At 40.3% G+C, this 144,179-nt stretch overlaps 2 protein-coding genes and 1 pseudogene across 12 annotated transcripts; 1 reads left to right on the top strand and 2 right to left on the bottom strand.

Moving 5' to 3' along the window:
- Positions 1-14,561: 14,561 nt before the first annotated feature.
- LOC140758585 (protein RICE SALT SENSITIVE 3) lies at positions 14,562-17,327 on the top strand. 4 transcript variants are annotated; one of them, XM_073094791.1, is made up of 7 exons: positions 14,566-15,052; positions 15,134-15,184; positions 15,303-15,431; positions 15,794-15,899; positions 16,179-16,220; positions 16,329-16,385; positions 16,464-17,327. In XM_073094791.1, exons 1-7 carry the CDS (start codon positions 14,919-14,921, stop codon positions 17,214-17,216), a joined length of 1,272 nt encoding a protein of 423 aa, XP_072950892.1. In that variant the 5' UTR covers positions 14,566-14,918; the 3' UTR covers positions 17,217-17,327. The 4 variants fall into 4 exon arrangements, with proteins under 4 accessions (XP_072950891.1, XP_072950892.1, XP_072950893.1 ...); XM_073094790.1 differs by having other exon boundaries at positions 14,562-15,052; positions 16,179-16,385; XM_073094792.1 differs by lacking the exon at positions 14,566-15,052 and having other exon boundaries at positions 15,165-15,184; positions 15,303-15,442; positions 16,179-16,385.
- A 14,968-nt stretch (positions 17,328-32,295) lies between these two features.
- On the bottom strand, positions 32,296-35,517 carry LOC140759162 (uncharacterized; annotated as a pseudogene).
- A 52,471-nt stretch (positions 35,518-87,988) lies between these two features.
- Positions 87,989-124,606, bottom strand: LOC140759011 (mitochondrial arginine transporter BAC1). 8 transcript variants are annotated; one of them, XM_073095454.1, is made up of 13 exons: positions 124,490-124,606; positions 124,092-124,357; positions 123,921-124,015; positions 123,801-123,842; positions 120,632-120,788; positions 114,231-114,320; positions 89,726-89,827; positions 89,491-89,598; positions 89,308-89,400; positions 89,025-89,225; positions 88,850-88,948; positions 88,647-88,784; positions 87,989-88,550 (listed from the first exon to the last, which is right to left on the bottom strand). In XM_073095454.1, the coding sequence occupies exons 5-12, from the start codon at positions 120,725-120,727 to the stop codon at positions 88,650-88,652; spliced, it is 924 nt and encodes a 307-aa protein (XP_072951555.1). In that variant the 5' UTR covers positions 120,728-120,788; positions 123,801-123,842; positions 123,921-124,015; positions 124,092-124,357; positions 124,490-124,606; the 3' UTR covers positions 87,989-88,550; positions 88,647-88,649. The 8 variants fall into 8 exon arrangements, with proteins under 8 accessions (XP_072951555.1, XP_072951556.1, XP_072951560.1 ...); XM_073095455.1 differs by lacking the exon at positions 124,490-124,606 and adding an exon at positions 123,541-123,634 and having other exon boundaries at positions 124,092-124,482; XM_073095459.1 differs by lacking the exons at positions 120,632-120,788; positions 124,490-124,606 and adding an exon at positions 108,934-109,037 and having other exon boundaries at positions 124,092-124,483.
- Between the last annotated feature and the right edge of the window lie 19,573 nt (positions 124,607-144,179).

The following is a 144,179-nucleotide window of genomic DNA, read 5'->3' as shown; positions in this document are numbered from 1 at the left end:
TTTGTTTAGCTTATTGGGTTATTGTGGAAGGCAACCTTATTGTGGCAATCAATGAATGAATAAACTTGTCTTCTTTCTCCCTCTTTCGACCTAGCTCCTCTCTCCTTTTCCCTCAACCTAGGTGAGGTTAACCATTGCTGGTTACCTATGTAATAACCCAAGGTTAAAAAAAAAATTATAAAAAACAAAATTCCTGCACTGCATGGCACGACAGCTCGTGTCATGCAGTGGCAGCGGAGATGGGCGCCACGCGCCCCAAGCGCTGGCTCGGTGGGCCCCCGTCAACGCAGCCTCCCTCCCCACCGCCTCTCCCCCTTTTCTTCCTCTCTCTCTCTCTCTTTTTCTTTCTTTCGGGCTCTTTCTCACCTCTCTCTTTCTCTCTCTCAAACACTCTCTCTTCCCTACCCACTGCCGCCGCCACCTCCACTAGCGCCGGTGAGCTTCCCTCCTTCTCCTCTTCTCTCTCTCTCTCTCTCTCTCTCTCTCTCTCTCTCTCTCTTTCTCTCTTTGTCGGCTTCTCTCGAGACCGCCGGAGGATTGAGCCGTCGGTGAGAGGCCGGCCGCTGAGTGGCCACCAGCGGCCGCACCCCTCCCCCATGGCCCAACCCTCTTCTTCTTTCTTCTTTCTTCTTTCTTCTTTCTTCTTTCTTCTTTCTTCTTCTTCTTCTTCTTCTTCTTCTTCTTCTTCTTCTTCTTCTTCTTCTCTTTCTTCTCCCTCTCCTCCTCCTCCTTCTTCCCATCTCTCTGCACCCTGTAAGGGGTGTTGGGCTCGGCCCAGCACCCTTGCAGCGCCTTGCTGTGCATGGTGCTGGGCTGAGCCCAGCACTATATATAATTATATATATATATATATGCACAATTAGTTTAGCTTAGTTAATTTAATGTATTTAGGTTATACGAATTAAATATAATCATAGTTAGTATATAGTTCTAATTATATCATGTTTAGCAAAATACCTGCAATTTAAAGTACTATTTTAATCCTAAGTAGGTAATAGTAATTATTAGGGTTATGTACGTATATTCTTACGTAATTAATAGACAGATAAAATATATTTTAAATACACTATTAAATAATATAATTATGATTAATAAATAACAAAAACAAATATAGAAATGAAGAGTACATAATTACAACAAGAAACTATCATTTTGTGGGGTTAATTTTAATTAATAGAAAGACTGACATATTTGTTATAAATAATTTCAGATCCCGACCCCCCTGTTCAAGATCCCGTGGACTTAGCTATCGAGGCGTGATCGTTATCGTAGCAACGTGAACGAGTGGTGGTTTGGTATTTGCAGTGGAGTGAGTAGTCTTATCCCCTAGACGCCTTTCTCAAATTAGGATATATTATATATTATATACATGCATGTTTTGGCCTCCAGCATGATTATATAACTTTATCTAGAGATGATTTCAGTCAAGCATATTTTATCGTGCATTTGATTAGGCTGATCTGGGATATGAGTATATTGGTGATATATAGAGATGATTGGAGATGATGATACTGTTATGGTTTTATGTCGGGATGATCTCTATCATGAGTTTGTATGTGATAAACTAGCAGGATTATGCATGTGTTAGATACATGGTTGGAGTCGGCATTGCATCATTTTTCTCTTGGCTTCTTTACCACTTAAATTCCTAAGTTGCATGATTTGTTACAGTACTGGATATATGCATATGATTTATCATGTATAGAAATCATAAAAATACATGTATACGTGATGTGATTTGATGTGATGTGATGGCTGGAACGGTATCTGGTCCGGACTGGTACTAAGCATACTCTTAGCGTGGCAGAGTATGGTGATGGCTGGTAGTTTTACTCTTATTGTATGATAGGGTACAGCTATCATTGATATACCCTTAGCGTATGGTAGGGTATGATTACTTTCTTCTTAGATACCCTTAGCGTATGGCAGGGTATGATTTATCTACAGAGATCTCTTAGCGTATGACATGGTATGCTATGAGCTTTTGACATGATGTGTATTGAGTTTGAGGCTGGGTATCGTAGTCCAGCATGGTGGATGATATTCAGAGTTGAGATGGATGATTGTGATAGTGAGAGATATGTGGATTATATCTGCTTCTGACATATACGATTATTTAGTGATTGGCATGCATCATGCATCATCATTGATTTAACTAGTATTATTGGATCATAATTGTTATACATGATATGATGTTATATTCGATGATGTTATATGGTAATTTCATCATGTTATATAGTTTCGGTTGGAAATATAATATGGTCATTCATGAGAATTGATTTCATTCATATATAACTCATATATATATATGCTCATACATGGCATCATGCTGCTTTCTTATTCATATTATCCAGTAAATGATTTACTCTCTGTTTGGCATCACTGATTCGGGGTAATTCACTGAGCCTTTTGCTCATGATTCTCTTGTTTTCTCCTTTCCAAAAATCCAGGTAAACGAGAGGAGCAAGATACTCCCTTAGAGGTCTGGCCGGTGAGTGAGGAGTAGAGTGTGGTTAGTGTTATATGCCAGACGAGTTATCTTATTTGATGTACTAGTGGACATTCTCCAAAGTGTATATGTATCCTTGTCTTATATTTTAGCAGGTGACATTGTACTTGTATAATTATGTATATACTACTGTTATGTATATGTAGTTGTGAAAAGCTCTTGATGATGATGTTGTGGCCTGTGTAGGGCCCATGTAGGGTTATTTGTATGCTGTTGACAGTTAGACTTGAGTTATTCTTAGTTTAGATATTGTGGATAAAATTATGATGTTGCTACAGGTTTATTTGATTGTCAGTATATAACCAAATGGTCGGGTGCTACGCACGTGCCGTGTGGGCTCATGCCATGCACGTGTTTAGAGTTTGGGTGTTACAACCGAGCTACCTACGCCTTCATCTGGTAGCCCCTCTCGTCCTTAAGAAACGATCCACTTCCTCCTCTTCTCTGCCTTGCGCACCAGTATCTTCATCACACCATCATTACTCCATCTCCACCTTCATCACTTCCATCTGTCATCAACACCTCCACCATAACTTTGCCCATTTTTTCCCTAGCTACAATCCTAATCTGCGAAGGGCGTAATTATCAAAAATGTAGATCAGGAAGATATAAAAAACAAACTCATATGGTGTTGTAACTTTCTAGCTACGAGAGAATATCTGACGAATATTTACCCCTGACTACACGAATGGATTTCCTACACTACACCCGAGCTTGATCAGGTAGCTGAGATCAAATGTTATTAGGATGGTTGGGGTGGGCTAAGCCCTGCCTTGGTGATCTGCGAAACAGCTCGAGGCTGCTTGTGTGGGCTGCAGCCTAGCCCAAGTGGGGTTTGTTTTAGGTTGGGCTGCTGTCAGTCGAGCCCATGACGAATTTGGGCTGGGTATGGCTAGCCTATGTTGTTGTGGGTTGGGCTGCGACCTAGTCCATATTGTTGTGAGTTAGGCTGCGGCCCAATCTGAGTTGGTGGTGTGTTGGGTTGAGCTACTGTTAGCCCAGCCCATGTAATATTTGAGGCAGGTGCAGCCTAGCCTATGTGGTTGTGAGCTGGACTGCAATCCAATCCATGTTGTTGGCTTGGGCTACAGCCCAAACCAAGTTGGTGGTTTGTTGGGCTAGGCTACAATCAGCCTAGCCCATGTCGGGTTTGGGCTAGGTGCACCTAGCCCATGTGGTTGTGGTTGGGCTATGACCCAACCCAAGTAGCTTTCTTTTTTATTTGGGACCGGGTGTTTCTAATTTTTTTTTAGATTATAGTAATCTATTTTTATCCTTTTTAATTAATGGTTATTATCAACTCGACCATTAATCATTTTTTGAGGATAACTTGCTAATTATAATAATTATTGTTAATTAATCTTAATGTATTAGACTATGGCCTTGCCAATTGCTCCTAAATAGGAATTAGCTATAAGTAGAGTTTAGCATTGTTGATTATGATTTTGGTTAAATTAATTGTAACAAAGAGCTGGTAATCGAGGTGTATCAGTATTAATTACTCATAACAGAGTATTAATACAGAACAATGTAAAGTTAGGTTATTAAGCAAATTGCACTATTTAACAAAGCTAATTAATTAAATGTTGACTACGTGAATTACTGTAAATTGATAATAATGACATGAATGACAATTTGTAGTACATTATGTCAATTACGTTTAATAATACATCACGCCTTGGTATAGCTGTGCCAGTTCTTCCTGACTAATAAATATGATAATTCTTAAATGGACATGCCTAGGTCTCTAGTGGATGTTAATAGGGTTATTTAATTAATCAGTAGGAGGTATTTGTGCTTATGCTTTTTATAACTTTCTTTATGATGTGGACTCCATACCTTGTGAAGATGGACCCATAGCGCAGTTATAATTCGTATCAAGAAAGCAATGTCAGACAAGTGAAACTTATATAATCAAATAATAGTGTAAAGAATGCAATGCCTTACCTTATGATATCACATTCATATCATGCATATAAATACGCTTCCTTGTTGTTATAATCCATGTCATGCATATGAATTTTATTTGATGTTTAGTAAAATTACGCATATTATAATTTCTATGCATATCTGTTAGGCATGATCATGTGTGATAGCTAATAATGTAGGATAATAATATGTTTTTTATTATGCTTGTTGTAGTATATAATACTATACAACTTAGAAACATGCACGACCATAAATGGGGTGACTTCTACATTTCGACAGTGCCCCACACCTCCCTAACTAGGGTTAGGGGGTGGGGGATATTATCATACTTATATACTACGGCCCACGCTTGAGGATTTGATGCAATGTTGATATGGCCTATGGGTGGAGCTTGGTGTGAGCTTGAGTTTAAAGATTTGATAGTCTTAATTGATAATGCATGTACACATTAGATGAACATGATGAGTATGTGATACTAATGCATTGACTTAATCATGATATGGATATTCATATTTACTTATTATTGTATCATTTGTTGCACTACTTTAAAACTATAATATTGGATACTTACTAGTCTTTATGCTAACCACCTTCTGGTAAAATATTTTTAGATCAATAGATGGCCCCAAGCCCATGGAAGATCCGGCAAAAACTAGTTTTAACCCTTTTTATTTATTTTATTCTTGTAAATTAAGCTAGATAGCTTGTAGCACTTGCGTGAGCATTAGGAACTATCTTTGGTTATGTATCTTGGGACTTATTGTGTAACAACCTATTTTAATATATATATATATATATATATATCTTTGGTTATGTACCATGGCCGGCCTCGTGCCATGCAATGGCAGGAGGGGAGGGCGCCACACCCCCCAGCCGCCGGCCCGGCCAACCTGGCCGGGCCAGCTGCGCGGTGGGCCCCGCTGCCACTACTGCGGCCTCCCTCCCACTACCTCTCTCTCTCTCTCTCTTTTGGTCTCTCTCTCACTCTCCTCTCTCTCTAACACTCTTTCACTCTCTCCCTCTACTACCGCCGCTACCCAGCTAACTTGCCGCTGCCCCCACTAATGCCGATGAGCCTCTTTCCTCCTCCTCCTCTCTCTCTCTCTCTCTCTCTCTCTCTCTCTCTCTCTCTCTCTCTCTCTCTCTCTCTCTCTCTCTCTCTCTCTCTCTCTCCTCCCTCTCTCTTTCTCACTCGGGTTCATCGGAACCGAGCCACCTGTGAGAGGCCGGCCGGCTAGCTAGCCAGCAATGACCAAGCCCCTCCCCGCTGGCCCAGCTCCTCCTCCCCTTCCTTCCTTTCTTCTTCTCTTCTTCTTCTTCTTCTTCTTCCTCCTCCTTTCTTCTTTTTCCTGTCTCCTTTTTCTTCCTTCTTCTCCTCCCACCTCGATCGCTGTCTCCTAACTACAACAATGCTAGGCTCTAGGCTTGGCCTAGCACTTTCTAGTTTTATTTTAGCTTCATTTCTTTTCCTTTTTAACTAAGTATTTTATGTAGTTAATGCAATTAGTTTAAATAGAAAATTATATATATATATATATATATATATATATATATATTCAGTAATATAATTATTAGCTAATATAATTAGTAGAATTAATAGTTTATTATATTATAGACACCTAATTGTATTATTTACATATAATATTACTTGCTTTTGTATAAAAATAAAATATCAAACTTTGATAATAATATATTTTACCTATATTTAGCGATTATTAAAGTAAAGAGTAAGAATTGCAAAGATTAATTATAATTAGGTTTTATCTATACTTATATTTTTATAATTATATATATAAGCCTCTTATTATTATTTTATAATTATATACTTAGACAACTTTTATATAAAAAGAACAAACCTTTTATTCTTATTCCATTAATAGAATTTTATAATAATAGCATATTTATATTACCAGAGTTATATCTATAATTAAATCTAGATATTTGAAAAAATACAAAAATAGAAATTCTAAACCTAATAGATCATCATATTTTATATAAATTAATTCTAATTGGATAAACGGCTAACATCATACTACTTAAATATTTTTAAATCACGAACCCCTTATGTGAGACCCCGTGGACCCTGTCGATGAGTTAACGTTTGATTAACAGATGTGAGGGATACGTGGTTCGGATCTTCTAATCAGAAGTGAGTAGTAGTCTTATCCCTTAGATGCCTTTCTTAGATTATGTTATATTATATATTCTGTACATGCATGTTTTGGCCTCTAGCATAATTGTATGATTTTATCTAGAGATGATTACAATCAAGCATATTTTATCATGGATGTAATTAGGCTGATCTTGGATATGAGTATGATGATGATATATAGAGATGGTTAGAGAGGATTATACTGTTATAATTTTATGTTCAGTCGATCTGTAACATGAGTATGCTTGTGATAGATTAGCATGGGTATACATGTGTTGACTGCATTATTGGAGACTAGTCGCAATCTTATTGGCGCAATGGTTAGGGCATGCCTAGAGATGATTGATCGCTCGACATAGTCGCAATCTTATTGACCTTACATCCGAGGTCGTTAGTCTGTGTGTGCAGCAGATATTTGGACGCATGCTGTTTGCCAAGACATATGTGGCAAGTTATCCTCACAAACTTTCTATCAGCTAGGAGAGTACCTAGTCTGGATGGATGTTGATATCCTAGCGAGTGCGAAGTATGGTTATATTTGAGATACTCTTTGTGGGTGGCGGAGTATGGTTTGAGCCTTCGGACATGATGTTGAGACCGGGTACCGAGTATTGACTGTGCATAGTGGTCTATTATGATGATGATTTTTTAGAGATGATATTGATGATTGAGATTTTGAGAAATGCATATGATTTCATTATCGTCTGATATACCTAATTATCGAGTGGTTATTATGCATCATATGTGGTTACTTTTAATATCATAACATGGTCATGGTTGACATACATCATATGTGTCATATAGAGAGACTTATGATGATGGTATGATATAAAAAATTTTTTATACATTGTTAAGAATTATATACTTTGATCAACTATGATATGATATCTACTATATATTTATATATTATTGAGGATACATTCATATACTCATTCATGACATGATGCTCTTTCTAATTTATATTATCCAGTACATGATTTACTCTCTATTTGACATCACTGATTCGGGGTAAGATTTATTCACTAAGCCTTTTGCTCATGACTATCTTTTCTAACCCTCTTAGATATGTGGTACGTGATAGCGACTTAAGATATCCCGAAAATATATTTTAGATTGATGAGGTGAGCTATAGGTGCGGGACGGTATAGATGATAGTTTGTATAGAAATTGAGTTATACCGTTGTTTGTTATATTTGTACTTTATTGTATCAGACGATGATTTGTATAGTGCATGTCAGATTATAATGTACTCGTGTTTTAGTTGTTTAATTGTATCTTGATGGTTTATCGTGGCTTGTGTGGGTCCTGCCAGATTATGTAGTAGTCTAGTGCATATTATTGTGGACTTAGATATTCATATGTAATAGGTTTATTTGGCTGATAATATGATTTCTAGACTATAGGGATTTCTAGAAGCATAAGTTGTGGATGCAGTTAGAATGTGAAGACAAAGCTAGTCTGTGAATTAGTTCATAAGGACCACCATTGTATAACCACTCGTCAAGCTTCCCATATTGGGTAAAAATGCAACCCAATAGCTGCAGAAGTTGGAATATTGGGTAAAGAACCAAAAACAGGTCCACAAATACCATCAATATCTACTGGAGGAGCAGTAATGGAGGCGATAATAAATACAGAAGTTGCGGTCAATAAGGTAGCTAAATTGCGACATTGACTAGGCTCATGGATAGAAATGGGGGTTCTAGCTGAGCTTGGCAAGCCACCAAATAAAGCCACATTAGAGCTCAAGACAGGTGTGATAGACTATTCCTCACTTTACACCTAGAGGACAAGGTGAGGAAAGCGTGGTTGATTGTTATGCAACAACTCGGATCAATCGAGCAACTTTATTGGAATTCGGCGCATGAGTCAAGTTAGGCGCATTTATGTCTTCTTTTCGGGCTAGTCATCGATTTATATTTATTCTTGCATTTGCTTTTTGGTTTCTTTTGTTTATGTGTCTTTAGTATTGCTTATGTGGATTAGTTGGATTGTTACGAACCAAATTTGAATCGATCCGGATGTAAAAAAATTATAAAATTTAGGTGATGGTATTTTCATGAGATAGGATTCTAATGGTTCTAGGTTTACGTCAATCAGATATTTGGATGAAAAGATATAATTAAAATAGTGTAACAATGTCAGAATGGGGCAAAACGTTAAATATTCAACATTGCAGCGATCACTGGAGGGTAGTAGATGCCCAAGGGTGGTGGATGGTCTTGTAAGGTAAGATGGCTTGTGGAGGTAGAATTAGGGTTTCTAATTTAGATATACTCCTAGGAAAATAAACAACTATGATTAACTTACTTCTACTCCTAGATTATCTTATTCTTACTTCTAAAATAAACTCAAAACTTAAAATAATTTTTCAATACTTGTATTGGATGAATAAACAAAGAAGCCTAGCCCCTCTATAGATAGACGTCGGGTATGATGAGTAATACTCGGACTTAGCCCTAAAAGCTTATACGGCTCGAACTAGGACTTGCTTTACAGGCTTACATAACTTAATTGGTCTTGCCTTTGAGACTTATATGACTTAATTAGACTTGCCTTAGAGACTTACATGATTTAATTGGACTTGTCTTTTAAGGCTTATGATTTAATTGGACTTGCCTTTCGAAGCTTACATGACTTAGCTTGACTTGCCTTAGAGCTTATATCAGATATAAGCATAAATTAATAAAAAAATAAATAGACTCGACTAACTTGATGCACGTGGTTGGGTCATAAAACAGACTTGAGCCTTTTCAATCTAGCTAATCAAGTCAGGTTCAGGTTTAATAGGTTATTAGAGTTGTAATCGATAGGCCTAGAGCCTAATCTTGATTTATATTAGGGTTGGTTTGAATCGGTGGGGCCTAACCCAAAGTGGCTAGGTAGACCAAGTCAAGTCAAGTTGGGTAGCCACCTAACTGATACGATTCGAACTTCATCGATGTCGTCTTAAGCATGGATACACCTTACAGGTGTCTTTTCTTATTGTGTTAGTGTTTTATATAGAGAAAATTAAGATTTATGTAGGTTGCGTTCTAACGCGCTTGGGAACGCTTGTAGAGATTACAAATACAGAGAACGGGAATTGTGCACTTGAACGCGCTCAACCCTGTTCAAACGCCCGCGTGCGAACGCCTACATACATTCGCATCGATAGAAAACACAATTTGTGCATTCGAACACGTTCGACCTCGTTCGAATGCAATTGGCGAAAATCCACTATTTCTAGAGTAAATAATTATCATTTTTGACATGTTTGGTTAGCCTCTTAAGGTGTGGATGGCAACCAAAAAGGGGATATTGAATGAATTGAGTTTTTGCCCTAATCTTCTTCCTCTACTTCTCACTTGTTCCCTCATCCCACGGCTCCGCCGCCTCTAGCCTCCCTCCACCGGCCACTCACCCTAATCCCTTAAAGGTGGCCCTCTACTCTCCCTTATTCAAATCTCTCTACCTCGCCCTAACCCTTTCCACCATCTATAATCCTTCCCTATCACCTTCCTTGCCGGTGCCACCCATTACTTCTAGCCTACCACCTCTATAATCCACCAAGGATCCTGTGCCCCCATCCACAGATCCAAAGAACGGACTCCCTAATATTCGCCCACTTATCCGAAGATATCTCTGAATCCCATCGTCCGATTCATCTGAAATTAGATTCGTTGGAAAGTTCTTTTCCAAGGCTACGACCTATCAAAATTTCACATTAATCCGACGCTATATCTTTAGGAATCCTCTTCTAAATTTCCGTGCAAGATTCTGCCCAAACTAGATAACGAGATAGATCAAACCTAATCTAGGGGAAATCATATCAAAGTGGTATTAGAGTCATTGTTTCTTAGACACACGCTTTCTATGATGATAACCAGAGCCTTGGCCACATGGCAAAATGAGGAGGATGAGATTTCCTCAATGGAGAACGGGGAAACGGCTGTGGGACTTCCACCCACGAAACAGCTTATCAAATTTGAATATGGACAAGCCTAGCATTCAAGCCATGATTTGTTCACTTTCTGAATAGATAGCTATCAATAATCAAATGATGATGGAGATGATGTAGGAAATACGGGCGACAAGAGAAGCCATGGCGATCGAAAATGCACCGACGACGCCCCGACGTGAGTGTACCACCATGAACCCACCACCACTGGTTCAAAACCTTCACCGGCAATAACCCCTACTACGACAACCCTTGGGGCAGAGATTAGCAAGGATGGTTTCGCCAGGCTAATGTGCGGGTGAGCCCATCCATTCGGCAAACATAAACAGAGATCATCTTGGAGGTCTAGACCCTTGGGTGAAGTAAGACAATCTGGAACCACATCGAGTTAACATAAATCGAAGGAGGATCATCAACCATTCATGATGCATCCTCCTTAGGTTAGACAAGGGCTTAGAAATGATCCAGACCAAGACAATGGTATCCGTGGGCGAACCATGTATCTCAAACTTTATGAAGTTCAAAGGTGGTGACCTAGTCGATTTGTTGTATAGGGCGGAACAATTTTTGCATACCAAGGTACAACGGAAGAGTATAAGGTTTATTTCAGGAAAAAAAACTGTATGTCGTATTCGAATGCGGGTGGGGTACGTTTGAACGCGTTTGTAAACGCCTGCATTATGTCTGCAAATACAGAGAACGCAAAATATGCATTCGAACGCAATCAAGCGCGTTTAAATGCGATTGACGAAAATTCACTATTTTTAAGGTTAATAATTGTTATTTTTGATTTGTTTGGTTAGCTTCTAAAGGTGTGGATGGCAACCAAGGAGTCATTATTGAATGAATTGAGTTTTGCCCTAGTCTTCTTCATCTTCTTCTCTCTCGTTCTCTCGTTCCCCAGCGTCACCACTTCTAACCTCCCTCGACCGACCACTCACCCTAGTCCCTTAGGGCGGCCCACTTCTCCCCCTTCTTTCAATCTCTCTATTACCTTGCCCTAACCTCTTCCATCATCCATAATCCTTCCACCACCACTCACTCACTGGTACCACCCCATTACCGCTGGTTTACCACCAACCATCATCACCTAGGATCTCGTGCCTCCATCCACGGATCTATAAACGGACTCCCTGATGTTTGTCTACTTTTCGGACGATATCTCGAGATCCCATCGTTCGATTTCCCTAAAATTAGATTTGTTGGAAATCTCTCTTCCAAGGCTATAACATATTAAATTTTCACTTCCATCCGACGGCTACATCTTTCGGGATCCTTTTCTAAAGTTTCGTGCCAGATCTTTTCTAACCTTAGCCCAAGGGGAGATCGTATCACAAGGGTTGATAGGAGTTTCCTTCACACTTTCTTCTTGGTTCATGGTGATTTGATGGTCATCCATATTCACTATTTCTTCAATAGTCCTTCGAGACCTTGTGTTCACCACTAGTGGAGCTTCAAGGTGGTCCAAGGTCCAACCAGCTCTAATACATGTGATATGCGCATCTTTCTAACCATAGAGGAAACTAGATTGCGAGGCATGAGCTAGAAGTTAGTGTTACCACGGATCAATAAGGTTAATATGCAACTTGAGATCTAACAATTAGATGGACGTATGGTTCTGGGGTTGTGATAGACTTAGGATGACGAACAAATCTATCAAAGTGGATAGTGGAAAAGGTGGCCGAAGTGGGCATGGCAGTGATATACCAAGAGTGGCAGTAAGATGGTGGTGATGGTAATGGTGGATATCACAATGTAGTTGATAAGGAAGGGAATATAGAAATAGACTCGTTCTTTAAGGCCAAGGGGGTGTGATCAAACGAGGAGGTAGGGAGTGATGGTTGGCCTAGGTGGTGCTAGGGGGATCACGACTTTGCGCTAGTCGAACGATCTTGTGAAAATTATTCAATAATCTAAAAATACTTTGATTAGGGGCACACCACATAATTTATAGTTGCTTCCTAATTGACTAGATCAACAAAGCCAATCTTAGCTTGGTTCAACCCAACTCAAACCTCATCCTTATGCAATAAATGAAAATGTTAGTTGCACACCATAATGAATTTGGTGGCTACCTAATCCAAATCAGCTAGCCGACTCGAACAGATTTGAGTTTTACACTTACAAATAATCAAATCCTAACTTGACTCGGCCAACCCGACCTTAAGAGCTTGGGTCTGACTTCCTACATAAAGTCCAAAAACTACAACCAATCACAAGAATGTATAATTTAATTAAATAATTGGTTGGGTTGGACATGAAGCTTCTCAGACCCTCGACATTGGAGCTTAGGGTGGTGCGGCTAACCTCCTTGGTTGGTTTGTAACATTATGCCACATTAAGTATAATTATTATTATACACTATATTAATATATAACTAAATCTATAATAACTTATATTTGTGTAGGCTTTCTTATGCTAGTATAAGAAATTAGAATAATTATACTAGTATAGGTCTTTTTATAAATGAACGAGATCTTCGAGGATATGTGCATGTAAACGTTTACCTCAAAGAATTTATGTCCGCCAGATTTCGGCCGGCCTTATCCTGACCGATCCCCATCTTTCCCAGCCACGGGCTTCCCCAGATCCATTAAAACCAAACTTAGTTAAGCAGGCTTCACTCGATATATTAACTCCTATACTGTATGTCTTAATATATGCAATAGCTTAAGATATCACGTTCAAAGATAATGCACCATAGTTTGACACGTAAAAGAGTTGCTCCAACTAATTTGTAACACAAACAGCTGAGTGGTCCCATTTCTCTGAATCCATAAGAGGACAGAACTTCTTGCTGCACCTATTTTCAACGGCCCAGATTGATTCCTACCCTATTCCTTTCCTTTCTCTCTCTTACACGCTTGCGTGTCAGATGAAAAGAATAAAAAAGACCCATTTGGTCTGTGGGGTTTATAATCATATAGATTCCATCTCCAGTGAGACAGGTGGGAGGGCAAATGATATAGAATTCAGAGAATTTTTCATTTAGCACCATGTATAACGTGTTTATTGTAGTTTACAGCTTGCTTTTTATTCTTTCTATATGGACCCCTGAATTCTTTTTTATTAAATTACACAAAAGGTACTCTAAGTAATCCCTGCAAATTTTATTTGATTAACAAATTTTGTGATTGAACGACAAAAAAGGTGAAAACAGGGGACGAAAACCACAATAGACATTATACGATTTTCTTTTTTAACAGTCTATACCCTACCTTTTAATTGTTCATACTTCAAGCCCTATATTTGGACTTTATTATTAGAGAACACTCAAAATTAATTATGGCTAATGAAAAAGAATCAACAGAAGAATATTCTCTTTATAAAGATCTCCTTTTAAAGATACTGGAATAACGTTTCGAGGATGTGTTTTGAGAATAAATTAAAAGTGCAACCCACAGAGCTCAAAATAGAATTTCTAAATAACAGGATGTGAATCATAAATTAGTCAAAATATATGGCACGAATTTTCCTTAAAAACGTATAAACTAAGGTGCGAAATGAAAAAGCTCCAAGGATTTGGCGTGTAGAGGCATGGAGAGATTAGATTGGAGGATTTGGATGGGGACCCCACGCTGGTGGGTTTTGGGGTGGGGGTGGGGCGGGTCAGAAGAGAGAGTTGAGCGGTCAATGCGGAGGGCGAGAAGATTTGTTTAGGTGGAGGATGTCGCGGGAGAAGGGCGCAGCCACCCCGCAATTCGTGCGCTAACTCTCTTCTCTCACATTGTTTGCAATTTTCTATTTAGATCCCTTTTCTTTCTTTATGCCAAACGAGGCACCGCCCCACTGTCACGGCACGTGCTCACGTGACTTACCCCCTCTCACCTTCACCCATATTCTTCTTCACCCCTCTAGTCCACAGTTACAATCCTACCCTCTCCCTTTTGCGCTACCTTGTACCCTCGTTTGCATGGGGTGGTAACTTCGTAATTATTCTAAAGAACACAGCAGTAGGACCACTTGCCCACATAGAAAAGAGACTAGCTACATGAGAGGCATCCAAGCTTTGTTGAATTTTATACTAATATAATTGTCTGGAAGTAATAGCCAGACATCAACAGCTCCAAAATCAACACTAAACTATCACTCCCTCACTCCATTAGTCCTTCTCTTTGGTACCAAACGCTGGTCAGAACTCTGGAGAAAGCTGGAGTTGCCGATGTAACCTATTACTGCAAAGAGAGAGAACAGAGGGGGTAAAAGGAACCTCCAGGCCAAGTTTCTTTTACTTTGTGGTGCTAACTGCCAAGTGCTAAACTTGGGATGTGGTCTTGTTGGCTCGGTTTACTATTCTTGCGAGGATAAAATAGCAGGGCTGGTTACAGAAGTAGACCCAAAGAGAGTGAAGAGATAAAAAGAAATAGAGATAGAGAGAGAAAGAAGAGATGGTGGGCTCTGGAGGAGGGGATGGTAGGAACAAAGAAGCAGTGGGGATGATGGCTCTCCATGAGGCCTTGAGAAATGTCTGCCTCAACTCGGACTGGACTTATTCCGTCTTCTGGACCATTCGCCCCCGCCCGTATGCTTCCTTTTACTATCGCACTATTTTACTAGCTCTCCTAGTTATTAAATTCTATACTTTTCTTAATTAATTCCATAGGAGGTGTAGAGGAGGGAATGGATGCAAGGTCGGCGACGACAATGGTAGCTTGTGAGTATATATCTTGATCTCGATCGTTTGGGATTAGACCAAACTTGGATTTAATTTAAATGGATGAAGTATAGCTAAATTAAAGTACTGGAGTTTGATCTCTTTGAGATAACAATAGGATGCTGATGTGGGAGGACGGATTCTGCCGGACTCGAGTGGCGGAGTGCTTGGAGGACATCGACGGGGAGGATCCGGTCAGGAAGGCATTCAGCAAGATGTCAATTCAGCTGTATAACTATGGAGAAGGGTGGGTACTGGGTAGGTGCTGTTGTTCTTTTTTACCACTGAAAGGGATGTCTCAGTGTTAGTGCTGTAAAGAGCCTCTCTCTTGCCCTACTTCTCACTTTTACTTTTCAAACTCTTTCTTTGTTATTCTTTTCTTTTACTTCTATGATTTCATCTTTAGAAATCAAAAGCCCCTTTTAAGTAATTTGCTTGCCTAGTAATTAGGGTTAGTGTCCATGCTAGCTACTCTGGAATTAGTGGAGGATGAGTAAAAGAGAAAAGAATAATTAGGCAAGGGGGATTAAAGAGGTAGGTTATTTTAGTTTTTGCCTTTCTCTGTTAGTCCTTAGCTCCTAAAGTTTGCTGATTGATTGATTTGAACAGATTGATGGGTAAGGTTGCTTCAGATAAGTGTCACAAATGGGTCTTCAAGGAACCTTCTGAATGCGAACCCAACATTTCCAACTACTGGCAGAGTTCTTTTGATGCTGTATGTAGCCTAACACTGTTTGCTTTGCTTTTTTCTATGTCATGAGAGAGAGAGAGAGAGAGAGAGAGAGAGAGAGAGAGAGAGAGAGAGAGAGAGAGAGGTTGGATGAGGCATTCTGAGCACTCTCAGCAGTCTTTGCATCAGACCTGCTCTGCAAAAGAAGAATTCGATGCTCTCACTCTTCCGCCTTTCTTTCAAGCACTATACAGTACTTAAATGACAATGATCACAGTGAACTTTATTCGTAATATTTCTCTTTTCACTTTTCTGTTATTGCAGCTTCCTCCAGAATGGTCCGATCAATTTGCATCTGGCATTCAGGCAAACTCCATGCTATGCTATTTTCCTCTCCCTCTCCCGTTTATTCTCTTTTTCTTACTTCATTTCTATGTTATTATTTCTTCTAAATTTCTATTTCATGTAAAGCAGACCATAGCAGTGATTCAAGCTGGACATGGGCTTCTACAACTGGGTTCCTGCAAGATTGTGAGTACTAATGATGAACTTTTTTTCCCTCTCTCTAGATCAAAATGAATCAAATCTTAACATTCTTTTATGTCTCAGATACCTGAGGACTTGCACTTTGTGCTTAGAATGAGACACATGTTTGAGTCACTGGGCTACCAATCTGGCTTCTTCCTCTCCCAGTTATTCTCCTCAACCAGAAACAACACCCCTTCACCACCTGCCCCACTGAAACAGACACCAACACGCCCACCACCCCCTCTCTTCAACTGGAACAACCCTCAGCTCCCTTCTTCCTCCCCGGTCCTCCCCAATTCCTTCCACGCTTCGGCTCGGATGCGACTACCCAATAACAAAGATGACCCTCATATCTTCCACCATCTTCCCCACTCCTCTGAAGCCCAAATGGATGAAATGATGCCTGAACATGAACAAGACCTTAAGTGGCCTAATGGTCTATCTTTCTTCACTGCGCTAACCGGAAGGGCAGACGACGCAAAGGTCTTACTCGGCGCTGATGGTTTGGGCAGCATACCACCGTCGCAACAGCATCCGCTGCTGAATCTTTGCGGTAATTCGGAAGAGGCGAAGGCTTCTTCGGAATCTCATGGAAATAGAAGTGAAGCGAATGCTGAGGACTATCTAGGATTAGAGAGCCACTCCAATAAAGTTAGGAAGATGGAGAATAATAAGTTCAAGAGGAGCTTCACACTGCCTGCGAGGATGAGCTCGTCTCCATCGTCTTCTTCTTTGGTGGATCATCATCACCATGCAGCAACTCCTCAAGGAATGGACTATAGAGGCAATGAGTCTGGAATGTATCCGGACTTAATGGAGTCCTTGTTGGAGTAATCTTAGTAGTGTGTACGGAAGAGGAGGATGTAACCTAACGAACTTGTTGCAATGCGAGCTAGCTTTGTTGCCTTCTCTTATAAATTCACCTTTAATGGTTTACCTTCTCCACTTGTTTCTTTGATGTGTCAACTTAATTATTCTCCGCTAGCTGGACGATGATATTGCACTTATTTTACTAACTTCTCAATCGATGCTAGATTGCTAGTCAAACTCTCACCAAGACATTAGGATAATTTGAAGCCCATAAATAATATAAAGAACTAATATAAGGAACTACTTTTTTGTATATACATATCAAGATAAGCATATCATTGATTCAATTGCCAAAGGTGTATTTTTATGACTAAGTATCACGCATTCTCTGTGATCGTATCCCTTCAATATTTGTGGTCTTCTGTTGGTTGGACGTTTCGTGTTATCTATTTTCTATGTTGGGCACTGTAGCTGTCTTACGTAACATCTAGCATCAGTCGTGTCAATGAACTGAAATATAAGACAAGAGTTCTTTATTCTCATTAATGTCACTTCTTACCTTACTGATTAATCCTAGCAAAAACATTTTATCTGATATAATCTAAGTTGCAAATCGACCTTTCCCTTCTTAGTTATATGATATCTGGGGCGCCAAGAAATAAAGATGCACGGGAGCTCGGCTCCATAAAAGTCGGCTTGAGCTCACTCATCTAATAAGCAAGCCGAGGCCGAGCTTCATAGACCTTTTGATAAATGAGCTGAGCTCTATAATATATATATATATATATATGTGTGTGTAGTGTGTGTGAAGCTTAAAATTGTAAGGCAGTTGGTTAGACCCAGCTCGAGTTATTACTTGTAAGTTTTAGTACTTTGATTAAGCTAGTCGTGGTAACTTGCCTATAGACAACTTTGAGACGTTTGAGTCATTTAAATGATAGTAAATAAGATTTACATGATTAGTTTAATAGAGAAATTGGGAAATTTTGGGGAAGAAGACTCCAAACAAGTTTGGATGGAGGCACAGACTTGGGATGGTAGTGGTAGGCTACCGGAGGAGGCAGCTGACTTGGTCAGCCAAGGGTGGTGATCAATGTTGGGGTCGACGATGCAATGTGTAACATACTCGCCCCCCAAAAAAAAGAGGCACCTGAGGGGGACTTGCCCACCCTCACGTCCTCACCCTTGGTAGGTCTTGGCCTGACAAAGGGCTACATTTGTCAGGCCAAGGTAAGGTGAGGGAGGGCAGGCCTAGCCCTCCCCCCTACAAAGGGGGGGCGGGGGGGGGGGGGGGGGCAACCTTCTCTACCCGCCGCTCCCTCCCTCTCTCTCTCTCTCTCTCTCTCTCTCCCCCTATTTATTCCCCCTCTCGAGGAGACCTCGGCGTCACCCCCTTCCCTTCCACCCTTCTCCTCTCCCTTTCGGAATGTCGTCGTGATCGTCATAGTTGTGGTCGAGCACCTGAGGGGCACGTGCCCACCCTCACATCCCCTCCCTTTGTAGGTCTTGGCTTGCCAAAGGGGTGACTTTGTCAGGCCAAGGTGAGGGGAGGAGGAGGGCAGGCCTAGCCCTCTCTGCCCGTCGCTCCCTTCCTCCCCCCCTCCTCCCCCCCTCTCTCTCTCCCTATTTATTCTCCCATCGAGGAGAGCTTGGCGTCACCCCTTTCCCTTCCACCCTTCTCCTTTCCCTTTCCGAACGTCACCATGATCGTCGTAGTCGTGGTCGAACTAGTGTAGTCCTCGTCATCGTTAGTGAGTCTTCTCACTCCTCATCCTTTCTTTTCTCTCTAGTGACAACGTTGTGCTTCGAACTATGCATCGTCACCGTCCCTCCTTCCTTAGCAAGGCGACGGTAGTGGGCTGCCAGCCTTGGTGCTTCTCCCCACTAGGGAGTGGCAACTTGAGGAGGGTAGGGGAGGTGGTACCTCCCTTCTCGGCTTAGGCTAGGAATAACCTAGCCTGAGTGCTGTAGGCACGCCCGAGGTGTGCTTGCCTCGAAGCAGCTCTTGCTAGCCCAAGCGTGCTTAGCTCGAGTTGGGGCAGGTCGAGCTCACGCATGGCAGGCGCACCCCCCGGCTGGCCGTTTGAGCGTGTTGTGCTCACCCGCCTCGGGTTGGGGCTGGCCAGCCTAAGCGCTGGCTGCGAGCTAGGCTTGGCCCAGCCCGATAAGCTCTTTTGAGCCCCTTATTCTTTCTTGGGCTTCGCCTCATGTTTTGGGGCAGGGTAGGGGTTGAATCGGATTTTCTTTCCCCTTTATCTTAATCCATAGTATAATACTACTTGTCATCATTTTTTGTTCCTAGTAAATCTTTTTAAGATTTTGGTGTTGACTTGTCGTAGAGCACCCTGTGACTAGCGCTCAGCCTGGGGCCAGCCTTGATTAGGTGGGTACCGCTCTTCACTAGGGACTTTTTAGCGAATCTAGGCAAGTGGTCTATCCACTCTTGATTTATTATTTAATGTGATAGCATAAGGATACTTGACATACTAATCTTTGCATTCTAGCAAAACCTGTCTACTTAGTACGTTGCTTGACATAATTTATTATTTATTTAATATGATGTGATGCATGCTTAGGTAACCATGTTTACTATTCTATTATATTAAACTTAATTATCTTGTCATGACATTGCACACGTACACAACCCGAAGGGGGATGATTCTACGTCTCGGTAGTACCCGACACCTCTCAAGCTAGGGTTAGGGGTGGGGGATATTTTATAGTATATATAGTAGGGCAGTCAATCAGGTAGCCGTTTTGTCGGGTGATAGGCAATTTACTATCGATTGATGAGAATCTATCTCTTAAGGTGCTTAAATTGGAAAATAAGGGTAGGATGACATAGACATAGCGGTACTCGATGACGCAGGGTAAAGGCATCTGTGAGTGACGGCTCATGAGATTTCCACACTATGGTGCGATTATGTAGAGCTGGGGGCTCGGAGGGGTCCTATCGATGCGTGGTACTGACCTCGATGTGGGTTTACGATTGAGGTCCTTAGTCTGCATGGCAGATAACCCGATCATGCTATTCGTTGGGTTATGGGCAAGCGATTCTACTGCTAGGGTCTACCATCCCTTGAGGGCTTGTGTTAGGAGGCATCTTATGCATAAAGAATGGATAAATTAACCGTAATCCTGTCGAACCATGCTTGCTAGTTATTGATATATATACTCCATGTTATGATGCATATCATTCTATATAATGCACTTTCCTGTATCTTGTTTCGAGTCGGATGTGATAATTATTGTAGATCAATAATTAGGGATAGTGTAACACACAAAAAAAACCCCTGACGCATGCGTCGAGCGTGTGCGTCATAGACCTTGCCATCCCCCCGTCTGGCCCATCCTCTTCTCCTTTTCTTCTTCTTCTTCTTCTTCTTCTTCTTCTTCTTCCCTTGCTGTGCACGCCACTAACGCCCCTCCTCTACTTCTTCCCCAAACCGCAACCATCCCAGCCATTATCTCTCCTCCACCCCGCTACCTCTCTCTTTCCCTCTTCTTTCTCTCAGGTTGCTGACGCCGAAGACGAAGCCCTAGAGCCGACGGCCAACAAAGCCAATCGCGCAACCCCTCGGTAAATCTCCTTTTCTTTTGGTTGTTTCCTTTCTTTCACCGTGCCTTACCCCCCCTCTCGGTAGTGTGGCTGCACCGTCGGTGCCGTTGACCTTGATGGTGGCCGCGTCTCTCTCTCCTTGATTTCCTACTCTCTTTTCCCTCCCCTTCCCTCTGGCGAGCCACCCACCTCGGGTGAGGACTGCGGGCCGCTGACATCAAGGGCGGGCTACCGACAGCATGGGCCACCGACAGCGCCGGGCCCTTCTCTGTACCCCCTTTATCTCCTTCCCTCATAAGAAGATGGGGTGGGTTGCGCTGAACGACAGCCCACTAAGCTCGATAATGATCGAGAAGGTTCTACGTGTCCACGTAGCCTCCTCACGAATTGATGAGGCCCCCTGTCACCTGGAAAGTAGCGGAGGAGGGACATCCTTGAATCGTTTCATGCAGTTGAAACCCCCGGTTTTTAGTGGCACTATGGAGCCATTGGAGGCTAACAGATTGTTAATGGATGTCAAGAAGATCTTGGACACCCTAGAGTGCCCCGATCGGCAGTGTGTCTCCTTCGCTACCTTCCTCCTTTGTGTTGATGCTGGGCGGTGGTGGAAGGCGACAGAGAGGTTGATCTAGTTGACACCAGGGTCGAAGATTATTACTTGGGCCATATTCTCTGATGCATGCAACTAGAAATATTTCCCCATGGCTGTGAGGAACAACTTGTGGAGGGATTTAAACGATTTGATACAAGGAAGCATGTCCGTGGCACTATGAGGTGATCTTCGATAGGGCACATTTGGTTCCTATTGATGGGGTTAGGGTTGAGCGCTTCTACGAGGGCTTGGGTCTTGGCATTAGAGAGTGACTATCTATTTTGGGGCCTCTTTCCTATGCCATGACTATGGAGTGGGCCTTGGTTGCTGAGGCTAAAATTATGGAGCGGAAGGCCTTGAACTAGAACTGGGATCGATCGGGTCGCCGTTAGGGCCGGGGGTGTGACGGTCACCGCCCTAGTTTGAGCTCAGGTTCGGGTGGCTCCTCCTAGTCAAGACCTGCTTACCATCCTTACCAGGTAGGCAACTTTACCTCCGGGTCGGCTCTGCTTAGTGCGAGCTCCCATAGTTTGGTGGGCATCAGCTGGGCCCTCTCCCACGCATCAGTTGGGTATTTGCTATGATAGAGATAGATGCCCTGGCTTCTAATGAGGTCGCTAAAGATACTATGACTTTATTTTCTCGACCTACTAAGGTCTTGTTCGACTCCGGGACCATGCATTCGTTCATTTCTACACTTTTCTGCCTATGCTGACCGTCTTACTGAGTTTCTTGATGAGCCTCTCCTGATATCCACTCCCTTGGGGGACGCATCTAGATTAGCCATGTCCTCCATGCTTGTGTTGTTGGTTTTGGCGAGTGGGACTTATTGGTGGATCTGCTGCCCTTGGAAATGCAAGATTTTGACATTATTCTAGGGATGGATTGGCTAGCACCATACCATGCTAGCATCGACTACTTTTGAATGGAAGTGGTACTTCAATTAAGTGGGGGAGCGGTTTGACGGATTTGCAAGTTGCGTCCGGGCCTTTTGGCCTGCATCTCTTTCGCACTCCACACCCGACCGTCGGTGCCACGCTATTGCTCTGGCCCTTCCTCCTTAGACCTAGCTGCATATGGTGGACCCTTCCCTCTTGTAGGGCTGCCCCCTGATCGCGGAGTTGAGTTCCCCATTACTTTAGTTCCCGGCGCGGGGCCTATGTCTAAGGCGCCCTACTGGATGGCACCTTTGGAGATGGCGGAACTCCGAAGACAGATTGATGATCTCCTTCACAAGGGATTCATTCGCCCTAGTGTATCTCCTAGGGGAGCTCCGATCTTATTTTTTAAGAAAAAGGACAATACCCTATGCTTATGTGTCGACTACCGAGAGTTGAACTGGGTAACTATGAAGAACAAGTATCCTCTCCCCCACATCGAGGACCTTTTGATCAACTCCATGGTGCTCGAGTTTTCTCAAAGATTGACCTACGGACGAGTTATCACCAGCTCATAATTAGGGAGGATGATATTTCGAAGACGGCGTTTCGCTCTCAGCATGGTCACTATGAGTTTCTGGTCATGCCTTTTGGGTTGACCAACGCACCGACCGTCTTCATGGATCTAATGAACCGGGTGTTTCACCTGTTTTTGGATATGTTTGTGGTGGTGTTTATTGATGACATTCTGGTCTATTCTTCCAGTGAGCAAGGAGGATGAGCAGCATCTCTGGTTGGTACTGCAGACCTTGAGGGAGGAATGCCTGCTTGTCAAATTCTATAAATGTGAGTTCTGGTTGGAGGAAGTGGTCTTTCTGAGTCACGTTGTGTAAGGAGATGGCATCTGGGTTGAACAATAGAAGATCTCAACAGTGTTGGAATGGAAGCAACCGACTAGTGTGCCTGAAGTTCGAAGTTTCCTTGGGCATGTCGGCTATTATAGACGCTTTGTGGAGGGATTTTCAAAAATTGCCTCCCCTCTTTCTAGGCTGACCTGTAAGAACCAACCGTTTGTGTGGGACCCAGATTGCGACGAGAGCTTCCTGGAGTTGAAGCATCGATTGACGACAACCCCCGTCCTCACGGTACCTCAGAGTGGGGCCATATTCCAAGTGTAGTGTGACGCATCCATTTGTGGCTTGGGATGCGTGCTGATGCAAGAGGAAAGGGTGGTAGCCTATGCCTCCTATCAACTGAAGGACTACGAGAAGAACTACTACCCCACTCATGACTTGGAGTTAGCCGTTGTAGTTTTTGCTCTTAAAAATCTAGCGACACCACCTTTATAGGGAGAAGTGCGAACTCTTTACTAATCATAAGAGCATGAAGTATTTATTCACTCAAAAAGATTTGAACCTTTGTTAGCGGCGTTGGTTGGAGTTGGTCAATGACTATGATTGCACCATATCAACTATCACCTAGGAAAGGCTACGTGGTCGCAGATGCGTTGAGTAGGAATTCCTCAGGCAATCTCGCCTTTGTGCTTACTGAGCAGCTGGAACTTCTAAGGGACTTGCAGCGTCTGGATACCCCAATACTAGCTCGGAGGGGAGGGAGGAGGCTCCTTGCCCACTTCACTGCCAAACACAATCTTCCGGATAGAGGATTAAGGCAGCCCAAGGGGATGATTCCACCTTTCTCTAGATTATGCAGCGGGTGCTGAGCCCTAGGACGAGCAAATTTAGTTTGGACCTAGTTGGAGTTTTGAGGTTCAGGGAAAGATTATGTGTACCTGAGTCGAGGGGACTGCAGGAGGAAATTTTGGTGGAAGCCCATCGATCCGCTTACGCCTTACATCCAGAGGAAAACAAGAAGTACCACAGCTTGTGATGACAATTTTGGTGGCCTGGTCTAAAGAGTAGTATTGCAGAGTTTGTCGCTCAGTGTCTGACATGTGAGGTGAAGATCGAGCATCAAAGACTCGCTGGTACCCTCCAACTGTTGGCTATTCCAAAATGGAACTGGGAACACATTACTATGGATTTCTGTTACTGGGCTACCAAGGACCAGGAGGAAGAAGGATGCAATCTAGGTTATTCTAGACAAGTTAAAATCGGCACACTTCCTACTGGCCAGCATCTCCGACTCAATAGAACAGTTTGCCATTCAGTTCAGAGACGAGATATTTTGCCGGCATGGGGTTCCTGTCTCTATCACATTTGATCGGGACCCCAAGTTTATGTCTCGGTTTTGGCGCCACCTACATAAGTCCTTTGGGACCAGGTTGCAGTACAGCGGAGCTTATCACGCTCAGACTGATGGGTAGACTGAGCATGTCATTCAGACCTTAGAGGACATGCTTTGGGCCAACGCAGTGGATATTGGACTGGGGTGGGACCGTCATCTATCGTTAATTGAGTTTGCATATAGTAACAGCTATCATTCCAGTATTGGAATGCCTCCTTATGAGGCCCTTTATGGATGCAAATGTCGGACGCCAATCAGTTGGGATGAGGTAGGGGAGAGAAAAGTGGAGAATGCAATACTGGTATAAGCAACTATCGACAAGGTCTGTTTAATCCGGGAGTGCCCGTGCATTGCCTAGAGTTGACAAAAGAGCTATGCAAATCATCGATGTTGTGACCTCGAGTTTCAGGTTGGGGATAAAGTTTTTCTCAAGTGTCACCTTGGAAGGGGGTTTTCTATTTTGGGAGAAAGGGCAAACTAAGCCCTCGCTATGTAAGCCCGTTTGAGATATTGGAGTGCGTTGGGCCGGCGGTTTACCGGGTTGCCCTACCCCCTGATTTGGCCCAGATCCATGACATTTTTCACGTTTTTGTGCTGAGGGGTTACATGCACGACCCTACCCATGTTCTCTAGTATGAGCCTGTCCGCCTCTAGAAGGATTTGAGCTATGAAATCATTCAGTCAAGGACCTTGACACGAGGATGAAAACGCTGAGAACCAAGACCATACCTTTGGTCAAGGTACTTTGGACAAATCATTCAGTCAAGGAGGCCTCGTGGGAGCGTGAGGAAGAGATGAGGGCAACCTATCCTTTCATATTTGGTCGAAATTTTTTGTAAGGGTAGTAGAGATGTAACATACCTGAAAAAAAAGGGGCATGTGCCCACCCTCACATCCTCTTCCTTGGCAGGTCTTGGCCTGACAAAGGGGTGCCTTTATCAGGCCAAGGTGAGGGCAGGAGGGTAGGCCAAGCTCTCCCGCCTACACATGCCACCATCGAGCAGAGGGCCGCCGCTCCCTCCCTCCCCCCTCCTCTCTCTCTCTCTCTCTCTCTCTATTTGTTACCCCTCAAGGAGAGCTCGATGTCATCTCCTTTCCTTCCACCCTTCTCTCCCTTTCTGAACGTCGTCGTGATTGTCGTGGTGGTGGTCAGGTCGACGTAGTCCTCGTCATCGTCGGTGAGTCTTCTCGCTCCTCGTCCTTTTCTCTCCGGTGACGACACAGCGCTTCAGGCTACGCATCGTCACCACCCCTCCCTCGACAAGGCGACGGTAGTGGGCCGCCGGCCTTAGTGCTTCCCCCCACGAGTGTGGGGAGGAGAGGGGGTGGCAACTTGAGGTGGGAGGGGAGGTGGTACTTGCCCTCTCGGTTCAGACTGGGAATAACCTAGCCAAGTGCTGTAGGCAGGCGTGCCTGCCTTGAGCAGCTCCTGCCAACCCGAGCATACCTGGCTCAGGCTGGGGGAGGTCAAGCCTGTGAAAGGCAGGCGTGCTAGAGCACGCCTACTGTGGCTGGCTCGACTAGCCCCGGCAAATCTGCCCTAGCGAACCCACCTCGGGTTGGGCATGTTGTTCCCCACCCCGGTCGGGCTGGGTTAGGCTAGCTCGGGCGCTCCCCCCCTCAAGCTGGCTCAATTAGCCCCGAGCTCGTTGAGCCCGCATTGGGCTGGACTTGGTCAGCCCGGGTGCGCCCTCCTCGCACCAAAGGGGGAATGATTAGACCTTGAAGCGTCCATTGGCCCTCCTCCACCCCCATCTGGTACATGTGAGGTGAAACCGACTATCCCACGTGGCCCATGAGGTCCTCAGGCCACTCCCCAAGCTTGAGTGTTTCTGCTCCATCCGTGTGGCATCCTCGAATGCCTCATGGTCCAAAGTTGTTGGGAGAGGACGTCAATCTTGATCTCCTCGCCTAAGCTAGAGATGAATGTGCTAATTAACAACTGTTATGGACAAAGGGGTCGGCACTGGCTACTCACATACTCAAACTCCTCTTGGTAAGTGGCTATGGAGGTCTGGTGAATCAATTTGGAGAGTGTGGCATGATAGTCCTTGAAGTCGGAGGTGCCAAATCGCCTTGAGAGCCCCTTTATAACTTAGTCCACGTCCCGCATAGTTGGTAGGTGCTCATCGACTGGTACTAATGTAGGCCTACCCCTCCAAGAGAAAGCTCGCCAACAACACCTTGACGTCTTGTGTAGTGCCCTGGTACCCAAAAAACTACTTAGCTCGAGAAATCCAATCCAATTGGTTACTTCGGAATTTTGGAAAATCGAGTCGTGTGGTGCGTCTGCGGATACCATTATCACCGTCGGGGTCATACGTCATCTCCTATCTAATCATAGGGGAATGAAGGATCTGTGGAGGGTCCCTCGGGTTGGGCTAATGAGGTGGAGGGCCCCTTGGCCTTACAGTGGCCGCCGAAGGAATGGTGGTTTGCAATAGGGGCCCGTTGGTAAGTAGCCGCCGATGCTCGAGGACCCGTGGTCAGTACTGCACCTTCTCTAATTGTAGCTAGTGGTCTGAACAATCGTGCGCCCAGAGGCCACGGCAGCAATGGCTCATTGTAGCCGGCAGCAACCCAGGTGAATGTTAGCATAGGCGAGAACCCTTTCGGACTGAACAAGGGGCACGATAGATCTAGTGGTCGACCGGCTCCACTGTTGGACTCACCCTCCTCCAACCTATGACTGCCCAAGTGATGGATTCTCGCTCTTAGTAGCTGTTTAGGTGGTTAGCAATGGTCTTGCCTTCTAGAAGTTTAGATAGCGGTGCCTCTCTCATCAGCGGTGTGCTCGGCGCACTTGAGAAGGCCTCAGCCTCCGTGGTCGTAGCTGCATTGGTAGTATTTGGAAGCTCCCCGTCCGCCTGTGCCTCGACAGCGGCTCTCCTACTCGCTGTCACCTGTGTGGTGGTGGTCATGGCCGAGAAGGGAGTGGCCTCGATACCATTGTTGGGGTTGACAATGGGATGGGATATGGTTGATGATGAGCTGGGTGATCCAGCTGTCCGTTGAGCTCGGATTGGCCATCGGGTTGTAAGGGGGAGGTGATGGAAGGGGCTCGGCTGAGTAAGGTAGGTAGGTGGTTGCTGAGCGTGAGGGAGATGGAGGTGATGGTGATATGAGCTGAGGAAGATGGCAGTGCAGTTACCGAGGCGAGGTGAGCTGAAGTGTTGGGTTAACTTGGGTTGGGGTTGACATGTTCAGCTGGTGGCCTCATTAGGAGTGCTGCCAGTTTGAGAGTGAGAGAGTGAAAGGGAGAGAGAGAGAGAGAGAGAGAGAGAGAGAGAGAGAGAGAGAGAGAGAGAGAGAGAGTGAAAGGAAAGTTAGGGTAATTCTCCTTCCTTCTTAGGGTGCTCACACACCATCTTTATAGTGGCTACCCCTTGCTAGGTTACTTGCTCTCCAAGTAACCCTAGACTCAACTCAACTAGCTAGATTACTCGACTAGACAAACCAGCTCACGGGCTCACAACAGTCAATCAAGGATTTTTATAATCCAAAGCTGCCCACCTTAGGTCCACATTATAACAGTTATACGTGGGCCTCTAACTTGACTTGTTTAGCTGAACCGAGCAGGCTCGACTTCGACTAATCTACCTAAGCAACAACTCATCCACATAAACCATTACTAATATGCATAAGCAAAATACTAGAAAGTAAATACACCAAACATAGTGTCTAAAAGTAAAAGCAAGTAAAAAGCAAATGCAAGAATAAATATAAATATATAACTACCGTGGAGAAAATATGTAAATGCCCCTGACCGTTCCCTAAGCAGCAAACCGAATGTGGTTGGGCTCGCCCTCAAGGCTAAATCATATCAAAATATTGCCCAATTTCGTAATGTGATCAGTTCATAACCCTTTAATTTGGTCTGGACAATGATCTTACCTGGATTGCCTCCACTATGCGTGCTGCATCAAAGAGGTAGTATTACTAGCTTGGCTATGTTTAGAAGATTGTAGCGGCCCAATTTCTAGAAAAGTAGATCTAGATTTCAAGGAGTTGCATATGCTTCGAGGTGTGGTTATTGTCTCATTTCGTGTCAAGAGGGGGTGGCCATGTCTTGGTGGGGAAGTGGTGGAGGGCTGCAATGGAGGTGTAGAAGGAAATTTCGGGGGTGTTGGAGAGGCTATTTTCGATTATGGCTACTCCTAGGGCTAAAGCTAACTGATTCATTTGATAATGAGCAAAAGAGCTGCACACCATAATTTATAGGTGGCTATTTTACCCCCATCTGGACTGACTAATGCTAATAAGCAAACTTAAGACTAACTAGGTCTAATAAGCAAATGCAACAGACTGTAAGGTCTTAATTGAACAACTTAAAGGAAATAAGCAAATTTAAGATGGTTAGTGTGTGGTTGCTTGGGCTTGGGTCATAACACTCTACCACGATTCACCTTGTTCTCAAGGTGAATATTCTGGAAAGCGTTGCATCAGCTTTTACTCTAACTACCATGTTGGTCCTTAACTGGTCCACCAATCCACTCCATTAGGACTTGGGTGTCAAGTCGACCTCCCACCCATGTCCTTCGCTTGGCTAGAGTCCGAAGTGGAACCAGATCATGGTCTTCTATGATAGGCTTAGGAAGTCGATGCAGCAGGACCTTCTCAGCTCCAACTCACACTTGTCGAGCCAACACGTGAAATACAGGATGTATCCTCACATCATTAGGCAAGTCCAATCTATATGCTACCTCACCAATTCGCTGCATGACCTAGTATGGACCAAAGTAATTTGGCGATATGGTTGTAGTTTGACAAAGACCCAATATCCTACAGCAAAAACTCGATCCGTGTATTTGTAGTCATAAACTTGACATATCCGATTCTGAGCTCGCGTTAGATTTAGCTTCAATTTTCTGAGTTGCTCATCCTGCTCCATTAGAGCTTCTTCTACTTCTGTCTTCTCTGAACACCGTCCTGGAAGATAAGCCACAAGAGTGGGTGGTTGTCTTCCGTAAACAGCTTCAAACAGCGTGACACCAATAGCAGAATGGTGGTCAGTGTCACTCCGCCCATGGGAGGAATTCCTGCCATCTTCGTGGTTGCTCGGCAACGTAGCAACGTAGATATTGCTCGAAGCAATGATTAACTCTTTTTTGCCCATCAGTTTGAGGATAGTAGGCGGAGCTTTTCTTCAACTCTGTCCTTTGGAGATGTGCCATTTCAGTCCAGAATTTGCTGGTGAAGATAGGATCTCGGTCAGACACAATAGAGCGTGGAACCCCATGGAGATAAACTACTTCGCATATAAAAAAGCTTCTGCCACTATCTGAGCCATGTAAGGATGAATTAGCACAATGAAATGCACGTACTTGCTGAGGCGATCAACGACAACCATGATCACATATGTTCTCTTAATCGTTGGCAGGCCTTCGATGAAATCAAGTGACCTCCAGCTGGATCTGATCTGGTATGGGCAATGGCTGCAGCAAGCCAGCGGGCTTGGTTGACTCAGTCTTGACCTGTTGGCATGTATCACAAGCCTTGACATAGTTGCATTTAAGATGGAGACCTGTTGGTATGTATCACAAGTCTTGACCCATTGGCACGTATCCTTCTTCATCCCTGTCCATCTACAGTTGCGTTTAAGATGGAGATAGTTCTAATTGTACCTTCATGGCTGACTGCTAGAGAGTCATGGAAGTAGCTGATTAAATCTCTTCTATGTTCAGCATTTGTAGGCACCATAATGCGACCTTGGATCAGAATCAGGCCATCCCTCATGGTGTGGTCTGGTTCAGCCTGATTTTGCTCAATTTGAAGTTTGATCTTCTGAAGCTCTGAGTCATCATTGGTGGCAGTCCTGATTCTGTCCAAGAGAGGAAACATTAGACCAGACAAGGTTACTAGTTCAGCCGGTTCTGGTTCCCTTGATAGAGCATCTGCAGCACCATTTTCGCTGCCATTCTTGTAGTAGACCAAATCGTGTTCATACCCAAGTAAATTGGCTAACCATTTTTTGCTGTGCTGGGGTATGGCTTTGCTGTCCTAGGAGGTATGGTAGTGACCGCTGATCAGTGCGAACAATGAAACAGCGCCCAAGTAGATAAGGTCTCCATTTCTCAATTGCATGAACCACAGATAAACATCTCGCGCTCATACGTGCTGAGATGGCGCGATCTCTCCGATAGAGCCTTGATCATATATGCTATTGCTCTTCCTGCATCAAAACCTCTCCTAGACCCGGGGATGATACTCTAGGGCCTGTTTTGGTTCATATCAGCCTAGCATGCTTCTCTCACCTTGCCCTCATGGTGAAAAGTCAGAAAAAAGGTCCATGATACATCTTGAGCTCCCATGTCACCTCATTCATCTCACTCCACGTATTTGGCTTAGTACAACTATAGCATGCAAGTGTGGGCTCGAGTTGTATTCACGCCCTCGTGCCACACCACTTGTTACGGACCAACTAGAGTCGATCAGCAACAAGGGAGTGTAGGCTTCAATTTAGGTGAATGAGGGTAGATGGAGAGGGTGGAAGGAGAGATGATGGTAGTGGTGACGGTGAGGAAGACGATGGGCAATGGTGGTGATGAAGGGAAATTAATTTATTTCCACTCCTATGTTATCTTACTCTTACTCCTAAGATAACCTCAAAGCTAAAATATTTTCTAACTGCTTGGATTATAGAGGCTGGGTATAATAACTCCCACTAGGACCTGCCGAAAAGATTGACACTACTCAAATTCGGATTTGCCTTCGAGGCTTACAAGACTTAATTGGATTTGTCTTAATAGCTTACATAACTTAAGTATACTTACTTTTAAGAGCTTACATCATGAATTAATTAAAAAGATAATCTAAACTCGACCCATCAAGCCCAATGTCTCCATGATCAGAAATGGATCATATTACTCCACCACGCTTTCGGCCACCATATAATCAAGGTGAGAAGTCTAGGAAGCTGTCTCAACTTGAACTCCTGTATCGAAGCTCCCGTTGGTTTATTGGATCACTCTTCTTGTACTTGTATGATCAATCTTCCGTCTATCTGAATCCTTTTCTTGACAAGAACCCAAAGTGATATGGGCTGTGCGGCCGGATAGGGTATGTTGGGCTGTCTTGTCTGAAACTATGGCACACAAAGTTGGAAGAGCAAGTTGGTAGGCCACCTCACCTACCTATTTAATCACTTGGTATATAGCAAAGTATATATGTGCCTCCTTTTGGTTCACGATGGGTTGAACCGAGGTTTGGCGGTAGGGTTAGAGTTTTATGAAGACCCAATCTCCTACCGTGAATGTTCGATCCTAGTGTCGCCAGTTGTAGATCTGCTTTATCCGGTTTTATGGAGGTGCCAAGTCGGCCTTCAGCCATCACATTTGAGCATCCCTATTCCTAGGGTTTTTCTCGATGTCTGTGCATTTCGTCCATCTGGTAAGTGCATAGGAGGCCAAGGTAGGAGGAGCCCTCCCATAAACTGCTCCAAACGGGGTGGTGCCTATGGCCGCCTATGGTAAGAACTAAAGCCACTTCCTTGGCTACTCTTCGGCATAGCACTCGATGAGCCTTCACAAGCTCCAAAAGGAAGAAATAAAAAGAGAAGAACTAACAGTCTTTGTTTGATAAGTTTGGAATGCCACAAACAAATTCTGTAATTAGCTACACTCAAGAAGGAGAAGAAGGTGAGTGATAAGAATTGATAAATTCGCCACTAAACCAAGGTTTAGTAAGAATTTTGTAACTCTTTAAGCAAGAGAAATTCTGAACTCATTTCATGTCTATTCCACTTCCAAAACAACACTTTTCAAAGCCAAACAGATTACACTTCTGAAAAGATAATAAATGGCTAGTACACTTACTAAGTCAAAGGAACTAAAAAGACACTAAAACATGAAAGAAAAATGGAAACTTAATCCATATTCTTCTGGTCCTAAAATGGGCTGAATCATGCACAAATGTAACCCAAGTAAGTTACTCTCAGAAATGAGCAAAATGGTCCCTTTACGCTTGATCTCCTCTTCATTCTTTACGGAGTCTTCTATACCGCCTATTTTCTCTACAAAGAGTTGCTCAAGAGTAGTTTGCAAACCTTGGATTTAGAACGACTAATTGGCCAAAAACTAGGAACCAACGACCCCGACATGAGGCACATCATCTTTCCCGGGTTGATTTGGATTTGTCCTCAAATCCAAAAAGTCATCATCGTCGAAATATGGAGTTAAATCTCTCATATTGAAATTTGTAAAAAGTCAGCATTCTCATTTACCTATTCTAACACCTAGAAAGGTCCTTCAGCTCGGGGCATGAGTTTAGATTTTCTCTTACTTGTAAATCTTTCTTTCCTCAAGTGTATCCAAACTAAATCTCCTAGATCGTAGCTAACTTGCTGGAAGGACAGTTTGGTGCTCAATTCCTCTAATTGGTGGTAGCCCCTTTGGTAATTCTGCATGAAACATATCATCGAATTGTGCTGGAAGTCCTATTTCTGGTTCTGAAGAATTCAATTCTCTGTACTTCCTGTTGGCTAAGGTGTGCCAAAATTTTCTTCTTACCATTCAAGGAAATGAATAAGTATTTTTGTAGCCATCATGAATTGCCTTTCCATCATATTGCCATGGCCTCCTTCCCAAGAGAAGATGGCTTGCACTGATTGGAACAATATCACAAAAAACCTGATCCTTGTAAAACTTCCCAACTAAAACTTCTTTTGTAACTTTTACCTTGCCACTATCTTTCAACCATTGAAGTTTGTTTGGTTGAGGATGTTAGTTGTAGCTAGACCAAGTTTCTCCACCATTATGCAAGAAGCAACATTTGCACAACTGCCACCATCGATGATAAGTCCACACACCATGTTGCTAATAGTGCAATGAGTGTGAAATATATTCTCCCATTGTTCATCTTCTGCTACAGCTTGTAAATTCAAAGAACGACAAATTACAAATAATTCACCTTCATCGGGATATTCAATGGTGACTTCTTTAGGGTCTTTTTCTTCCATTTTCAAGTCAGCTTTATCCTCACTAACCACTTCGCCTTGAGTTTCCTGAATGATCATGACTCTTTTGTTGGGGCACTCGGATGCGATATCTCCCCGTGACCAAGGCACTTGAAACATTTAACATCACAGCTTCTTTTGGGAGGTCCTGCTTCGGTTAGCTTCCCTTTCTCCCTTGAAGGTTTTACTAAGGGTTTACTTGGAAACCCCTTTTCTGTTTGCTTTGAACCCCAACTATTAGAATTCTATGAAGAAGGTTGTTTACTCCCAGTGGGATGAAATGCAACAGCCCTGATTGTAACCCATTTTCTTTGTTTCTCCACCTTCGCTGCTAGTTGATGACATCTTCAAGAAACACAAAAGCTAAAGTTCAACTGTGTCTGCAATTTCTTTGTTTAATCCTCCCATGATTCTAGCAATTGTTTGCTCATGTGGTTCTTGCACTTCACACCTCATCATCAAAGTTTCAAGCTCTTTTAATATAGTCTTATACACAGATTCCACCTTGTCTAAGACTTTGCAAAGGAATATACAGGTCTTGACGATAATATTCTGGTACAAAATGCCTTTGCATTCCTCTTCATAAGTATCCAACTTCTGACCTCTTCTTCTCCATCTCTTCGCCGTTGCGCCTTTAGACTTTCCCACCACAAATTCGCATAATCAGTGAACTCAAGGGCAGCAAGTTGACATTTTTGAACCTCTGAATTTTCTTGGTATTCAAACACCTTTTCTACCCATTGCACCCACTCCAAATATTGTTCAGGAGAACTAGTGCTTTGAATAGAGGAATCTTCATCTTGATGTTGTTTCCTGGATCCCTCGGCTGGCTTCGTTGTCTTGGTGTTGCACCGTTAGCCTCTCCACCATCTGTGCCTAACGATTCATCTTCTCCACCATCTCATCGTATCCTCAGTGAAGCGCAAAGATTTGAGTTTGCTCCAAACTAGCTCCTCTCAGATTGCTGGATTGATGTTCTCCCTCTATGAGCCACGAATTTTGATAAAGAAAATCTCCAAAACAAACCAACCTAGCTCTGATACCAAAATGATGAGCATTCACAAGCTCCAAAAGGAAGAAATAAAAAGAGGACTAACAGCGTTTGTTTAATATGTTTGGAACGCCACATACAAATTCTACTAGGGTAATTAGCCACACTCAAGAAGAAGGTTAGTGATAAGAATTGATAGATTTGCCACTAAACCAAGGTTTAGACAAGAATTTCGTAACTCTTTAAGCTAGAGAAATTCTGAACTCATTTACGTCCAATCCACTTTCAAAACAAGCCTTTTCAAGGCCAAACAGATTTCACTTTCCAAAAGATAATAAATAGCCACTAAATAGTGAATATGGAATGGAGGATTAGGGATGAATGGTGAATATGGAATGGCTATGGATGGGGTAGATGAAATTTGATGGAAGGGGATATGGAAGATATGGAAGGATAGTTAAGGAAATCTAGGAAAGAATTCGAAATAGATGATGATTGAGATCTGATTTGGATCTAAATACAGTCGTACCTTCCAGGCTTACTACCGATGATCCGACCATTGGATATTTATCAAATTTGGATGAAAGATAGATCTTTGAGTCTGTTTTCCAAAATAGGGTTGTGGGATCTGGAGCAATATGTGGATTTTCAAATATCAAGGTTTTACCAAATACTCCTCTGGATCAGAACAGATCTGGTGGTGGGTATTCTCAGATAAATTCTGATTGATCTAAACATCCAAAAGATATGATATTTTGGCAGGTTGTTCCTCTAGGAGTCATGGACCAAGCGAAATCGATAGTAGGTCAATTGGTTAAGTAGATCAAGAGTTATTATGCAAACCGAAGGTCAGATGGTTGTGAGATAGACGTGAATGTGGAACCTAAGGATCAATGGGATGGTGGTTGTCCGACGGATGGGGAAGACCGTAGGACGAGGAGGAGGTGAGTGAGATGCTGTGGGCTAGATCGGAGTGCTGCGCAAGGCAGAGAAGATGAGGGAGGAGGGAGTCAGCTCTCAGGGTTGAGAGGGAACGACTAGTCGACTATGGGGGAGAGGGACATAACCATGATGAGTCAAATCCTAATCTGATAGAAGGGGTAGAAGTGGGCTCAAGCCAGAAGTTTCATAATAATTTATCTATGACCCTCAAGTAAAGATCAGCCCTTCTATTTATAGGAGAGAGATACAAGTAAACTTAGCCCATTACTCAATGTGGGACTAAACTAAAGCAAATGCAACAAGTAAATAAGGAAATAGAGTGGATAATTGTATTGAGCCCAGCCCAATGCCCTCTGAGTGGACCGATTTCGCCTAAGGCCCGGATCATATCATCTATACTGCCCATTTTCTTTACAAAGAGTTGCTCAAGAATAGTTCGGATAGCCTTGGACTTAGAACGAGTAATTGGCCCGGAACTAGGAGCCAACAACCCAACATGTGGCACATCAGCACTGAAGGTACTGCTCCCAACACTAGTTCAAGACCTCTATCTACTTATCCGTCTGTGGATGGTATGTTACAATCTGGCTTGATCTGATTCGTAATAGTTTTGGATAGATTTTTAGCCACAACAATTTGAAGGTTATTCCAAATGATTTAACTGTTGAATCCTCCTAAATATGAACATGTTGTCGCTCAACAACCGAGTTGTCCAATCGGTCAACATCTTAGGGTTTGGATGGCTAGATCTTGAGATATCGACCAACCAATGGCCCAAGGTCAGGATAAATACTACACTACCCGCGAGTGGGATAGAATATGAGGAAGAGGAAGTTGGCCCTCAAGGACAAGGGTGGTGCGATGGACAAGGGAGATTAGGGGCTAGACATGACCTTGCCTCCACATATTTATATAAGCTAACTCTAGACCGACCTTGATAGGAACTTGACTAGTGCAAGTTGAACTCAGGTTCACAATACATGTCATGACTCGACTAAAACAATTAGTCAAGTGCAACTTTAGATTGGCCAGAACTAGAGCAACTCGCAGTCAGAGATTGGCCCGAGCCACCTGCCGCTAGGGCAAGCAATGGTCTGAACCAATGGGTCATGTAATCAATGCCGCAATGGGGCTCCTTCCATGTGGTAGAAGGGACCCACATGGGGAACGAGTAATATACACTACACTACTACATAATCTAGTAGGACCCACACAGGCAAAGACAAACCATCAAGATACAACTAAAATAACTAATACATGAGTGCACTATAATCTGATATGTATTATACAAATCATTGTCTGATACAATAAAGTACAAATATAACAAACAATGATACAACTCAATTTCTATACAAATCATTATCTGTACTATCTCGCACTTATAGCTCACCTCATCATTCTAAAATATTTTTTTCATAATATCTCAAGATGCTATCATGTACCACATATCTGGGGGGTTAGAAAAGAAATAAAGAGAGTCATGAGCAAAAGGCTCAGTGAACAGACCTTACCCCGAATCAGTGATGTCAGAAAGAACATGTACTGGATAAGATGAATGACATAAAAGCATCATGCCATGAGAATGAGTATACGAATGTATCCTCAATAATATATAAATAAAAGGTAGATAGATATCATGTCATAGCTAATAAAAAATATATAATTTTCGATATATGTATAAACAAATCTCTATGTCATCCCATCATCATGACTCTCTCAAATATGACACATATAATGCATACCAACCATGACCATGACCATGCAACCACATATGATGTATATTGACCATTCGATAATCAGGTAATTAAATGATAATAAAATAATATGCATTTCTCAACGTCTCAGTTTTCAATGTCATCTTTGAATATCATCATCATACTAGACAACTATGCATAGCCAACACCTGGTACCCGGTCTCAACATCATACCCGAAGGCTCAGAGCATAATCTGCATTCGCAAATAATATCTCAATTATAACCATACCCTGCCATCCGCTAAGGGTATCAACATCCATCAAGACCGGGCACCCTTCTAGCTAATAGAAATACGTGAGGATAACTGCCCACATATGCGCTAGCGAACGGTATGTGTCGGAATGCCTGCTGCGCACACAAACTAATGACCTCGGACAAAAGACCACAGGATCGCAACTAGTCGAGTGATCAATCATCCACCAAACGCGTCCTAACCATTGCACCCACACAAGTATCCTCACGCATTCTATCAACTATCCTATCAATCAAATTTCATGCTTTCCTTCTAAATGACAAGTTATATGCATTTTATCTAGTACTATAATAAGTCATGCATATTAGGAATTTAGGTAAATAATGAGTCAAAAGAGATATAATGTGATGCAATCTCGAATCATATATCTATCACATGGATACTCATGCTAAGGATCATCTCAATGTAAAATCATAATAGTAAGACTAGTATCCTATTCTACACACAATAGTATATAATAAATTGTTAAAATTACTTAAAATGTATATATTATGAATATTAATACACAAATATAAGTAATATCTATATCTATGAGTAATAGTTCATAACCTAATTAATTATTAATTATACTAATTATAATTAATAATAATCATATTGAAGAATATATATTGTTATTAAAATAATTAATATTTAAATAATCTATTTGCATTAATTAAGAAAGAAATACGTAAATAAATAACATAAATAAAATAAAACAAAATAAATAAATAAATAACACTACCACTAGTGCTGGGCTCGGCCCATCACTACCTGTTATAGAGTTGGGCCGAGCTCAGCACTACGCAGAAAGAGAAGGAAAAGAAGCTGAGGAAGAAGAAGAAGAAGAAGAAGAAGAAGAAGAAGAAGAAAGGAAGAAGAAAGAAGAAAGAAGAAGAGAAGAGAAGAAGAAAGGAAAGGAAGGGAGGAGGAAGATCGGTGTCGGCGGGGAGGGCACCGGCTACTGGTGGCGAGCCAGCGGCAAGCCTCTCGCCGATGGCTTGGCTCTGGTGACTCGAACCCACATGCAAGAAAGAGAGAGGGCAAGAGAGAGAGAGAGAGGAAGAGAGACGAGAAAGAGAGAGGAAGAGGATAAGTAAGGAGAAGAGCTCACCTTGGTAGCAACAATGACGATGGCGGTGGTAGGCTGGCGTTAGAAAGAAGGAGAGAGAGAGAGGGGAAGAGAGAGAAAGAGAGAAAGATGGTAGGGACGTCAACGCTGTGGTTGTGGCAATGGCGGGCCCATCGTAGCTGGTTGGCCTAAGCCCGTGCCACCCAAGCATGCCACAAGGTTGGCCACATTATGGTCGGGCACGTCGTGAATGCAAATTTTTCTTCATTTTTTATTCCTTTCAAGGGATAGTTATTACAATAGGGGCTCTAGTTCGGACCATAGTGTTATGGACCAGCTAGAAATGATCTGCAACAAGGAAGTGTATGCTTTGATTAGGGTGAATGATGGTAGATGAAGAGGGTGGAAGGAGGGATGATGGTGGTGGTGATGGTGAGGAAGATGATGGGGAACGATGGCGTGAAGGGAAATTAATTTACTTCTACTCCTAGGTTATCTTACTCTTACTCCTAGAATACTTTCTCAATACTTGGATGCTTGACAAGGAGCCCAACCCCTCTATATATAGAGGCTGGTTACAAGAAGTCCTATGAGGACTAGCCCTAAAGGTTGACACAACTCGGATTAGGATTTGCCTTAAAGTCTTATGTGGCTTAATTGGACTTGCCTTTTACTTCACTTAAGTAGATTTGTCTTCAGGGCCGTCATGACTTATTTGGTAGACTTGTCATAATGGCTCACAAGACTAAACTAGACTTGCCTAAAAGGTTACATCATGAAATAATTAAAAGATAAATAGACTCGATCAATCGAGCCCAACGTCCTCACGAATTGATCCAATCAAACCTATATTACATCACATACCAGTCGATTTCCCCAAGTTCGCAGGAGGCAACCAACCAGATTGGCTCTATTGAGCAAATCAGTTTTTCACCTACCAAGGGACCCAGGAACACTAGAAGGTCTTAATAGCCTCGTTCCATTCGGAGGATGTCGCAATCAGAAGGTTCCAAGTGGCACAATGAACTCAACCGTTTTAGTCTTGGAACGAGTAAATGTCCACAATATGTACTCGATTCAGTTCGACTGAATATGAAGGCTTCCAGGCAATCTTCACTAAGATAACTCAAATAGACCATGCTTCCAGCTTATGAAGAAAAGTTTGAGAGAATTTGCAACCGCGTACCGGGTTGGTTAGACTCAACCCCTGTAAATGTATTTCGCCCACTCCTTCGATGGTATGTTTCGGTGTTTTTTAATGACATCCTCGTTTACAATCGATTGAGAGGAGCACCTACACCACCACCTATGGACAATCATGGGGATACTATAGGCTCACGGGCTAAAGGTGAAGAAAAGCAAGTTCCTTTGGGGGCAGCCATCAGATGAGTACCTCAGGCTAGCATGGTGCAATGGCCACAAACGAAGATGCCCAAGGAGCTCCAAGGCATCCTCGACTTCACCGTTTGTAACACAACCCAACCTTAAAAAAAAATTATTGCATGGCACAACGTGGCAGGCCTCTTGCCATGCAGTGGCAGAAGGGGAGGGCGCCACGCACCCCAAGCGCCGGCTGGACGAATCTGGCCGGGCCAGCTAGAGCTGTGGGCCCCGCTGCGGCCTCCCTCCCTAACGCCTCTCTCTTTTATTTCTCACTCTCTCTTTCGGTCTCTCTCTCACTTTCCTCTCTCTCTCTCTCTCTCTCTCTCTCTCTCTCTCTCTCTCTCTCTCTCTCTCTACTACCGTCGCCACTTCGCCAACTTGCCATCGCGGCCGCCACCTCCATTGATGCCAGTGAGCCTCTTTCCTGCTCCTCCTCTCTCTCTCTCTCTCCTTCCCTTTCTCTCTATCTGTCTCTAGTTCGTCGGAATAGATTCGTTGGCGAGAAGCCAGCCACTAGCTGGCCAACAGCGACCGAGCCCCTCCCTGCTAGCCCGATCCCCTCCCTTTCTTCCTCTCCTCTTCTTCTTCTTCCTTCTTTCTTCTTTTTCTTTCTTCCTTCTTCCATTCTTCTTCTCTCTTTAGCTTCTTCTTCTACTTCTGCAATAGTGCTTTTATTATCTACTTTATTTTATTTTTGTTTATTTATTTAATTAGGTATTACTTTCTTAATTAATGAAAATAAATTATTTAGACATTAATTATGTTCATAATAATATATATATTCTTCAACATGATGATTATTAATTATAATTAGTATAATTAACGATTAATTAGGTTATAACTATTATACATAGATATAGGTAATACTTATATTTATTTATTTATATTAGATTTACGTACTAATATTCATAGTATGTGCATTTTAAGTAATTTTAACAATTTATTGAATACTATTGTGTGTAGAATAAGATAATAGTCATGCTAATTAATTAATTAATTTATTATTTTGCGTAATTAAGTAAATACTATATAATTTCTGATTAATCAAAATAGACTAAGAATTACAAATTTATTATAAAATAGATCTTATCTATACTTATATCTTATTTAGAATTATTTAGCTTTTACTTTACAATTATATATGTAGAAAATTATGAATAAAAAGAAACAAACCGTTCTCCTTATGTTATAACTAGAATTTTATGATAATAATATAATTATAGAATTTGAATCGTATCTATAATAAACCTAGTTATGTAATCAAAAATAAAAGAGAAGTGAATCTAAACCTAATAAATAGTTATATTTTACTTGAATTATTTCTAATTAGATAAACAACTAACTTCATGGCACTTAATAATACATTTTCAGATCCTGAGCCCCCTTATGTGAGACTCCGTGGACCTTGTCACTAGGTCACCTTTCCTGAATAGCTGCTCGCAATGCCCTTGGTCATAAATTTACTTCATGCGATTTTGAGCTTCAGCTATGTGTGCCTGTAGCCTCCTCAAGGTTTGGTCTCGATCCATAAGTTCCAAATCAGCCTCTGTCCTCACCAATGACAGCATTGGGTTATAAGTCCTAAAAACCAGCGCCAGCCTCCCATACACTGCCTCAAACGACTTCATGTCTTTGCTACGGTGATGTGCGGTGTTATATGACCACTCTGCCCACGATAGAAAGTCTAACCAGCGCCTTGGTCTCACGTCTACAAAGCATGGGAGGTATTGCTCAATGCCCTGTTGACCACCTTGGTTTTGTCGTCTGTGGATGAAGCTGAATTAAGGTTCAGTCGAGTTCCCTGCAATCTGAAATATTTAATCTAGGATTTACTGAGGAAGATGCGGTCCTGATTGGATATAGTGGATCGAGGCAAGCCATGCAATTTTGCCACATTAAGAACAAACATTCAACTACCGATTTGGCCGGGAGAAGGGTGTGTTAAAGCTGAATAATCCGAACATATTTATTCATCTAGTCCACCACAACAAAAATTACTGAGTATCCAAGTACTAGCAGTAGACCTTTTATGAAATCCATGGATATGTCCTCCTATATGCAGTCTGACACGTGCAAAGGTTGGAGAAGTCGAGCTGACATTAATCTGTCATTCTTTGCCCGTTGACAAGTTCAGATGTACGCTCTCACGTCCCCCTTCAGTGCACCTTTGTGACATAAGCTTGTACGTCCTCAAGATGCCTTCATTGCCCATCTCTAGAGTAGCATTGAAGTGCTCTAGTAATTTGGACTGCAACTCGTCACCCACGGGAACCCCTATGCATCCGGCTCGTTTCTCTAACTCAGTGTGACTCGCTGGATAATTCTCAGTTTCTGGATCTGCAGCACTTGCATTTCTGAGCTCATCAAGGAAGGGAAATGTGGGCACTAATAAAGTCATAAATTCTGCCACGTTGGGTCAGCGGGATAGGCATTTATTTGCCGCTTGGCTTTTTAGTTCCTTTTTGTATTCCATCTGATAGTCATAGCCCAGAAGTTCACTCACCAATCAATGCTGTGCCAGGGTATGTATCCGCTGTTCCATGAAGTATGGAAGACTTCTTTGATCGATTTAAATCACAATCTGGCGCCCGATCAAATACTGTCTCTACCTTGTGACTACATTAAATATAGCAAGCATTTTCCTCTCATAAGTTTGGCATTTGCTGCAAGACCCAAGGCTTTGCTCAAGAATACTATAGCTCTGCCCTCTTGCATTAGTACCGCACCAATGCCCACTCCCAATGCATCGCATTCAACCACAAAGCCTTTAGAAAAGTTTGGCAGGGCCAAAAACGGGTGCTGATGTCATAGCAGATTTCAGATTTTTGAATGCTTGCTTCTTTGGTCCACTCAAATGCATCATTCCTCAATAAGGCAGTAAGTGGAGCAGCAATCTTCCGATACCCAGCGGTGAATCAATGGTAGTAACTAGTTAGCCCAAGAAACGGTAAAGTGCTCATACCATCTTTTTGGTTGCAGCCACTCGAGCATTAATACTATTTGGACTTCACCGATGTCATCTCGAGCATGGATACACTTTATGAGTGTCCTTTCTTATTGTTTTAGTGTTTATTTCAGAGAAAAATAAGTTTTCTGTAGGTTGCGTTCGAACGTGGTTGTGAACACCTGCATCAGGTTCACAAAACTAGAGAACATTAAATGTGCTTTCAAATGCCTGCATCAGGTTTGCATCAACAGAGAACGTTTTTTGTACGTTCGAACGCGATCTGTGAAAATCCACTGTTTCTAGGGTTAATAATTGTTAGTTTTGAATTGTTTGGTTAGCCTTTTACGGTGTGGATGGCAACGAAAGAGGCATTATTGAATGAATTGAGTTCTTGCCCTAGTCTTCTTCTCCTTCTCTCTCGTTCCCTCATTCCACGACTCTACCGCTTCTAGCCTCCCTCGACCAGCCCACTCTTACCCCTTCTTCAAATCTCTCTTGACTTGCCCTAACCCTTTCATCATCCATAATCCCACCATCACCACCTTACTCACCGGTGCCACCCCATTATCGCTAACCTACCACCTACATAATCCACATAGGATCTCGTGCCTCTATCCACGGACTCCCTAATGTTCGTTTACTTATATGACGATATCTCCAGATCCTGCCATTCAATTTTCCTGAATTTAGATTCGTTAGAAAGCTCTTTTCTACGGCTACAACATTTCAATATTTCACATTGATTCGACGGCTATAACTTCCGGAATCCTCTTTCAAATTTCCATGCCAGATTCTGTCCAGATTTGAAAACAGGATATATCAAACCTTAGCTTAAGGGGAGATTGTATCAAGCATGCATGCAATTTGACTTTGGTCAGCCGGCACCCCTTTGGCTGAAATAATTTGGATGTGACAAGAGTCTTGTGGTCTTCCCCATAGGCACTTTGACATCTTCACTTTGAGGTGATTAAATTTTAGCAAATTCAGCACTTCGTGAAGATGATGTGATTTTTCTCGGTCTTGCTATACACCAAAATATCATAAAAAAAAAAATACTAGCACGTACCGACGCGGCAGAGGTCTGAAAATATGATTCATACGACCTTGAGAAGGTGGAGCATTTATAAGGCCGAACAGCATCAGTCGGAACTCATAGTGGTAGTTTGTAGTCAGGAATGGCTTTCTACACATGTCCACCGGGTGAGCTCTGATTTTGTGACAGCCGGCTTTGAGATTGAGTTTGCTGAACATAGTAGCCCCGCATGCATGCCACAACGCACGTTTGAGACACGTGTTCTCCAGTTTTTTTTATAATTTTTCTCAAGGATGTTACAATATCACCAGAAAAAATTAACTCTCCTACAGGCGACTACATACATACACCACATATTAAAATCTCCTCAAAATAGGATCAAACTGCAATTCCACAATTGGTGATTATAATGCACACCCTAGCTTGGGATACTACACCACCAATCCTTAGAATTAACTTTAAATATTAGATCCAACTTGAACTCTGCTAATGAAGCATACCTTATAATTCACTAGGGATAAAATCTAAGGATTTAGACTACCAAACCAACTAGACACCACAAGGAATCGCAGTCACTCTGTATCAACCAAAATTAAAGATCATCAAACTCATTATGACAAGATCAACCATTTCCGTCTTTGGATGATTTGCGTCCACCCTATGTACTTGGTTCGGTCTGACTGAGTATGAAGACTTCCAAGCAATCTTGACTAAGTTAACTCAATGGACCAAAGGCTGAGCTTATCAAGAAGAGTTTGAGAGAATTTGCAATCGTGTACTAGGTTGGTTAGACTCAGCCCTCTGTAGCACCTTCATCAATGGACTGAGGTCTGACATACAAGGGACGGTCAATCACATGAAGCCTAGGACATTATTGGAGGCCTTTTCGACATCGACCATGATAGAAAAGGTCAAGGAGCTACGAAGAAGTTCCAAGGTGCCACGGAGCCCTGCGGACTGGAGAGGATCTTGGATGGCTCCATCGAGCAGTGCTGGATTTGGTCCCCCCAATGGTCGCAAGGGGGGAAGCCACCTAGTGCTCCTCTCACTGACTTCCAAGGGCAATGGAAGAGCTTCTCTCAACGGCTAACCCCCGGTAGAAATTGAGGATAGGAGGGCCATGTGCTTCTACTACAACGAGAAGTTTGCTTCAAGCTACATGTGTGGAAAACAATCTGCGATGATCATGCTCCTCGGACGAGACGAAGAGGGCAAAATGGAACCGTGGGGTGATAAAGATTAGGTAGTGGATATGGAATCCGGGGACTACAAGGAGAGGGTTCAATCAAGAAGCATCGAGTCGAGATACTAATCAATAATTTCATGGATGAGAAGTTGGCGTGACAAATTGGGTTGGGAGTGACTCTAACCATCAGATTTGAGGTAGCAATTAGAGATGGCATAGTCTTGCGGAATGATAGTAAGGTGCGATGGAGTTGAGGTGCAGATCCAAAATGAGATGTTCCGATTGGACCTGCAACTGTTGGCACTTAAGGGGCCCGACTTAGTCCCAGGAGTTCATTGGCTTTCAGGCATAGGCCCAATCTGAGTTGATTTCGGCATGATGCGGATGGACTTCGAGTACAAGGGGAGACCAATTCGACTCGAAGGGTTGCGGCTAAAACCCTAGGGCTAGCCTTCAAGCCCTAACTGGGTTACCATAAGGATAGCTGCCATGGCTTATTCATGCGGTTGGTCTCATTTCTCCAAGGGTTTTATTAGTCTTTGAAGAGCCGCATGGAGTACTGCCCATATGAGACCTTGATCATTGGATCGAGATCACACCAGGAACCAGACCAGCGAACTTGAGGCCTTACAAATATCTACACTCCCTAAAGGATAAGATCACATGGCTGGTACGAGAGATGTTGGACCAAGGCATCATCTGACTAAGCCATAGCGCCTACTCTTTGCCAGTGCCGTTGGTGCAGAAGGACAACTCGTTTATGATTCTACATGGATTACTGTAGCGGCCCAATTTCTAGAAAAGCAGATCTAGATTTGAAGGAGCTGTAGATGCTTCTAGGTGTGGTAGTTCTCTCATTTGGGGTTGAGAGAGAGTGGCCACAACCTAGTGGAGTGGTCAAGGAGGGCTGCAATGGACGTGTAGAGGGAAATTTCAGAGGTGTTGGAGGAGGCTATTAAATTATGGCTACTCCTAGGGCTAAAACTAGCTGATTCATTTCATAATGAGCAAAAGAGTTGTACACCACAATTTATAGGTGGCTAACTCCTAATTAGGTTGTTTAACCCTCATCTGGACTGACACTGATGCTAATAATAAGCAAACTTAGACCAAGTAGGTCTAATAAGCAAATGCAAGAAACCATAAGGTCTTAATTTAACAACTTAAAGAAAATAAGCAAATCTAATATGGATATTGTGTGAGTCCAATAGTAGATGAAGTGATTTTGCTTGGCTAGGCTAGATCAGCTTGGGCTTGGGTCATAACAATTACTGAGCACTAAATGCCATCACCATCAAGGATCGGTATCCGATACTGGTTATCGAGGAATTATTGGATGAGTTTGCCAATGCCACCATCTTCACCAAGCTAGATTTGTGGGCCGGCTATCACGAAATCAGGGTTCACAAGACATCCCTTTCAAACCCATGATTGTTATTGACTTCCTTGTAATGCCCTTTGGCCTGACCAATGCCTCGGCAACTTTCAAGGGCTGATGACCAATGTATTTCACCCACTCCTTCGACGGTATGTTTTGGTGTTTTTTTGATGACATCCTTTTTTACAGCCGATCAAGAAAGGTGCACCTACACTACCTACGGATGGTAATGGAGATATTAAAAGTGTACGGGCTAAAGGTGAAGAAAAGCAAGTGCCTTTGGTGGTAGGCACGAGTTGAGTATTTAGGGCACCTCATCTCTTCTACAGGTGTGGAGGCCGATATCGCGAAGGTGGCTAGCATGGTGCGTCAACCACAATCGAAGATGCCCAAGGAGAAATAGGCATTGAAGAACTCAAGCAAGCCTTGATCGAGGTGCCTGTGTTAGCCCTACCAGATTTTGCTAAGACTTTTGTTGTTGAGTTTGACGCATCTCGGTTCGGGATCGGCACAATTTTGATGCAGGAAGGGAGACCCATAGGCTACATCAGCAAGGCCCTCTCGCAAAAGGCGTGCCAATTGTTGACATACGAGCGAGAGATGTTAGCCATGGTCTACACTGTTATCAAGTGACGCATGCCGATCGGAAGGTGGTTCATAGTGCCTACCGATCAAAGAAGTCTGTCCTACTTATGCGGGCAAAGGATCCACACTCCAACACAACAACGGTGGCTTTCCAAGTTGCTCAGGTATGACTAACTTGGTTTACAGGGTTTGGAGTTTACAGGGTTTGGAGAATGGCGCAGCCGATGCACTCTCACACTAACCTGATGCGGCCGAGGTAGCCACCCTATCGATTCCAACCCTCTGCTTGTTGGATCGGATCAGGGAAGCCACCTTGAAGGACCATGCCGAGTGGAACTTGCAGCTCAAGTGACTCAAAACCCATCAAATCAGATCAGGTATAGCATGAGAGATGGACTCGTGCTCTAAGGGGACTAGATCCTAACCCAAACTAATGCAGACTTGTGAACTGCTTCGATTAGCCACTTCTTCGACTCACCCCTCATAGGCGACCAAGTCATATTTCTGACCCACAAGTGACTAGGCTTCAATTGCTGGTGGACCAGCATTAAGAAAGATGTACGCAGGTGCATTTCCAAATTCGACTTGACTAGCTGCCTTCTCCAACCCCTTCTCGTGCCCCAGCGAATTTGGAAAGATATTTCAATGGACTTCACTGAAGCCTTACCAACCGTCCAAGGGTGATCAATTATAATGGTGGTTGTCAACCGCCTCTCCAAGAATGCACACTTCACAGCGACATAGCTAACCTTAACGTGATACCATGACGTGTTGTGTCTAATTGAGATCCAGTGTTCACTAGTCAGTTCTGCCAAGAATTCTTTTTTCTACAGGGCACAACATTCTGGATGAGCTCGTCATAGCATCCACAGACAAGCACAGTCAACCCTCAGTACTCGGTCTCATAATCCATAGGAGCATCGTGTCATGAATGAGTATATGAATGTATCCTCAATAATATATATAAAAAAATGTAGATATCGTGTCATAACTGATCAAAGTATATAATTCTTGATAATATGTAAATAAATCTCTATGTCATACTATCATTATAATTCTGATGCATGCTGATCATGACTGTGCTATGATATTAAATACAACCACATATAATGTATATTGATCAGTTGATAATAAAGTATATAAGATGATAATGAAATCATACGCATTTTTCAATATCTCAAATCATCAATGTCATCTTTGAATGCCATCATCATATCAGACCACTATGCACAGCAACACTCGGTACCCGGTCTCATAATCCAGCCTGAAGGCTCAGAGCATACCCTGCCAACCATTAAGGGTATCGTCATTGTCATCCAAACCCAGGTACCCAACTAGTTGATAGAAACCACATGAGAATAACTCGCCACATATGCCCCGGCGAACGGTATGTGTCCGAATATCTACTGCACACACAGACTACTGACCTCGAATGTAAGACCACAAGATCGTGCCTACGAGGGTATCTTCATGCTTTCTACCAACTATCCTATCCATGAGAACTCATGCATTTCCTTCTAAATGACAGATCTCTTCTTCCACGGCTAGTGGACCAAGAACAGGTGGCCTTCATTAGGGGCCGGAATATTTTCGACAATATTCTGGCAGCCCAGGAGATCGCACATTCGATGAACAATGACAAGCACCGGCATCCACTAATGATGCTTAAACTAGACATGGAGAAAGCCTACGACAGGGTGAGTTGGAGGGCTGTTCTAGGTGTGTTGGAAGCCATGGGGTTTCCGGCCAAATGGTGTCGATGGATCAGCGCCTGCATCAAGTCACCAAGATTCGCCATCCTTGTGAATGGTTCGCCGACCAAGTGGTTTACGCCCCACCGCGGACTGAGACAGGGAGACCCACTTTCCCCGTATCTGTTCATTCTAGTCTCGCAATTGCTATCGAGCCTGCTCAAAGAGTGTATGGCTCGAGGTTTGCTGCAAGGATATCGAGTGGGGGAGGCTCACCTGTCTCACCTACTTTATGCAGACGACCTGTTGGTCATGGCTGAGGCGTCTGGGAGGAATGTGGAAGCCATCAAGGAATGCCTGGATATCTACTCGGCAGTCACAAACCAAAAGGTGAACCCAGCAAAGTCAGAACTTTTCCTACCTGACTGGATGGAAAAGGGGGCAGTGGACAACATTCGCAACCTTACCGGGATGCCGGGAGCGAGGATGCCGTTCAGATACCTGGGTGTGCCTATATCAGGTAAGCGTGTCACGGTTCGGGAGCACAACTGGTTGGTGGAGAGAGTGACTAAGAAGTTTGCCGGCTGGAAACGCAACAGCCTGTCTTTTGCCGGTAGACTAACCCTTCTTCAATCCACCATGTTGGCAATCCCAATCTATTGGATGAGCTGTTCATGGGTGCCAGAAACGGTGCTGGAGACGATCAATAAAGTGGCGAGAGCCTTTTTATGGGCCAATGGCAGTAACAAAGGAATGCATCTGGTAAGCTGGGGAAAGGTGACACAGCCAAAGAAGGAGGGAGGCCTGGGAGTGCGCAGTTTGCAACTCTCCAGGACCAGTCTGCTCGGCAAGCAGGTGTTCCGTATCCTCAATGGGGAGAATGCGATCTGGATCAGAATCATGAAGGAAAAGTATGGTGGCTTGCACCCTTGGCGACAAGGTAACTGGAGGACGGCATCGGGGGTTTGGAATGCCTTATACAAGATTGCGCGAGACATCAGAATGGGCTGCAGGAAGCTGATTGGCGATGGAAATGATTCGGCTGCTGCGGACGACCCGTGGATGTCAGCGGTGCCATGGAGGTGGCAACCGCGCATCATGCATCAGGACCTACTGCGCACGAATCTTTTAGTGGCGGAGGTGCTTAGGAGCAGAGCGAACAGCGGGCACAATTTCGTGGCTGTGGCTGGGGTGGAGTTGGCGTTTGAGATAGCCAGCACCACCCTGGCTACCGCGGGGGTCAAGGATACGTGGATCTGGTGGCCACACACACTGGGGATCCCGAAGGCTTCATCCATCTATAGATTTCTCAAGCCTACTAAGGGCGAAGTGTGGCCTGGCTGGTGGGAGCTGTGGAAGCTAAAGGTGGCGCCTAGAGTACGAATGTTCTGCTGGAAGCTCCTATGGGGAAGATTACCTACAAAAGAGTTGCTGCATGCTATTCGAGTAGGAGGAGAGGACAGATGTAGTCTATGCGGACTGTTCATTGAGACCATTGATCATTTGTTCTATGGATGCCGATATAGCAAAGAAGTGTGGGCCAAGTTGGGCACGGCAATACCGGAGGCTGCGGAGATGTGTGACTCAGTGAACCCGACTGGATAACTACGACATGGGGGTGGAGAACCGTAGGCGACGACTATGTCAGGTCGCTAATAGCGACCATGTGCTGGGGTATTTGGAAGCAACGAAATCGAGTGGCCTTTGGTGAGAGCTTGGAGGGTGTAGCCGTGGTGGCGAGACGAAGTCTAGTCATGACTAACGAGTATGCGGCGGCCACGACAGCCAATGCAATGGTAGGAAGCAAACACAGGATGAGTGGCGTAGACCACGGGAGGGACGAGTGAAACTGAACACTGATGGGGCCTTCCGGGCTGGGGCTTGCCAAGCAGGAGCGGGGGGCAGTTATCAGAGATGACAGGAGAAGGATTGTAATAGCTAGATGGGAACCAGCGCCGGCAGTGTCGGCTTTGTTTGCAAAAGCCTGGGCTCTCCGAATGGGATTGAGTCTTCTTGGAGCGGAGCAGCCAGTGGAGGTGGAATCAGATTCAGAGGTTTTGGTGAAGATAATGAAGGAGGAGAAGCCCTGTCCTTGGCAGATTAGAAGTATCATTCGCGAATGTAAAACCCAAATGAATGGGTTAGTGGAATTTACTGTTGGTCATGCAGGGAGGAGTTGTAACAAGCTGGCCGACTGGGCCGCGGTGAGAGGATTGGCTTCAACCCGGGCCGACATGATCCGAGCGGGGGAACCAATCCCTCAAGATCTGTATGACTTGGGCGAAGTGGGGTAGAACCCATGTGTGCCAATTATTAATAGCTAACTATAGCTCATTACATCAAAAAAAAATATATTTTATCCAGTATTATATCAAGACATGCATGTCAGGAATTTAGGTAGAAGAGGAGTCAAAAGAAATGTTTGATGCAATGAAATCTTCGATGGTACATGTATCACATGCATACTCATTACATATCATCTCGACATAAAATCATAACGGTATAATCATCTGTAATCATCTTTATATATATTATCAATATACTCATATCCAAGATTAGTCTACTTACATGAATGATAAAATATGCTAGACAAAATTCATCTCTAGATAAGATCATATAATTATGCTGGAGGGCAAAACATGCATTTATATAATTATATAATACATCTAATTAGAAGACACAAACTTCGTATCTCTTCGGCAACCGAGTGATAACTAATCGCTAACAGGGTCCACGGGGTCTCATCATAACTCTATCTCAAATGTGATGCACATGATGCATGCCAACCAAGACCATGACCATGTTATGATATCAAATGCACTCACAAATGATGCATATTGACCACTTGAATGTCATATATATCAAATTATAATGAAATCATATGCATTTCTCAACATCTCAGACATTAATGTCACATCTAAAAATCATCATCATAGTAGACCACTGTGCACAGTCAACACACGATACTCGATATGATCATCCTACCTATAGGCTCAAAGTATATGCTGTCATACGCTAAGGGTATTTCAGTCATAATCATACCCTATCATATGCTAAGGGTAAATCGAAAGCCATCCAGATCAAGTACTCTACCAGTTAATAAAAATCACATGAGGGTAACACACCACACACATTCCCTAGTGAACAGCAAGTGTCCGATTGTCTGTGTATACAAACTCAACTCATCACTCTAGTCACTGTTAACCCCGACGCCTACTCGGGTACCCTTATACTTTCTATCAATTATCTTATCAATCAGATTTCATGCTTTTTTTCTAAATGACAGATCATATGCATTAAATCATGTAACTTAAAAATTTGGGTGGTAAAGAAGGCAAGAGGAAATTGATGCAATGTAGTCTACAACTATATATCTAACACATGCATACTCATGATATAGATCATCTCGAATCATAAACTCATAATAATACATTCATCTCTATATATCACTAATGTACTCATATCCCAAATCAGCCTAATCAAATACATGAAAAAAATATGCTCGACTAAAATCATCTCTAGATAAAGTCATATAATCATACTGGAGGTCAAAACATGCATATACATAATTGTATAACATATCCTAATTTGAGAAAGGCATCTAGGGGGTAAGACTAATCACCATCTGATTAGAAGACCCAATACACGTATCCCTCATGTCCATCGATCAATCATCACACATCACTAGCAAGGTCCATGGGGTCTCAAATAAGGGGATGGGATCTAGGCCGCGGCAGTGGTGGCGGTGGCGACGGCAATGATGACAGCGGCAGGCTGGCGTCGGTAAGAGAGGAGAGAACAAGAGAGCTCAAGAGAGAGGTTATTGAGAGAGAGAGAGAGAGAGAGAGAGAGAGGGAGAGAGAGAGGAGGGTAAAAGAGAGTGAGAGAGAAAGCACGAGAGTCTTAGAGAGAGAGGGAGAGCTATATAGAGAAAGGTGGTGAGGGTGTGCGGCGACGATGGTGGCGACGACAACAGGCCGGTGTTAGTAAGAGGAGAGAGAGAGAGAGAGAGAGAGAGAGGGTAATAGAGAGTACAAGAGTCTTAGAGAGAGAGCTATAGAGAGAGAGGCGGCGAGGGGTTGCGCAGTAGCAACGGCAATGGCAACGGCAGCAGACCGGCGTCGGTAAGAGAAGGATAGAATGAGAGAGCTCGAGGGAGAGTTGATTGCAAGAGAGAGAGTGGAGGGTGACAGAGTGAGGTGATGAGGGGTGCGATGGCAGGGCCCACTACGCCCCCGCTGGCCTGGCACAATTGGCCAGGCCGGCGGTTGGGGGCACGTGGCACCCATAGTGTCAGCCATATTTGCATGGCACGTTCTTGCCATGCAACCAATAAGGCTTTTTTATGTCCTATATTTATTTTTAATGATTATTATTATTAATTAAACTTATTATTATTTTTAATTATTATTACTATTCCTATTATTATTATTATTATTATTATTATTATTATTATTATTATTATTATTATTATTATTATTATTATTATTATTGTATTTATATATTCTTTTCTTTTTGATTTGGGTTATTGCAGGCAGGGAGGGCATTGATTACTAGTGACCTGCCGGTGGCTCGTGTTTGACTAGCCTAAAGCCTAAGTAAGAAAGGGAAAGGGAGAGGGTGAGAGAAAGAAAGAGAGGGAAGAGAGGAGAGAAGAGAGGGAGTTGCAGTGACGGCCACGGCAAGGATGGGGGGCCATAGGCCGGCGTCGACAAGAGTGGGGGGAAAAATAGAGAGAGAGAGAGAGATGCGATGGGGACATTAGAGCTAGATGGCCTGGCCTAGTTTGTCACGCCGACAACTAGGGGTGCGTGGCACCCCTATTTTGTGCCACCCTAACATGGCACGAGGCTGACCGCATGCCACGCAAAATTTTTTGTTTTTGTTTTTTTAGGGATAGGTTGTTACAGCCTTTGTGGCTCAACTGACTATACTAAAAATTGCCTAAAAGGCCTACATCATGAATTAATTAAATGATAAATAGACTCAAATCAATCGAGCTCAATGTTCTCGCGAATCGATCTGATCATATCACTCTACCATGCCTCCGAGCACATCATACTCAAAGTGATAAGTTTGGGAAGTGCTACATTAACCCAAGTCGAATCTCCCATGGTCTATTAGACCACTCCCCTTGTACTTGTGCGATCAATCTTCCATCTACCAGAATCCTTCTCTAGGCTAGAACCCGAAGTAGCAGGGACTCTTGGTCATGTGTGGCTGTACCAGGTATGTAGGTCGCAATAGTTGTCTCGGTTGCAACTCGGGCTCGCAAGACTGAAACATGAAACTCTAGGTGCACTCGCGAGTCATTTGGAAGATCAAGTTGGTGGGCCACCTCGCCTACCCATTCAATCACTTGGTATGGCCACAAGTACCTATATGCTAGCTTTTGGTTCATGTTGGGTCGAACTGAGGTTTGACAATATGCCTGGATTTGATGTAGACCCAGTCTCCTACTACGAACGTCCGATCCTGGTGTCGTCAATTGTAGATCTGCTTCATCCCGTTCTAGTGTAACCGCCAAGTTGGCCCTCATCTGTTGGATCTGAGCATGTCCGTGCGTTCTGTGTGTTCAAAGTAGGGGCGGCCTACCGTAAACTGCCTCAAATGGCGTGGTGTCTATGGCTAAGTGGTGGGTAGTGTTGTATGCCTATTCCACCCATGGTAAGAACTAGAGCCATCGCCTTGGCTGCCCTCTGACGTAGAACCACAGGTATTGCTCCAAACACTAGTTCAAGACCTTTGTCTACCCGTCCGTCTATGTATGGTCTGCCAAACTCATCCAGAATGTCGTGCCCTATAGACAAAAGAATTCTTGCTAGAACTGACTAGTGAACAACGAATCTTGGTCAGACACAATAGATCATGGCATCCTGTGAAGTTTAGCCATATCACGAAAGAAGACCTCCATGACCTTCTGTGCCGTGTAGCAGCGGCCGAGAGCTGAGATGTGTGCATACTTGGAGAGGTGGTCCACCACCACCATGCAACCGATAGCCTTTGGACGGTCGGTAGGCTAGCTAGTCGAGTCTGCTTTGGCTCGTTGGCATACTTCACACTTCACATGTGCGGATGCGCACGCCTTTCTTCTTGCCGGTCCACCAGCAATTGAGGCCTAGTAGCTGGTGGGTCCAAAAGATGCCCTCATGGTCTGCAAGGGGTGAGTCGTGGAAGTGGCTAATTAAGGCAGTCCACAAGTCTCCATTAGTTGGTATTAGGATCCGGTCCCCCTTGAGCACGAGTCCATCTCTCGTGCTGTACTTGATTTTACTTCATATTTAAGTCACCTGATCTGCAAGTTTCACTAGGCTTAGGTCCTTTAAGGTGGCCTCCTTGATCCGGTCCAGCAAGGGGAGGGTTGGAATTGACAGGGTGGCTAGCTCGGTAGCATAACGTTGGCATGAGAATGCATCAACTGTGTTGTTCTCTGAACCCTTTTTGTAAACCAAGTAACAGTCATACTCGAGCAACTTGGAGAGCCTCCTTTCTTGCGCTGGAGTGTTTATCCTTTGCCCGAGTAAGTAGGCAAGACTTCTTTGGTCGGTGCCTACTAGGATTGCCTTCTGGTCAGGTATGGGCGCCACTTGCAAACAGTGTGGTCCGCAGCTAAAATCTCTCTCATATGTCAACAATTGGCATGACCGTTGCGAGAGGGGGTATGGCTAACACGAGCGCCTCAATCATGGCTTGCTTGAATTCTTCAAATGCACATTCCACCTTGTCGCCCTACTCGAACCCACCTTAACAGAATAGGGCGGTCATGCTACAATCTTCCCATAGCCCTTGATGAATTGATGGTAGTAATCAGTGAGGCCGAGGAATCCTCAAAGCTCCTTGGGCATATCTAGTCATGGCTAGCGCACCAAGCTAGCCACCTTTGTTGCACTAGAATGTTGATCCTTTGCCTGAGTAAGTAAGGGCAGACTTCTTTGATCGGTGCACACTATGAACCGCCTTGCAATTAGGTATGGGCGCCACTCGCTAACAGCGTGGACTATCGCTAACATCTCTCGCTCATACGTTGACAATTGGAGTGATCGTTGCGAGAGGGCCATGCTCTTGTTGGCTTTGGGTCGCCCTTCCTGCATTGAAATTGCGGTGACCACGGACCCAGATGCGTCACACTTGTGAACAAAGGTCTTGGTCAAATCTGGTAGAACAACACAGGCACCTTTGTCATGGCTCGCTTGAGTTCTTTAAATGCCCGTTCCGCCTTGTCGTTCCACTCAAACCCTAGTGTAGGGAGGTCAGTGGGGCTACAATCTTCCAATAGCCCTAGATGAATCAACGATAGTTATAAACAACCTATCTTGAAAAAAAAATTTTAATTGGTGTATGGGATGACATGGCCAACCTCGTGCCATGCAGCGACAGGTGGGCTGAGGGTGCCACGCTTTGCAAGCTGCCGGCCCGGCCAACTTGGCCGGGCCATCTAGCGCAGTGGGCCCCGCTGTCGCCAAGCCTTCTCTCCACCACCTCTTTCTCTCTCTCTCTCTCCCTCTAAATCTCTCTCTTCTCTCTCATGGATGTGCCGCTGCCATAACCCTCCATTGCCACCACCACCGAGCACCGGTGAGCTACTCTCCTTCTCTCTCTCTCTCTCTCTCCCTTTCCTTGGGCTCGGGCTCGTCGGAGTCGAGGCCCTAGGGAGAGAGAGAGAGAGAGAGAGAGAAAAGGAGAGGAGCTCACCGGTGCTCAATGGTGATGCACACAATGCTTTCTAACGAGTTCGTCCATCGCCAAAACTTCCCTCGACTAATTCAGGTTAGCACTATAGCAGAGCTCAACTTCCTTTCTTCTTCTCCCTTCTCATTTCCTTTTCCTCTTGCTGCAACAGTGCTAGGTCGAGCCCAACACTGTTAACAGATAGTGCTGGGCTCTGCTACAGTGCTAAGCTATGATAATTATTCTTATATAAATGGATAATAATTATTTTATGTATAACTAGTGACTAATTAGTAAGAGTAGTAATTTCAAAATAATTGAATTATACTAAAGATATATATTATTGCATATCTGATTCTTTTATGCTTGAAGAGATTAATTATTATATGTCTAATATATAATTAGAATAAGGTTAGCATAATTATATATATAATGTAAACCCAGTTATGTAATAAAATCTAATAATTTATTATATTTTACACTAATGTATTCTAAATGAGATAAACGGCTAACATCATATTACTTAAATATTTTTAGATCCTAAAGGAGTACCAAGCAGAATTTAAAAGAGTTAGTAATCGTTGCGAGCCACTTTAGCCCGAACCAACATTGATGAGCATAATCATTTCAGGTCCGTGAGAGGAGATCTAGGCGGATGTTCATGCTCTCTATCCTACACACTTCAGGAGGCCTTTGAGAAAGCCTTGAGGATGAAACAAAAGCACAAGGCTCTCAAGATGGTAGCAAAAGGAAGTTGGGGCAACCGAGATGGGCGATTTGTGCCTAGAACGCCGACTGAAAATTCTATGGGGTCAAAGACAGCGGCTTCTAGTACTTGACTATGACCACCTTTAAGACTCTCTTTCGATGTTAGAGAAGGCACAACACCTCGTTCGAACTCTACACCTGCCCAGGTGGTGGAGCGAAGAGCGAAGGGGGTTTTCCTTCAATGCGATGAATGTTTTACCCTCCGTCATCGGTGCTCCAAACTGATCAGGAGTTTGATGCTCATCGACAGTCTCGAGGAGGACGATGAGATTGCTGGTGATGGAGAGTATTTGGAGGAGGTCCATGAGGATGCCGTGAAAGAGGGTGTGGAGGGAGATATCCAAACTGAAATATCAATACAAGCATATTTGGGTACTTCTTTGCCGACAACATTGCGGCTGGACGAACTCGTTAAAAAGCATTATGTATGCACATCGTTATCTACTCTGAGAGTACATACAACTTTCTAGACGAGAGGTTAGTGAGAAAGTTGAGCTTGGATGCTGAACCGATCACGAGGTTTGACGTTGCTATAGGAGACGGCACGAAGCTTCGGGCAGAGAGTTATGTCGCCAGGTCGGTATACGGATGCATGGCCTCGACATCATTGTGGACTTGTATCTGATGGCGCTTGCGAGGAGCGGACATTGTCCTTGGCGCTCAGTGGTTGCAGAGTTGGGACCCGTCACTTTGATTTCTAGAGCATATGGATGAAATTTAAGCAAGGAAACAAAGATGTGCGGCTTGATGGCATTCAGTCTTCGTCGATTCCGGTGATGCAGTCGATGGTGGGGCTAACTTGTGCGAATGATTTGGCCTATCTTCTTCAGTTAGGACCAGCAGGAGAAAAGCTAGGTACTACAATTAATTTGTCTTGATAGATTGTTTATGTAGCCAAAGGACTAGCCACCAAGGCGAACGGCGGTCCATCGCATAGAGATTGTGCGTAGGGCTGCACTGGTGAACGTGAGACCATATTTGTATCCATATGTCTAAAAGGAAGTTATCTTCAAGATGGTAGCCGAGATATTTGAGCAAGGTCTCATACAATCAAGTCATAGCTCTCTAATTGCTCGTGCTATTGGTGTGGAAGAAGTACGGGACATGGCATTTTTGTATAGACTACCGGGCACTAAACACTATCACTGTGAAAGATCGGTATCCAATTCCGGTCATAGAGGCATTGAATAGTACTTGCGGTGGTTTATTGGAGAGATGCCAAGACGATGGTTGGAGTTCTTACCATGGGCGGGAGTGGTCTTACAATACAGCCCACGACAGCTGCATTGGCATGACTCCATTCGAGGTGTTGTATGGGCGCGTGGCTTCGAAATTACATGCTTATGACTGAGTGGCATTTGCAGATCGGATGGAGGTGGACTTAGCTGATAGATAGAGACGTCGCATTGAGGAGGTTGCGTATTGATCTTAAACTTGCTCAAAACCACATGAAGCAAGTTTATGATCACAGTAATTGGGTCTTCGTGAGGGTGCAACTGTATCGACAGATGACCTTGTCTCCGATGCAAAACCAAAAGTTAGCACATGGGTACTTCAGTCCGTTTTAGGTGTTAGAGCGTATTGGTCCGGTTGCAAGATTGCATCTTGTCTTCCATTTTTCATTACTGAGTTGGAGATCATTTGGTCGTTGGATTAGTTCTACCGGAGCCATTGGAGGAGACAGAGATCGTATAGTCAATTCGTGTACTTGCTAGGCGCCAATGACATCATGGTACTAGATTAGAGATAGAGGTTCTAGTTGAGTGGCTTGACAAGCCATTCGATAAGGCGAAATGGGAGTTGGAGACGGACATCTTGGAGTGTTTCCTCGACTTTACACCTTGAGGACATGGTGGGGGAAGTGTGGTGGGCTTGGCTGATACACCTTGTAAGAGTCTTTTTTTTATTGTTCTAATTATTTGTTTTATTAAAATAAATTTTCTGTAGGTTGCGTTCAAACGCGGAAGGGGGGACGCGCGCATTCAAACACCTTTGCGAATGCCTGCATCAAGTTCGCAAAAATAGAGAACGTGCCATATGCGTTCGAACGCTATCGGGTGCGTTCGAACATGATCGGCAGGGCTCCAGTAGAATTAGGGTTAATAATTGTTATTTTGGCTTTTGGGTTAGCCTATAAAGGTGTGGATGACAGACAAAATCATAATGCTTATTGAATATTGGTTTATTGCCTCCTGTATCCTCTCTCTACCCCTCATCATTAACTAGCCACCTCTATCATTAACAAGGTCTCTCCTAACTTCTAATCTCATTCATCTGTCGAGTTCTCCCTCTTTCTAGGGATCTCGACCACTTCTTCCCCTTCGTCCTTATCCCTTAAACAACATCATCCATCCACCCTCATCTCCATTATTATCCATAACCTTAACATCTACTCCACCCGTCACCACCACCATCATTTGCCATATATCATGATTTCGTCTCATATGCGGTTCGAATATGTGAAGGGCATAAATATAAAAAACGTAGATCAGGGAGTAGGGAGTTACGGATCGATCTCGCTTAGTTTTGTAATTTTCTAACTATGGGAGAATATTTGGTAAATATTTTCCCTCAAATACGAGGACTGCTTCCTGTAATAAATCTAGATCTTGAAGTAATCGTTCCATAGACCCTATTAGCCAGTCGCGTTAGCTGGCCTTAGCTAGTTGGCAGCGACAACGGCGGCATGGCATCCTCCACACAGCTGCATGGGCATGGGCCGGCCATAGTGTGGTTGGCCATGACATGCCCATGAAATTTTTAATTTATTTTTTAAGTTGTTTTGTTATAGATCTATAGTGAGTAGTCTTATCCCTAGACACTTTTCTCAAATTAGGATATATTATATAATTATATATATGCATGTTTTGGCTGGTGATTTAAAGAGATGATTAGAGATGATTATACTGTTATGACGTTATGTCGAGATAATTTTTAGCGTGAGTATGCATGTGATAGATGTATGATTCGAGATTGCATCGTATTATATCTCTTTTGACTTATCTTCCACCTAAATTTCTGATATGCATGACTTGTTATAATACTAGATAAAATGCATATGATCTGTCATTTAAAAATAAAGCACGAAATTTGATTGATAGGATAGTTGGTAGAAAGCATGAAGATACCCGATTGGGCACAAGGGCTGGGGTGTGCTTGGAGATGATTGATCGCTCAACAAAGTCGCAATCTTGTGGCCTTACATCCGAGGTCAGTAGTCTGTGTGCGTAGCAAACATTTGGACACATGCCGTTGGCCAAGACATATATGGCGAGCTATTCTCACGTGGTTTCTATCAACTAGTTGGGGCCCTTGCCTTAGTGCAGACGGTTCATGCTAGGCTCTACCCTGCTTTGTTTCGGGCCAAACCCTAGCTGTGTGTGGCTCTGTCCAAGCTCTAGGCATGTGTGGTTTGGGCCAAGCTCTAGATGCTGTTGGGTCAAACGAAACCCTAGCCGTTGGATGTGGTGGAGTTTCAGTGCGCTGAACTCTATCTTGTGCATCTAATCTTGGTTGGTTTGGCCATTGGTGTGCACGCCCAAGGGATGGGTCCACCCCAAACCCTATGACATCCTCCTCTTCAACCGGTCCGGTTCAGTGCTCATTAGTTTGGGAGCCACAATGTTCCTCTCTATTTGTGCTCATGGAGGCCATGAATTCGCGAATTCGTGAATAGCGTACACCATCTTAGCCATGAATGCTTGTATTGATTGCAAGGATTAAAGCACCTCCGGCCGAGCTATCCAGGGTGGTGGGATCGGCGACTCAGGCGGTGGACCTGTGTTCTTGCGTAGCCAGGTAGTCATTGCCGACGGTGGATCCGTGACTGTAGAAGTCTCCCCGGTTACTGTTGCTGCCATCCCTCGTGTGATTGACATCTAGTTTGAAGATAACGACGGTTTTGATACCAAATTGTTATGGACCGACTAGAGAAGATTTGCATCAAGGGAGTGTTGGCTTCAATTTGGGTGAATGATGATAGATGGAGAGGGTGGAAGGATACGATGGCAGTGGTGATGGTGAGGAAGATTAATTTACCTCTACTCCAAAGTTATCTTAATATTAGTCTTAAGATAAACTCATGGTTAAAATAATATTTCAATGCTTGGATGCTTAATAAAGGAGCCCAACTCCTCTATATATAGAGGTCGGGTACAATAGATCCCACTAGGATTAGCCCTAGAGGGTGACACGACTCAAATTAGGATTTGCCTTTAACTTATTTAGACTTACTTTAATGGCTCACATGATTAAACTAGACTTCCCTAAAAGGCTTACATCAATCGAGCCCACTGTCCCTGTGAATCGATCCGACCAAAATCGAATGACATTATTTAGAGAGAGAGACGGAAAGGCGATGGGGAGGGATGGCAGAGAGTGTGGTGATGGTGAGACCCATCATAGATAGCTGGCCTGACGTGGTTGACCGGGTTGGCGGGATAGGACGCGTGGCACGCCCAAAGCCTACCATAGCATGTGAGAAATTCCTCACCTGCAGGCCTTGGCTTAGGTACAAGGTCATGCACAACGTGGCTGGCTGTGCCATGCTAAAATATTTCCTTTATGGTTTTTTGCTTTTTTAATGTTAGGTTGTTACAATTTTCAGGATCAGCAAGTGTCTGATTTCCATACTCGGCAGTAAATATGCCTGCTCGAAACCGACGAAAAATTTATTTAATTGTCCTCGTAGGACTAACGATCTCAGGCACACACACACACACTATATATATATATTAACCTTGGCTGAGTACAAGGGTGATGCTGAGATGCGATCTAACTACTTGGTGATACATGTCCGTGGTGCAATGTCTAATACACAAGATGATCATCAGAGCTAACGCACGTACAATATGCAAAATATGTTTAAGTCCTCATGAAATAAGAATACATTAATGCTAATAAATAATACATGAACATAGATGTCATAATATTACTAGTATCATAATATCATGTTTATACTTGATGTGATCCGGGTCTGATCGGATCAATTCATAAAGACATTGGGCTCGATTGATCGAGTTTATTTATCTTTTAGTTATTTTATGATGTAAGCTTTTTAGGCAATTTTAGCTTAGTCATGTGAGCTATTAAGGCAAATCGAAATAAGTCATGATAGCCCTTAAGGCAAGTCTAGTTAAGTTATATAAGCCTTTAAGACAAGTACAATTAAGTCATGTAAGCTTTTTAAGGCAAATCTTAATTCAAGTTGTGTCAGCCTCTAGGGCTAGTCCTAGTAGGACTCGTTGTAACCGAGCTCTATATATAGAGGAGTTAAGCTCGGTTACAACGAAAGTATCCAAGCATTAAGACTTTCAAGCCATGAGTTTATCTTATAGTAAGAGTAAGATAACCAAGTAAAATTAAATTAATCTCCTTTCATCATTACCATCACTACCATCACTGCCCATCATCTCCTTTACCATCACCACTGCCATCATCCCTCCTTCCACCCTCTATCTTCCATCATTCACCCTAATCGAAGCCAACACTCCCTTGTTGTGCATCATCTTTAGTCGGTCCGTAATAATTTGGTATCATAGCCGTCTTTATCCTCAAACCAGATGATAATCACACGAGGGATGGCAGCAAGAATAACCAGGGAGACTTCTACGGTTGGGGATCCACTACCGGCGATGACTACCTGATAACACAAGTCCATCGTCAGAACACCCGACCCCATCACCCTCGACATCTCAGCCAAAGATGCTTCAATCCTTACAATCAATTCAAGCATTCATTGCTGAGATGGTGTTCGCTATTTGCAAACTCTGTGATTAACGGACTCCATGAGCACAAATAGAGAATAGTGTTGCGGCTTTCGAACCTATGAGCGCTGAACTGGTTGAGGAGGAGCATGTTGTAGGGTTTGGGTCGGACCCACCCCTTGGGCATGCAAACCAATGGACAAACCCACCAGAGTTAGGTGCACAAGATGGAGTTCGACACACTGGAACTCCACCTAACAACGCCTAAGGTGTGGCTTGTACCACCTGCCCTAGGGCTTGATCCGAGCCACTTGCAGCTAAACATTGGCCCGAGCCACCTACAGCTAGGGTAGGCAATGGTCCAAACCAATGGGTCATGGAGCTGATGGCAGAAGGGACCCGTGTGGGGGAATGAGGACATGCCATCCATGAATATGGGCCATTTGTAGATGCTAAAGTTCAGACCATACGACTCAATTTCCCCAAGTTTGTTGGGGATATTCCACTAGATTGGCTATTCGAGCGGATCAGTTCTTCACCTACAACGAGACCCCAGACCAGCAGAAAGTCCTAATAGCCTCATTCCACTTGGAGGACATCACGATCAGATGGTTCCAAGTGGCACAACGAACTCAACCATTCCAGTTTTGAGATGAATTTGCGTCTGCCCTATGTACTCGGTTTGGTTCGACTTAGTATGAAAACTTCAAAGCTATCTTGACAATGCTAACTCAATTGACCATGGTTCGAGCATATCAAGAAGAGTTTTATGAATTTGCAACCGTGTAACGGGTTGGTTAGACTCAGCCCTCCATAGCACTTTCATTGGGGGACTCAGGTTCGACATACAAGCGGAGGTCAAGACCATGAGGTATAGGGCATTGTTGGAGGCATTTTCTACAATGGCCATGATGGAGGAGAAGGTCAAAGTGCCATGGAGCCCTACGAACTAGAGAGGATCCTAGCCGACTCTATCGAACAATGCTGGATTTGGTCCTCCAACTCGACTGCAAGGGGGAAGTCCCTACCACCTAGTGCTCCTCTCACCGACTTGGAAGGGCAACAGAAGAGCCAAGGGTTTGTACTTCTATTGTGACGTGAAGTTTTCTTTAAAACACAAGTGTGGAAAGCAACCTGCAACGATCATATTCCTCGGAGGAGACGACGAGGACAAAATGGAGCCGTGGGGCGATGAAGAGGAGTTAGCGAACATAAAGGCCGTGGACCACGAGGATGCGGTGCATGCCGAGTTGAGCTTACATGCCTATTCTGCCTTTTGAGCACCACGAACCCTATGGGTAGAAGGTTTGATCAAGAAGAACCAAGTCAAGATATTAATTGACTCGGCCAGGACACATAATTTCGTGGAATTATGCATGGATTACCAAGCACTAAATGCCTATTCTCATCCATGAAATTATGTGTCCTGGCCGAGTCGGGGCAATTCTAGTGCCGGAGTAAGCTTACTACAGGCATGTAAGCTTACTACATGGATTATAATTGCTTACATGGATGACTCGGCCAGGACACATAATTGCCCCGAGTTGGAATTATGCATGGATTTCATGAATCGATCTCCCGTCTTACCCAAAGTCCAACCGCATCATGCCAAAATGAACTCGGATTGGGCCTAAGCCCTAGCACCATTTAACTCCTAGGATCAAGTCGACCCCCTTGAGTGCCAAAGGGTGCAGCTCCAAACAGAACATTGCACCTTGGATTTTCACCTCAACTCCATCACATCTTCTATCGGTCCACAAGATTGTGCCATGTCTGATGGCTACATCGAATTGATGGTTGGAGTCACCCTTTACACAATCTGTTGCACCAACTCGGGGCAATTCTGCAAGGATTACCAAGCACTAAATGCCATCACCATTAAGGACCGGTATCTAATACCAATTATCGAGGAATTCACGATGACATTGGGCTCAATTGATTGAGTCTATTTATCTTTTAATTATTTCATGATGTATGCCTTTTAGGCAAGTTTAGTTTAGTCATATGAGCCAATATGGCAAGTTCAAATAAGTCATGACAATCCTTAAGGCAAGTCTAGTTAAGTCAAGTAAGCTTTTAAGGCAAATCCTAATTCGAGTTGTGTCAACCTTTAGGGCCAATCCAAGTGGGACTTGTTGTAACTGACCTCTATATATAGGAGGGTTGGGCTCCTTGTTAAGCATCCAAGCATTGAAAAAGTATTCTATAGTCTTGAGTTATCTTAGAAGTAGGAGTAATATAACTAGCAGTAGAAGTAAATTAATATCACTTTGTCACTATCAAGGACCGATATCCGATACCGATTATGAGGAATTATTGGACGAGTTAGCTAGTGCCACCATCTTCACCAAGCTAGATTTGTTAGCTGGCCATCACCATTATCATGGTCCGGGCAATCAACATTCACAAGACTGCCTTTTGAACCATGACGGGCATTACGAGTTCAAGGGCTGATGAAAGAAGTATTTCGCCTACTGCTTTGATGGTATGTTTTGGTTTGTTTTTTATGACATCCTTGTTTACAGTCAATCGAGAGAGGAGCACCTACACCACCTACAAACAGTCATGGAGATATTACATGCGCAGGGGCTGAAAGTGAAAGAAAGTAAGGCCCTCTCACAACGGTCATTCCAATTGTCAATGTATGAGCAAGAGATATTAGCCATGGTCCACGCTATTAGCAAGTGGCAAAATACTTGATCAGAACGCAGTTCATAGTGCGCACCGATCAAAGAAGCCCGCCCTACTTACTCGGGCAGGGAATACACACTCCAGCACAACAAAGGTGGCTCTCTAAGTTGCTCAGGTATGACTATGACTTGGTTTACAAAAAGGATTCAGATAATGGCGTAGCTGATGCACTCTCTTGCCAACCCAATACTGCCGAGCCAGCCACTCTGTCGATTCCAAGATCAGGTATGCCACCCTGATGAACACAAGCCGAGTGGATCATCGGTAGTCAGATCGAGTACGGTTCAAGAGATGGACTGGTCCTCATGGGGGATTGGATTCTAATCCCAACTAATGCAGACTTGCAGACCCCCTTGATTAGCCACTTACACAACTCACCCCTCGCAGGCAATAAGGCATCTTTCGGACCCTCAAGCAACTATGACTTAATTGCTGGTGGACTGGCATGAAGAAAGACGTGTGCAACTACATCCACACATGTGAAGTCTGCCTACTAGCCAAACTAGATTCGACTCGACAAGCCAGCCTTCTCCAACCCCCTTCCCGTGCCCGAGCAAATTTGGGAAGATATTTCAATGAACTTCACTGAAGGGCTACCGACCGTCCAAGGGCGATCGATTATCATGGTGGTGGTTGACCGTCTATCTAGGTATGCACACTTCGAGGTGCCTGTGTTACCCATACATCGCATGGAAGGTCACGGAGGTCTTCGTTCGCAACGTGGCTAAACTTCACAGGATACCATGATCTATTGTTTCTGACCGAGATCCGGTGTTAACTAGTAAGTTCTGGCAAGAATTCTTTCGTCTATTTGGCATGACACTTCGGATGAGCTTAGCATACTATCCACAGATGGACGGGCAGACAGAGGTCTTGAACTAGTGTTTTGAGCAGTACCTACGGTGCTATGCCGGGGAGCAGCAAAGGCGGTGGTTCCACTTCTTACCATGGGTGGAGTGGGCCGACAACACTGCCCAGCACTCAGCTACAGACATCATACCGTTTGAGGCAGTTTTTGGTAGGCCGCCTCCTACCTTGGTCTTCTACGCACCAACTCGACGAACGGAACACACAAACATTGTGGAAACCCTTGTGGATAGAGATGCTCAGATTCGGCAGCTGAAGGCCAACTTGGCGGTTGCATAGAATCGGATGAAGTAGATCTATAATTGGCAACACCAGGATCGGACGTTTGCAGTAGGATATTGGGTCTACATCAAACTCCAGCCCTATTGCCGGACTTTGGTTTGACCCAGCATGAACCAAAATCTGGCTCGTAGGTACTTTGGGCCGTACCAAGTGATTCAATGGGTAGGCTAGGTGCCTATCGACTTGATCTTCCAAATGACTCGCGGGTGCACCTAGTGTTCAATGTTTCAGCTTTGCGAACCCGATTTGCAACCGAGACAGCTGTTGCAGCCAACATACCCAATCCAACCACACATGACCAAGAGCCCATGCCACCTCAGGTGCTAGCCAAAAGAAGGATTCAGGTAGATGGAAGATTGATGATACAAGTACAAGTGGAGTGGTCCAACGGTGAAACAGACCAAAGGGAGATCCGATTTAGGAGTCTAAGTTTGAGTTGATGCAGTGCTTCCCAGACTTCTCACCTTGAGGACAAGATGGTCGGAAGCATGGTGGACTGATGTGATCTGAGTCTGATCGGACCAATTCACAGGACATTGTGCTCGATTGGTCAAATCTATTCATCTTTTAATTATTTCATGATATAAGCCTTTTAGGTAAGTGTAGTTTAGTCATATGAGCCATTAAGGCAGGTCAAAATATGTAATAACAGCCCTTAAGGTAAGTCAAGATAAGTCAATTAAGCCTTTAAGCCAAGTCCAATTATGTCTTGTAAGCTTTTAAGGCAAATTCTAATTCGAATCGTGTTAGCCTTTAGGGCTAGTCCTAATGGGATTCATTGTAACCGACCTCTATATATAGAGGGGTTGGGGTCCTTGTTAAGCATCCAAGCATTGAGAAAGTATTCTAGCCTTGAGTTTATCTTAGGAGTAAGAGTAAGATAGCCTACGAGTAGAATTAAATTAATCTCCCTTCATCACCACCATTGCTGTCCATCTTCTTTCTCACCATACCACCGCCATCATCCCTTCTTCCACCCTCTCCATCTACCATTATTCACCCAAATAAAAGCTTACATTCCCTTGTTACAGATCATCTCTAGTTGGTCCATAATAATTTGGTATTAGAGCTGTTGTTATCCTCGGACCAAATGACTATCACACTAGGGATGGCAGCAAGAGTAACCGTAGAGACTTCTTTGGTCAAAGATTCACCACCTGCGATGACTACCTGAATACCCAAGAACCCAAGTCCACTACCGGAATTCCCGACCCCGCCATCCTTGACAACTCAGCCGGAGGTGCTTCAGTCCTTGCAATCAATACAAGCATTCATGGCTGAGATAGTGTCCTCTATTCGCAAACTCCGTGATGAACGGACTCGATGAGCACAACTAGAGAGGAGTGTTGCGGCTCCAAAACCTATGAGCGCTGAACCAGTTAAAGAGGAGGATGTCGTAGGGTTTGGGGTGAACCCATCCCTTGGGCGTGCACAACCAATGGACGAACCCACCAGGGCTATTCGCACGAGATGGGGTTTGACACACGGAAACACCACCCCATCCAATGGCTAGGGCCTGGTCTGATCCGATGGCGCCTTTGGCTTGGTCCAAACCACTTGCACCTAGGGCTTGGACCAAGACACCCGCAGCTACGGTTTGGCCTGAAACAGAGCAAGATAGACACTGGCATGAAACCGCCTTGACCAACACCAGGGCTTTAGCGACCAGTGGCTAGAGATTGGCTCGAGCCAACTATGGCTAGGGCTGGCAATGGTTCGAATGAATGGGTTATAGAGCTGATGCCACAGTGGGACCCTCTTCCATGAGGCAGGAGGGAACCCATGCAGGGAACGAGGACATGCCATCATGTTAAGACCCAAGCTCAAGCTGATCTAGCCTAGCCAAGCAAACTAACTTTATCTACTATTGGACTCACACACTATCTATCTTAGATTTGCTTATTTCCTTTAAGGTGTTCCATTAAGACCTTGTGGTCTGTTGCATTTGCTTATTAAGCCTAGTTAGTCTAAGTTTGCTTATTAGCATAGTCGGTCCAAATGATACGCGAGCCTATGTCAAGGCTTGTGATATATGCCAATGGGTCAAGACTGAGTCAACCAAGTCCGCTGGTTTACTGCAGCCCCTGCCCATACTAGATCAGATCTGGGACGACCTCTAACTTGATTTTATCGGAGGCCTACCAACGGTTCAGAGAAAATCTGTGATCATGGTTGTGGTTGGTCGCCTGCCTCAGCAGGTATCCACATTTCATCGCGCTAAGTCATCCTTACACAGCTCGGACAGTGGCAGAAGCTTTTATACGCGAAGTGGTTCGTCTCCATGGGGTTCCACGCTCTATTGTGTCCTACCGAACTCCTATCTTCACTAGCAAGTTCTGGATTTAAATGGCGCATCTCCAAAGGACCAAGTTGAAGATGAGCTCCCCCTACCATCCTCAAACTGATGGGCAAACTGAAAGAGTTAATCATTGCTTGGAGCAATATCTGCATTGCTACGCTGGAGAGCAACCACAAAGATGGCTGGAATTACTCCCATGGGCAGAGTGGGCATACAACACTGGCCACTGTTTTGGTACTGGTGTCACACCCTTTGAAGCTGTCTACGAAAGACAACCACCCACTCTTGTGGCATATCTTCCAGAACGGCTTTCAGAGAGGATAGAAGTAGAAGAAGCTCTAATGGAGCTGAATGAGTAACTCAAAATTGAATGCGTCAAATTTATCATCGCAAACACACGGATCGAGTTTTTGCTGTAGGAGATTGGGTCTTTGTCAAACTATAACCATATCGCCGAATCTCAGTTCGGCCGGTGTCCAACCAGAAATTAGCTCACCGTTAGTACTTTGGTCCATACTAGGTCATGGAGCGAATTGGTGAGGTAGCATACATATTAGACTTGCCCAATGATGTGAGGATACATCTTGTATTGCACGTGTCCACTCTACAAGCGCAAGTTGGTGCTGAGAATGTCGTGTTGGATCGACTTCCTGAGCCTATCATAGAAGACCATGATCCAGTTCCACTTCAGACTGTAGACAAGCAAAGGACACAGGTGGGGGATTGACTTGAGACCCAAGTCCTAGTGCAGTGGATCGGTGGACCAGCTGAGGACCCGACATGGGAGTTGGAGTCAGAGCTAATGCAATGCTTTCCAAAATATTCACCTTAAGGACAAGGTGAATGGAAGCGTGGTGGAATGTTATGACCCAAGCTCAAGTTGATTTAGCCTAGCCAAACCAAATCACTTGACCTATTATTAAACTCACACACTATCTATCTTAGATTTGCTTATTTCCTTTAAGTTCAATTAAGACCTTTTGGTCTGTTGCATTCACTTAATAGATCTAGTTGGTCCAAGTTTGCTTATTAGCATAGTCGGGACAGATGAGGGTTAAAACGCCTAATTCGAGAGATAGCCACCTATAAATTGTGGTGTGCAGCTCTTTTGCTCATTATAAAAGGAAACAGCTAGTTTTAGCTCTAGGAGTAGCCATAATCTAAATAGCCTCCAACACCTCCGAAATTCCCTCTACACCCCATTTTAGCCATCCTCCACCACTTCTCCACCAGGTCATGGCTACCCTCTCTTGACCCCAAACGAGAGAATTACCACACCTAGAAACATCTGCAACTTCAAATCCAGATCTGCTTTTCAAGAATTGGTATCAGAGCCCAGCCCTTCCTTGGAATGTCTCCATGGCGCAAACCAGATCTAGAGTAGCAAGAGCAGCAGCAGGTGAAGTTCCCCACACCTCTGACCATGGTGGCCCCGCCTCAGGTCGCACCACCAGCACCAGCACCACCTTAGTGGTTGGCCTTCCTTTTGCAAGTTAGGATGTGAGAGAGAAGGAAAGAGATGCACGATCAGAAAGAAAATTCGAAATGATGTTTTCCCTTATTTCTGACAGTCAAGGATCTCCTTGCACATTTGCACCAGCAGTAGTGACGGCTGCAACAAAAACTTAGGAGCCCCTAGGATGTGCAGACCAAGGCCTAGGGTGCGCTCCCCAAGGCCCAACCCAAGACGCACCATTGAGCTACAAGTTGCATGGTTCAACATTGAACCAGAAGAAGCAGATCTGTGGGCTAGAGGGCGAAGACAGCAAACAGGCAAATGGAACCTGCACCAGAAAGTTCCACCAGTTCAAGGGTACAAATGGGTCGAGATGAAAACCGGATCCCTAGAGTTCAAGTTCGCACTTTGCAACTTGAATTTAATACTTTTTCAAGTGGAGATCCACTGAACTAGTTGCATCAAATCAAGCAACTATTTGACTACCAAGGGACCCCAAAGCACAAACAAGTCAGACTCGCGTTGTTCCACATCCATGATGACGGGCCATTTGTAGGCACTTAAGTTCAGACAATATGACTCGATTTCCCCAAGTTTGCGGGAGGTGATCCACTATCGAGCGGATCAGTTCTGCACCAACCAAGAGACCCCAGACCACTTGGAAGATGTCACAGTCAGATGGTTCCAAGTGGCACAACGAACTCAACCGTTTGCGTCCGCCCTATATATTCAGTTCGGTCTGACTGAGTATGAAGACTTCCAAGCAACCTAACTAAAGCTAACTCAACGAACCACAATCCTAGCTTATCAAGAACACTTTGAAAGAATTTGCAACCGCATACCGGGTTGGTCAGAGTCAGCCTTCCATAGTACCTTCATCAGTGGACCAGGTCCGACATACAAGCGGAGTTCAAGGCCATGACGCCTAGGACATTGTTAGAGGCCTTTTCTACTGTGGCCATGATGGAGGAGAAGATCAAGGAGCTACGAAGAAGCTCCAAGATGCCATGGAGCCCTACATACTCGAGAGGATCCTGGTCGGCTCCATCGAGCAATGCTGGTTTTGGTCCTGCCACTCGACCTCATGGGGGAAAGTCCCTACGCACCGACCTGAGGTACCACAGACATCATGCCGTTTGAGGCAGTTTATGATAGGCCACCTACCTTGGTCTCCTATGCACCAACTCAATGGATGGAATGCACGGACATCAAGGAAACCCTTGTGGAAAGGGATGCTCTAATTCGATGCCTGAAGGCCAACTTGGCGGTTGCACAGAACCAGATGAAGCAGATCAACAATAAGCAACACCAGGATTGGACGTTCGCAGTAGGACATTGGGTCTACATCAAACTCTAGCCCTATTGCCAGACCTCGGTTCGACTCATCATGAACCAAAAGCTGGCACATAGGGCTAGGACTAGCCCTATATAAGCCTTTAACGCAAATCCAAATTCGAATTGTGCCAGCCTTTAGGGCTAGTTCTAGTGGGACTCGTTGTAACCAACCTCCATATATAGAGGGGGTAGGGCTCCTTATTAAGCATCCAAGCATTGAGAAAGTATTCTAGCCTTGAGGTTATCTTAATAGCAAGAATAAGATAACCTAGGAGTAGAAGTAAATTAATCTCCCTTCATCAACACCATCGCTGCCCATCATCTTCTTCATGATCACCACCACCATCATCCCTCCTTCAACCCTCTCCATCTACTATCATTCAACCTAACCAAAGCCTACACTCCCTTGTTGCAGATCTTCTCTAGTCAATCCATAATAATCTGCTATCAGAGTCGTTATCCTCGGACCAGATGACTATCACACAAGGGATGGCAGCAAAACTAACCGGGGAGACTTCTACGGTCAAGGAAGACTACTACCTGACTACTTGAGAACACAAGTCCACCATTGGAACTACCAACCTCGCCACCCTCGATAGCTCAGCCGGAGGTGCTTCAATCCTTCCAATCAATACAAGCATTCATGGCTCAGATGGTGTCCGTTATTTGCAAACTCCGTGATGAACGGAGTCAACGAGCAGAATAGAGAGGAGTGTTGCGTGTTGCGGCTCCTATGAGTGCTGAACCGGTTGAAGAGGAGGATGTCGTAGGGTTTCGGGTGGACCCAACCCTCCAGTGTACACGCCAATGGATGAATCCACCAAAGCTAGGCACAGAAGATGCAGCTCAACACACTGAATTCCACCCCATCCAACGACTAGGGCTTGGTCTGATCTAATGGCGCCTAGGGCTTGGATCGAGTCACTCACAGCTAGGGTTTGGCCCAAAACAGAGCGGGGTAGACCTTGGCATGAAACGCTTGCACCAAGGCTAGGCTTGCGTGACCCGTGACTAGAGATTGGCCCGACCCACCTACGGCTAGGGCAGGCAATGGTCCAAACCAGTGGGTCATGGAGCTGATGCCACAATCTCCACGTGGCAGGAGGGACCGACACAGGGAATGAGGACATGCCATCCAATAAGATGGGCCATTATTAGGGGCTCAAAGTTTGGACCATATGACTCAATTTCCCTAGGTTTGCGAGAGGCGATCCACTAGACTGCTTCTATCGAGCTGATCAGTTCACCTAATAACCTCATTCCACTTAGAAGATATCACTTGTGATGGTTCCAAGCGGCACAATGAACAAACCATTTTCATCCTGGGATGAGTTTTTGTCTGCCCTATGTACTCGGTTCGGTCCGACTAAGTATGAAGAGTTCCAAGCAATCTTGACTGAGCTAACTCAATAGACCACAGTCCGAGCTTATCAAGAAGAGTTTGAAAAGAATTTGCAACCGCATATAGGGTTGGTCAAACTCAGCCCTCCGAGCACCATCATCAGTGGACTCAGGTCCAACATACAAGCGGAGGTCAAGGCCATGAGGGCTAGGACATTGTTAAAGGCCTTTTCTACAGCGGCCATGAGGAAAACGTTAAGGAACTATGAAGAAGCTCCTAGGTGCCATGGAGCCCTACGAACTGAAGAGGATCTTAGCCGGCTCCATCGAGCAATGCTGGATTTGGTCCTCCCACTCAAACACGAGGGGAGAAGTCCCTGCCACCTAGTGCTCCTCTGACCCCGACAACTTTTGAAGGGCTAATGAACGATGTAGTTCGCCCACTCCTTTGACGGTATGTTTTGGTGTTTTTTGATGACATCTTCGTTTGTAGTCAATCGAGAGAGGAGATCCTACACCACCTACGGACAGTCATGGAGATATTACAGGCTCATGGGCTGAAGGTGAAGAAAAGCATGTGCCTTTGGGGGCAGCCAAGAGTTGAGTACCTAGGGCACTTCATCTCTTTCACAGGTGTAGAGTCTAATCCCATGCGCTGGCCACAACCTAAGAAGCCCAAGGAGTTCCGAGGCTTCCTCGGCCTCACCGGCTACTACCATCAATTCATCTAAGGCTACGGGAAGATTGCAGCCCCACTGACCGCCCTACTCCGCAAAGGAGGGTTAAAGTGGGACAGCAAAGCGGAACACTTATTAGAAGAACTCAAGCAAGCCATGACCGAGGTGCTCGTGTTAGCCCTACCAGATTTCACTAAGAATTTTGTTGTCAAGTGTGATGCATCTGGGTCAGGGATTGGTGTAATTTTTGATGTAAGAAGGGCGACCCGTAGCCTACATGAGCAAGGCCCTATCGCAACGGTCGTGCCAATTGTCAACATATGAGCGAGAGATGTTAGGCGTAGTCCACGCTGTTAGCAAGTGGCGCTCATACCTGATTGGAAGGCGATTCATAGTGCACACCTATCAAAGAAGTCTGCCCTACTTATTCGGGCAAAGGATCCACACCCCCATGCAACAAAGGTGGCTCTCCAGGTTTAGTGCTTTAAACAATATGAGGTGGAAGACAGGAGCTTCCAGTATGGCTGGTCGCTGGAGGGAGGAGGGAGAAGTGACAGAGGATTAACCTGGGCCATAGACGAGAGCTCAGGTTGGACTCCTAAGGGAGAAAAGAGGAGGGAGATGTTGGCTCAAGTTTAGATGGAAGAAAAAAAAACAAGTTCCAATAACCAATAATCCAAGGCTGCTTTTCCATATATTTGGAGGCTAGCCAATCATCCAAAAGCCCGAAACAAATCCTATTGCGACTCAACTTACTTGTCGCATGTTCCAACGCACCCCGATCACGTTTGAATGGCCAAAACTTGTTCTCTGTATATGCAAACGAGAAAATAGGCATTCCAATGGCCAAAATCGTTCTCTGTATGTACGAACGCAAATCAAGCGTTTGAACGCATCCATTTGCATTTGAACACACATGCCAGAAACTATCTTATTTTCCTAAAACATAAACTAAAATTGATACAAATTGAAGCAGTATAATTGTAACATCTAGAGAAAAAACCATAAAAATAGAGCACAAGCTCGGCACATGCCCCGAGCCATCTTCTTCTCGCCGCATCGAGCGCCACCAGAACCGCTGACCCCCTAGATCAAAGCGCCGGAGCACCCTCACCCTCTAGATAAGTGTGATTAGCAATTCATTGGTTAATTAGGATTTTTCTCCTCCTTTCAATCTCGCTGTGATCCGGTTACCCGGCAGTCTAGTGCACTGCCGCGTCAACCCAATGAGCTTCCCTTTTTCGCAAGGATGCCCTTGGTGGCTTCCTTCGACGCCTTCATGGCCAGAGCTGTCGGGCGGCCCCTCACCTTGGCCAGTAGCCAAGGCAAGGTGGGTTCTCACCGCGCCTCTGGTAGTTCAACTTCCCCTCGGCTGGCTTTTGCTTGCCGAGGAGAGAGTGTAGGTGGTGGTCGGGTAGTCGGCAGCCCTCCTCCCCCCATCAATTAGGTTCTTGCCTTCATTGGGTGTAGCCAGCCTGAGCACCTGGTCAAGCTGTGCAGCCTAGCCCGAGCGCTGGATCAACCTATGCGTAATTCGAGCGCCGGCACTCAGGCTAGCACCCAGCCTAGGGCTCGCGTTCCGGGCTACGCTGGGTGCAGCCTAGAATAGGGGGCATTCTAGGCTGGGGTGGGTTCACCCCAATCTGTGGGCCAAACTGGGCTAGATGCAATCCAAACCCGAGTTGGGATGTGATTGGGTTGGGGTGTGCCATCGATCAAATGGAGGAGTATCATGTCCGTGGGGACTGGTCTATCCTCTGGTTGGTCCAAACCAACCATGAATGATTCTGTTTGGCTTGGGCCGATCAGAACATCTTCCATTCTTCCTCCGTTTTGAGCTTGGTTTGCGGCGATCGTAGCATCTTCCACGTGTGCTTGATCATCCATAGTCCGTTGAGACCTTGTGTTCACCATTAATGAAGCTTTAAGGTGATCTGAGGTTCGATTGACTCTAATACCAAATTGTTATGATCTCCCCTCGAAAAGTTTGATCGTCTCGCAACTGGTTCTGGACAAAATTTTCATTGAACTTTCAAAAAATATTCTGGAGGATCTAGTAGTTAGATCAATGTGAAATTTTGATACGAGGTAGCCCTGGGAGAGAACTTTCCAAGGAATCTAGTTTCATGTAAATTGGATGTGTAGATTGGAAGTTATCTTTGAAAAGGTAGACAAAAGGTCGGAGGGTCAGACCTACGAGATTTAGGTTTGCACAGGATTTGGGATTCGTGGGTGGAGGCACAGATTCCAAGGTGAGGTATGGTGGTGGTAGGCCGGTAGTGTTGGGGTGGCACCAATAGGGATGATGGTGATGGAATGTTAGGGAAGGTGTGAAGTTTAGGGCAATGGTAGAGAGTTTAGAAGGAGTAGAGGATATAGAAGGTGGGACTAGAAGCTAGGAGAGATCGAACCAATAAAGTGATGGCATGGTAGGATGATGGTGGTGGAATGTTAGGGATGGTGTGAAGGTTAGGGCGATGGTAGAGATCTTAGAAGGAGTAAAGGATATAGAAGATGGGGACTAGAAGCTAAGAGAGACCAAACCAATGGAGTGAGTGATGGCGTGGTGGGCAAGGAGGGAGAAGGAAGGAGATCTGACGGCAAGAGAGAGAGAGGTAGGGGGCGATAATGCTCCAATAATTAGATCATAATCAAATTAGGGTTTCCTCCACATATTTATAGAGGCTAACCCTAGACCGACCTATATAAGGACTCGATCAACCAATACCATTCGACTAACCCGAGCCAAACTCGAGTTCACAATACATCTTGTGACTCAACTAAAATAATTAATCGACTTGACTAGATTCAATTAACCAATTAACAAGTTGAGTCGCACATACTTAAGTTTATGGCTCAACTAATAGGGCAGCTGCCAAAAAGAAATGCAAGAAATCAAACTAGATAAATAGGCTCATCCCAATATGCCACAAAATAGATCCAATCCGACTGAGGCGTATCAACTTCCTTCATCTGACTCACCTTTTCCCCTTTTCCTCTTTTCCTACATCAACTTACCCGCCTCCTCCCCTCCTCCTCCGCTAACCCAGCTCCTCCTCCACCTTCTCTAACCCGCCTCCTCCACCGCGGCCCACCCCTATCCACAGGCCACCTCAATCTCTGACTTGGATGCTCTCTCTCCTCTTCCTCTAACCCACCTCCTCCACCGCAGCCCACCCCTATCCACAGGCCTCCTCAATCTTTGACTTGGGTGCCAAGAGCGCCAGACATGACTCATGAGGTTCTACTTCCGCCACGGGATCCACTCCTCTCTCTCTCCTCCTCCTCCACCATGGCCTACCTCTACCTCCTCCACCGCAACCCACCCCTATCCACAAGCTGCCTCAATCTCTGACTTGGGTGCCAAGAGTGCCGAAAATGACTCACAAGGCTCTACTTCTGCCACAGGATCTACCCCCCTCTTTCTCTCTCTCCTCCTCCTCTAACCCGTCTTCTCCTCCATCGTGACCTGCCTCCTCCTCCTTCAGCAACCCGACTCCTCCTTCATTAAGCTGCCGCCTCGTCCTCCACTGCGGCCTGCCTCCTCATCCTTCGGCAAGCCGGCTCATCATCCTTCTTAAAGCTGCCTTGTCGTCGTCCTCCTTTACCAAGCCACCGCCTCATCCTCCTCCATCAACTTAGGCTCAATCCGGCTCAGCTTGAATGAGGCTCAATAATAGGCTTGAGCTCGGCTCAAGCTTGGTCTGGTTCAGCTTGAGCTCAACTCGAGTTAAGTTGAGCCGAGCCTGCGCAGACTTATCAAGCTCGAAAGTAATTTCAAGCCAAGCGCTCTAGCTCACTCAAGCTCGGCATGTTTACACCCCTACATGTCGGGCAGGGGCATTATAGGTAATGGCAATAGTAAGGTAACTAGTGAAAGGAAGAAGGGGGAATGGTCAGTCGACAATGCTGGAGGATGGCGGCGCTAGGTTAGCCATGGGATGAGGGAGTTAGGGTTAAGAGGGAGAGAGATAGTTAGGTTAGGAGATACTTTTCCAATTTGATAATAAAACCCAGTGCGCACCACAATGCTTTATAGGTGGCCACCGGTCCCTAGCCAGTTTGGCTAACCCAATTGACTAACACACTTGACTCAAACCAAATAGCAATTAGCTAATACAATAGGACTAAAGTGCAAATACAACAAGAAAATGCAAAATAAAAGATAAATTTGGATCAAATCCATCTGATCCAACGTGAGGTGGTTTGGGCAGTGCGGTGTGGCCCTCCGATAGGTCAAGAGGGATGGCCACACTAGGAGGGTGGTGGTGTTTGTTGGTGGTGGTGCTTGATGGTAGTGGTGGCGAAGTCAAAATGAGGTAGGTTGAAGCTAAGTTAGGACTACTCCTAATGTAGAAATTAGAATATGATTCTTGATTAATTCATAAGGATGCACGCCACAACCATTTATAGGCAGCTATCATAAGTGGGTCGGCTAACCCAACTCGACTAACTCAATTGGACTCACCCAACTTAGAAATGAATGCAAAAAAAGAAGATAACTAGGCCTCAGGCCCATGTGAACTGATCAGACTCAGGCCGTTATAGTATCTCACTATATTAACAATTAATTTGTATAATTGGGAAATTTTTATTCGTGGATTTTGATTTGTCATAGGCTGCATAAGCCCCACTTAAATTTTATAGTTTGCTAGTATTTTTTTCGTCATATACATGAATTCTTGTGCTAAAAGGATTATATGTATTCTAATACAATTTATCTCTTGAATGAATTATCTGAGTAGAGGATTATTTGTGTTAACATCCATCTGACATGTTACATGTGCCACACATGTAACATCCCTAAATAAAATAAAATAAAAATGTAGCACATATGACTTGGCGCCCTTTCCCTCTCTTCTTCCCTCCCTAGCCCTTTTCTTTTTCTTCTTTCTTTTCCCTTACCCATTGACCCTTTCAATCAAAGTGTCAGAGCTCCTTCCTTCTCCGATTAAGTTTGATTTAAAATTTGTTATTTTTAATTTGGGTTTTCCACCAATGACTTCTTTCTCTCGGTTTTGCCAAAATTTCGGTCGGTGCTAGTGACCTCGTGCCTCACCGCACCTGCCCCGTTAGCTTCCCCTTCCCCCCTCTTGCTGATGGTGCCCTTTGTGGACCATCTTGTTCCCTAATGGAGGCTACTACACATGGTAACCTCCCCTCAACGATTTTCAAGCTAGTTGTTGGCTATCTCGGTCGAGGTCGCCCTTCCCGCAAGCAATAGGAAAGCTTCCCTTCCTTGTGTGGATGCCCTTAGTAGCTTCGCTTTTCCCTGGCCGCCAGCCTTGGCAAGGACAGTCCACACCGTTGGTCGCCCCATAGCAGGTGGGCTTCCCCCCGGCTATAGCTTTAGCTTGCTAAGAAGGTTTTGGTGGGATTGTCAAAGGCTGGTACCGTCGGCAGCTCCCTCACCCCCATCAGTAGGTGGGTTGGTGGGTTGTGTGTGGTCGCTGGCCTCTCTATTGGTCAATTGGTACCATGGGTGCCTTCCTCGACCAGCAGGGTGTCAGTCGACGTGCTAGCCCGATTGTCGGCAGTGATGCTTGCCGACAGCCCCCCCTCGTTGGGTTGAGAAGAGAGAGAATGGGTGTTGGCTAGGTCGAGCACATCCTTTGGTTGCTTGCGGGTGTGTTGTGACCCAACCCTCGTGGAGCTTGGGTTAGGTTGAGCCCAATGCGAGTTGGCTTGGGCTAGGTGCAGCCCAACCCAAGGTGGGATAGGTTGGGTGTTGTGGTCTAACCCACATTGCTGGTGGGTTGGGCTGCCAGCCAATCCAACATGTAGTGTGCTGGGTTCGGGGTGGCTGAACCCAGGTTGGTAGTGGATTAGGCTGTGGCCTAGCCCATGTTATTTGGGGGTTGGGCTGCAGTCCATCCCATGTTGGTTGTGAGTTATGATATGACCTAACTAGGGGTAGCAAAATTTGACCCGACACGATAACCTGGCTCTTTATCGGGTTTGGGTTTAGTATAGTTCGGTTTAGGTCGTAAATGGGTTGTGTTCGACTTTATACAACTAACCCGTTTGAGTATATGGGTTGAGTTGAGTCAACATGACAACCCGTTTATATATATATATATATATATATATATATATATAATTAACTAAAAACCCTATCTAACCCCTCTCTCTCTCCACCCATGACTGCCTACCACCTCGTCTCGGCTCCCCATCTCTATTTGCGATAATGTTGTTGTCTCTACTCCCCATCTCCACTTGCTGGGGTGCTGCCATCTCTGCTCCCTTTCTACTGTCTACCATCTCTGCTCACTGTCTACCAGTATTGTGCTTTTTAACAAAGAAAACCATCAATTCTTGCATGTCTCTCATGTAAGCTTTGTATTCCTGTAAAAGAAAAATAGGGGAAGGTTCAGGTTTCATCAGCAAACTACAAGATAAATATGCTATGCCTCAGTGACTATTTCATCTGCAAACTCCAAGTTCTAATCTCCTAAGACTCAATTGTACTTTATTTTATCTGCGTGGCATCAATATGGATTAGAAGTTATATACTCAAGTAAATAAGATTTGGGCCTTGGGTTGGTGGTAGCGCAGCCCATTGCTTGGGCCTTGGGATGACCCAAATAGGTTACTTGTTCTCTAATATGTTCTTATTTGCTTTAATTTTTTAATTAATTAATTACGTCAACTTGAACTCTAATTATTAATTATTTTTATAAGATTGTTTGGTTAATTATAATAATTGTTATAAATTTATTTTAATAAATTAGATTGTGGCTCGAACATTACTAGTTGCTCTTAATATGGAATTAACTCTAAATAGAGTTTAGCATGGTTGATTATGATTTTGTTTAAATTAATTTTAATAAAGGAGTCAGTAATCGGAATGTATCTATATTAATTGCTCAAAATGGAGAATTAATATAGATCAATGTAGAGACATGGTATTAAGCAAATTGCCCAATTTAACGAAGCTGATTAATTAAATGTGGACTTTGTGATTTACTATAAATTGATAATATGATATAAATGATAATTTGAAATAAATTATTTTAATTATGTTTAGTAATGTGTCTCTGGCCTTGGTATAGCTATGCTAGCCCTACCTAACTACTAAAAGCAATGAATTATCAATTAAACTTACCCAAGCCTATATAGCGGACACGAGTAGGATTATTTAATTATTTAGTGATAGGAATGCTGTTACGAACCAGATCTGGAACGATCCATCCATAGGAAGATTATAAAAATTTACGTGGTGGTAGCATCACAAGATAAAGTTCTAATGGCTTTGGTTTCACATTAATCGAATGTCTGGATAGAAAGATATAATTAAAATAGTGGCTATAGGTTGCTGTTGGAGGTGATGGTGGCTATAAGTTGGAGGTAGAATTAAGATTTCTAAGGATGATAAGTAATGCAAGGTAAATAAACTTAACTTAATTCAATATTCTTTCCATTGAATTTCATGCAAGGTATATATAGAGGTCAGGTACAATAAGTCATACTCGGACTAGCCCTAAAGGTTTATACGACTCGATCTAGGACTTGCCTTAGAGGTTTACATGACTTAATTGAACTTGCCTTAGTGATTTTCATGATTTAACTAGACTTACCTTAAGTACTTACATAAGAGATAAACATGACTTAGCTAGATCAGTCTTCCTTATCTTTTCAGAATGATTATTTGGTTTACCATAGATAGAGTCTGAATCTAGAGAAACGTTAAATACAGAAGTTGTAGATGTCTTCGATCTTCTCCAAATAGTTTCATAATATTTGGTCTTTAGAATATCTTTCAAATATTTTTTCGGAACTACGCAGAGCTGAATTAGTTAACTAACAAATTCTAATCTAATAAGATTCTAATTAAAGCAAATTAAAGCAAATAAGCAAATAAGATAATTAGACTCAATCCATTGAGCCCAATCTCCCCTTGATGTGATCCGATCTGACTCGGCTCGCATCAATCCACCATGCTTCCGACCACCTTGTCCTCAAGGTATCCATGGTGGTTTCCATATCCTCTGATGCTTTAGGGCCCACTTATTCAAGCCATAGTCTGCTCTAGCCATGGGTGAGTCGAGCCAAATCCTAGTCTGATTCAAGCCAATGTCTTAGTGCATATGGTTTAGGCCATGGCTCGAGTGCAAGTGGTCCAAGGAAGGTGTTGACGGTGGTGGCTTGGACTGAAAATGCCTAGATCACCATTGATGAAAAACTAGGGTTTTGACCTTTATTTTTCACCTCGACTAGGAAAGATGACAATAGAGCTGTCACTAAGGGCTGCTCCGGCGTTGCTACAATGGAGGGCACTCCACTAGAACTGAAGAAGGGATGATTATCGCAGTTTGGATGGTCTTAATGGTTTCACCATTATTAGTATTTGAAGGTGGAGGTGGTTCATGCGAGGGTCTACCCTACTTTGTTTCATGCCAAACCCTAGCTATAGGTGGCTTTGCCCAAGCCCTAGGCGTAGGTGGTTTGGGCCAAGCCCTAGGGTTCATCATGTCAGACCAAACCCTAGTCGTTAGATGGGGTGGAGTTTCAATGTGTCGAACTCCATCTCGTGCGCCTAACCTTGGTGTGTCGTCCATTGGTGTGCATGCCTAAGGGATGGTCTACCCCAAACCCTACTCTTCAACCGGTTCAGCACGCATAGGTTCGAGAGCCGCAACACTCCTATCTATTTGTGCTCATGGAGTTCGTTCATCATGGAGTTTGCGAATAGCGGACACCATCTCAGCCATTAATGCTTGTATTGATTGCAAGAATTGAAGCACCTCTAGCTAAGCTGTCCATGGTGGTGGATCCTTGACCATAGAATCTCACCAATTACTCTTGCTGCCATCCCTCATTTGATTGTCATCTGATTCGAGGATAACGACGGCTTTGATACCACTATTACAAACTAGATTTGGAATGATCCATTCGTAGGATGATTATGAATATTTAGGTGGTGGTAGCCTCATGAGATAGAGTTCTAATGGCTTTAGTTTCACATCAATCGGATGTCTGGAAGGACTATAGTTTTGGTGCTTATTCAATTGGCTGCAGAAGAGAGTAAGGGATTCGAAGACATGGAAAGATATCAATAGTTGCATGAATGATGCCAAGGTGTGTGGGGGTTTTGATGGAGATGTGGGCCTTAAGCTAATGAGTTTTACAAGGTAAATCTTTCACCCATATTCTTAAACTTATTCATACCATACCAAGCATACCAACTGGTGGGTACTTCTATCCTTTTTTTTTTTTTTTTGCTTTATTCTTTCATCGGTTTTAATATTTATGCTGTAGATATTATCTTTGAACAATGGCTCTGTTCCTATCTACTATAGATATGTGTGTGTTGTACACATATATGATATATTGCATGAAGTAGGATCCGGAAGGAAATTAAAGGACTAGGAATGATTATGACAGTGATTTGCCGCTTTATTTTTATTCTTACAACTTGAAGGATGGCTATTGAGTTTATTGTGTTACGATCTTGTGCCTTTTCATATCTTTTGACAAACAGCCTGCAATCAGATGTGGGCTTATGTGGTTATGCAAAGATGCTATAAAAGAATTAGTGTAAATCCTTTTAAATTGACTAATTATGGTAAAATTTCTCCCTTTTGGAAGGGGGTTCTTCAAAATGGGGCAATTTTTAAGGTGGAAAAGATTGGAATAGGGCAAAATGGTAAATATCTGATGTTGCGAGGATCATCGGAGGTTGGTAGATGGCCAAGGGTGGTGGTAGACGGCCGAAGGATAGGGTGGCTGCTGGAGGTGATAGTGGCTATAGGTTAGAGATAGAATTAGGGTTTCTTACTTAGATTACTTCTAGAAAGATAATAATGATCTGACGGCTACGGTAAAAGATAAGGACGATAAGTAATGCAAGGTAAATAAACTTAATATTCCTTCCATTTAATTCCATGCCTAAACAAAGAAGCTCAACTCCTTTATATATAAGGTCAGGTACAATGAATTCTATTCGGACTAAAGGCTTATACAACTCAAACTAAGACTTCGTTAGAGGCTATATGACTTAATTGAACTTGCCTTAGTGATTTATATGACTTAACTAAACTTGCCTAAGTGCTTACATAAGAGATAAACATGACCTAGAGATAAACATGACTTAGTTAAATCAGCCTTCATTATCCTTCTCAAAATGATTCTTTGTTTATAGATAGAAGTCGAGTACAATAAATCTTACTCGCACTAAAGGCATATACAATTTGAACTAGGATTTAAGTTAGAGGCTTACATGACTTAATTGAACTTGCCTTAGTGGCTTACATGACTTAACTAAACTTACCTTAAGTGTTTACATAAGAGATAAACATGACCTAGAGATAAACATAACTTAGCTAAATAAGTCTTCCTTATTCTTCTCAGAATGATTCTTTGTTCTGCCACAGATAGAGTCCAAATCTAGAGAAACCTTGAATACAGAAGTTGTAGATCAAGACGTCTTTGATCTTCTCCAAGTGGTTTCATAATATTTTATCATTTGTGAAATATCATTCAAATATTTTCCTGAAACTGTGCAGAGTTGAATTAGTTAACTAACAAATTCTAATCTAATAAGTCTCTAATTACACAGATAAGATAACTAGACTCAATCCATTGAGCCCAATCCCCCCTTGATGTGATCCAATCTGACCTGATTTGCATCAAATGCTCATGTTTTATTGTCTTCATATTGAGGTGAACTCCGTACCAAGCAAGGATATGATGCAGTTACAACTTGTTTCGAAAGCAATGTTAGGCAAGTGAAACTTCTATAATCTAGTGTAAGGAATATAATATCTTATCTGATGACATCATCGCATCCATATCATGCATGTGCATATATTTTTTTACTATTTAATAATGCATATCATGCATGTTAATTTTATTTGATGTTTAGTAAGATTACGTGTATTATGATTTCTATGCATATCTGTTGGGCATGATCATATGAGAAAGCACGTAATACATGATAAAGATGCGAGTTCTGTTATGCTTGTTGTGTTGTATAATATCATGTCACTTGCACATGTGCACAACCATAAAGGAGATGACTTATGTGTCAATAGTATCTGATACCTCTCTAGCTAAGGGGTGAAAGATATTATTATTATATTAGGGCCCACGTTTAAGGTCTCAGTTTGTTGATCATAGATAATTAGGTAGCCATTCACCGAGAGATGGGGCAATTTACTATCGATTGCCTAGAGTCGAACCCTTTAGGGTATCTAAGTTAAAAATCGAAATGTAGAATGACGTAGACCTAGTAATACCCGATGATGTAGGGTGAGAGCATCCGTGGGTGGCAGCTCATGATTTTTGCATGATGGTGTGATGATATGGAGTTGAGAGCTTGAATGGTGTGTGATAATATGCAATAATGACATATGTGATGAGCTTACAACTGAGGCTTTAGTCTGCGATGGCAGACAATCAATCATGATGCTACCGGGTGATGGGATAGCGAGTTACCACTAGGATCTATCCTCCCTTGTGGGTATTGGTGGTCAAGTGTGTGAGTTGTTTTAGCTTATGAGCATGATTTTGTATGAGCCTGTGTTGAAGGCTTGATAATCTAAAGAGAGGTATATCTTAGATCTATTAGATCTACTTCTAGAAAGATAACGATAATTTGACGGCTACGGTGAAAGATAAGGACGATAAGTAATATAAGGTAAATAAACTTAATATTCCTTCCATTCAATTCCATGCCTAAACAAAAAAGCTCAACCCTTTATATATAGAAGTCGAGTACAATAATTCTTACTCGCACTAAAGGCATATACGATTTGAACTAAGACTTATGTTAGAGGTTTACATGACTTAATTGAATTTGCCTTAGTGGCTTACATGACTTAACTAAACTTACCTTAAGTGTTTACATAAGAGATAAACATGATCTAGAGATAAACATAACTTAGCTAAATCAGTCTTCCTTATTTTTTTCAGAATGATTCTTTGTTCTGCCACAGATAGAGTCCAAATATGGAAAAACCTTGAATACAGAAGTTGTAGATCAAGACGTCTTCGATCTTCTCCAAGTGGTTTCATAATATTTTATCATCTGTGAAATATCATTTAAATATTTTCCTGAAACTGTGCAGAGCTGAATTAGTTAACTAACAAATTCTAATCTAATAAGTCTCTAATTACACAGATAAGATAACTAGACTTAATCCATTGAGCCCAATCTTCCCTTGATGTGATCCGATCTGATTCAATTCGCATCAGACACTCATGTTTTATTGTCTTCATATCGAGGTGAACTCCGTACCAAGCAAGGATGATCCTGTGATGCAGTTACAAATTGTTTCGAAAGTGATGTTAGGTAAGTGAAACTTCTATAATATAGTGTAAGGAATATAATATCTTCTTATCTTATGACATCATCGCATCCAAATCATGGATGTGCATATATTTTTTTACTATTTAATAATGCATATCATGTATGTTAATTTTATTTGATGCTTAGTAAGATTACTTGTATTATGATTTCTATGCATATCTATTGGGCATGATCATATGAGATAGCACGTAATACATGAAAAAGATGTGAGTTCTGTTATGCTTGTTGTGTTGTATAATATCATGCCATTTGCACATGTACACGATCATAAAGGAGATGACTTATGTGTCAATAGAATCCGATACCTCTCTAGACGGGGTTAGGGGTGGAGGATATTTTATACTTTTATATTAGCCCACACTTAAGGTCTCAGTCTATTGATCATAGATAATTAGGTAGCCATTCGCCAGGAGATGGGCAATTTACTATCAATTACCTAGAGTCGAACCCTTTAGGGTATCTAAGTTAAAAATTGAAATATAGGATGACGTAGACCTAGCGATACCCAATGAGATAGGGTGAGAGCGTCTATGAGTTATTGGCTAATCTCTATAAATGTGTGAATGACAGCCAAATTCATTGTGCTATTAGATTATTGATTTCTTACCTCCTTATCTTTTCTCTATTATCTCTACCATAATCTCCCTCCTCCCTCTTCATCAACCTACTATCTCTACCGTTGGTAACATCTCTCCTAACTTCTAATCTCCCTCGTCTATCGAGTCCTCTCTCTTCTTTGGGATTTTAACCACTTCTTCCCCTTCGTCTTTATCCCTTAAACAACACCACCTATCCATCATCATCTCCATTATCATCCAAAACCCTAACTTCCACTCCACCCATCACCACTATCATCATCCGCACTAAATCATACTTTCGTCCTAGTTGCAGTTCGAATCTACGAAAACCGTAAATACGAAAAGTGTAAATCAAAAAGTTACGGATTGATTCCACTTGGTTTCATAATTTTCTAACTACAGAAGAATATTTAATGAATATTTTCTCTCGATTGCATGGACTGGTTCTAGCAATAAATTCATATCTTAAATGAATTGTTCCGTAACCTATCATTGGTATCAAAGCCTATCTTTTGGTACCGTAGAATCTATCATTATGCTATTACTCCATTTTCACTTCGAAACTTGAATTTGGATTTTTTTTGGTTTGAGTAGTATTCTAATTTCCTTTTTTCTAACTTAGTTTGTATTTAAAATATGATTATAAATTGGATTTTGTAAACCTAGTTTTCATTTCAATTTTCCTAACTATATCAGTTTAGTTTTGTATTTGACATCAAGTAGGATTTATTTTTTCCATTCCTCTAAACCTAGCGGAATAAGAAATCCTCTCCCAAAAGTTTCAGTTTCCTTTTCTTTAAGGGAGTCTAGAAAACGGATGCAATTTTCCAATGTGGTGTTAATTACATTCCTTCTATTGGGCATTTAATTGATTTCTGATCAGACATATTTTCCTTGCAATCTCTGTCCTTTTGCTCTCACATTCAAGGAATAAGTTTTTCAAAACTTTCAACAACCTAATAGAGGACTCAATTCTCAAACCATATTATGAAAGAGCCCAATATCACCTGAGGTAAAAGCTGATCATTCAAAACTCGTTCATTCTTTGGCGTCAGTTCACTTTTTCATTTTGAGGACGGCAAAGTTTGTATTTCTTGATGACTCTCTTCAAACAGTATCTACACACCAACCTTCTTTATACATTTGCTGTGGATGGTGGTATAAGAGAGCTTTACAAAAGATATCTGCATCTTATAAGATTAATTCAAAACAGATTTCTTATAAGAAAAGAAATACAAGGGGATGTCTGTGTTTTATGTTCTGAGAAAAATGAAAACATAGGCGACCTATTCAGAGGATGCTCTTACTTTAAAAGATTAATTTCAGAGTCCTAGAATTTTTAGCATAATTGATTGGCCTGATACAGTAGAGCAATTCTAGTAGAAGGCTGTAACGAGGGACAGGAATTTTTAATCAAATTTATTTCCTTCTGGAAATCTTAACAAGACACAAGGCATCAGAGTTAAGAAGCGGAGATCTGCTCAAATATGTAACATCCTTGGACCCACAAGATGACAAAATTGTTACTACTTGAGTTAATTCTAAATTCTTCAAGTTTCCTTCCAAGATTTTGAAGATGCACCACCTCACGAAAGCACAGCCCCTGGGCAACTAATGAAATCCAGGCCTGCTTCAGAAGCAGTGGAAGATACATTATCATATTAACGGTAAAAACCAACCAACTAAAGATATATTGCCAATTCTTTAGGAAAAAATCTCTCTTAAAAAAAACTCTTCAAAATGATGAAAAGTAATGGAACTTTTGATATTCTTCCTGTAACTGGATTAGAATATAATTTTCATCAAAAAAGATGAAACCATTTGAGCAACCCAGTTTGGCTTCCTTTTCAAGCATGATTGGGAAAGAACTCTCTTTAGGAGGCAGCAGGGCATTCCTGTTCTTGTAGAACCATGCAAAGATCATAGATATCCAAGCTAGCAAACTTTCTGAAAGAAAATCCTGAAATCATGGCATGAGCAGTGTATGTAATTACTAAAAGTGAGATCTTATTAGCAAATTGCATTTCAGAGTCAGAAATTAGTGAACAAAGCAGACCTATTAAGCACGCTTAAGCCCGAGCACCTTAGCAGTAAACTCCCAGGCAACAATAGCAGCAGCATTGGCAGGAAATGCCCTTGCCAATGTTGGTCCAAAACCAGCATAGCATCCACTAAATCCAACTCTCCTGTATATCTGCATTGAGAGATGAATAAGTTTCAGACAAGTGATGGAAAGACAACAATAGAGAATTCACATACCAAATTTAAAGTACGAAAAGGGTTTCGGCTTGAATGTGTGTCAGGTGCTGTCTGAATTACAGTTTTTGCAACATCGAGTGGAAGAACAGCTGACCAAAACTGTATAGAAAGAATTGGTTGTGAAAGGAATCTTATCTCACTTAAAATAGCAACAGTGCCAATTCTCAACACTTACAGCAATGCCAGCAAGTCCACCAGTTAAGATGCCAATCCCTGCATCAGTTAAAAGCTTTGAGTGTTTGCTATGAGGAAATGACATAGAATTCAGCTGCATATGCATCCAATAACGGCTAAATTCATAAATGCTGAAGAAGACCGCATTTCCAATCGATTCTCTTAGTAAAGTTGCTAAACCACCACGAAATATACCTTTAATCTACAATGTAGAAGTTTGTCAGAAGAAAGATAATGAAACCATGAAGCTCCAAGATAAGGAAGAAAGCAGAAAATGAACTCACCCCCTCATTCTGGAGTGTTTTATGAGCACAATCCAATGGGCCGGAGTATCTGGCATACATTGTATCCTTCTTCCCTTGTACTTGCATTCTACACTGGAGAAGTCTTAGCATTACATGTCAAAAGGAGAGGATTCCAATGCTACTTAAGTGTAAACATACAAAGTATGGGCCTACAACACATACCTTCACAAGCTCAGTTGGACACAAAATGAAGCTGATCATAGCTCCACCACAAAATGCTGAAGGAATTATTACCTGGAGTTGTGGCCTGCTGCCCTGAGCTTCTTCTCCCTGTGCAGGAAGTATGCAATAAAAAAGCAAGTCAACTTCCATGAGAATATCCATCACTCCCCTGGTTCAGAGAGAAATTGACGGTACAAACTAGAATTCCAAACTTGTTTATATTCAAACTTCGAACCTGTACAATTTTTTTGGTTTGAGAGTACATGCCAAACATAAGAGAGCTCTCAAAAGCTGTCCCAATAAAGGAAGAAGATGCACCTTTATATAGTCCTTTTATCTGCCAAGATAGCAAGTGAAACTTCAAAAAAGGATTTCTTATAATTAAGGGCATAAATTCAATGTATTAGAAGTTGCATCCTGTTTACACGACATAATAAAGGATGCGACTTGCCAACAGATCTCAAGTTCACCTTTCTAAACTGTTTCCTAGCTGACAAACCAATTATGTACATGCAACGCAGACTCATAATAATTTTGGGCTCTCTTATAAGAACGCCAATCAATGGTCATGATGAAAGCACAAAGATCAAAGGCATGTTATTTTGACCTTACTTTGCAACCATTATCATGCACCTTTGTTTCTTTTGTGAGTATCTCAATAGATTATGCAATGAATTTTCAAACAAGCACCATGAATAGATTTATTTAAATAACAATAAATCCTATAATTCCAAGATCTTTCTTCTCCATTCATCTAGTTAATACATAAATTTGTGCCAAATCAAGTACTATCATTTACTTTTCTTACTAATTCCTCCCATGTTAGTTTTGGTCTTTCCCACCCTCAAGAAACCTTATGGACTTGTTTGGTTGCGGTATAAGGAATAAGGAGGAAAAGTAGGGACAGTTATAAAACATGTTCACAATATGATGGATGATGTTATCCTAATTTTTCATTTGACTATTGGTTGGGAAAAGGAAAAACAAATAAGATGTAGTGATTATATTGGATAAGAATGAAGTGCAAGGTGCTTGATTATAATAGTTACGATAAGGAATAAAAATAATCAAATTTATCTTATTAACCTTTCAGTGGTTTGATGTAGAGTAGATATTTGGAATTTTATTTAACATTAAAAAAATATTAAACCATTGTTGTCTACTCATGTTTAGTTTTGAAATTCATGCCTAAACAACAATGACCAAGTTCACCCTAATTTGCATATTTTATAGATATCACCATAAATATATGTAATGCATGGAGAACCTATATAAAAATATTCTCACCACATACATATCATATAATATTAGCAATTACATTACAGTCTTGTAGCAGTGTAATATTTAGAGAAAATTACAAAAAAAAACAAAACCCTGTGTTGATTATATTATAAATAAATCCCTCTATTTTCATTATTTAGAAAGAAAGTTCCTACTTAGGGATACCATGTCGACCAGCATGGGCCATGCTGGTCAGCAATTACAGTGTCATCAAGACATTTTGTAGTAGCGTGGAGAAGCCGGAGAAGTTGTCATCGCAGCCACGCTAACATTTTTTTCTTTTCGTAAATCACATGAAGATGATAGCAGATATGTTGGGTGTAGCAAGTTGGAGAGATCCATTTAGGACAAGTCAAGATCCATTATCACTTAAAAACAGAATTCACATTCTATATCACTCAAAGCTACGATCCAATAAACTATAACTTAAATCCAGGATCCAATAAGATATTGTATAAAATGGCGTCTCTTTCCCTTCTCCATGATCTACACCCCTTTCCTTTCAAACGCCCTAGCATAGATGGGGCTGTGGTTGATTTCAGGTGGAGGAATGTGGTTGATTTCAAAAGCCAGCATAGATGGGTTCCAAACAAGTTTCTTCCCTTTTTTCTCTCTTTTTTTCTTTTTTTGTCGTGCCCCTATTGCTGCATTATTGAAGTGGACTACTCGGTCCATGAGAAAAAGGCAATAATCACAAATATTTTCTGTCTTTGCTTTCGTGAGAATGATAATTAAATATTTCACAGAGAGTGAAGTTTATGGGCTTTTGCTCTCAACTAATAAGAGTGGGTTCCAGACCTGCTTCAAGCACCAAAAACCTTCCAGCTGTGCTCTCAGCTCCAGCTTCATTCTCTATCTCCTTTCAAGGGAATCGGGTAGAAGATCAAGCTCCATATGATCCCAAATTCAATAGAGATTAATCGATGGATGAGATGGAGTCAATACACTCAATCCATTGCTTAGACTTGCTAAAGAATGCTGAGCAATATTCTGAGTTAAGTTTAATTTAGCAATACTCTAAAGGAATGGAACAAAAAGTAAATTATTTCGGCCATTTAAAATGTCATTTGAGTAATGGTTGAGGGCAAAATTGCCATTTGCCTAATGGGAATAATGTCCCTTTTACCCTATTTTACTTTGGCCACCTCAGAATTGAGATAAAGAAAAATGTGATAAACATCTCAGTCAATTACCACCTATTTGGTTTCAATTTTCTAAAATAAAAGAGGGTTTATTCTAAAACCCACCCCTTTTTATCTCAGCTACAAAACAGGCCCGTACCGATTCAAAACAAAGTGCAAAACTAGAAGCAGCTCCGATTTCAGGCCTAAACCAGTGGGTTCAGCTAGATTCAGTCATAACTTATCCCATTTTAGGTTAGGCTAAAACCACCATGATAGTGGCAAAACAGGCGGGCAACGTAGTGTTACGATCCGACTACGTGGGTTAAGTCGAGTCGAGTTGAATCTATTTATTTTTTAATTATTTTATGATGTAAGTCTTTTAGGCAAGTCTAATTTAATCACATGAGTCATTAAGGCAAGTTGAAATAAGTTATGACAGCCCTTAGGGCAAGTTTAGTTAAGGCAAGTTCAAATAAGTCAAGACAGCCTTTAAGACAAATCTAATTAAGTCAAGTAAATCCTACCTTGGATTCATCAAATAAAATGATATCATCAGTAGATAAACCATTGAACCTCATATAAATTTGTAAGGGCTCAATGTTGATTTGGTGGAACTGCATGGTTACAGGAAATCACGTGTCTCTCAACCAATTATATTCAAAATAATAGAAGATAAATCATAATGTTCTCAATAACATCAATCATTTAGTAGATATTCCTTTCTTCTATTTCACCGCCTATAATAATTTTCTAGATCTGAACCATAAGCTTTCTCTAAATTAATAAATACCATATGTAAATCCTTCTAGTTTTTTTCTCCACACTTCATCAAACATCTTAGTAAGTAGATATCTCTGGTAGACCGACTTGGCATAGAACCATATTGGTTTTCAGAACAAGTTATTCTATGTCTTGACCAGTTAATGCAACCCAAAATTGCGAACAAATGTTGAAGAATATATGATTAAATATAGGCTAATGAATCTGATACAACATTAAGTTAGGGTCCTTCTAAAAGGGCCAGATATAGGCCAAAACAGAGAAGGAAGGTGAACTCAGCCTTGGGCGCATTGGTCTGGACAGCTGGACGGGTTTTGGTAGACTAGAGCTTTGGGGTGTTGTGGGCCTACCACTTAAATAAAGGATGAGTCTAGGTCTTAGTGAGAGTTGGCTATGATAGGGCTCAAGGATTTAATTATACGATAGTCAATTGGTGGAAAATCTGGACTAGTCTGATAGGTTTCAGCCCAACGAAATGCTATCAAGCAATATCACAGCAGAATAATGGTGAAAAGAAAAGGAGGTAACAAACCCTGGCTCCCTGGCTAGACAACATAAACGTAGTCTCTCAACTGGACTAGTCACTTAAGGAGAAAAAAACAACCAAAACCTAATCGAAATATAAAATCAATTACCTTGACATCCATCAAATGTTCAAATGGCCTAAAGGGCATTCAAACGCACTGAAAATTTTCTCAAGCGAATCGGACTAGCGGTCGAATGCCAAAAAGGACATTAGAATGCTTTTAAAGGGCATTTTGCTCTTGGGAGCTGGCATTCGAATGCTAGGAAGGCTGTTCGAACGCTTCCAGAGAGCCTTTCTCTCAAGAGCTGGTGCCCGAACGCTCATCCAGAGGTTTCTTGTGATGCTGCTGCATGCTCTACTCCACTAATTGCTTGGCTTCACCTCCATTGATAAATAAACTAGAATGGAGCAGTAAGACCTCCATTTCTATCACTCCCTTCCCTTTGAAGACGAATCTTGTCCTCAGATTTATGTGTAGAAACCACTTCTTCAATTCTTCATAGTTCTCCCAGATAGCATCCTCCACTAGCAATCCTTCCCACATGACCAACGCTTCCTGTGCCAAGATGCCGTGACGTTTGATCTAGCGAAATTTTTGAATCTCTTTAGGTTCTAAGACAATTTCTCTAGTGTCAGTGAATTGAGATAGATAGGGAAAACTGCACCCACCTACAATAGATCTACCTCTTCAGCTGAGACACATGAAACATCGGATGAATGCGTCATCCTTCTGAAATTTGCAGACAGTACGTGATCGGTCCAATCCTTTCAACAATTTCAAATGGCCCATAAAAATGAGCGACTAATTTCTTATTCGTTGCACCTACACTGACGTCTACAAATATGATTGCAACTTGAGGAACACCCAGTCTCCCAGTTGAAATTTCTAATTCTCGACGATCCTACTGAACTTTCATTTGATAGCACGAAATCACCAAGTTGTCTTTTAGAAGTTGCAAAATCTCATCAAGACTTTTCAATTCTTGATCAACCAATGCCATCCTTGTGGAACCAGATTCATAGCAGTGCATAGTCAATGATGGTCTATCACACACCATCTCAAAGGGGTTCATTTTTTATGTTGACTGATAGAATATATTATACCAAAACTCAGCCCAAGATAACCACTTCTGGTGCATCCTCGCAAAATAGCAAATATATTTCTAAATAGCAATTTAAGGTTTGTCCACAAAGTTTTCGTACTTAAGACATCATCTAAATTTTTTTTGTTTGTTGGCTCCAATAGTCCAAGGTGGCAATATTGATAGTTTCCAAATAAAAATGATGCCAACACGGTGAAATGTAAATTTAATAAGAAGGTCACCAAGAAAGGAATTAGTAGATTTAAGAAGCATATTGTTTATATTAGAAGCGATGCACCTTCTCCAAAAGCTAATGATAAGGCCAAAAAGATTACTAAAGAGCATCTACAGAGATACCAAAAGAGAATGGAGGATAAATTAAGAAGACGGAAGCAAAATTGAGGGCAGAAGTAAACATATTTGGAGAAAGGGAAAATCTATAAATTTTAGAAGATGGAAGTAAAAGACCAAGAAGTAGAAATCCTTCAGACAAATACACCTCTATTAATCCACAAGTTACAATTTAAGAATGGGGGAAAATGGGATAGACAAGCATAAAAGATACTTTTGCAAAAGAACAAAGAGATAGAGTGATACAGGATAAACTTCTTGATCGCAAATTTGAGTTATGATAGCCTATATGCGGGAGATGTCCATATTGAATTATTACCTAAATTGGATTAGTCAATTTAGGTAAGGTTTAATCAATTAGGATCCTATTAGGAAATGAATTCCAATTAGAATCTCAATTGATAGTTATGGTAAGCTTATATGTGGGGGGTGTCCACATTGATTTATTACCTAAATTGGATCAATCAATTTAGGTAAGATGATCAATTAGAGTCCTATTAGGAAATAAGTTTCTATTAGAATCAGCTAGAATTAAAGTTATTAACCTATTTAAGGGTTATTGCATGAGAAACAAGGACAAGTTGGAATAAGATTTATTTGCAATCTCTCACTTTCTCCCCTATGGTCTTCTTCTTCTTCTCTCTCTCTCTCTCTCTTTCTCTCCCTTTCTCCTACTCTGTCTTAAGATCCTTCTCTAATCTCTTCTACTTCCTTTCTAAACCTCTCTTCTTCTTCAACCTCTACTTTTCCGTTGGTTACTACTGCTGTCCAAAAGATTCCAGTAGTGAAAGAGAATCTTTGGGTGCCCGGACGTGAAGAGGAGGACTTGGTTTTCAAAGTAAAAGCACTACTATTCCATTTATTGGTAAACCTAAACTCTAAAGTCTTTCCTTACACCATATTTTAGGCCTTTCTACTATCAACGTACTATTTGAGAGTTGAGGAAGCTACTGCCTTATCTGAGTGGTTTTCTCTCCTTCCATCTAGTAGTGATCCTTTTAATCAATTAACTTCTTATCAGTTATTACTTACTATATTTACTTTAGTTACTTGTTTGGGTCGATTATTCTCCAAAACATTGCATTCATACTAGATTTGCATCACAATGGACATAACAAAAGAATCAATAAAAAAAATGTGGGCCAAAGTTATAGAAAATGGTGGAAAATGATTGATTCTAGATAGAACAAATAACTACATAGAAATATACACGCTACTAGTAAGCATGCTTTTAAGTTTTAAGTTTTAATTTACTAATTTACTTTTATTTATGAATATTTAAAAACTTGAATGTTTATAAATTTTAAATTTCTATAGGGTATTTTCTTAATCTAAGATTTCAATTCTCTATAAATGTCAATAATGATAGTAAAGTCTTGTTAGGAGTTAGGAAGGTAATCAGCAGGCTTGAGCCCGATATTCATAAACAAATCTTTTGAGATAAAGAAGTGAGTTATGATTCAATTAAATAATTTTATTATTATTTGTTTTAAGTTTTAACTTTCAATATAATCAGTATGCAATAATATATTTCTGATTTCAGATGGAGAGATATAAATTAAGAACTAGGCAATTCAATACGGCTAAAGTTGTTGCAGCTATATCTCATAACACTCCAACTGAATGGTGGTCTATCTATGGATGGGGAGAGGTACCAAATTTTACGTCAATAGCAAAAAAGATTTTAACTCAAACTGTGTCTTCATCACAGTATAAAAGATATTGGACTACTTTCTCCTTAATCCAGATAAAAAAGCGCAACCGATTGACAATGAAAAGATTGGAGAAATTAGTTTTTTGTCATTATAATATGAGATTGAGGGAGAGAAATTTAAGAAGAAAGACAGAAAATGAACAACTGATTGATTTAAATCAAATTTTTGATGAAGAAGGCCCCTTGACTCCATGGATCAGAGAAATAGAGGACAGGTTATTAGATGACAGAGATAACCCATAGTTAGATAAGATCTTGGGCGAGACCACGACAAGAGCAGAGACTGGTACAAGTCGTTCAACAGCGAGAGATAGTATACCTACTAATACTAGTCATAGTCATGATGATACATATGATGGTGAGATTGTTCCCATCTACATTTGTTGAGGAAAGTCAAGAAGGCATAGGGATTGAAAACAGAGAAACTGAGAATGTATATACATATCAATGACGTCGTCATAAGAATATTGATTCCTATGATTATGGTACATCGAGTATTTATTGTTTGGATCTATCACAAGATTCATATGCTAGTTATATCCTCGGTATCTTCAGTATTCTCAGACACAAGATCCAAATGCTAATTATTATCCCCTCAGATGCAAGTCACACAACAAGATCCACACAATATGACTAATATGATGGAATCACTTTTTGGAGCATCAGGTCCCAAACATCAATATTTACAAATTTATGATGATTATGATGATGAAGACTATAGAAATTTATAAGAAACCAACTCGGTATTCATCAAAATTTTAAATTTTGAGTAAGTTAATTCATTTTTTAAGGTTTGACTTTATGTGAGTAATTTTTGTTTTCTTATTTTTCTGTCATTTTTTCAAAATTTTTTGCATTTTTAAATAATATTTAAAATTTTATATAATTAAAAAATAATCTAATCTGATACGGCCGATACGTATCATTTTTTTGGATGGCCGATACCGATCCCGATCCCGATCCCGATATTGGGAACCTTGCTAATAACTTCATATATTTTTATTAGATTAATACATGTCTTTATAATTAGGTGTGTATATATATATATACGACTTATTATACATTATTATGCATGTAATAAAATAGTAGGCTTACTTAATGTTTATATTACATGATTAAGTAAAGATTATTTTATATGCAACTCTTAATTTGTTTAGTAAGGGTAATAGTGACAATAATTAAAGTATAATTATATAATATAATATAATATATATGCTTGTGTTTTAAATTATATTGTACATGTAGCTCTTTTACGTTTTTATCAAAAGAGATTGGCTATTATATACTTAATATATAATTAGCAAACTATAGTTTTATAAATAAATCTACAATTAAAATAATAACATATTAATATTCTTATAATTAAATATATGATATAAATTAAATTATTTAATAAAAATAAAAGAAGAAATTCTAAACCTAATAAATCATCATATGTTACACAAACAGATCCTAATTGGATAAATAACTAACTTTATATTACTTAAATATTTTCAAATCCCAACCCTCTTATTTGAGACTCCGTGGACCTTGCTAGTGATGTGTGAAGATTGATCGATAAACGTGAGGGATACGTGTATTGGGTCTTTCGATCAGACGGTGAATAGTCTTATCCTCTAGACGTCTTTCTCAAATTAGGATATATTATATAATTATATATATGCATGTCTTAGCCTCCAGCATGATTATATGATTTTATTTAGAAATGACTTCAATCGAGCATATTTTATCATGTATTTGATTAGGCTGATCTAAGATATGAGTATATTGGTGATATATAGAAATGATTGGAGCTAACTATACTGTTATGGTTTTATGTCGAGAGATCTCTATCATGAGTGTGCATGTAATAAACTAACAGGAGTATGCATGTATCACAAACATAGTTGGAGTCTGCATTGCAACATCTTTCTCTTGACTTTTTTACCACCTAAATTCCTGAGTTGCATAATCTGTTGTAGTACTGGATATATGCATATGATTTATCATGTATTAGAAATCATAAAAATACTTGTGTATGTGATTTATCATGTATTAGAAATCATAAAAATACTTGTGTATGTGATGTGATGGTTTTATGTCGAGATGATCTCTATCATGAGTGTGCATGTAATAAACTAACAGGAGTATGCATGTATCACAAACATAGTTGGAGTCTGCATTGCAACATCTTTCTCTTGACTTTTTTACCACCTAAATTCCTGAGTTGCAAAATCTGTTATAGTACTGGATATATGCATATGATTTATCATGTATTAGAAATCATAAAAATACTTGTGTATGTGATGTGATGGCTGGAACGGTATCTGATCCGGACTAGTACTGGACATACTCTTAGTATATGACAGAGTATGATGATGACTGATGGTTGTACTCTTAGCATATGATAGGGTACAACTATCATTGATATACCCTTAACGTATGATAGGATATGATTTATCTTCAGAAATACTCTTAACGTATGACAGAGTATACTCTGAGCTTGTGGCATGATGTCTATCAAATTTGGGGCCAAGTATCATAGTCCAGCATAGTGAATGATATTTGCGATAGTAAAAAATATGTGGATTATATTTAACTCTGACATATACGATTATCTAAGGGTTGATATGCATCACGTATCATCATTGATGTAACTAGTATCACTGGATCATGATTGTTATACATCATATGTTGTTATATTCGGTGATGTTATATTATAATTTTATCATAAGATAAATTTTAGTTGAGGATATAATATGCTCATCCATGAGATAATCTTGATTTTATTTATATATATGTTATCGAGAATACATATATGCATGCTCATACATGGCATCATACTTTTTTCTGATTCATATTATTTAGTACATGATTTATTCTCTATTTAACATCATTGATTCGAGATAAGATTTATTTACTAAGCCTTTAGCTTATGACTCTTTATTTCTTTTCTAATTCCCTAGATATTAGGGTACGGGATCGGACTTGAGATATCCTGAGAAGAGCGAAGTTGAGTGAGCTATAGATATAAGACGGTATAGATGATAGTTTATACAGAATTTGAGTTGTACAATTATTTAATATTTGTACTCCTTTGTATTACACGATAATTTGTATAATACAGGTCAAATTATATTATACTCATGTGTCAGTGGTTATAAGTTGTATCTTAATGGTTTGTCGTGGCCTGTGTGGGCCCTGCCAGATTATGTAGTTATCTAGTATAGTTGTTGTGGATATAGATATGGTTTTGTTAACAGGTTTTGTCACGACCCAAAATAGGAATCATGACCGGCCATGCATCTCAATATGCTTGTGATGCATAAAGCCTTATTAATACTCTCTACGTGTACGATGATAAAATAAATAAATAAAATGAGAATGTGCTTTAACAAATTTTATAACTAATTGCAATAAAAATAAAAGCAATGTTAATGTTTTTGAGTCTCTAAACTAAATAAATAAAAACTTCTAATCTAAAGCACAAAATCTAAAAGAGCGGAAAGGTAAATAGGTGAATCCTAAGTGGAGGTGGAGTCCAGGTACATCTCGCTCAGTCGCCCCGCTGACTATTACCTGAAATAAATAACAATACAAAAACAATAGAACTCGTGAGCCAACAATTATAGCTCAGTGAGTGGAATCCACTCAAAAACCAAATAAATTTTAATTTTTATATTAATGCTGAATAAATTAAACTAAAAACAATAATATCCATCACAATATGCAATAGGCATGCTATCTAAATAATAGCGATGATAACAATAGAGAGATGTCACAACTTATAACCTTGCACGTTTTCAACATATTAACATCTTTTGATATTTATACTATCATATGTCTCAATGGGTCTAAACCTTGTGGATCCACATCAACTAGAAGTAACTTCGAGATGACGCTCGGGACTTTTCTTCATAGCTGATTCGGTTAGGGTCATCAGAGGGTATCACCCTGTGATCAACACACTCTGTCTTTTCCTCTAACTGTTGAGAGAATTTAGAGTCACCTAAAAAATTTTCTTATTTTTCCTAGGACTGTTCCCCAACCCCGCCAGAGTCACCTAAGAAAGTCACCGCAGTGATCTAATTTAGGACTTTCCCCTGGACTTCCAGATAGATTTGAGTCACCACGGAAAATCGCAAACGATTTATACCGGGACTGTTCTCTAAGTCATATCAATACTAGTCTCATTTTTTTTTTTACAAATTTCAATATTAGCACGAAGTATGGTGATGCACTGAATATAATAATTAAATGCACACACAAAATAAAATAATTAAATTTTCACACGTACGGATGAAATAAATAGACTTGCACCCAGAATTTGCAACAATTTAATTTGTACACATGAGGGTGAAATAAATAATTTGCACACAGAAAATTTACATGGTCTGACAAAAATACGAAATACAATAAAATAAACACGTGAGTGAACCCACTCACCTGAGTCTAGGCAAGACAACCGAAACCTCAAATCTCTAGCTCACGTACTAGAATTCACCACCTTAAATAATAAATAATATTCAAATTTTTAATTTGAATAATAACATGATTTATTAAAATTTAAAAAAAACAAAAGAACTAAAAAAAATGGGTTTAAAATTTACCCATTGGATTGGGCTGGGCTGCTGCTGGCCCAGCCTATTCCAAAAGAATATTAATTAATCGGGTTGGGCCAAGGCCCAGCCCAAAACTAAGTGGACTGGGCTACGGGCTAACTTGTAGCCCACCAACTTAAGTGGTTCGGTTCGGATTTGTGGATCCGAAATCCAAACCCGAACCGAACCCGACTTAAAAGGGAAAAGGTGGTTGGCTCGGGTTTCACCCGAGCCCAGCCAACCCTTTTCTCCCCCCCTCGCGACCGACACGAGAAGATGACTGAGGGAGAGGGTGACCGCCGGCGACCCCCTTCAACCTCTCCTCTCCCTCTCACCCTTTCTCTGTCGTCCTCACGAGGTGGAGGAGGACTCATCACCGACGACCGACGCGAAATCCAACACCGATCAGAGCCACGAGGGCCCCGCAGAAGACATCTCCGACACCAGGCTCGGAGCACGAAGCCTCCGGTGACAATGCGGTCGCGACTCAAAGCCGCCGTCGGCCAGATTTGTCGACGAGGCCGAATTCCGCAAATTAGGTATTTCGAATTTACCTATTTAATTTTAAATTAAACTAGAGGGATGAGAGAGGGCTCACCGGGGTGGAGAGTGGTGGTTCCAATTTCCTCCGGCGACGCTCCGGCTGGCCGATCCCACGGCGACGACTCCGACGGTGAAGAAGCAAAAGAAGGGAGGAAGGAGAGAGAAGAGGGCTGGGGGGTTCAAGAGAGAGAGGATTAGGGCTAATTTATAGATTAGAAGAGGATTAAATCTAATCCGATTCGAATTAGATGAAATCGTGCACCCTCCTCTCTCAACCCCTATTTTTTTTTTTTCTGGTTTTGACAGGTTTAACTTGATCATGTCATGATTTATTTTGTGGTCTAAGTGTATATTATCGTGGACTTGGATATTTATATGTTAACAGGATTATTTAGATTAATAGTATAACTTATTTGGTGATGGATTATTGATGTAGGCATCATCTTCACTTTGACCAAAATAAAGTTGCTTAAGTCCAATTTTGGTCTAATTGATTTAATTAGGCTCATCTTATTTTCACATTTAATTTGTTGAGTTGATTTTTAATTCAAATGATCAATTGAATTAGTCAATTGATAGATATGGTAAACCTATATACGGGGGATATCCGTATTGAGTTATTACCTAAATTGCGTTAGTCAATTTAGGTAAGACCTTATCAATTAGGATCCTATTAGGAAATGAATTCTTATTAGAATCTCAATTGATAATTATGGTAAGCTTATATGTAAGGGATGTCTACATTGATTTATTACCTAAATTGGATTAGTCAATTTAGGTGAGATAACCAATTAAAGTCCTATTAGGAAATAAGTTCCTATTAGAATCAGCTAGAATCAAAATTGTTAACCTATTTAAGGGTTATTGCATAAGAAACAAAAAACGATTTGGAACGAGATTTATTTGAAATCTCTTATTTTCTCTCCTGCGATCTTCTTCTTCTTCTTCTTCTTCTTCTTCTTCTTCTCTCTCTCTTTCTTTCTCTCCCTTTCTCCTATTCTGTCTTAAGATTCTTCTCTAATCTCTTCTACTCCTTTCTAAACCTCTCCTTCTTCAATCTCTACTTTTTCGTTGGTTACTACTGCTGTCCAAAAGGTTCCAGTAGTGAAAGAGAATCTTTAGATGCCCAGACATGAAGAGGAAAACATGGTTTCAAAGTAAAAGCATTACTATTCCATTTATTGGTAAACCTAAACTCTAAAGTCTTTCCTTACTACTACTATCAACGTACCTATTTGAGAGTTGAGGAAGCTACTACCTTATCTAAATGGTTTTTTCTCCTTCCATCTAGTAGTGATTCTTTTAATCAATTAACTTCTTATCAATTATTGCTTACTATATTTTACTTTAGTTACTTGTTTGGATCGATTGTTCTCCAAAACATTGCATTCATACTAAATTTGCATCAATTATTTGAGCACAGGGGTGTATCTGTGCGTGACGGGTCCCGCCCAACCTGTCGCGTGCGCCGCGTGTGCCGTGTGGGTGCGTGGGCGTAGGCGTGCACGTGCCTGTGCCGGGCGGGGGCGTTACAACTTTCCTCTCTTGAGAAGAACAAAAATAGAAAGAGAGAAAAAAGACAGATACCACATGGTCAACAAACACTTGCTTACAAAAGCATTTATTCTAGAATGATTGAGAAAATCCTTGCAAAGCTCCTCGTTTGTCAAGAAGATAGAAGATAATAGCCTGCGTAAATGGAAGACAAATGGTATTTTCAGAAGGACCAGAACAAGCACATTTCAATCCAGACATTGATGCTGCTCTAGAAACAGCGTTCAACTTGCATGTGTTAACTTGCATGTGTTAAAAAGCCACTCCACTAGCCCATCTGCTCAGCCAGCTGATTAGGGAAGCAAAAGAGCCTTTTGCAACAGAGAGAGTCTCCAGCAGCATGGCAATGCACCACTTAAGTTAAGGAGACCCCTTTTTTGGGTCCCTTGACTTAATTAGACCTTTCATCCATCTTACTCGAGAACTGGCAAAGATATTAGAAAAGCAGGAAGGTGAGATTAGAGGAGGGACAAGCTGCGTCAGATTAGGTGTGGTCATCAGAGGAACATTGCAAGGTAAGATTTTGTTAATTTTTCTTATTATTTTCAAAAATTAAACTTCAAAATGAGGTAGATCTACCATGTTTATGGTAGACCAACATGTACGAAAGTTTTATCTTCCATCAATCCACTAGCCTGAGAGTAATGTCAAAGGTTATTGTCAAGCCAGATACAAGTAGGATTTGGGCTAAATTGCCTAAAGTCTCAAAGCTAAATTTAAAAAATAGTGGATTTTGCCTGATTTCTAACTTTCTATCTGTTTTTGTCTGTTTCAGCTGAGACAAGATCCAACTGTAATATTCAAAAAATCAAAAAAAAAATTAAGGGGAGGACTGTCGCATGCAAGTAGAGCTGATCAATCGGCTAGCCTGCTCATGCCCGAGCCAGTTTGGACTAGGCTTGACCTGAGATAGAACTACCCATAGGCGGCATGGGCAGCTTGCCCGCCTGACCCAACCTGAAAACCTGCCCATTGGCCCGACCTAAAATCCTGGTGCAAAAGCCCATGAGCTGGCCCTTCAGCCCACATGTAAGCCCACCAATATAGCTAATTAGCTATGGGAATTTTGTACTCCGTACCGTTTAAATTTTTTTTTAAATCCAACTCTCCTATCGGCCCAACTCGCCGGAGTTGTACAATACTAAAAATAATTTTTAACATTTTCTTTTCTAAAAATAGGAAAGGAAATACTTTAATAAAAAGCTAATGGTAGAGAAAATTCCAAAAAAAGCTAAAAATATTCTGAAAAATCGCAATATAGGACCTACATTTAGTTTACCATTTTACCCTTTTTAACATAAATAAATAACTAGTTTAGACGAGTAATTTGATAATTTTTAATATTTCTCATGCTTATAAACAGATGATAAATCTTCCTAAATTCATTACAAATTCTCAAATTCTCTCCAAACTAAAAGCTTCAAGGCTTTTAGTTTTGCAATTAGCAAATTGAGGCTAATTAAGGGTCAACAAGAATAGAGCAAACAATCTCTCTATACAATGGTATTATTATTACAAGTAATTTCCTTATTTGTTAATATGGATTGCTTTAATGCTCGTATAGAATTGAAATTAGAGGATAAAGATTTAATTAATCTTACACCCGCATCTCAACCTTAACCCAATTTGAAAACTCCAACTTCGTCATCAGGCGGTTTTAAGAGATTAAAGTTCAAGGCTTGGAAGTATTTCAAACGAATTGAAACGAACGATATCAAAGGTAATGTTATAGATGGTAAGCTAAATGTCTTTAATGTGATTATAATTTTTCAAGATTAACTAAGAATATTACTACTCACCTAATGAGGCATATTAAAGACAAGCATAAAAAAAGTCAACTGAATATCAATCAAATGTTACTTAGTCAAGGTGCTACTAGAAATCTTTCTAATTTTTAATTGAATAATGTAAATGCTTATAAAGAATTAGTTAAATATATTACTCGTAGAAATAAACCTTCGCAATGGGTGATAATTAGGAACTTGAAGGTTGTTTGCAAAGAAGTTTTGTTGCGGCTTTTAAAAGAATTTCTTGTCACACAATTAGACAATTAGAAGAAATATTTTAAAATATTTTCTTGAAGAAAAAGAAAAATTAATCTCATATTCCATAAATTGAAATCTAAAATTTTTTTTACTAGTGATATTTTGACTTCTACAAACATTAGTCTTTTATGTGTATAATTGCACATTTTATTAAGATAATTAGAAAATACAAAACAAATAATTATTTTTCAAAATCTTGATAAGAGTCATACTGGTAAATATCTTTCACGTATTATTATTCAAAAGTTAGCAAGTTATAATATCTAAAATAATATTTTTTTTCTCACTCTTGATGATGCTTCTAATAATGACTCCATAATTTCTAATCTACGATATTTTTCCTTTTTTCACTTTGTAATGATGAATTGTTGCATAACATATGTGAATACTATAAATTTAATTGTACAAAGTGGCCTAAAAGAATTACTAAGATAATTTATAAAATTAGAAAAATTATACATCACAAAAAAATTTTAATGATAAAAGAGCTAAAACATTTCAAATATATGTAAAAGATGTGGATTCAAAGCTAGAAAACTTTAATTGGAAGAACAACATATATAGAACTCTACTTATGAAATGTAAGAATTAGTACTCCAATATCAATGAGCTATAATTTCTTATGTTTATTTAAATATTAATAATAAACTAGAATGCCCTACTGATTTAGAAAAAAAATGTAAAAACAATAAAAGATTTTCTTTATAAAACATTTTCTTATGCTACCAATATGTTGTCAAGCTCTTAATCTCCTACAATTACAATCGCTAGAATGAAACTTATTAATATTGTTCAACTTTTTATTACTTTTAAGATTATTGATCCTTACATAATGTTTTACAATAAATGGAAACTAAATATGCCAAATATTTTGAACATTTTCCTTTACTTATTGGTTTTGACATTTTATTAGAACTTCAAATTAAAGAGATCGATCTTTTTGATATTTTTAATAGTTTCTATGAAGATAGACAAGATGAATATGTTTCTCGTGCTATAACTATTAAAAGCTATTTTAAAAAACTTTTTAATGATTATTCTATTATATATGGTTCTTTTTCCTCTATGTCTTCATCTTCTATTATTCCTCCTAAAAGTGATAGCACTAAGAAATCATTACTTGCCCAACATAAAATGAGAACTTCATCAATGTCGAGGGAATCACCAAACTCCAAACATATTACAATTATTTTGTAAGTAAAGATGAACAGATACTTTAGCACGATGAAAGGCAAATGAGACGAGATTTCCAATTGTTACCGCCATTGCCCGTAATATATTAGTCATTCCTATGTCTATTATACTTCAGAATCAGTTTTCAATACAAGTGAACGGTTGATTGATGAAGTGAATGGTTGATTGATGAAGTGAAGCATGGATACCGAAATGAGATACATGGATACAATAATTAGGATACAGATACGGCATGGATACAACAACAAAAAAATTAATAAAAATATAATTTTAATATATTGCAAACTAATATAACATATGGTTTAATGCATATCATTCTAACTTATCTTGTGATTGTTTTGTAGGTATCTTCATAAAGGACAAGGGTTGAAAAGTATCACCATGACTACACTACTACAGTGACCAACTGATCATTAATACAACATACTTTAGTTAGTGAGGCAGTAATTAATTTACAAAACATGGCAGTGAAGCAGTAATTAATTTCTAAAACATGGCAGTGAGGGAGTAATTAATTTCTAAAACTTGGCAATGAGGCAATAAATAATTTCTAAAACATGGCAGTGAGGCAGTAAGTAACAGTGTAAGGCAGTGAGGGAGTAATTAACAGTGAGGCAATGAGAGCGTGAGCACAAACATCAATCACCTCATCTGTGATCATTTAGCATCCTAAATTACTCTAATAGCATCAATTAGCTCACTCCCTCACTGTGATCAAAACCCCTAAAACCAAAATCAAATCATAAATTCTAATATCACAGACAAAAGTGCAAAAGGGAGGGACGAAAGTGTGTGAGAGAAAGAGATGAAGTAAGGTACCTCAATCATCGGAGGGAGCCGCCGTCGCGAGGGGGAGTCATTGCCGAGGGAGTCGTCGTCGCGAGGGGAGTCGCTGCTAAGGAAGTCGCCACACGGGGGAGGGGAGGGGAGGGGAGAAAGCTTTCGTCGCCAGTGCGTGAGGGAGGAGGGAGGGAGCCCTTCATTGTCGGCGCATGAGGGAGGCAAGAAGGTTTTCATCGCCGCCGACGCGTGAGAGAGAGAAAGATTTTTAGGTCGCGCGAGAGAGAGAGGAACGAGAAAGCTAAGTGATATCAAGTTAGTTAAAATTAACGAGTCGGTTATTAACGAGTTCTAAATGCGTTTTATTTGCAGAACCGACCCGTTTAACTTAAATAATTCAAAAATGTATCCTACCGTATCCTAGCCGTATCTCCGCCGTATCGAATATTTAAAATTAATTATTTTAATTCGAATACTTCTTCAGCCATATCGAATACGTCGATGTATCGGTATCTGATATGTATTTGATACCGATATAGAGGCCTAAATGAAGTATCCGTGCTTCATAGATGAGCATAGATCATATTTGGAAAAAGATACAATTGAAGCATTAATATATCTGCAAGATTAGTATACTGTCAAATCTAGACCGCAAGTGGGCGACCATTTTGCAATATAAAATATAGAATTTGAGTTTTTACATCTCAATGAATGACTAATGTTATTTTATTTTATTTTTCGCAATTAACTAATGGATTATGCAAAGATAGGTGGGTAAGTGCCAACCTAGTTAGGATGTGCCCATTCGATAATAAAGAAAAAAAATCCTATTTTTTCTACAAGTATGTTTAATTATGAAAATATCTTTCCTTTTACTGATTTATGCACAAATAATGCAATTGTTTTTTTTTTTGGCTAAGAGTCACTGATCTACTCAGTCACTCAGATCACAGCCTTCAATCTTCATCCATCCAACGGTCTAGAATAACTAATCTTCTAATATATATATATATATATATATATATATATATATATATATATATATATATATATATATATATACTTAGTCACTCAGATCGCATTAGGGATTTAGGGTTTATGGGGCAAAAGCATAGAGCCGCAGAGGAGGGCTTCTTGGCGTCGAGGTCGAAAGGGGCAGAGTCCTTGCTGCCGCTGCCGTGGTGGAAGACGGAGGAGAAGCAGGTGGCGAAGGAGGAGCTTGTGCTTAATTTTACTTCTTTTCTATTTTTTGTTTCTACTCTTTGGTATTTAATCTATTCACTCCCTTTGAACACTAACCTCTCTCTCTCATCCAAATATCTGCAAATCCCTAAATTTTCTCAAACCTGAAGGTAATTTCTCTTCCCTCATTAACCTTCCTTAAGCGTTCTGGAGCTGGATTTGTTCACTTTGCCAAACATTTAGTAAGTGTTGCAGTGTTCCATTCATGAGACTCATCAACTCATATTTTTTGCTTTCTTTGCATCTTATGTGAAAACTATAATCATATCTTCCTTTATTGATCTAAATTGAACTAAGAAGAGAAGCAGTTCTATTTATTTTGCTTTTGGTGATTATGGCATAAAAAGCCTACAGAAATTAAATATTCATCTAAATGTTAAATATTCATCTAAATGTTAAATATTTTGTCTGACTGTCATCTTGTGCAATTCCAATTTTTCTCTTCTTTACGTGACACCAGTGGTGCACAAATCATGTTTTAGAATTTTTAGATTTTTCTTTTGATAGGGCCTAGATAATGCAATCAAGGAAATGGACGGGAGCATGTCATGGAATAGTAGCCTCTAAAATTATCTCTGGGGCTGCTTGTCATTACTTCCAAGTCTTATATTTACTTCTGCTAGTTTTTGTATAATTTGCGGAATCACCTGGGTATGGTTTATTTCACTGTATTTGTTGTTCTTCTCTTCACTGGATTCTTTCTTGTTGCAGTATCTGGCAGCCTCGGGTTGCTTCATTGAGCCAAATTAACCTTAAAAAAAAAAATAGTAGTAACCGTGAATGCTTCATCAATCTGCTGTCGTGTATTACCTACTGATTTTATAAGGTAGAAATGATGCATTCTGTTGATTCCCACAAACTGGAGTTGTGATGTGCTTCTGATGTACTCATTGAGTCTTCTGTGTGCAGGTTATTGAGCTATCATGGCAGCCAAAAGTTTTGATAATCCATTTGTTGTATTAAGAAGAGGCAGAAGATTCAGTTCTCTAATTTGCCAAATTGTTGTTCATTATCCTCCCTGCCATTTATAATTGATAGAAATGCACGTTGGAAGGGAATACTAGAATAGTGAACTAAAAGAATGGAGACTAGCTTCCCTATATGGGCTACCTAGTCTATCCTCATAAGTTGAGTTGCTTGAAGTTTGGTGCTTCACTGTTGGGTTCTAATGTTGTTCTGGTGCCAAGTCTTTCTCAATTGGTAGCACTGTTGAGTTACCAACTTGCATCACTAAATAAAAGGAATACAAGTATGACTGTATGAGTTGCAAATTTTAAATTGACTGTTTTTGTCGCAATTGGAGTTATAGTTGGACTAATGGTTTCTGTGGAATATATAGATGATCGACATTGATCTGTATGAGTGGAATGTTAATAGTTTTGACTTTTAACTTAGAATATGGTTGAATGATGGATTCATGACTATTTATATTGGTAAAATGTAGTGAAGCAGGGAGAATGAGCAGTAAGGAGAGAGAAAAGAGAAGATAAAAATTGTGTGATTTTCTTTGAGAGTTCTGTGAGAACTTTAAATAAAAATTGTTTGAAAGTTCCCTTTAATGAAGTGTTGCTAATAGTTTTACAAGAATCCGTGGTATAAACTATGCTTAAATATTGACTTCTTTGAATAGGTTACATAATGTTATCTTTTTGTCTATAATACCTGCCCAATTGGCAAGCCCAACCCGGCCAGGCTAACCCGCTCTTTCACGAGCCGACAAGCAATAACAGGCTAGACTATTCTAGCCCAACACAAACCTGGCCCGGCCCAACCCACTCATGGGCAAGCTGACGAGCATAGTGCCTAGCCCGGTTCGCTTGGTAGGACCGGCGTGCCCGATGATCACCTCTATATATAAGGCACGTGCCTCACCTTTCTCATCTTCCTTTCCTTCTCTCTTTTTTCCTTCTCCGACTCAGATTTGGGGGGATAGCTAAAATCCCACGAGCCCTAGCTATACAAGCATAGCAAACCATGGTTTCCAGTTTCGGCTGATCCCGAGTGGGATCGGCCGAAATGTAGCCGATCCCGATCCCAGCCGAAACCAACTGGTTTGCTGGTTTCGGCCGGCCGATCCCGATCGAAACGGGTTAGATCCGACCCGGGAGACATCAATAATTAATGTCCCCACCCCCTACCTACCTCTCTCCCTTTTCTCTCTTTTTTTTTTCTTTCTCTCTTTTCTTTCTTTCTCTCTTTCTCACGGGTCTCTTTCTCACCGGCAACTGAGTAAATCTCCGGAGATCTCGACCTCCGGCGACGTTCTCCGATGAAGATTCGACGACCTCGATCTCCGGCAACCTTGGGTAAGTTTTTTTTCAGTTTTTAATTTTCTTTTTTTTTTTCATTGTGCAATACAACAAGTGCTGCTACTGCAACACTAGCACTGGTAGCACCTGGTGCTACTGCAGCTGATGCTGCTTGTGCAGTTATGCCTCATAAATTTTAAATTATTTTATATTTTATTTTTATTTTTGTTTATGTTTTTTAGTTACAGAGTTAAAATATCAATGGCTCCAAAAGAGAAGTCATATGATACTGACATTGGATGGCAACATTGCTGCACTATTGAGTAAGATAAAAAACGTGTTAAATACAACTGGTGTGGAAAAGATATGAGTGGTGATGTCAGCCGTTTGAAGGAACATTTAGCTGAAAGATAAGAAAATATAGCAGTTTGCACTCAAGTATCCTTGAAAGTTAGAAAGCAAATGTTGGCTCATTTAATTGGCAAAAAGAAGAATAAATAATCTGCACAACAAAGAAGAGTCAATGGTTCGTGAAGAATTGATGCATAATCCTGTACATATTGATGATGATAGCAGTGAGCAAAGTGAGGAGGATGAAGAGAAGAGACAGATGAGGAGGGCAATGAAAGAGAGCAGAAATATGCACAAAGAAGAGAGATGAGAAGATGCACTGGTGGTAACTTTCAGAAATCTAGATCAGTTAATATATGAGAGAGAGAATATGGGGGCAGCAGTTTTACCCATAAGACTCTTGATATTACAGCAGTCTGAAAATATTGGACCAATAGATACATATCTTCAGGAAAAAAGGAGTCGTACACAGACTTCCATCAAGACAGTTTTCAAAGAAATTAAAAATGCAAAGAAACACATTGGTAAGACTATCTCTAAATTTTTCTTCTACAACCATATTCCTTTCAATATAGCTAATAGTCCTTATTATCACACTATGGTGGATATTATACAATCAGTATGGCGTGGTATTCCACCTTCTAGTTCAAATGATATTGCTACTAAATATCTTGACTCAGAGGTAGATGAATTTCATACTTACATTGAAACATTTAAACGATATTAGGATAAATTTGATTATACACTGATGTGTGATGGGTGGAATACATGAAACAGAAGAAATATAATTAATTTCTTACTGTACTCTGGCATAGGGACAATATTTCTGAAGTCTGTAAACGCTACTGCTCATTTCAAAAATACAAATTATATTTATCAGTTGATGGATGAGGTGGTACAAGAAATCGGTGAAAAAAGAATAGTCCAAGTGGTTACTGATAATGAATATTTACAAACTTATGGTGATTATGATGATGAACACTATAGAAATTTACGAGAACCAGCTCAGTATTTATCAAAGTTTTAAATTTTGAGTAAGTTAATATATTTTTTAAGTTTTTAGACTTCATATGTAAGTAATTTTTGTTTTCTTATTTTTTTGTCATTTTTTCTAAATTTTTCTACATTTTTAAATAATATTTAGAATTTTATATAATTAAAAAATAGTCCAATCCAATACGAACGACCGATACGGCCGATATGTATCGTTTTTTCAAGATGATCGATACTGATCCCGATCCCGATACTAGGAACCTTGTAGCAAACCCCTCGAGGGGAATCAAAGCTTCCTTTTCCTTCTCTTATTTCTTCCCCTTTGATTTCCTTTTCTTCCTACCAATGCATTGAAAAGCCGGCCGCCTCGCCAACAGGAATGGCAACCACCCATTAGCGGCTAGACCGCTTGGGCGAACTTGGCGAGCCACCAAGTTGTGTAGCGGGCCGAGCAACCTCGATCATCTCTGAGCTGCGGCGAGAAGTCGACGATGGCAAGCGAGTATAACCAGCGATTAGCGAAGGTGATGAATGGTCGTGGCAAGCGAAGGCAACGAGCGGCAACGGCAACTGGATGACGATGGCAACTTGACAATAATTTTGTTGAAGTCATAGATTGTTGATTGCCTCATCTCCTCTTCTTTTCTTTCTCTTTGAGATCAAAAACCACCCACTTTGTTTTTCTTTTTCTGTGCTTTAACGGTGAGAAAGAGTGCTGGCAAAGAGAGAGCACATGGAAAAGAGAGGCCACGTGGGAAGAAAGTGACGGGAAAGAGAGTCATGTTAACATTGGAAACCACTAAGGCACCAACTATTAATGCATTTCAAACCACCAACTATTAATGCATTTAATTTTAGATCATGGTAATTTATAACTATGATGACAATGAAATATGTATACATATTTGTGAATTATCGATTTATAATCCATTATTTTTATGGTTGTAAATTGCACTTATTAAAATTTTAATAAGTAAATAATATATATATTATATAGAATTATTTTTTTCTTTTTTATATATTAAATTGCTGGACCTCTTTGGGCCCGCCTTCCGTCTAAGTGCTAGGCAGGCGGTGGGGTGACCACCTACAATCCATAGTCGCCTTTCAATACACTACTTCCTGCATCACCGATGTGGTTGGATCTTCGAAGCACCGCAGAAGTAAATTACCCTCACCAAATGAGCCATCGGTGAGTCCTTCTATGCCACAAATTTAACTAAAGATCAATTAGAATCCTATTAGGAAATAATTTCTATTAAAATCAACTAGAATCAAAATTGTTAACCTATTTAAGAGTTATTGCATGGGAAACAAAGAACAATTGAATAAGATTTATTTAAAATCTCTCATTTTCTCTCCTACGTTCTTTTCTCTCTCTTTCTCCTACCTCATCTTAAGATTCATCTCTAATCTCTTCTATTTCCTCTCTAAACCTCTCTTTAATCTCTACTTTTCATTGGTTGCTATTGCTGCCCAGCAGATTTCAGTAGTGAAAAAGAATCTTTGGGTGCCCGGACTTGAAGAGAAAAACGTGGTTTCAAAGTAAAAGCACTACTATTCCATTTATTGGTACACCTAAACTCTAAAATCTTACACAATATTTTAGGCCTATCTACTGTCAACATACCTATTTGAGAATTGAGAAAATTACTGCCTTATCTGAGTGATTTTCTCTCCTTCTATCAAATAGTGATCATTTTAATTAATTAACTTATTATCAGTTATTGCTTACTATATTTTATTTTAGTTACTTATTTAGATCGATTGTTCTCCAAAACATTGCATTCAAACTAGATTTGCATCAAGAATGAAGTAAAACAAGGGGAAGTTGCTCATGATCGTCAACAAAGAAAACCATTTCGAAGAACAAACAGTATCAAATACAAAGAACTTTTCTAAACTAGGACAGTTTTATTGAAGATTACATATATTTAGTAATTTCCTAACAAGAAAATTTTAGGCAAGCCAGGAACGGCTCAGAAAGACCTACTTGTTGAGTTAGTTCATTGCTCATAATCGAGCCAAGGGTTCCCATAATATAGTCAAGAAGATAAAATGTAATATCAAATTTATGCAGTAAATAGAATGGCAATTTTCTGCAAAAACTAGAAATGAAGTAAAATAGAATTGAAGTACAAACATACATAAACTTGAAAGCAACAAGTTTTAAGTAAAGATTAATCAATAAATGTGTACCAAAATGATAACAAATACTCAATCAGATTAGAAAACTATCCAAAACCAACATTTTTCCTCTGTTATAAAGACTATTTTACCATCACCAAACTCAAAGTTCCAATACTAGAAAAATTAAAAGACTATGGACAATATATCAATCAGGAACTTACTCCTTCATCAATCAGGATTCGACTTGCGCAGTGTAAAGCATTCTTGTATGCCTTCACTTGTGTTTTAGTATTGTGAGCTTGCAGTTTCACCTATCAATAAGGAACTACGATATTGAGGATGCTATAATTTAAAAGAATCAATAAGCTGTCAAATACAACTATTGCAATAACAAAGAGGGAGAGGAACCAAGGATGAGAAAGAGAGGGAAGAAGATAAACATTTGGCTAAAAAACAAAGAAATGTAGTATCTTGCAAAGGGTTAAAAAAATCAAAAAAGCACATTGATAGTGATATTTTTAAATTTTTATTCTACAATATATTTCTTTCAATATAGCTAATAATCTTTATTATCATACTATGATGGATAATATAAAATCAGTAAGATCTAGTGTTTTGCCTCCTAATTTAAATAATATTGCTACTAAATATCTTCAGTCGGAGGTAAATAAGCTTTACAATTATATTGAGATATTTAAAAAGTATTGGGATAAATTTTGTTATACACCAATATGCGATGGGTGAAACACATAATAGGAGAAATATAATTAATATTTTAGTGTACTTGGGAATGGGAATTGTATTCTTTAAGTCTGTGAATGCTACTACTTATTTCAAATGTATAAATTATATATTTTGGTTAATTGATAATATAATAGAAAAAACAAGTGAAAAAATGGTAGTCCAAGTAATTACTGATAATGGGGCAAATTATAAGGCTATTGGACAATTAGTTATATTGAAGAGACAACATTTACATTAAACATCACAAATTACACATTGTCTTGATATGATGTTAGATAATATTGCCAAAGATATAGATATCAATATGGTGACACATAAAGATCAGAGATTGATAAACTATACATATAACTATTGTTGAGTTATTCATTTACTTAAACAAATGACTAATGGTAGGGAAATCATAAAATTAGGTCTTGCTAAATTTGTCACTAATTTTTTATCATTGGAAAGCATCATCCACTACAAGGATGACATGATGTGAATGCTTGCATCATATAAAACGTCTATAAAAATTAAGAACAAGAAATCTAAAATTCAAAGATTAAAATGAACATATCTCTTAGAAATGCATTTAAGGATAGTATTAATTTTGCCATTGTAATATTTAGCCTCTTGTTAAGGTATTACGACTTGTAGATGAGAACGATAAATCTAAGATGAGTTTCTTGTATGAGGCTATGGACATTGAAAAAATCAATAAAAGAATATAGACAAAATTTATAGCAAGTGGCGGACTGACTTTCAAATGGAACAACAAACAACTACATTAAGATATACACGCTAATGATAAGCATGCTTTTAATTTACTAATTTTATTTTACTTATAAATACTTTAAAATTTGAATGCTTACAAGTTTCAAATGATAATTTCTATAAGGTATTTCCTTTATCCATATAGTCCAAATATGGACTTATATGGTCCGAGATACTTCATCACCTTTATTGATAATTACTTATGATATATGTATTTTTACTTGCTTCATAAAAATGACAAAACATTAGATGTCTTTAAGATATTTAGGCTGAAGTTAAGAAATAATGCAAAAGGCAAATTAAGATTGTGAGATCAGATAGAGGTAGAGAGTACTACGGTAGATACACTGAGGATAGATAAGCACTTGGTCCGTTCACTAAATTTCTTCAAGAGCATAAGATAGTTGCACAATACAACCATGATTAGTTCACCGAATCAGAATTATATGGCAAAAAAAAAAATTTTGGACATAAAGTATGTTTAGCAACTCCGGTCTTCCTAAATCCTTGTAGACTGAAGCACTACAAACGACAGTGTATATATTAAACCGAGTTCCCATCAAGGTTGTCTCAAAGACACTTTGAATTATTTGAAAGGTTGAAAACTAAGTTTGCGACATATGCACATTGGGAAAGCCCGTATGAAGTAAGGATCTATAATCCACAAGAGAAGAAGCTGGACCCAAAGACCATTAGTGGGTATTTTGTTGGATATGCCAAAATGTCTAAAGGTTAAAAATTTATTGTTCATCTCATTGCAGTAGGATTGTGGAATTAAGAAATGCAAAATTTCTTGAATATGACTTGATATCTATCACCTGAAGTGAAGGTTGAGAATCTGAATAATCGGTATCAAAAACTATATTTTTTATTTGATCACTCCCACTGAGATATAAGTCACGACTCAATTAAATAATTTTCTCTTTGAATCACACGAAAACATGTAATCAATTGACAATTGAGAGATTAATTAAATTTTATGTCACTACAATATGAGATTAGGGGAGAAAATTTTAAAGTAGAAAATGATCAACTAATTAATATAAATAATATTTTTGATGAAAAATATCTCTAACAATGAGTTAGAGAACTAGAGAACGGATTATTAACCTTTGGTTGGAGAAGCAATTATAGGAGGGGAAGAGTGCGATGAGGGCAGAGACAGATTGAGTCTTTTAGCAAGAACACATAATACAGCTATCAGTATTAGAGATAACCCTTGTGATCCTAATGATGATATTGTCTCTTCCGCATTTGCTAAAAAAATGTCAGAGGTATAGCAATTGAAAACAGATAAACTGATGATGTATGTATATATATAGATAAATGGAATCGCTATGAGGATGTTGCTCTCTATAATTATAGTTCATTGAGTATTTATTGTGTGGAGCTATCACAAGATCCATATACTGATTATTATCCTTAGGCACAACAAGATTCACATGCTAGTTCTTTTTTTCTTCCTCAGTCACAATAAAATTCATTTGATATTACTAATATAATGCAATCACTCTTTCAAACATCAACCCTTTATTATTTATAAATTTATGGTGATTATAAAAAAGATCAAAAGGAATTTATAAAATCTAACTTAGTATTCATCAAAGTTGAGTTAGTGAATACTATTTTTAGTTTTCAAGCTTCATATATAAGTAATTATCTTATTATTTTGGTCATTTTCTAAAAAATTTCATGCATTTTTAAATAATATTTAGAATTTTACGTAATTAAGAAATAGTTTGATCTTATATGTGTTGTTCTTTTTGAGCTGACAATCCCAATTTCGAGTTTCAAAATCTTGATTATTACCTTTTATATGACATAAAAATTTGGAAAAGTGCTAATTTTGGAGAGCATAGTCTCAACTAGTTATGCTCAGCCTAATTCATTTTACTAGTTGTCTAGACAAAGTACAATAGATTGCCAATCCTCAATTGTCGCTTGGCTATCTTAAGTTCTTAACAACTTTTGTTTATCAGACTTGCTCATTTCACTTTCCAATTAGCATGTTGATGGTTTGTATCATGGATGGCCGTGCCGACTGGCACATGGCACGAGGGGTGCCACATGGCACCCCTCCTAATAGCTTCGCCATCAACCTCATCGTCAAGCTCGCCGTCGCCGCTGGCATTCGTCGTCACCGTCGCCACTCGCCGTCGCCCAAGCTCACATCAGGTGTCCTAACCCGAGGGAGGGGAAGAGAGAGAGAGAGAGATCCGGAACTTAAGTTTAAATCAATAAACTCTCTCTCTCTCTCTCTCTCTCTCTCTCTCTCTCTCTCTCTCTCTCTCTCTCTCTCTATCTCTTTCTTCCCCTCCCTCGGGCTAGGGCACCCAACGTGAGCTTAGACAATGGTGAGCACGAGCGGCGACGGCAAGCGATGAGCTACGACGGCGAGCGACAAAAGTGTTACCTTTTTCTCTCGGCAAGTGTCGCAGCATGTCACATGCCATGCCATGCCGGCCAGCGGTCGGCACGGGCCTGTGGCACGACCATCGTTGGTTTGTAAAACTCGGGTTTTATTTTGCGCAAAAAAAAAATTATTAAATTAAATTAAATTAAATTTTAGACAAATTGTGAAAACCTCCTCTATTTTACATATTTGCAAATCGACTCATCCTTTTATAGATATATTTACAAGGACCACCTCTTTTTCAATATTTGAAAATATTCTAATTTTTTGACAAAATTATCTTTTAAGAGATAACCACTTCCTACTATTACAAATGAAACAAATCCAGGGACAACGAGAATTCAATATCCCAATTTTTTTTCAAGTTCTGACATCCTAAGGAAAGAACATTATTGGTTGGTAGGATAGGAGGGATAAGCCCCTTCTATCAAACCTTATCCCAGGCTAGATGTTCTCTAACCAGATGGATGTCAAATGATCCGAAAAGAAAGATATTTAGGTTTTGGCAGCTTTGCAACAAAAGAGGTAAAGCCCCAGGCAATTTCAAGTTCTTTTCATAATTTCATTCTTTTTTTTTCTTTTAACTTAGCAGGTAAAACAATATGAGTTGTTTAGAGTCATGCATCCACTCTACAGCACGTTGTTTTTTGGATAAATAAAATAACTAAAATCTCTTTTTCCACCGACCACCTCATTTTGGCTTCTTCTAATCTACGACAAAAATCTAGTATAGTAGATTAGGAGGATACAATTTCCTTCCTCTATTCTAATGGCATGTAGTCTCGTTTGCTTGTTTTCCTCAAGGTTTCGAAACTCAGTATCGGTCATATGGACTGTATCAGCCGTATCGGCCACTCATATTGAATTGGACTATTTTTAATAATGTAAAATTCTAAACATAATTTAAATGCGAAAATATTTCTAAAAATTTATAGAAAATCAAGAAAATTTAGTCATATATGAAGCCTAAAAACTTTAAAAAAAAAAAACTCACTCAAAACTATAATAAATTTCAACTTTAATTAGATAAAATTTTATACTCATAGATTACTACTGCAGAACAATATAAAGAGAGATCTCTCTTCATTGTTATTCTATAGTAATTAGAAAAGATAAGCTAAAAGGTGGGTAAGAATGAGGAAAATGAGAAATAAGAAAAAGAAATTCATCCGAGTTAACCAAAGTGTGGACTAGCCGAAAGAGCTCACCGGATTGGCCGCCAAAGAAGCTCATTGGATTGACCGTCGAATGTGCTTAGTGAAGTGTGAAAGTAGGAGGAGAGTGTGTGTGAGAGATAGAGAGTAAAAATTAAAATTTAAAAAGAAGGTAGTTAATGACATCAATTACTAATATCTCCTAAGTTAGATATATTTTAAATTCACCACACTGGTTTCAGGTCTGAATCAGGATCAATCGATTTTGGGATCCATGGTTTTCATATTCCTTAGAGTAGAAGTCCATACCTACCCACAAATTTGTCGAACCTACTATAACTGTCTATAAATTGCTAAGGTATCACATTACCTATGATAATCCACAAATTTCTATCAAAAAAACTCCTAATGCTCCAATTTAAAGTTACCATGACAGCATACTATGACAATCCCTCATAAGAAGGTGACTAATAATCGAGTATATCAAGGTTCCAATTATCAAATCTGTCATTTGAAAAAACAATATGTATAAGCCATCTCAGCGGTACCGGTCATTCGTATCAACCTGTATTTTAAAATAACTTTTAAAATACAAAAATATTATAAAAATTTTAGAAAAAATAATAATAAGACATAAATATAAATTATTCATATATGAAGTCTAAAAAACAAACATGAAAATATTATTTTCTCAATCTCAATCTCTCTCCCTTTCTACTACTTACACTCTCTCTCCCCCTCTCACACAAATTAAAAAAAATTCTTATCTCTCCACTAACACTATCTCCCACTAATTATCTCTCCCATTAACTCTCCCATCTCCTCCTTATCTCTAATCTCACTCACTTAAAAGAGAAAACTGATCTCTCTCCCCCTCTTGATTCCCTTCCTTTCTCTCTCTCTCTCTCTCGCACACTCACTCCACCTCTCCCACTCCTCTCTCCTAAGTTGATGTTTCTCCGACATAGTTTCAACCTCCATCAATGTCTGGCGAACTCCTCCAATGTAGATTCGGCTCCATCGACCTCCAACAACCTTGGATATCCAATTTTTTTCTTCATTTTTTCTCTCCCTCTATCTCCGACAAGCTCCCTACCCTCTCTTTCTCTCTCTCACTCTCCTCTTTCTTTCTCCCTTTCTTTCTTAATGTCCTCCCTCTCTTTCTCCATTTCTTTTTCCTGATTTCGGTCCGCTTATGCCGAAACGTACTCAATACGAATCAAGTATCGGTCAAATCAGCTGATGCCCCACCAAAACTAGTTTGACTATCTCAAGATGCATTCGGGATTGGCTATAGCCGATACTAATCCATTTTGACCGATACGGATCAATATCGACCAAAATTAGGAACCTTGAGTACATTCTTCAATTAACTAATCTTGGGATTGACACAGTTTACAAATACAATACAATGATAAGGAACAATTCTTTTAATTCAAGAAGCATAATTCAACATAGGTATAATGGGATTTTTCGATGGGATTAATTGTTTTCAAGAGAATAAGATTAATTAAAATCAATAAAACAAGAACAAAAGAGAAGGAAATAGAAAACCAACCTTAACGGTGTCAAAAGGATGGCCCGTGACAACGGTGGCGAGTCCTGCAATGAATCCCGCCGCGTATTCTTTAGCGACGTCGTCACCGCCAACCATTGCGTTTGAATTGGTCGTTTTTGGTCTAGTCCTCACCACTTTTACCCTTTTTTATGACTTCCTGTGAAAGAATTGTAGTTAAACTTCCAAAAAAATACCAAGAATAGATAATAGAGTTTTTGATCAAACTAGCCTTCTTTTGAACTTTATTTATAAAAATGGACCACACCTCAAACTTAATACTAGAAGATATTTGTTTTACTATAGTTATTATCAACATTTTATCTAAAAGATAAATCACTAATAAGTTTCAGTGTCCGTCTAATAGCGGTTCATGTGCAGCAACCAAAAAGAGAACTAAGACAATGACTTAGTTAAAGTAGTTTGCGTTTCATCTGAAAAATAAAAGATTTTAATCCCACTAATAAGTCAGCAGTTTACATAAATAGATCACTGATAAGATCTATATTTATTTCGTTAACTTACGAATCTAAATGCTGAACTAGTTAGTATTTTTGTGTAAAAGTAAAATGTTGAATTCTTCATCATTTTATTGATAGCTTGATGTGGGCATCATCTTCAATTTGACCAAAATAAAGTTGCTTGAGTCCAATGTTGGTCTAATTGATCTAAATAGGCTCAACTTATTTTCATATTTAATTTATTGAGTTGATTATTAATTCAAATGATCAATTGAATTAGTCAATTGATAGATATGATAAGCTTATATGCAAGGGATGTTTGTATTGAGTTATTACCTAAATTGGATTAGTCAATTTAGGTAAGACCTAATCAATTAGGATCCTATTAGGAAATGAATTTCTATTAGAATCTCAATTGATAGTTATGGTAAGCTTATATGTGGAAGATGTTCACATTAATTTATTACCTAAATTGGGTAAGTCAATTTAGGTAAGATGATTAATTAAAATCCTATTAGGAAATAAGTTCACATTAGAATCAGTTAGAATCAAAATTGTTAACCTATTTAAGGGTTATTGCATGAGAAACAAGATACGATTGAGTAAGATTTATTTGAATCTCTCATTTTCTCTCCTGTGGTCTTCTTCTCTCTCCCTCTCTCTTCCTTTCTCCTACTCTATCTTAAGATTCTTCTAATAATCTCGTCTACTTCCTCTCTAAACTTCTATCTTTCTTCCATCTCTACTTTTCATTGGTTAGTGTTGCTATCCAGAAGATTCCATTAATGAAAAAGAATATTTGGTTGCCCAAACATGAAGAGGAAGACTTGGTTTTAAAGTAAAAGTATTACTATTCCATTTATTAGTAAACCTAAACTCTAAAGTCTTTCTTTATACCATATTTTAGGCTTTTCTATCGTCAACGTACATATTTGAAAGTTAAGAAAATTACTGCCTTATCTAAATGGTTTTCTCTTACTTGTTTGGGTTGATTGTTTTCCAAAACATTGCATTCATACTAGATTTGCATTATAGCTATAGTAAAGCAAACCTCTTTTATTGAATTAAATTTGAGGTATTGTCTATTTTGGTAAATAAAGTTTAGGAGAGTGTTAGTTTGGTCAAAAACTCGAATAGGCGACCCCAAACTTAATATCCATATAAACTTTCTTTTGCCAGTTGCCAACTCATTCACTTAGAAAAGAATTACTAACATACGATAAATGAAATTGCGTAGTATTAATGTACATCTCTAAATCTTATATACTCTATCTTATACTAAATAAGTAAATATTTCCTAAGAAAGTATTGAGTGCTATAGACCTTGATAAGGTTAACCTTCCTAGACATGAGTGGGCATGCCCGACTAGAAGCAGCCGACTAATTTCTTTGTGAAAGCTCCACAACAAGGAAGGGACCAAAATAGTAAACACTATATGACCTAACTTAACAAGAGTGGGAATAAGGGGCTAACAAGAGTGCTCCAGAATGAGGTGAAAAGGGGAAAGAAGAAGAGAAGAAGAGAAAAAAAGAAGAATAAAGGGAGAAATGAGAGGTGTACAATGAGATAAGTGGCACTTGAATAGCATGTGCAGAATAGCAAAAGAAAATTTTGAATCATATTGAAACTTAAGAGTTTCTTTTAGTGGATCTCGTAGTACAAAGTATAAGTATTTCTCATCTCTATATAAGTAATTTAGAAGCTTAGAGGGAGTCATCCAACTCATAGGAGCTTAAAGCAAATCATCAATAAATTCTAGGATCCCTTACAGATCAGAGTGAAAACGAATTAGATAGTACTCAACCCATATTTCGATCCATATATTTTCTTTGTATATGGATTCGAATACAGATATTAGACGGATAGCAAAATTTTAAATTGTATTCTAACAAAATGGATACGAATTGGATCTTAAACAGATATGGATACAGATCGAATACGGATCCGATCACAACTGGATACGAATTGGATCTTTCAAAAGTCTACATGTTCCTCATTCTACTCATACAATGTAGTTTCATAAGAGGGCGTGTGTGATATGAAGTGTTCTTCTTTATAGTTATTGCAGAGATTTACATGTGCTGCAACAAAAGAATAATGTAATTTCCTTTACTTGTGGCTGCTTAGGAGAGACATGCATATAGAAATAACAAAATATACAAGAGATAAGCAAACGACTTTAAATAGCAAACAGATGTAGAGATGCAATTAAGCAGAGGACAAAATCAAACATAGAAAATTAAAAAGGAAGAAATTTTGGTTTCCTCTAAGGAATTACCACTTTATTGAACTCACTTCCAATCCCTACAATGGTATGACAGGTTTCCACCATATCATTTTTAATAGCCCACTGAAGAATTCATGGTTCTCTACCTTTAAGCAAGATCACAAGTCACCTCTTATCTACCCTCTTTCATAAATGAATGGTCAAAGATGGAACGAGAGTTTACCAGGCATAAAATTCCAATAACAGAATGAATAATGTCAAAAACCTCTATTCTGCTGTCAAACAATATCAAGGAATATAGAAGTTTGGAGCCCAGGCTGAAAATTGTGGACAAAATAAATGCAGAAAATCATCAGTAAATTGAAAATCATGAAGTTAGACACAAGATGAGAGAACAAAAATTGCCAGGTTTTCCATTTCCCACAACTCCAAATCTTAGTTAAGCAAAATTATTTCCCAATAATCATGAAATTCAATTCTTACAGTCAACAAATTCTTCCTCGTCTCTCCATTAGCCGCAACACTCTGCAGAAAAGTAAACTTACTTACAAGAACAGTTATCATGAAAGAGAAAGCAAACATGAAGTTTAAAATAAAGCTTACCTGAAAGACGGTCAGAAAATGTCTATAGCAGTCCCTCAGAGCTTCTTCTCCCCAATGCAGTCCCTCAAAGCTTTAGCACTTAGGCTTGCTTCCACCTAATCCAAGCACATCAAAACAATTAGACATCACAAGTTTAGATAGAATCCTAAACATTGAAGTAAGAACACAAACCTGGCATATAGCCAAGAGATTCTTCAATCCATTCGCAAGATCAAAGATTGATTGTTTGGACTACCAGCATCAAGGCAGAAGAAACCATCAAGACACAAACGTTGAAAGAGAGGAGGGTTCGGGGATTCGAAGGACGACGAAAAGAGAGATGGCGAAAGGAGGTGGAGATCGGGGTGGCCGCCGGTGAAGATCTAGAGAGACGGAGGTGGTGGCGGATGAAGAGGGAGAGAGATGGAGGCCGCCGACGCCCCGGTGATGGAGGCCGCCTTTCCACCGGAACCGGTAGCAAATATGCACCCGGTCAGATTTGGATACGGAATTGGGTTGGGTCGGAGTTAATCAGACATATTTTCATCCCAATAGGACAAGAACGGAAGAGATAAGAATTGAAAACCAACCTTGACCACCTAGAAGGGATGGCACAGTGGCAACTCTTGTAGCGAATTCCACTGCGTATTCCTTAGCAGTATCGCAGCCGCCAACCATCATTTTTGAGTAGATCACTTTTGGTCTAGTTCTCACTACCTAGACCCTTCTTTAAAACGTCATGAAAAACTATGATTGATTAGGCTTCTAAAAAAATACCAAGAATAGAGAATAGAGTTTTTTTGGCCAAACTAGCCATCTTTCGAACTTTATTTATAGAATTGGACCCCATCTTAATACTAAAAGGGGATTATTTTACTATAGTTGTTACCACATTTATTTAGAAGAGAAATTGTTAATAAATTTTAGCGTCTTATATGATATGAAGTCTTTGATTAGCGTTTCATATGTAACGCCCCGTTCGGTATAAACACATACACGTTTACGTACCCACAGGGCACGGGTAGTGCACACAACAAGTTAGGTGGGCCACCTTGCATAGATACACCAATGTGCTCACATAATCTGTCATAAAATAAATTATGATATAATCAAATTAAACCTGTTAACATATCCATATCCATATCTATATCTATATCTATATCTATATTTGCAACAATCATACTGGGCAACTACATAATTTGGCAAAGCCCAAACAAGTCATGACAAATTATCAAGATACAACTAAAATCATAAATACACAAGTATAATATAATTCAACATGTATTATATAATTCATCGTCTAATACAATGAAGTACAATATATCCAATAATGGTAAAACTCAATACCTAGATAAACTATCTTTTATACTATTTCACATCTATAACTCGTCTTATCTTTGTTTTAAAATATCTTCTTAAGATATCTCAATCGTTATCATGTATCACATATCTGAGGGGATAGAAAAGAAATAAAAAAAGCCATAAGCTAATGACTTGGTGAATACATCTTACTTTGAATCAATGATACCAAACAGAGAGTAAATCATATACTAAATAATATGAATTAGAAAGAAGCATAATGTCATATGTGAGCATGTATATATATGTATCATCGATAATATATATATAAATGAAATCAATAATATCTCATGAATAGACATATTATATCCTCCACCAAAAATATATCTTATGATAAAATTATAATAAAACATTACCGAATATAACAATATATGATGTATAACGATCATGATCTAAGGATACTAGTCACATCAATGATGCATGATGCATGATGCATGTCAATCACTCAATATCATATATGTTAGAGTTAGATATAATCCACGTATCTCTCACTATCATAGTTACATGTCTTAACTCTGAACATCATCCATCATGCTAAACCACGGTATCCATCCCCAAACTTAATACAAATCATGCTATAAGCTCAAAGCATACCCTGTCATATGCTAAGGGTATCTCTGAAGATAATTATACTATGTTATACGCTAAGGTATCTTAGTAAATAATTATACTTTGCCATACATTAAAGGTATATCAAAGATAATTGTACTATATCATACGCTAAGAGTACAATCATCATCCATCACTATACTTTGTCATACACTAAGAATATGCTCAGTACTTGTCCGGACCAGATACCGTTTCAGCCATCATATTATATATACATAATGTATTTTAATGATTTCCTAATATATATCATATGCATATATCCAGTATTACAAAAGATCATACAACTTAGGAATTTAGGTGGTAAAGAAGCTAAGAGAAAAAGGATGTAATACAATCTCCAATTATATAACTAACACATATATACCTCTACTAGTCTATCACATGCATACTCATATTAAATATCATCTCAACATAAACTCATAACAATATAGTCATCTTCAATCATCTCTATATATCATTAGCATACTCATATTCCAGAATAGTCTAATCAAATGCATGATAGAATATGCTCAATTGAAATCATCTTTAGATAAAGTCATATAATCATATTGAATACAAAAACATGTATATACATAATTATATAATATATATATATATATATGTTCTAATTTGAGAAATGCATTTGAGAGATAAGACTTGTAACACCCAAACCCTAAAAGAGCCCACACAGCACATGCGTGGCACCTGACCATTTAGTTAGTTACTGAAAATCAAATAAACATCTATCAACATCATAAGTTTATCCATAACATTTAAACTAAAATAACTCAAATCTAACTATCAACAGCACACAAATAACTCTACTTGGGCTCCACACAGGCTACAACACATTATCTGAGCTTTTCACAACTATATATACATAATTATACAAGTACAAAGTCACATACTAAAGTATAAGACAATGATAAAGATACACTTTGAAAAATGTCAATTGACACATCAGATAACATAACTTATTTAGCGCATAATACTAACCACACTCTACTTTAAAAAATACTTTGAAAAATGTCAATCTTCACCCACCGACAAAACCTCTAAGGAAGTATCCTGCTCCACTCGTCAACTGGGTTTTCGGAAAGGAAAAAATAAGGAGAGTCATAAGCTAAAAGCTTAGTGAATAGACCTTACCCAGAATCAGTGAAGCCAAATAGAGAGTAAATTAAATACTAGATAATATAAATAAAAAAGAGTATCATGTCATGAATGAGTATATGAATGTTCCTCAATAATACATAATTAAAAAGTAGATAACATGTCATAACTAATAAAAGTATATAATCCTCAATAATGAATAAATAGATCACCATGTCATACTATCATCATAATTCTCTCTCAAATATGACACATATAATGCATGCCGACTATGTCATGATGTTAAATGCAATGGTGTATCAATTATGACAATTACTCGATAATCATATGAAACTCTCTGTATCACAATTATCACTGATATCTCGGTATACCACCATCATACTAGACCACTTTGCACAGTCAACACCCGGTACCCAGTCTCAACATTATGCCCGAAGACTCTGAGCATACTCTTCCATCCGTAAAGAGTATCTCAAATATAACCATACCCTGCCATTTACTAAGAGTATCAACATCCATCTAAATCAGGCACTCTTCTAGCTGATAAAAACCTCGTGAGGATAACTCGCCATATATGTCCTAGCGAACGGCATGTGTCCGAATGTCTACTGCGCACACAAACTAACGATCTCGGACGTAAAGCCAACATGATTGTGACTATGTCGAGTAATCAATAATCCACGAAGTGCATCCTAATCCTCGTGCCCACTTAGGTATCCTCACGCTTTCTACCAACTATCCTATCAATCACATTTTATGCTTTCCTTCTAAATGACAGATCATATGCATATATCCAGTGCAATAATAAGTTAATGCATAACAGAAATTTAGGTGGAACAGAAATCAAGAGAAAAATGATGCAATATAGTCTCTAACCATGTAGTCAACACATGCATTACCATGCTAATATATTATATGCATACTCATGCTATATATCAATTAGACATAAAATTATAACAGTATAATCACCTCTCATTATCTCTATTTATCATCATCATACTCATAACTAAGATTAGTCTAATTATATGCATGACAAAAATATGCTCAACCATAATCATCTCTAGATAAAATCATATAATCATACTGGAGGCCAAAACATGCATGTACATAATATAATATGACCTAATTTGATAAAGATGTCTAAGGGATAAGACTACTCACCACTACTGCTATTACCAAACAACCACTCGTTCATGTTGCTACGACAACAATCAAGCCTCGATAGCTAAGTCCACAAGGTCTTGAAGAAGGGGGTCGGAATCTAAAATTATTTATAATATATAATAGTAGTCCTTCTATTAATTAAAATTAACTCGGCTAAAAGATAATTTCTCGTTGTAATCATATACTCTTCATCCCTATATTTGTTTTGTTATTTATTAGCCGTAATTATATTATTTAATAGTGTATTTAAAACATAATTATCTGCCTATTATTCTCTTTGATAATTAAGAAAAAAAAGAATTAAGTCACTACAAATAATTACGCAAGAATATACGTACATAACACTAATAATTACTATTACCTATCTAGGATTAATATAGTAATTTATGTTGCAGGTATTTTGCTAAACATGATATAATTAGATTTATTTACTAACTATGATATAATTAGATTTAATTCATATAAATTAAATACATTAAATTAACTAAACTAATTAAATAATTAATAACATAATCAAATATAATTAGTAATCAATAATATGCATATATATATATAAACTATATAGAGTGTTGGGCTTAGCCCAGCATCTTAACATAGCAGGTGCAGCCTAGCACCTTCCTAGCACCTCTTGTAGGGTCCAATCCGAGAGGAGGAGGACAAGAAGAAGAAGAAAGAAGAAGAAGGAGAGGAAGGAGAAAAGGGGAAGAGGATTGGGCTGTAGGGGACAAGTACAATCGCTAGTGGCCACTTAATGGCCGGCCTCTCGCCGGCGGCTCAAACCTTCGGCGATCCTGAGAGGAAATCGAGAGAGAGAGAGAGAGAAAGACAGACAGACAGACATAGAAAGAGAGACAGAGAGAGATTCACTGGTGGATAGAAGGGCTGACGATGGCTCTTCCCGGCGGTTGGTGATTGCTGGTGAACTAGAGGTAGAGAGAGGGAGAGAGCTAGAGAGAGAGATTGAGAGAGAATATGAGGAATAGAGAGAGAAGGTCACGTGGCGACGGCGGAGTGGCCGGTTGTAACAACCCAATCCCCAAAAAAAAAAAAATCTTTGCATGGGCACGACGTGGCCGGCCACAGTGTAACCGGCCTCGTGCCCATGCAGTGGGGCTGTGTGGGGGAGGTGCCACGCACCCCCTCTCGCATCGCCGCAGCCAACCGGCTGCGGCCATGTAACACCCCAAATATATAAAAAAAAAATCCCGTGACGCACGCGCCGAGCACGTGCGTCACAGGCACCTGCCACCCCCCACCCCCCCACCCGCCTCCTCTCTTCTCCTTCTTCTTCCCTTTTCCTTGCCGTGCACGCTACCCTACTCCCACCTCCATTAAACCCCTTCTTCCCCTCCTCGATCGCACCATTTCTCCACCTCTACCTCTCTCCATCTCTTCTCGTGGGTTACCGACGCTGGAGCCGCCGAGCTTGCCGACCAGCCCCCTTTTCGGTAAGCCCTCCTCCCCTTTCCCTTTTTCTTTTCCCTATTACTTCCCTCCTCAGCCTCGTGCTGTGTCGGCCCCGTGCTGTGTCGTCGCCGTCCCCGTGCTGCCGCCGGCACCGTCGGCTTCGTGCCGCACCGCCAGCGTCGCAGCCCCTCGGGCTTTCCGCCCTCCCTTCGTCTCCTCCCTCGGAAGAGGAATACCGAGGGAGGGTGTGGGGCGGGGGGGGGGGGGGGGGGGGCTGTTTAACCCCCCATACCCCCCCCCTTAGTGGAGCCCACTGAGCCCTTGGTGGGCTGCGGTCAGACGCAGCCCGCTGAGCCCCTTGGTGGGCTGCGGTCCAGACCGCAGCCCACCAACCAAGCCTTTGGTGGGCTGTGGTTGGACCCCAACCCACTTCAGTCAAACTTGTGGGCTGCAGTCCAATTGCAGCCCACCTTGGCCCTTGCCTATTGGGTTAGGTTTGAGCCTAACCCAATACCTCTAGCCTAGCCCTTTTGGAACCATTTGGACTCTATAACCCCGTTTATCTTTTGCACCTGATTTAATTAGCCTGGTTCCTCGTAATGATAATTTAGTATCATGTGAATTTTAGGATAACATAAGACTCGCCCTAGGAGGCCCTTGACTCATGTAATTGCCAACCATAAATGCGCTAATAAGATAATTAATTCTATTAGTTTGCTAATCTTACGTATGGCTTACGTGCGTGAATTAATAGGATTGACACCACGTGAGGATTTTGGGATTCCGAAGGAGCCGGCTAGCTGACGAGTTTTACCATACTATGGAGACCCCCCAGGCGAGTAGAGTTATACAAATCTAGAATAACATAATTACAGTTATTATACCTGTCATGACACTATAGGAAATATCAGTATTAATGCATGCAGTTAGTACACTATGTTATATCCTTGCATATGTGGTTATTGATAACTTGCTCATCATAACATTATGAGAATGTTAATGTAGCATAAACATTAGTGCGATAATACTTTACATGTGTCCTGTATGGTATACTATTGCATAGATGTATGATTGCTGTGAATATAGAATGTAATGATCATGATGACTATAACATGCTTTATACACTCATAGACACTGCACCACTTATACACTCATAGACCTACACCTGAGGTCGGGAAGCCTGTGTGGCATTCAGGTAGTTATACTGTATAGTTAGGACTAGATTATGATGATAGAAGAATATGATTGTGAGGCGGGGATATAACTCTAGCGATACCTGACGACGTAGGGTTAGGGCGTCTGTGGATGAGCCAAGGGCTCCTGATTCTCCTGCTGAGAGCGGTGATGATTTAGAGAGAGTGAGATATGGGCTTACGACTGGGGTCCTTAGCCTGATGGCCACAGACAACCGATCACATGTAGTGTTGCCATACACGTGTAGGTGACATTACCGCTAGATGTGTATATATCCCCCCTTGATGTATGAGATGATGGATGATTATGTGATGGATGATTATTTCATGAGAGTATTTACCCTGTGTGGTGAATAGCTCGGTGAGCGATGATAAGTATGATTAATGCTTTGGTAGGCCTGAGATGACTAAACTGTTATTTTATTGCTATGCATAACATGTAAAACCTATGATTGAGATGTGTACGAATAAGAGATTGTATCAAACTTTATATCCGTGTGAACTTATCATGATACGTTAGGAACTAGTATGTTTCAGGATAGTGACTGGTAATCTTTATCAATTTGCATTGATTCTGTAAATTATGGTAAGTCTTTTCAATAAGTATATCGTTATCGTTAGCAAATATAGACATACATTGGATATACACATGTGTTTTCATTATTTTTAGATTTTATAGATCCTACTCGCTGGGCTGTAAGCTCACCAACTCATGGTGGTATTATTTTCAGAGCTAGGGGACGCAGGTGCGGGTAGCGAGGAGTAGCTGCTTTTCCTTTTTAGTAGATTTGTTAGTTGTGTTAAGCCCCTGCGAGGGTATGATGATGATGTTGTATTTTGGACTTTAGCATTGTATTTTGGATGTATATTTGGGAGGCTTGTTGTGGCCTGTGGACTTGTATCCGGACTCTTATAGTTGAGTTATTTATAGTGAAATTATGCTGTTGTGTGCCTTGTGAAATCCTTGTACTGACAGGTCACGTGATACACCGCGTGGGGGGATTTACCCATGCGGTTTACACGTGTATCTAGAGGTTTGGGTGTTTCAGGCCATCTAGCAGCGGCGAGCCCCAGCGCCGCCGCAGCCACCGCCTTCCCTCTCTCTCTTTAAATCTCTCTCTCTCTCATTTGGTCTCTCTCTTTCTCTCTCTCTCTCTCTCACATCGAGGCCGGCCTATCGCCGCCATCGCCGCCGCCACCTCCGTGAGCTTCGGTGAGCTCCTTTCTCTCCCTCCCTCTCTTTCTCTCTCTCTCTTCCTTTCTCTCTCTCTCTCTATCTCTCTCTCTCTCTCGCTCACACCCAAGCTCAGGCACGTCGGAATCGAGCCGCTGGCGAGAGGCCAGCGGCCAGTGCCCTCCCCGCCGACCCGGTTCCGCAGTTCCCTCCCCTCCTCCCTTTCTTCTCTTCTTCTCTTCTCTTTTCTTCTTCTTCTTCCTTCTTTCTTCTTCCTTTCTTCTTCTTCTTCCTCAGCTACTTCTCCTCTTCTTATTTTCTGCAATAGTGCTGGGCTCGGCCCAGCATTGTAGCAGGCTAGTGCTGGGCTCGAGCCCAGCACTGTAGCAGAGATCCTTTATCCTTTTTAATTTTATTATTTATTTATTTAGGTATTTCTGTCTTAATTAATACAAATAGATTTAGACATTATTTATTTTTAATAATAATACATATTCATCATTATGATTATTATAATTAATTAAGTTATAAACTATTACACATAAATATAGGTAATACTTATATTTATTTATTTATTTACTTATATGTATATTAGATTAATAGATAAATTTGTAAATTATATTATTAGATTTATATTCTAATATTCTTATGATATACATTTTAAGTAATTCTATTAATTTAGTATACATTATTATTTTGTAACAAATAAAATAATGACTACATAGTCCCTAATTAATCAAAATATAATTTAATTATAATTAGTTTTTTATGTATATTTATATTTTATTTATAATAAAAATCTAGCCAATTATAAAATTAAGTAGAAATTCTAAAATCTAATAAATCATCATATTTTACTCGAACGGATTATAATGGGATAAACAACTAACTTTATGTTACTTAAACATTTTCAGATCTCGAACCTCTTATTTGAGACCCCGTGGACCTTGCTAGCGAGAAATGTCACACAGTTGATGGGCGGATGTAAGGGATACGTGGTTTGTATCTTTTGATCAGTGTGAGTAGTCTTATCCCCTAGATCCCTTTCTCAAATTAGGTTATATTATATATTATGTACATACATGTTTTGGCCTCCAGCATGATTATATGACTTTATTTAGAGATGATTTCAGTCGAGCATACTTTATCATGCATTTGATTAGGCCGATTTGCGATATGAATACATTAGTGATATATAGAGATGATTGGAGATGATTATACTGTTCTAATTTTATACCGAGATGATCTCTAGCATGAGTGTGCATGTGATAGACTAGCAGGAGTATGCATGTGTTGATTATATAGTTGGAGACTGCATTGTATTATTTTTCTCTTGATTCCTATTCCACCTACATTCCTATTATGCATTGACTTGTTATCGTACTGGATATATACATGTGATCTAGCATTTAGAAGGAAAGCATGAAATGTGATTAATAGGATAGTTGATAGAAAGCGTGCGGATACCCGAGTAGGCGCCAGGGTTAGGGGTGCCTGGAGTGATGATTATGGTCGCTGATATGCGATATCTCGTGGCCCATGTCCGAGGTTAGTTGAGTCTGTGCGCACAGACAATCGGACACATGCCGTTCGTTAGGGTATATGTGGCGAGTTATCCTCACGAGATTTCTATCAACTATGTGAGGTACCCGGTATGGATGGATGTTGATACCCTTAGCGGATGGCAGGGTATGATTATATTTTGAGATACTCCTTGCGAATGGCAGAGTATGCTCGGAGCCTTCGGGCATGATGTTAAGACCGGGTACCGGGTGTTGACTGTACATAGTGGTCTAGTATGATGATATTATACTGAGATGTCGGTGATGATTATGATGTTGAGAAATGAATATCATTTCATTATCATTTGATTACCTGATTATTGAGTGGTCAATATTCATCATATATGATTGCATTTGATATCATAACGTGGTCATGGTCGGCATACATCATGTATCATATTTGAGAGAGAGTTATGATGATAGTATAATACGGAGATTTGTTTACTCATGGTCGAGAATTATATATACTTTTATCAGTTATGACATGTTATCTACTTTTCATTTATATATTATTGAGGATACATTCATATACTCATTCATGACATGATACTCTTTCTGATTTATATTATCTAGTACATGATTTACTCTCTGTTTGGCATCACTGATTCGGGGTAAGGTCTATTCACTAAGCCTTTTGCTCATAACTCTCTTTATTTCTTTTCTAACCCCTCAGATTTGTGGTACGTGATAGCGACCTGAGATATCTTGAGAAGATATTCTAGAGTGATGATGAGGTGAGCTATTAATGCGAGACGGTATAGAAGATAGTTTAACCAGACATTGAGTTATATCGTTGTTTGTTATATTTGTACCTTATTGTATCTAATGATGATTTGTATAGTATATGTCAGATTTTATAGCACTCGTGTATCAGTTTTTTAGTTGTATCTTGATGGTTTGTTGTGGCCTGTGTGAGCCTTGCCAGATTATGTAGTGGTCTAGTGTATATTATTATGGACTTGGATATTCATATGTTAACAAGTTTATTTGGTTGACAGTATGATGTATTTGGTGATGGATTATGTGATCATGGATAGGTTAATAGGTTTTATTTGATGATGTCATGATTATATGTGCACAGGAGAGTATATGTGCGTGACGGGCCCCGCCCGACCTGTCGCATGCGCCGCGCGTGCCGTGTGGACGTGTGGGCATGTACATGCCCGTGCCGGGCGAGGGAGGGGGGGGGGGGGGGGGCGTTACACCGGTGGGCCAGGTCCCACCTCCACGCGTCGCCACAGCGTGAAGAAGAGTGGCTCGGTGGAGGTGCGTGGCACCCCCACCGTTGCCACGGCATGCACGGCATGTTAGGCATGAGGCTGGCCACAGCGTGGCCGGTCGCGTCGTACCTAGCAAGTTTTAGTTTTTTTTTTACCCTACTTAAGTTATTACAAGACTACTCATATCTGATCAAAAGACACAAACCAGATATCTCTCATATCCATCAATCGAATGTCAACTCATTACTAGCAAGGTCCACGGGGTCTCAAATAAGGGGGTTGAAATCAGAAAATGTTTAGGTAACATGAAGTTAGTCATTTATCCAATTTAGACTTCATTAGTGTAAAATATAATAATTTGTTAGATTTTATTAAATAATGAGTTTATATTATATATATATAATTAGGCTGATGTGGGATATGAGTACATTAGTGATATATAGAGATGATCGGAGATGATTATACTGTTATAATTTTATACCGAGATGATCTCTAGTATGAGTGTGCATGTGATAGACTAGCAGGAGTATGCATGTGTTAGATACATAGTTGGAGTTTGCATTACATCATTTTTCCCTTAGCTTCTTTACCACCTAAATTCTTGTGTTGTATGATCTGTTGAAGTACTGGATATATGCATATGATCTATCATAAAAATACATGTATATGTGATGTGATGTGATGTGATGGCTGAAACGATATCTGATCTAGACTGGTATTGAATGTATTCTTAGCGTATGGTAGAGTTTGATGATGATTGATGGTTATACTCTTAGCATATAATAGGGTACAACTATCATTGATATACCCTTAGTGTATGGAGTATATGATTATTTTCTTCTGAAATACCCTTAATGTATGGTAGGGTATGATTTATCTCTAGAGATACCCTTAGTGTTGTTATATTCGGTGATGTTATATTATAATTTCATCATTAGATATATTTTTGGTTGATGATATAATATGCTCATTCATGAGAATTGATTTTATTTATATATATGTCATTAAAGATACATATATACATGCTTATACATGACATCATGTTTCTTTCTGATTCATATTATCTAGTACATGATTTACAGGATCACTGATTCAGGGTAAGGTCTATTCACTGAGCCTTTTGCTCATGACTCTCTTTATTTTTTTTTCTAACCCTCTCAGATATGTGATATGTGATAACGACTTGAGATATCTTGGGAACATATTTTAAAGCGATGATAAAGTGAGCTATAGATGCAAGATGGTATAGATGATAGTTTATACAAAAATTGAGTTGTACTAGTATTTGATATTTGTACTCTTTTGTATTAGACAATGATTTGTATAATACAAGTTGAATCATAGTGTACTCTGATATTAGTTATTTTAGTTGTATCTTGATGGTTTATCGTAGCCTGTGTAGGTTCTATCATATTATGTAGTGGTATAGTATATATTATTGTGGATCTGGATATTCATATGTTAATAGGTTTATTTGGTTAATAGTATTATTTATTTGGTAATGGATTATGTGAGCATGGATATGTTAGTAGGTTTTATTTAATAATATCATGATTATATGTGCACATGAGTGTATTTGTGCGTGACGGGCACCGCTCGACTTGTCACGTGTGTCGCACGTGCCGTGTGGGCACGTGAGTGTGGATGTGCTTTTGCTAGGTAGGGGCGTTATATATGGGCTTACGACTGGGGTTTTTAGTCTAATGGCTACAGACTACCGGTCATATGTAGTGTTGCTTGGTATGTAAAAGAGATGTTATCGCTTGATATCTAATCCCTACCTTGTTGTTTGTATGATTTGTGGATGGATATAAAATTACTCTGTGTGAGCCTATGACAGAGTAAATAAGAAAGGATAAAAACTCTGCACAAGTCTTCATTATGATATATAAATTGTATGATAAATTGAGATATAACCTATGGATATCTGATAGTTATGATTTTTATTAATTCTTTCATTCGGCATTTTACTTCATACCTCATTAATTTAAGTATGAAATATACATCTGCTATATTTACATTATCTTGAGACTATTGTGGATTGTACTTGCTGGGTGTTTATGTTCACCACATTTTGGTGGAAAATATTGTATATATAGTGGAGGATTGCATGTTTTTCTTGGAGTAGCTATTGTAGTTTAATTATTAATGATAGCTCTTGCGTGGGCTTGATGTTTTAGGTTGTATGGACATGTATTTCTGGAGGCTTGTTGTGGCCTATGTTTTGAGTTGGATAGTGGACTTATATTTTAGTTTATGACTTTAATATCTTGTGAAAATTTTGACCATTGGATTATGTCACCATATGAGGAGCGCGTGTATCTGGTGGTAGGTGTTTCAATAATGCATGCATGTTAAATCTAAAATTAAGTAAAGTATCGATCCTAAATATCTAATAGGTTGCATAATGTCTATATTCGATCATACTAAATTGGCATTAGCCTTGCTGCAATTGCATAATATCTAGTAGGTTGCATAATGTCTATATTGCATTAAAAATAGCTATCTTGAAGGGAAAATGTAACAACCCAGCTTAAAAAAAAAGAATTTGGGCACGACGTGGCTGGCCACAGTGTGGTTGGCCTCGTGCCCATGCAGCATGTCGGCTTGCATGAGGTGGGCGTGTGTGTGGCCGGCCTCGTGCCCATGCATGTTGTTGGCTTGCGTGGGGTGGGTGCCACATGCCCCACCATCGCTGCCGCAGCCAACTAGTCGTGGCGGGCCTCGGCACAATTGCAGCCGTTGCCGCTTCCCCTCCTCCCACCGCCTATCTCTCTCTATTTCTTCTTTCCCCTATCTCTCTTTCGGTCTCCCTTTCACTCTCCTCTCCCTCAAACTCTCTTTCTCTCTCTCTCACTACTACTGCCACTGACTCGTCACTGTTGCCGCTGTGCTACCGATGTCGGTGAGCCTCCTCCTTCCTCATCTTTCCTTCTTCTCTTTCTCTCTAATCTCTCTCTCCCTCTTTCTTTCTCTATTTCTCTTTATTTCTCTCTCCCTCTCTCTCCCCTTATTACCGTCGCCTTCGACTACCTGATCCATCGCCGGGAAGCGATCGGTGCCCCCTCATCCCCTCCCTTCTCCTCTCCCCCCTCTCTCTCTCTCTCTTAGGCTCGAGCTCGTCGAAGCCGAGCTGCCAATCAATGGCTGGCCAATAATGACCGAGCCACTCCCCGCTGGCCAGGCGCCCCTTCTTCCTTTCTTTCTTTCTTCTTCTTTTTCTTCTTTCTTCTTCTTCTTTCTTCTTCTTCTTCCTTTGTTCTTCCTCCTTCTCGGCCCAGCACTATAGCAGCCCAGCATTGTAACAAGGGGTTTGCTCCTTTTTAATTATTTTTACTATTTATTATTTATATGATTTATTTCTCTAAAATTTAGGTAAATTGGTTTATCTAGATGGTAGATTATTTTGATAATTTGCACTCACTAGTATAAGTATTAGCTAAGTATTTTTAGTATAATAATTTATTAATTATAATTATAAATATTTGCATATGAATTTATTTATAGTTTAGCCATTATTTATTAGATTAATAATTAATACATGTAATCTTATTAATAATAATCTTATATTGTATATATATATTTTTATTAAAATAATTAAATTATATAAGTTTTTATTGATGTTCATGTATACTATATATATAATGCATTTCTAGCAACTTATTATTACATATATTATTTTCCATAAAATAAAATGGCTATGATAATTATTTTTATATAAATTGATAATAATAATATTCTGTATAACTAGTGACTAGTTAAGTAATAGTAATAGCCAAATAATTGAATTATACTTAGTTATTTTATGTACATGTATTTTTAATTATATTATTGTATTCTTTTATGGTTTTATATCAAAAGAGATTAATTAATATATGCCTAATATATAATTAGAATAAGATTATCATAATATATAAATAATATAATATAATATAAACTCAGTTATTTACTAAAATCTAATAAATTATTATATTTTACACCAATGAATTCTAAATGGGATAAACGGCTAATATCATATTACTTAAATTTTTAGATCCCGGACCCTTTATTTGAGACCCCATGGATTTTGCTAGCGATGAGTTCACACTCGATTGACGGATATAAGGGATATATGGTTTATGTCTTCTGATCAGAAGTGAGTAGTCTTATCCCCTAGATGCATTTATCAAATTAGGATATATTATATAATTATGTACATGCACGTTTTAGACTCTAGCATGTTATATGATTTTATCTAGAGATAATTTCAGTTAAGCATATTTTATCATGCATATGATAAGATTGATCTGGATATGAGTATGCTGATGAATATATAGAGATGATTGAAAATGATTATACTGTTATGATTTTATGTCGAAATGATCTTTAGCATGAGTATACATATAATAGACTAGTATGTGTATGCATGTGTTGAATACATGGTTGGAGACTACATTGCATCATTTTTTTCTTAACTCCTATTCCACCTAAATTCCTAATATGCATTGACTTGTTATCGTATTGGATATATGCATATGATCTGTCATTTGGAAGAAAAGTATGAAATCTTATTAATAGGATAGTTGATAGAGAGCGTGAGGATATTCGAGTAGGCGCGAAGGTTAGGACGCGCTTAATAGATAATTGATCACTCGACATAGTTACGATCCTATGGCCTTACGTCCGAGATCGTTAATTTGTGTGCGTAGTAGACATTCGGACACATGCCGTTTGCTAGGGCGCAAGTTATCCTCACATAGTTTTTATCATCTAGAAGGGTGCTCGATTTGGATGGATATTGATACCATTAGCGAATAACAGGATATGATTATGATTGAGATACCATTTATGAATGATAGGATATGCTTTGAGCCTTCGGGCATGATGTTGAGATCGGGTACCGGATGTTGACTATGAATAGTGGTCTAGAATGATAATGTTATTCAGAGTTGATATTGATGACTAAAATATTGAGAAATACATATGATTTCATTATCATCTGATATACCTGATTATCGAGTGGTCATTATGTATCATATGTGATTGCATTTAATATCATAACATGGTCATGGTCGACATGCATCATATGTGTCATATTGAGAGAATTATGATGATGGTATGATATGGAGATTTGTTTATTCATTGTCGAGAATTATATACTTTTATCATTTATGACATGATATTTATCTTTCACTTATATATTATTGAGGACACATTCATATACTTATTCATGACATGATGCTTTTTTTTTATTTGTATTATCCAGTATATAATTTACTCTTAATTTGACATCACTAATTTGGAGTAAGGTATATTTTCTGAGCTTTTTGCTCATAAATTTTTTTATTTCTTTTCTAACCCTCTAGATATTTTGGTATGTAATAGTGTCTTGAGATATCTTAAAAAGATATTTTAGAGCAAAATGAGGAGAGCTATAAACGTGAATGGTATAGAAGAAAGCTTATCTAGATATTGAGTTGTACCATTATTTGATATTTATACTCTATTATATATATGATGATTTATATAATACAGGTCAACTATTTTAGTTGTTGTATCTTGATGGTTTGTCATTGCTTATGTGGGCCCTACTAGATAATGTAGCTATCTAGTATGGTTATTGTGGACTTGGATATTCATATGATAAGAGATTTATTTGGTTGATGGTATGATTTATCTTTAAGATGGATTATGTTGAGTATATGTGTATCTATGCATGACAGGCCTCACCCGTCCTGTCACGTGCGCCACACGTGCCATGTGGGTGCCCGTGCCAAGCTAGAGTATTAAAATAAGAGTGAAAGCCACCTCGATATAAGCCTTTTAAGGAATCTTAATTCATTATGGTTTCATAAAGTGAAGGATTTACTAAAAAAGTAAAAAAAAAAGAATTTTTTTTTGAGAAATTTGAATGAAGTGTGTTTGTTAAAAGATTTAAGGAAACAGTTACCTACAATTTTTAAGTGTGAAAATCATCATTGTAAATCTAAAAATCTTCATATATATTGTTAAAGATCAGTTTAACTTCTAGATTGATCACTTATAAACTTATGGTTACATATTAGCGCATGATGAATTTTCATTGAATTTGGAACTTAATATCATGCATTAAAGGAAAGTGCTAATTTTCATAAGTTCTAATCGATTTTGATGCATCTAATCTGAATCTAATATATTCCTATTTGGATTAGAGTATCTTTGATTGAATTGGGAAAATATCAAATCTATAAAAAAATAGAAAGTTTCAAATCATGTTTCGGACTTTGCTTGACTTATTTGGATTTTGTGATTCTTGCAATTTTTGTGCATTTCTAGCCTTGGATTTGTTTGAGAAATTATTTTGAATACTTTGAAAATTATTGTTTTGCAGATTTTTCTCGGATTGACCTACAGATTTTTGAACCATTAAAATGATGTTACAAATTTCTTTCTTTTTTCTTCATGGTGCTTCATGTTACTTTGTTACCGTCGTCAATTTTTTACCAGAAAGGGAAAAGTTCAAGGGGACGAATCTTATGTTAATATCAATATTGGATTTTACTTGCCTATTTTTGTAAAACTTAATATGCGATATATGTGCTATAATCTTATTTCATATATTTGACTTGACCATAAAAGTTGATTCTGAACATATTAATTTGAGAATTATTTTAGAAATCATGCATCAAATAGTTCTCATATTACACACGTATTTTCACAAGGTTTCTAGTGTTTGTGTTATTTGCGGGAACTGTATTACTTTGAAGTAAATGTGTTGTCTTGATCTTTAGAAAGATTGTAATGGATAGAGCATTGTTTATATTTAATAGTTCATCATGAAATTCCAAGGGGGGATTTATTAGGGTGAAATTTTATAACGACAAATCTATAGATACAAAACACTAAATATTTAACATGTGCAATCTAGAAATTATGCATAATTAAGATACATCACTTAAAAAAGAATGTTAGGAGCAAAAAATTCAAAGATTGACATGAACCAATCCACAAGGTGTAAAAATGGTGATGGTGGGTTCGTCGCAGAAATCCCAATCTGTGTAGTACAAAAAGAATATTCTCAAAGAATTCTTATGTTGTCGGAAAATGATGAAACTAGAAGGTTTAGCTTCATAAGGTTCTGATCTACATCTTTGGGATTCATTTTCTCATTGGATGCGCAATCTATCTAGGTTAAATTTGGACGAGGGTCTAACGGTTGTGTTGGTGGGTGGAGGTGATCGATGGCGAGGTTTGATAAACATGTGGTGGGGATGCTGAAAAAATCTAGCCATATATATGTATTTAAACCCTAGGCAATGATATTATCCTTTAGCTTAAATAAAAATGAAATACATATTAAAAAATAAAAGAAAAGATGAACACCAAGATTTTTACATGGAAAAACCCAAATGAAAAAAAACCACGAATTCAAATTCGGATAAAAACCAATCACTAAAATAATAGTAGTTACAAAACTGACTTACAAAATAACCCATCGATCCCCATAACTTTGTTTCTCTTAGATTTACTCGCTAGAACCTACGATTCACCGCTTCCCATAATTGATCTCTAACCTTAGTAGCCATTGAGATTAATCCTTCGTCTAGATGACCCTTAAAACGAAAGCTTGATACGATGTAGAAGAGACAGACTTTGTTGGTAGAAAGAACGATGTAGCCTCAAGAACTCCTTTTCAATTGCATTCACCAACCAACATAGAGTTAGGGCATCACAATGCTTATATATATATATATATATAACCAAGATAGAGCTAAATCTAAGTCATATTAGAACTCACGTAAGCCCAAAATTTGCATATTATGCAGGTGCATTCGAACACGGCCTGAGTGCGTTCGAACGGGCTAACTTGTTCTCAGGTACGTTCGAATGGGCCCAAGTGCACGCGAATGCAATGACTTGATTTTCACTAGTTGAGTTTGAAAGTGCTAATTTTCATATGCAGGGTGCGTTCGAATGACCATTGACTACGTTCGAACGATAGAAAAATGTTTTCTGTATTTGAGAATGCCTGAACACACATTCAAATGGCCCGAATGCGTTTTCTGTATATTCGCACGTCTATGCACACCTTCGAATGGCCTGAACACGTTCTCTGTATGTGCAAACGCCTATACATGCATTCGAATGGCCTGAACGCGTTCTCTGTATGTGTGAACGCATGTACATGCGTTCAAACGCCTCGAATGCGTTCTCTGTATGTGTGAACTCCTGAGAGCGCGTTCGAACTTAGTGCGAACGCAGAAACCTTTCTCCTTTGATCTTAAAATTCTTCAATCCAAATACTTTTGAAACTTGTATAAATGCTCATGTATATGTATAAAAATACTTAAAATATTTTGTACATAATTGTCAACACTAAAAACTAAACAGACGCCATCTGAGAGAGAGAGAGAGAGAGAAGATGAGGGGAGGGGGGCAGGGACAGAGTTGATTGACCCTAAGGGACTTGGGGGAGTCAACAGACAAATGGGGTGGAGAGGTTAACCGACAACTAGGGTTTTAGGGAATTTGGCTAGGGTTAAGGAGGAGAGCAAGAGGGAGCAGGAGAGGGAGAGGGAGAGCTAGGAGATGAACTCAATTCAATCTTCGATTCATCCCTAACCTGGTTGCATTCCAAGATCTTCGATTTATGCCCAACTTGCCTTACCCCTTTTCTCCCCTCCCTTTCTTCTTCTTCTTTCTTTTCTTCTCTCCCTCACCCCGCAGCCGTCGTTCTTCTCTTCTCCTTTCTGTCATGTCAGAGCATCGTCAAAGCTTGCCACCACCGTGGTTCAACTCGTCGGTAAATCTCTTTCCAGCTTATGAAGTTGATTTGGGTTAATAATTTTGATATTGTCTTCTCCCTTCCTTCTTCCTTGTGGTCGCCCTCGTCAAGTGATTGCCTGGCCGGCTGCTTTGTGCCTCCCCACACCGACTCCAAAAATTGTACTACCCAAGCGGGGGAGCCGTTGGCACCTTGCTTTGGGGCTCTTGTAGCCTGGGCCCTGGTGTGGGCCAACTCCATGGCCAGCGGCGAGGGGAAAGGCTCTATGATCAATCTATGTGCTATCATGATTGTGCATATAGTTCATTGGCACCTTTTACAAACCTTCTCGTAATGCCACAATTATTTATCAACAGAGTAGAATGCATTCTCTTTGTCCGGTTCTGTGGTCAAAACATACAAGATCATTGTTGATGTCAATGATCTGTCTCAACCCATTTTCCTATGTTGTTACTTGATTTTGCTAGTTGCTCAGAGAAATGGTAATTGGCATGTATGCTTGTTAACCGATTCTGTTATTGAGTTTTTGTTCTGACCTCATTCATTTGAGCTGATATACATATTACACTGATTTAAGTGTTTTAAAATGAATTACATAGATAATTCATGGTTGTTTATCAAGAAGATAACTTGTGAAGCAACACGATGTTATTTTTGTTTTAGTAGGTCATTGTCCTCTTGTATTATTTATTTATTTATTAGGGTAAAAGCATTGCCAATATTTTTTAGCTACCTTTGGCGAATAAAGCCCGTTTGC

Source organism: Typha angustifolia, chromosome 4 (assembly GCF_048772165.1).
Source record: "Typha angustifolia cultivar Huaian chromosome 4, ASM4877216v1, whole genome shotgun sequence".
NCBI classification, from domain to species: domain Eukaryota; kingdom Viridiplantae; phylum Streptophyta; class Magnoliopsida; order Poales; family Typhaceae; genus Typha; species Typha angustifolia.
Note: the sequence above shows the minus strand (reverse complement) of the source record. Positions and strands in the feature narration are given on the sequence as shown.

Excerpts from the sequence above, each read along its gene's own strand:
- LOC140759011 (XM_073095452.1), bottom strand. The coding sequence starts at position 107,281 with ATGAAAACCTTCTTGCCTCCCTCATGCGCCGACAATGAAGGGCTCCCT. Across the intron at positions 89,599-89,725 it reads AAACCAAAAAAATTGTACAG|GGAGAAGAAGCTCAGGGCAG; the intron begins GTTCGAAGTTTG and ends CTTCCTGCACAG. Across the intron at positions 89,226-89,307 it reads AAACACTCCAGAATGAGGGG|ATTAAAGGTATATTTCGTGG; the intron begins GTGAGTTCATTT and ends TCTACATTGTAG.
- LOC140758585 (XM_073094790.1), top strand. The coding sequence starts at position 14,919 with ATGGTGGGCTCTGGAGGAGGGGATGGTAGGAACAAAGAAGCAGTGGGG. Across the intron at positions 15,185-15,302 it reads GGCGACGACAATGGTAGCTT|GATGCTGATGTGGGAGGACG; the intron begins GTGAGTATATAT and ends AGATAACAATAG. Across the intron at positions 15,900-16,178 it reads GGCAGAGTTCTTTTGATGCT|CTTCCTCCAGAATGGTCCGA; the intron begins GTATGTAGCCTA and ends CTGTTATTGCAG.